General features: G+C 32.9%; 9 protein-coding genes and 2 long non-coding RNA genes across 16 annotated transcripts; 7 read left to right on the top strand and 4 right to left on the bottom strand.

The window, feature by feature from the left end:
- Nucleotides 1–9,034: 9,034 nt before the first annotated feature.
- On the bottom strand, nucleotides 9,035–13,195 carry LOC112695641 (cathepsin B-like protease 2). The gene is made up of 11 exons (XM_025748063.3): nucleotides 12,929–13,195; nucleotides 12,776–12,835; nucleotides 12,230–12,310; nucleotides 11,983–12,139; nucleotides 11,839–11,843; nucleotides 11,675–11,749; nucleotides 11,439–11,564; nucleotides 11,002–11,220; nucleotides 9,639–9,752; nucleotides 9,502–9,537; nucleotides 9,035–9,413 (listed from the first exon to the last, which is right to left on the bottom strand). The coding sequence occupies exons 1-11, from the start codon at nucleotides 12,980–12,982 to the stop codon at nucleotides 9,273–9,275; spliced, it is 1,068 nt and encodes a 355-aa protein (XP_025603848.1). The 5' UTR covers nucleotides 12,983–13,195; the 3' UTR covers nucleotides 9,035–9,272.
- Nucleotides 13,196–26,150: 12,955 nt separating this feature from the next.
- LOC112695639 (uncharacterized) lies at nucleotides 26,151–36,741 on the top strand. 2 transcript variants are annotated; one of them, XM_025748061.3, is made up of 21 exons: nucleotides 26,151–26,787; nucleotides 26,871–26,955; nucleotides 27,642–27,681; nucleotides 27,767–28,015; nucleotides 29,116–29,215; nucleotides 29,283–29,357; nucleotides 29,528–29,626; nucleotides 30,024–30,140; nucleotides 30,236–30,351; nucleotides 30,468–30,567; nucleotides 30,984–31,342; nucleotides 31,600–31,924; nucleotides 32,321–32,535; nucleotides 32,648–32,866; nucleotides 33,125–33,311; nucleotides 33,924–34,174; nucleotides 34,729–34,821; nucleotides 34,911–35,012; nucleotides 35,091–35,448; nucleotides 35,570–35,707; nucleotides 35,778–36,741. In XM_025748061.3, the coding sequence occupies exons 1-21, from the start codon at nucleotides 26,656–26,658 to the stop codon at nucleotides 36,477–36,479; spliced, it is 4,062 nt and encodes a 1,353-aa protein (XP_025603846.1). In that variant the 5' UTR covers nucleotides 26,151–26,655; the 3' UTR covers nucleotides 36,480–36,741. The 2 variants fall into 2 exon arrangements, with proteins under 2 accessions (XP_025603846.1, XP_029154674.1); XM_029298841.2 differs by having other exon boundaries at nucleotides 26,186–26,787; nucleotides 27,777–28,015.
- An 828-nt stretch (nucleotides 36,742–37,569) lies between these two features.
- Nucleotides 37,570–39,627, bottom strand: LOC112695638 (anaphase-promoting complex subunit 13). Of its 2 annotated transcripts, none has more exons than XM_025748059.3 (4): nucleotides 38,967–39,627; nucleotides 38,590–38,688; nucleotides 38,463–38,516; nucleotides 37,570–37,912 (listed from the first exon to the last, which is right to left on the bottom strand). In XM_025748059.3, the coding sequence occupies exons 2-4, from the start codon at nucleotides 38,663–38,665 to the stop codon at nucleotides 37,851–37,853; spliced, it is 192 nt and encodes a 63-aa protein (XP_025603844.1). In that variant the 5' UTR covers nucleotides 38,666–38,688; nucleotides 38,967–39,627; the 3' UTR covers nucleotides 37,570–37,850. The 2 variants fall into 2 exon arrangements, with proteins under 2 accessions (XP_025603844.1, XP_025603845.1); XM_025748060.3 differs by having other exon boundaries at nucleotides 38,815–39,028.
- Nucleotides 39,628–41,015: 1,388 nt separating this feature from the next.
- On the bottom strand, nucleotides 41,016–46,062 carry LOC112695637 (DEAD-box ATP-dependent RNA helicase 3, chloroplastic). The gene is made up of 10 exons (XM_025748058.3): nucleotides 45,362–46,062; nucleotides 45,040–45,173; nucleotides 44,520–44,934; nucleotides 44,204–44,302; nucleotides 43,653–43,877; nucleotides 42,962–43,339; nucleotides 42,288–42,428; nucleotides 42,071–42,166; nucleotides 41,626–41,927; nucleotides 41,016–41,496 (listed from the first exon to the last, which is right to left on the bottom strand). The coding sequence occupies exons 1-10, from the start codon at nucleotides 45,806–45,808 to the stop codon at nucleotides 41,412–41,414; spliced, it is 2,322 nt and encodes a 773-aa protein (XP_025603843.1). The 5' UTR covers nucleotides 45,809–46,062; the 3' UTR covers nucleotides 41,016–41,411.
- Nucleotides 46,063–49,429: 3,367 nt separating this feature from the next.
- Nucleotides 49,430–53,495, top strand: LOC112695636 (uncharacterized). The gene is made up of 6 exons (XM_025748057.3): nucleotides 49,430–50,032; nucleotides 50,338–50,411; nucleotides 51,143–51,292; nucleotides 51,572–51,857; nucleotides 52,385–52,618; nucleotides 52,756–53,495. Exons 1-6 carry the CDS (start codon nucleotides 49,877–49,879, stop codon nucleotides 53,125–53,127), a joined length of 1,272 nt encoding a protein of 423 aa, XP_025603842.1. The 5' UTR covers nucleotides 49,430–49,876; the 3' UTR covers nucleotides 53,128–53,495.
- A 3,712-nt stretch (nucleotides 53,496–57,207) lies between these two features.
- LOC140173326 (uncharacterized) lies at nucleotides 57,208–58,169 on the top strand. The gene is made up of 2 exons (XR_011861943.1): nucleotides 57,208–57,489; nucleotides 57,600–58,169. It is a non-coding gene; the product is annotated as an uncharacterized lncRNA (long non-coding RNA).
- Nucleotides 58,170–72,797: 14,628 nt separating this feature from the next.
- On the top strand, nucleotides 72,798–78,209 carry LOC112695635 (uncharacterized). 3 transcript variants are annotated; one of them, XM_025748054.3, is made up of 8 exons: nucleotides 72,798–73,084; nucleotides 73,913–73,958; nucleotides 74,121–74,241; nucleotides 74,339–74,405; nucleotides 75,144–75,468; nucleotides 76,111–77,151; nucleotides 77,291–77,440; nucleotides 77,520–78,209. In XM_025748054.3, the coding sequence occupies exons 2-8, from the start codon at nucleotides 73,932–73,934 to the stop codon at nucleotides 77,949–77,951; spliced, it is 2,163 nt and encodes a 720-aa protein (XP_025603839.1). In that variant the 5' UTR covers nucleotides 72,798–73,084; nucleotides 73,913–73,931; the 3' UTR covers nucleotides 77,952–78,209. The 3 variants fall into 3 exon arrangements, with proteins under 3 accessions (XP_025603839.1, XP_025603841.1, XP_025603840.1); XM_025748056.3 differs by having other exon boundaries at nucleotides 77,504–78,209; XM_025748055.3 differs by having other exon boundaries at nucleotides 72,846–73,084; nucleotides 74,168–74,241.
- A 16,883-nt stretch (nucleotides 78,210–95,092) lies between these two features.
- LOC112695634 (uncharacterized) lies at nucleotides 95,093–96,629 on the top strand. Its single transcript, XR_011862107.1, has 3 exons — nucleotides 95,093–95,753; nucleotides 95,899–96,038; nucleotides 96,448–96,629. It is a non-coding gene; the product is annotated as an uncharacterized lncRNA (long non-coding RNA).
- Nucleotides 96,630–100,842: 4,213 nt separating this feature from the next.
- On the top strand, nucleotides 100,843–105,265 carry LOC112695632 (phytochrome A). Of its 2 annotated transcripts, none has more exons than XM_025748050.3 (5): nucleotides 100,843–101,094; nucleotides 101,236–103,295; nucleotides 103,487–104,303; nucleotides 104,381–104,671; nucleotides 104,808–105,265. In XM_025748050.3, exons 2-5 carry the CDS (start codon nucleotides 101,237–101,239, stop codon nucleotides 105,016–105,018), a joined length of 3,378 nt encoding a protein of 1,125 aa, XP_025603835.1. In that variant the 5' UTR covers nucleotides 100,843–101,094; nucleotide 101,236; the 3' UTR covers nucleotides 105,019–105,265. The 2 variants fall into 2 exon arrangements, with proteins under 2 accessions (XP_025603835.1, XP_072054021.1); XM_072197920.1 differs by having other exon boundaries at nucleotides 100,941–101,094; nucleotides 101,183–103,295.
- Nucleotides 105,266–106,181: 916 nt separating this feature from the next.
- Nucleotides 106,182–107,915, bottom strand: LOC112695633 (rhicadhesin receptor). Its single transcript, XM_025748051.3, has 2 exons — nucleotides 107,235–107,915; nucleotides 106,182–106,937 (listed from the first exon to the last, which is right to left on the bottom strand). The coding sequence occupies exons 1-2, from the start codon at nucleotides 107,344–107,346 to the stop codon at nucleotides 106,390–106,392; spliced, it is 660 nt and encodes a 219-aa protein (XP_025603836.1). The 5' UTR covers nucleotides 107,347–107,915; the 3' UTR covers nucleotides 106,182–106,389.
- Nucleotides 107,916–115,501: 7,586 nt separating this feature from the next.
- On the top strand, nucleotides 115,502–118,277 carry LOC112695631 (protein NRT1/ PTR FAMILY 4.6). Its single transcript, XM_025748049.3, has 5 exons — nucleotides 115,502–115,712; nucleotides 115,839–115,926; nucleotides 116,027–116,244; nucleotides 116,330–116,871; nucleotides 117,135–118,277. Exons 1-5 carry the CDS (start codon nucleotides 115,710–115,712, stop codon nucleotides 118,015–118,017), a joined length of 1,734 nt encoding a protein of 577 aa, XP_025603834.1. The 5' UTR covers nucleotides 115,502–115,709; the 3' UTR covers nucleotides 118,018–118,277.
- The last annotated feature ends 21,191 nt before the right edge of the window (nucleotides 118,278–139,468 follow it).

Genomic DNA, 139,468 nt, shown 5'->3' with positions numbered 1-139,468 from the left:
GACCAGATTGCCTTTGAGACAAATAATGAAATGGTAAATAAAAAAACCATTTCCCTTGAAATTCCGGTTCAGGTGCTTCTAAATTATTGTGCTAACAAAATAAGCTTCTGTTTTAGGGAATTGTGAAAAGAGCAGAATTGAGGGAGGGAGAAAAAGAAGAAAAGAAACTTGTCATCATGCATTCGTCTTCGAAGAAGAAACTGTTTCTGAATATGAGTATACTTCTCACCACCACTTATCAGAAACTATCCATTTATTTAAAATTTTATATTGTTATTTTAATAAAAAATTTTGTATGTATTGCAGAGAAGAAGAAGAAATGGAAAAAATACCACCAAAGAAAAGAAAATAACCACAAAAAATGGCGAAGAAACAAAGCCAAAAAAGGAAGATTGTTCAGATAAATTTGGAAAATGAAACTGAATTCGAATATGAGTAAGATTCAGAAATGATTGTTTTATTATTATAAATATATATTCTATTTTTATTGATCGAGTCTTTTTGACTGCTTGGTCAAATCTGAAATAATTTCTATTTATTTGTGAATTAATTGAGGTTCACTTGATGATGCTGATAAGTATTTATAATTTTGGGTCATTTCTTAGTTTAATTGAGGTTCATTTGATTTAGTTTCACTTGAATTTGCTGACCTTGTTAACTTGTTCATTTAAAAATTTCGGTTCATTTCTTTTTGAATTAAGATTCATCTTGATTTTAAATCAAAACTGTTTGTATGAATTGTCAGAAGCAAAGAAATAGAGACAAGTAAAAAAAGAAAACAAAAAGAAAAAATAATGAAGAGGAAAAATGACAGTGCTATGAAAACAAATGTTGCTTCGAATAAAACACAGAGAAATGACCATGACTCGACGGACGCGCGATATGATTTATCACAGATGTAAGATTAAGTTTCTTATATAAAGTTCTTTTCTTTCTTTGCTAAGTTTTCCTAAAACCTCATGTAATTTCTGTAGTTTTACTGAATAATATTTATTTTTTTGCTTAAACCGCTGACTGTAAATTTGGGTAGCGAAAGTGAACCTGTGTTTCAAACATAGACGAGCTTGGGACGATCTGTAAACACACTGGGCAATACCAAATAATTCGTCTTAGCATTTTTTTACTTCTTATGCTTTTAATTAGAATATCTTGGTTGATGATTTTAATTTTGTATCTTTTTTATTAGAAAAAATACTTCTAAATCCCCAGTTACATTTTTTACAAGAAAAAAATGGCTTGAAAAGGAAAAACAGAATTTACAACCTCTAGCTATGTAAGTTGAAATACTTACGTTGGTCTTTTAAATTTAGGTAATAATTTTTTTAATTATTGACACAGAATTTTATTTACTATCAGTAGCCCAACAACTGATTGTCAAGAACAAATCCTTGTAGTTCAAGAAGAAAGTCAGTCTCAACCTCTGGATATGTGAGCTTTCGAATTTACTTTCCTATTCTAATCAATGTGCAGTTTTACTTAGTGCAGATTTTCAATTTACTTTTCTATTCTAATAATTCAACATTAACTCCTTTCTTATTTACCTTCATTAAACTTCCTATGGCAATTGCTCTTCTAAGTTCTCTGGTGGAAGATCTAAAACAACAAAAAACCTTTATCTCTGTCCCTTCGAAAACTCAAACAGAAGAAGCTTCTGTTAATAAGTTCTACTTAAAATACTTTTTTTATTAGTTTTCAAGCTATATAATAATAATTTTGGTTCATTTTAAAATACGTTACTATGTAATCCAGCTACCAGCCCCAAACTCAACAACAAGCCCTTGTAGAAATTTTGGAAAGAAAATCAGTCCCAGATGCTCTAGTAAATGAGTAAGTTTTACTTAAAATCTAATTTATTAGTTTTGATTCTATATAATAAAAATTTCGGTTCATTATTAAACACATTTCTATGTAATTCAGCTGCCCTCTGGAACCTTAACAGCAAGCCTTCAAAGAAATTTCGGCAAGAAAATCAGAGCAAGAAGCTCTTGTAAATGAGTAAGTTTTACTTAAAATCCAATTTATTAGTTTTAATGCTATATAATAATAATTTCAGTTCATTATTAAACACTTTCATATGTAATACAGCTGCCCTCCAGAACCCCAAACAGCAAACCCATGAAAAAACTTCGACAAGGCAATCAGAGCAAGAAGTTCCTCTTAATGTATAAGTTTTACTTAAAATCTTTTTATTAGTTTTGACATTATATCATAATGAATTTTTATTATTTTGAAAACTTTCTTCTATCATTTTGTAGTTCTCCCCGTTCTCGACATTGAAAAGATGACGTATCTTCGTTCAGCCTTAGCATAAGTCCACCGACCTCTCAACCAACAGTAACACAACTTAAAAATTTGGTAGAGGCGGTGATGGATGCTAGAGTGACAACAGCATTGCAATATGTAGAGGAAACAAATGCGGAACCGAGTTTGAGCACCCATGAAGGGTACAAGACTCCGGAAAAGAAAACGAAATAATAGAGGAGCTGAGGAGAAATGTTATCATTGGATGACGCAAATAAAGATTGAAAAAGAAGGGGCAACCAATGAGTTTGAAACTATATTCATGTTAGACCACAGTTCATTTAGAGGGGGATAGATGCCACTTTTGTCTCTAAAACCCAAACAAGATGTAGAAAATACATTAAATTCTTCAGCTATTACATTAACATTAATGATTTTTTTAAAAAAGTTATATTCCCATATATCTAATAAATTTTGGTCCTATAGGTGGTCTCCGAACTGTGTATGGTTCTCAACAACCGAAAATGTCGCAAATTTGATGAAGAAATATACTGCATGCCGACAGATATTGTGGTAAGCCAAATTTTTTATTCCTTAATTAATTTTGGTTCATTTCTTAGTTTAATTGAGGTTCATTTGAATCCAGAGATAAATTCGATGTGTTTTTGTTGATGATTGAGTATTGTTCACTTCTTGTTCATATCTGAACTAATTTTGGTTCATTTGCGTGTTAATTGAGGTTCAATTGATGTTGCTGATAAGTATTGACCAAATTTATTATTCCTTAAGTAATTTGGTTCATTTATTAGTTTATTTTGGTTCATTTTACAGAATTTAATGTTAGGAAAGCATAACCACGAATACATTAATCCAAACACTAAGAACTCCTACAAGATCATTGAATATAAGAACTACTTGCCTTTTCTTGACAACAAAATTAGCATCTCATCCATTTGTAAGTTGTGATTTCTAAAACTTCTTTGATAATTCTATCGTTTGCTATCATTTAGACTGAAATATTCTATCCTTTTCACAAACTTCAACTATTTGCACCAATTTATCATAGAGGCCATTGGCGGTTGTGGATTGGTGATGTTCAGAAAAAAGCCTTTCATGTGCTTGACCCCATAAAAAAAAGATATACATGAGGAAAGAATAGCATTAAATAATTTTTTTGTAAGTTATCTCTTATTTCTAGCCATTCTTCTCCAATTAAATCATATCAATTACTTTTTGTGCCTGATTGAGTATTGTTTGTGGGCTTGGTTTTGTTCAATTATTACTGAACTGAAGTGCACTCTTTGTATCATTTTCAGGGCTTAATAGTATCTCAAATGAGGGTTTATGCTGGATCAGAACCTTTGGTGGACAATAAAGAGGGTGTTGAAGCACCATATATTACGATCAATGGTCGACAAACATCGTATATCAATCTTCCTATATACTATTCTTTCTTTGTTATAGTACTGTTATTAATATGTTTTACTGTGTTTTTCTGTGTCTGTCCTATTAATTATATTTTACTTTTTTTTATTTCTTTCTTAGTTATGATTGCAAAATATTTATCATGAAATAGCTGAAAACAATTGATCCCAGAAAAATAAAAAATAGAACATACAAATGTAAAAACTGAAAATAGGTAAGTATCATTAAACATAGTTGATCCTCTATTTCTAAATTAATAAATTTCAGTTCATTTCTTAGTTCATTTGGATTCATATTAACTCATTTCTTTCAATTGAATTGTAGGAAGAAGTAGATGCTTTTAGACAGAAATATATTCCTACCATTCTCTTGGACAAGGTAAATAAATTTAGAGACAAAGTCATCGAGGCATCTGAATGCATAAGAATCCAAAAGCCATTCGCTACCCTCTCAAGTCGTTTTTGTAAATTCTCATATGGGGATATAGAAAGTAAATAGGTTCAATCTATAAAATTGTAATGAACACTATTTTGCAAGGAATTGTAAAGAGGCAAACACTTCTTTGACTCATTGTAAATGTTAATGTATATATTTGAAACTCTTTTCTTAAATTCTTTTTGATTTATTTGTTGAAAATGTCTGGGTTGTATTGAGATCATATTAATTTGAATAAATCTAGGTTCACTGAATAGATTGAATGTATTTATCAAACCTCAAGAGTGGCAAAAAACACAAATAAACTAAAATTTAGACACAAAATAAACCAAAATGTATTCTAAGAAATACCTAAACTATTTACCATAACACAATTGCAAAAGCTAATTTGAAAAACCAAAATGAGACTGTTCAATAAAATATAACACAAATCATAAATTAACCCTTATCAACATTATATGACTAGAACGCAAATGAACTGAAATTTAGCCATACAGAAATTGAAATGTATTCTAATAAACACCTAAAACTGTTTACCACAACACAATTATATTAACTAATTTGAAAAATCAAAATGTGACTATTCAATAAAACATAACATAAATAAGAAATTAACCCTCATTTTCGTCAAAGGCGAAAATATTATATGACTAAAACACAAATGAACCGAAATTTATTTTAATAACCATCAAAACTTCTATCATCCTCTCCAGGATAATTCATATCCTGTGCATGATAAAGGTTGGAGCTTGACTGAATCATTAATCCACCATCTAATAGGTTCAACTATAAAAGAAATAAATCATATATTAGCACACTTACTAACATGCACAAACACATTTTTCCTAATCAAAAGCAAATCAATGTTGTCTCACTTAGAGTTGGCTTTTTCTTTTTCTTTAATGTATTTGCGATCCTTTTTCCAAATTCAATCTAGTCTATTCTTAGGATGTCCTCTTATTCTAATACATGGGGAACTTTGAAGGTCGTTAACATCATTCAATGTAGCATCTTCGTGAGATAACGAACATTTACCTTTACTTTTTGCTTGATATTCTTACATCTCAGCCATGACATTATCAAAAGCCCGATGCAGAATTCCAATCAATTCCTCAGATTCTGACGCAAATTCACAAATATTGTGTGACTGAAACACCAAATCATCAAATCTCTTACTTCTTGGCTCCAATGGAAGCTCGTCTTGGCTACTTTTAATATGTGTGTGCCTCCTCTTTACGTTCTTACTCCAGCGTTCCAATATATATTTCGGTGCCACTTTATTAAATTCACAAATATTGTGTGACTGAAATACCAAATCATCAAATCTCTTGCTTCTTGGCTCCAATGGAAGCTCGTCTTGGCTACTTTTGATATGTGTGTGCCTCCTCTTTACGTTCTTACTCCAGCGTTCCAATATATATTTCGGTGCCACTTTATCTACTTGCTCAAAACTTAAGACACTCAGAGAATGACGGCACAGTATATCCTTTGACTCAAACAATAAGCACTGGCACTTTACTTCACGTCATAAACAACAAACTTGTTGAATGTTGAGTTAGAAATCGGCTCTACAATTTTATATGTCGTAAAATCTAGAGCAGACTGTGTTGATCATGTGATGCAATTCACCTTTTCTCTAAATTGTGCTTGAACTTTTATAAACTTCTCGTGAGTATACACGTGTTGAAATTGAGCCTCTGTTGGTGATTTTGTTGCACACGGTATCATAGTATAAAAATTTGCAGCATCAAATTTTTTCTTTCTTTGCTCTCTGCTTCTTAGGCAATTATCATATTGCTTCATAAATTGAATCAAAGAGCTATTGGGTGTGATAAAATTGTTAAAAAAAAGCATGAATGCTCTCGCTCCTTTGTGTGCTTCTCATCTCGGCCCAAAAGTGGTGATCGAGATAAACTGAAATCCATAAATGACGATATTCAAAAAGCGCTGCAAAATAGGGCACAATTAAAAAATCAGACGAGAAAATGATCGAAAGTTATACCTACCTGAACTGAAAAAATAACATCATTTAATTCGAATGAAATCATGGTTACCTGAAAGCCACTTATTGTCTTTAACACCATATTTCATGAGAAAATCATTTCAAATTCTGTCAAATGCATCTTTTGTAAATAAGTTCCAAACAACATGACTCATCTCTTATTTGATTTCTTCATGTCGCTTGTAGCCGTTTAATTTACTTGAGATCTTCTTCATGATATGCCAAATACACCACCGATAAATTGTTGTTGGCATACAGGTCTCAATAGTCCTTTACATCGATGCACATTGATTAATAAGAATCTCTTTTGACGCCTTTCTTTCCATGCAACGAAGCCAACATTCAAATAACCATTTGAATGACTGAATATTCTCATTTTTCATCAAAGAACATTCGAGAAGTGTCGACTGACTGTGGTGATTCACACCGACAAAAGAACCAAAAACCAAGTTGTACTTGCAATAGAAACCAGAAGGAAAATTCGTTATGAATCGAAACTAGTTATGTGTGTGAACCGAATAGTATATCACAATGAACAGAATACCTGTTTGTGTTGTAAGTCGTATCAAATGAAACAACTCCCAAATACTCATACGCAGTTCTGCTTCTTGCATCAACCAAAAATGCATTTTTTGATAGAGTGATCAACTTCAAGGTTAAGCTCAAAAAGGAAATTTTGATTCTTCTCTTTCAATTTTAATAAGTACTTTCTAAATTCTTTGGCATCATCTTGTTTAGAAACATTCTGTACTTCCCTTGTAATATAATTCCTTACATCTTTTTCAATAAAACTTAGTTCACGATGACCACCCACTGCTGCTACAAATGACTTATATGTTTTACTCGGTCTAATTCCGGCTTCCTCGTTATTTTTAATGGTACAACGCACAAACATGCTTAGCACTCTGTGTTGTATAAGCATCTCTGCTCGATCTGGACAGCAAAGATGTGAATGATTCAGAACAACTTTAGAAATGATCCAAAGACCAACATTCTTCAACATATGTACATAAATTCTGGTTGGACAATTTATTCCAGCTGAGGAATTTATCTTCAGAGTTGGAGATATTTTGGATTTTTATTTCCTCTCTATCTCTACTACATGTAATTAGTTGATTCTTAATTCCATCTCCCTTTTGAGTGGTGTTCCTTATTTTTGTAGAAAAACGAGCAAGTTTAGAATAATCTTTGTAGAACTTTCCAACTTCTTAAAGTCTCTTGAAAGTCATCCCAACATTTGGGATAAATTGTTTATCGACAACACAACTGGATTGTAAAATGAACCGAAATATTATTAGACACTGACCAGTGTATAATAATAAATGAAACGAAAAATATGCATTATATGACTTTAGAAATTCCTGCATTCTATGTAAAATAGAAATTCATAAACAACACTGGTTATAACAAAGAATGATGAAATTATTCATGATTACTTTATTCAATTGCATTCTATTCTATTTAATTCAAAATTATTGAAGAGTGAACCAAAATATTATAATAACAAAATGGGAACAAGATCATTATGTCATAACAAATAAATCGAAAAATGTGCATTATTCAAATTCAAAAACTCTTGCATTAAATCAAATTTATTGAAGCTTTGGACTATTAACTTCTTTTATTTTGGGTTTTTTTGGCATTGTTGATATTTTGGTTTTGGCAATTTTTGTCTTCTGCTGAATTTGTGCAACAACAATGGAAGAAGAGAAGAGAAAGGTGGGGTTAGAGATGTTATGGAGAGTGTGGCAAGAGTGAGAGTAAAAGAGATGGGTGGGGAAGTGTGTTTCAAAGAGATACAAGCAATGTGGGTCAACAAGGTGGGGCTGGGCACCCTGCATGGAAGACGCGTAGCATCTAGTACGCAAATTAGACGGTCTAATTTGTGTATTTATTAATTTGTGTAATTGAATCTTTTAATTACTGTCCTTCCAATCAGATCGTTCGATTTCTTCAACACAGCCATTACAGCTCGATCAATCTCCTTGCACTTCAATAACCCTGCTATACACAACTCCTACCCCATATCAAAATTAAAAAAGTGCCATCTGGATTTTTAATCACGTTTGGAATTAATTATTTGTGATGACAACACACATATTATTGCTCTGAGATAAAATTATAGGTGACACATGAATGTGGATTCTTTCTTCCACGTTTCCATAATCAAGAAGGAGCACGGTTCAATCACTTTCAATCTTCGCGTTGAGAGAGCAACGTTTTGGCAAGAGATAAAAAGGAAACAACAGACAAACACTGGTGTCATGTCACTCTCATTTCATTTCTTGCAAAGGATTGTTATATTATTGGATTTTTTTTATGCTACCACAATTCATGGCAATCTACCTACGTAGGTAGCTTGTGGTTATTAGGAGAGAAAATGACTCTTCACGTTGAAATAATCGATTTGTATGCTTACCAATAAAATTTGGTAATAACAACAATATAGCTTACTCAAACACCACAAAATCCAGAAAGACAAGATGCATGATTCCTCAGCTGGAGTTTTAGTTTTCTGAGATTCATTAGTGGCCAATCGTATTATTCTCTTGAAGAATTAACGAGATACTGACACATTTGCACATGTTATCCTGTTACCGGCATTGTTCTATCGCCGTCACTCTCCAATAATTTTTGTCAATATATTGTAAACAGCATCGCCTTATTCAACAAAGAGTAACACTATCTTTCATTAATCGCTGTGCTATGCCACCCAACTCTACAGCGTGGTGCGCCAGTGATAACAATCTATGAAGAAATTGCTTCAGGAGTAAGAAAGTCTATAGTCAAGGCGAACATGAGGATTTGTCCGTCTAATGATGTTATGAACATGCATTTAGTTTTACGCTCAAGACTCGAGAGACACTAAAGAGAGATACATAATACTTCAATGCACAGTATGAAAAATTGAAAATGAACCCTTTGCTGCAATTCGGAATAATCGGCAACATTGCAATAAAACCAACAAGTGGATGTAGCTTACAACAGGAGCTAATTGGTAACTACAACAGTTTTTCTTATTTCGTGCATCACTACCCACAACAGCTTATAGTCTTTCAGCATCACAATCTAGATCCGTCTCCATAAGATTGTGGTACATTGGTATAACATTTGATGCAGATTTTTGCAATACCATCATCATCTAATCGGTAATATTATACACTTATATTCAGAATGAAGCACCATCAACAGCATCGGCACCCGCGTCAGTGATTTCGAGTACGAGATTTTTGGTGGAAGGCATACCAGCTGTAACGTCTTCTTCAATTCCACATTCATTTGTCCCCCTTCTGATCTTAAAGTAACCATCCTGCAAATGAGATGGAATTCACCGTTAGTCTAAAGCAGATCTTTAGTAACAACAGAAACTCAGAGAAGAACAATGCAGAGTGGCATACATCTCCCCAACTTCTATTCCACTGATTTGCGAGAAGCTGAAACAGTAAAAAGAACAGTCAGTATAAAATTCTAATGGCATGCAAGTCTGTGTGTTAGGGAGAGGTGATATTCAATCATCAGGAACAAGTCAACATACCCAATAGTCCTCTCCATCATCAGATGTTCCCCATCCTATCAGCTTCACAGCATGACCACCGAGTTCCACACCTGTGATGTGTTTGTAAACTCCTGATTTGTAGAGAGCAAAATCCTGTAAAGAGGTCAAATGGGTTAATATCCTTGTTTTTAAACATGCAAACTAAACACATAATATGCTTGCTGACTATTCAATACACAAGAAAGCAAGGTACTATAAGAGAGTAAACATGATAACCGAGGTCTAGAACTACTGCAGAAAGACGAGATAATTGTTCCAATATAAAAGGATTTGTTAATTTGAAAGTTTACTAGCAAACGGGGGATCTTCTCAGACATTAAACAGGAGGGAAGTATATATCTATGCATTCATGTGCTGCCAGTATGACGGAGATATGTCCCGTCCTTTATGCCAACATGGCAATTATGGGCAGAACTCAATCGTTTTTTCATGAAAATGAAAACAATAGGTTATCGGAACACAACAATAACAAAACACTATAAATTCCTTACAGCAACAGGTTATCTATCCCATTATCCACTGTTCCATTAATCTCGATCCACATACCTATCTCCCTTCATTAATCCTGTTTGAAGGTTCATTCAGAACAATCCACAATAATCCCATCTTCAATTTGCAGTTTGCTAGTATTTGAATTTACATTTCAGGCATATAAATTTGAAGACTGGCTTTGTGGAGTAACATTGGTAACATAATGCCCTATCTTACACATTACATTCAGTTATGATTTTATTGTTGATTCAGCTTTTTAATGTAGTCAAAATATTGAATTTTAGCACAAATTTGATCCTTCCCTTTCAATTTTGACAATTCAACATGTTGATATAGGATTCCTACTTTAAGTGGTCTTAATTGTTGGGGTTTAAAAGATCTCATAACTTGGTGAATTTTGTAAATCCAAAGCATGACTCTGAGATTACTCGGACTAATAACACTGATTGCATGACATGAATATCTCAAGTTTATATTTTAAAAGTAATAGTTCCTTGTATTACAACAACAAACATAGCAGGTTTGTAGCAAGGCAGAATGAATAGACAAAAGGTCAAGTAAACTCCTTGATCTTCCAGTTCTCTAATTCTTCTGCTAAACGATGAAAATCTAGTAGACATTTCTCATTCCTCTCAAATACCTATCTGCTCGTACTTATGTTATAAATTACAGTGTGTAAGGTTATAAAATGATTTGAAACTCAACCTTTGTCAATTAATTAGTCTCCTTATAAGTATTCTCTCCTTCCCCCCTCTTTCTCTCTTCTTCCTCCCTTTCAAAATTTGACCACAGGAAGTTGCAAAAATTCAATTACATAAGCAATTAAGAATGGATAAGAGCTTTGATTTACCTCGTAAACAGTGAATGCAACTTCAACTGGCCCATTCTTATAAATTTCTGCCATGATATCATGGGGATTAGACTTGATCTTATATGCATTGACACTATAGTGCTTTGATTTCTTCCAAAGCAGATTCCCGCTCACACACTTTTTTACACACTTGGGGGTACTGTATGCGGGCTCACAACCAGGATGGGAACAGCCAATTTGATCAAAGTATGGGTCACACTGCGAATGTAAAATGCTGAGAATAAGAAAGAGGGGAGGCAAAAAAGGAAAAAAGTAGGGAAAAGATAGATATTTGACTACACGTTAATGTCAATTGATAGGAAGATTACGTAGGTAGAAAGCCTACAACTACAAATCTATGATCTCCAAGAAATAGCCATGTTTAATAATTTTGCACCCAGTGGGATTCTGCCTAGGCAAAACTAATGATTCATTACCTCTTCAGTGACAACACCATGGCTGACTAGGTATCGCCATGCATTTATGGGATACCCTCCATCACAACCAGATCCACACAAAAAGCCACAGCATGCGAGAAGATCGTTCACAGAGAGAGAGATATTCTGCAATTAAACATATAGAGCATAAATTCCTCTTTAAATATCCTCGATAAGATATGTATTTATTGATATTCACACACAGCAATATGTTGCTCAGTAAGAAGATTACTTACCACATCAAAATGAATGCAAAACCGATCTGATAATGACTCTACAGCACCAAATGCCCAACAAGAACCACAATGACCCTGAACAATCAGCACAAGGATTATCTAAGTACCTCTTGAACCTTGATATTGTTTAGGGTTAAAATGTAGAAAAGAAAAGGAAAAATTACCTGATCTTCAATGCAGAAATTGATTCACCAATCCATGTTATTATGAATATGAGAGGGAAAAAAAAAAGATTCAGCACCCCCTTTCAAACAAACTATTTGATTAACAAATTAAACTTAACATTGGAGAAGGAGCAAGCAAATGACCTAGAATTCTTCCAATGGTACTACATTGAGACCATTGAGTCCTTGCATCAAACTCCTTTGGCAATTTCAATGATTTTGGATGAGTCACAATGGGTGCACCTATCAGTTCCTTCTTAGGAGTTGGTTTAACACCAAGCAGGCGCTTAAATTCTCCAACCTGTACATCAAGCACAATATAGCATAATCATATTAACTAAAAGGTAAACAACAACAACAACAACAAGGTAGGACAAGTTGAATTTCTAACTGTATAATTGGAGAAACGAGGATTTATAGCAGCCTCCCATCCTGCCTCTGGGTTTTCGTTGATCTGTTTAGCAATAGACTCCTGCACGATTGAATAAGTAAAGCTATGAGAGAAAGAAGAGAAATTCCAACTATTCATCAATGAATCAAATATCAAATAATTCAAGTCTAAGCAGCAGTGACTAGCACGAGTAAAGTAATAAAATAAAATCTATAGCATCTTAAAAATCTTCCTGAATATCTTCATAAATTAGTAGTAATAAATGAAGTAAAAAGAATACATTCTTAAAAAGCACTACATCAATGAATCAATAGTTAGGATAACCTTCAACTAATAAAGCAAATAATTTCTCAGACCAAACACTACATCCCGCAGTTTTGCCTAGTGAAAGTAACGGTAATCGTGCCAATTACAATTAACGAACTAATAATTAATTAATTAATTAATTAATTAATTAATTAAAGAAAAGTATTGTTGACGTGACTAATACTAAAATGGGAATATTCATGTTGAGAAGCAAGGAGATATATACGGAAAATGAATGACCTGGAGAATGCGGGAATTAAGCTTGAGAGTAGAAAGGCGTTGTGGTTCGGCCCCAGCGATCTGTGGAACAGACAAAGCACCAATTCACAAGTCAAACCCTAATATTAATAGTAATAGAGAATAAATGGAGGTGAAAAAGATTAAGATACATGCCTGTAGATAGCAAGTGCAGAAAGTTAAGAATAAAATCGCAAGGGTAGAACCCATTATTTTGATCAATTGATGTGTTTCCCTTCCCCACCCTAACCTTGTTTGTTGTTGTTGTGGTATGAAACAATAGCGCCGTTGGAGATTTTTATAGAGCGTGGTCCACTTGCGAATAAATAAATGGATAAACTAATATAATTTAATAATAGATAGAAAAAAAAAAAAGGTGGGATTGCGTAAGAGAAAAGAAGGGATTGTGACAGGTTGAAAGGACGAAAGCAGCACACACTACAAAATTAGTAATTAGACTTATTTGATTACTTCCGTCTTCAATCCTAATTCCAAGGGAGTCGATATTTTTCTCCCAGTGCTAAAATATCTCTCTGCTGTTCTGCTAGTGCTGTGGATTGTGGAATCAATTGGAAATTGGATTGGCTCTCGTCATCATCATCCCAACAAGTATGGGGCTATGGGCTCATAGATCAACACACTTATCGATGGCCTTCTAGCAACCACGTGCTCTCCACCACTCAATCATTCTATAAGAAAATTTACCTCAGAGGATAATAATATTTTTTTTCAAAATTTTATTATTTTAATTAATGTATTAAAATATGTAAAAAATTACTTTTAATATTTTTTAGTTAAATAATATTTCTAATTTAACGTTTTAAATTAAATATATCTTATGCTGATTTTTAATAAATTTGAGTTGGTTCGATATTTATGGTTTGAAAGTGAAATATATTTATCTTCTGCGAATACTAATTTTAAAAATTGTACCAACAACTCCATTTAAACAAATAAACGAAAAAAATTTTTGAAAAATAAATTAGAATTAAATTACTTGAATTTAAAAATACAGAAGAGATAAGTAAATGACTTCAAATTTAAAGAAAGTAATAAAATATCTCTAAGCCAATCAAAAGATTTTGAATTCAAAAAATAATACAAAAATTTAAAGAGAAAAGAATAAAAAAACTTGCAAAGAAAAAGTAAATTATAGAAAAAAAATACAATGAATTTAAATGAAAAGTAAGACATGAAAAAAATCCGATAAAAAAAATTTGTTGGAATGTGACTGTGCGAAAGTGTTTTCTGAAAATGAATTCCAACTCTTTAATGCTCCTGGATCTCCTTGTTTTATAAAACAAGTTGATCAATCCCATTTGGACAAATGTCACTTCTCGAAGAGTTTAAAAATAATTGTTCCCGCAAACACAGATTTAAGTAACTACCCTTTGCACATTTCACTATCAATCTCGATATTCAAGTTGTTGATCTCATCTTTCAACAAGTCTAGGCGAATTGAAACCTTTTGTATCGATTTGCATTTCTCGATTCGACGTCTCTGTTGATCCAGTCAGTCGAAAGTTTTCGATCAAAAAATTGTCCCTAGAATTATTATTATTATTGAAAATTTTAAGAAGATAAAAATAATTAATCCTAAATAAATTTTATTCAAACACCAAAATAAAAAGAAAAAGAAAGTCCGTCCACATGCTTAGTTGTCTTAGTTAGCACAATCCCATTAGTTACGAATATCACGCACATCGTTAATTAATTATATTTTCATTTTTAAACATTTTAAACTTAATGAGAAACACCTCCTTTTTAAAAATTCAAAATTTTCTCTAAGACTGTTTATCTTTAGAAAATCTTCCTTTCCAACTTTTAAGTTCATTTTTATCACTGTGAAGGATTTCAAACTTTAAACCTCACTTCACCTCTTCATTTTCCTCATATGTTCCTCTTCCTCTTCTCACTTTACTATTAGGAACATCTTCTTTCGTTAAATTTTTTAACTCATAGAGATCAAATAATAAAAGACCCTGATCTCTAGGGTTTATACACTGGCATATAATTTTTTATTTTATTAAATTCAAAATTGAATTTACTTTCTTTCAGATTATTCAAAAAATAGGCACTTCACCTTCTATGGTGTCACCCTCAACATAAACCAAAGGAAAACAAACTGAAAGACACAAGAGCAAACAAGAAATCACAAAATATTCTAAAAACTTGATGCGAATTTTACACCACAAACTACTGGCAAGTACACTGAGTTGTATAAAGTAATAATTTTCGGTGAGTAAGTGTCAATTCCACGAGAATTAATAGATTAAGCAAGCAATGGTTGACTAATTATTATAGTTAGACAAGTGAAATTGTGAGTTTTGAGTATTAAACAGCATAAAAGACAATGAATTAAAAAATGCAACCAGTAAACGTGTGAAAAAACAGTATGAGAAGGGAGTTAAGGCTTTAGAGATATTTAGATTTTCAGATTAACAATCATTATCATCTACCTTGATCATGCAAAGATTCAATTCATAGCAAACCCTAGGTGATTGAATTTCAATTCCTTGGTAATCCAATCTCTTTTAACCTAATCAACCATCAATTCCTTGATTAATTAATTATGTCAAAAAAATTAAGTTCAAATTATGATTTATAAGCCACACAACTCTTAAGAACCCAGAAATAAATCCGATTATATATCACGTATCACATCAGATCCAAATAATTGAAGAATTATGAGAAAGGGATTTCAAGATTTAATTCCAATGATGTAACTTTTTCAAGATTCAAAGAGATTCAATTTAGAATAGGGTTATTTTTTAATATACACTAATTCTTAGGATGAAGAACAAAACCAATTCTTGAATATAAATCAATGCATTAATGATGAGCGGATAATTTATACGCTTTTTGGCATTGTTTTTAGGTAGTTTTTAGTAAGTTCAAGCTACTTTTAGGGATGTTTTCATTAGTTTTTATGTTAAATTCACATTTCTGGACTTTACTATGAGTTTGTGTGTTTTTCTGTGATTTTAGGTAATTTCTGGCTGAAATTGAGGGACTTGAGCAAAACTCTGAAAAAGGCTGACAAAAGGACTGCTGATGCTGTTGGAATCTAACCTCCCTGCACTCGAAATGGATTTTCTGGAGCTACAGAACTCCAAATGGTGCGCTCTCAACGGCGTTGGAAAGTAGACATCCAGAGCTTTCCAGAAATATATAATAGTCCATACTTTATTTGGAAATTGACGACGTAACTTGGCGTTAAACGCCAAGTACATGCTGCTGTCTGGAGTTAAACGCCAGAAACACGTCATGATCCGGAGTTGAACGCCCAAAACACGTTATAACTTGGAGTTCAACTCCAAGAAAAGCCTCAGCTCGTGGATAGATCAAACTTAGCCCAAACATACACCAAATGGGCCCCGGAAGTGGATTTATGCATCAATTACTTACTCATGTAAACCCTAGTAGCTAGTTTAGTATAAATAAGACTTTTTACTAGTGTATTAGTCGTCTTTTGACCACGTTACATCTTTGGTCTCAGCTTTGTTTTATTCTTCATCTTAGGAGGCTATTGATCACGTTTTAGGGGGGCTGGCCATTCGACCATGCCAAAACCTTTCACTTATGTATTTTCAACGGTGGAATTTCTGCACACCATAGATTAAGGGTGTGGAGCTCTGCTGTACCTCAAGTTTCAATACAATCACTATTACTTTCTATTCAATTCTCTTTTATTCTTATTCCAAGATATACGTTGCACAACACTTTGATGAATGTGATGATCCGTGACACTCATCATCATTCTCATCTATGAACGCGCGTGATTGACAACCACTTCCGTTCTACTCTAGGCCGAGTGCATATCTCTTAGATTCCCCAACAGAATCTTCGTGGTATAAGCTAGATAGATGGCGGCATTCATGGGGATCCGGAAAGTCTAACCTTGTTTGTGGTATTCCGAGTAGGATCCCGAGAATCCGGAAAGTCTAACCTTGTCTGTGGTATTCCGAGTAGGATTCCGGTATTGAATGACTGTGACGAGCTTCAAACTCCTCTAGGCTGGGCGTGATGACAAACGCAAAAGAATCAATGGATTCTACTCCAACCTGATTGAGAACCGACAGATGATTAGCCGTGCTGTGACAGAGCATTTGGACCATTTTCACTGAGAGGATGGGATGTAGCTATCAACAAGGGTGATGCCTCCAGACGATTAGCCGTGCAGTGACAGCGCATAGGACCATTTTCCCGAGAGGATTAAAAGTAGCCATTGATGATGGTGATGCCCTACATACAGCTTGCCATGGAAAGGAGTAAGAAGGATTGGATGAGAGCAATAAGAAAGTAGAGATTCGACAGGATTCTAGCATCTCCACACGCTTATCTGAAATTCCCACTATTGATTTACATAAGTATTTCTATCCCTTTTTATTTTATTTATCTTTTAAATTATCTAATCCAATTACATTTGACCCTATGAATCCACTTAACTGAGATTTACAAGTTGACCATAGCTTGCTTCATACCAACAATCTCTGTGGGATCGACCCTTACTCACGTAAGGTATTACTTGGACGACCCAGTGCACTTGCTGGTTAGTTGAACGGAGTTGTGACTTCAAATAGAGCCAATTATTAAATTTCATACAAGTACAAGAAGTATGGATCACAATTTCGTCCACCAATTAATCAAAAGTAGAAGAACAAATAGTTATTAACGCATCAAAATAAACAAATTTTCTAACCTTAACAATGGAGGTTTAATGGCTCATGGTGCAGAAAAAATCCTAAAATCTGAAAAGTGCCTGAAAACTAAAAAGTGCGAAAGTGAAGAAGAGAAAGAGAAGACAAGCATGAGCCCGTGGGGCTTCTAATCTTCCCTTCTATACCATATGTTAAATTATTCAAAATCAAATTAAACAAAACATAATCATATATTTTCTATTTATTTATTTATTTAAATTTAAAACAAACAAAATCTTCTGTGTGATTCCATTGGGAACGTGGTCCCCATTCCTTGAAACGCTGTCGGCGCTAAACGCCCCTATCCAGAGAGGTTATGCGTGAATTTCTTGTTCCGATGCTAAACGCTGGTGATATGGTGTTTAGCACCACAATGCCCAAGAGAAAAGTCTTGAAATTATTGCTCCAACACTAAACGCCAGTGAACTCACGCATAACCTCTCTGGATATGTGGCGCTAAACACAATATCACTGGCGTTTAGCAACAGCAGCATTGCAAGGAGTGGGGACCACGTCCCCATTGGAACCACACGAAAGATTTTATTTACTTTAAATTTAAATAAATAAATAGAAAAGATATGATTAAGTTTTGTTTAATTTGAGTTTGAATAATTTAGGATTTGGTATAAAAAGGAGGGATTAGAAACCTTTCTTCTCTTTCTTCTTTAGGATTTGGTATAAAAAGGAGGGATTAGAAACCTTTCTTCTCTTTCTTCCACTTCTGCACTTTTCAATTTTACACACTTTTATATTTTAAGATTTTCTCTGCACCATGAGTCACTAAACCTCCATTATTAAGGTTAGGAGCTCTGTTTTCTTTAATAAATTAATACTATTTGTTTTTCTACTCTTGATTAATGCATTGATTTTTATTTAAGAATTGGTTCCGTTCTTCATCCTATAGATTAGAGTATATTGAGAAATAACACTAATCTAAATTGAACAAAGAAGTCGGATTTCATAAAACGGTAGCAGAATGTTATTAGACCTTTGGTTACAAAGGTGCAGATAGGCATGCCTCGTTAAAACCTCTCCAAGCAAAACCCTTGTTTTTGGAACAAATCTTGTGAGTAGAAAAAAGAGTACAAGCATGTCCCTGTCTTTTAATTGTAATATTGTTTTAAAGAGAAAATATTTCAAGTATTAGGTAAAATTATACCATCTAAAAATTGAATTTTGTATGCTCTGTTGCCTAAGACTTCAACAACTTAGAATGGGCCTTCCCATTTGGTTGCAAATTTCCTATGAGATGGTGGTTGTCTAGCGTGTTCAGTTTTCCTGAATACCAGGTCGCCAACTTGAAATGAGCAAGAATGGACCTTTTGATTGTATCGCCAAGCTATATTGTGCTGCATTGCTTGATGATGAAGAGTGACTATATCTCTGATTTCGTCTATGGAATCCAGATCTAGCCGCCGAGCTTTATGTTGGTCGGTTACTTGTGTTCACAATGATGATTGAGAGATCTCCAAAGAAATCATAGCGTCGGACCCATAAACTAAGCGGAATGGGGGGTTTTCTTGGTGGTAGAATGTATAATGGTGTTGTATTCCCAAAGAATTTCTAGGATTAACTCGGTCCAAAGCCCTTTAGCATCATCCAGTTTCTTTCTCAAAGCGTATAACACGACTTTATGTGCTGCTTCAGCTAATCTATTAGTATGTGAATGTTCGAGTGAAGAAAAATGTTGGTGGATCTTTAACTTTTGTAAAAAAGATGTAAACTTATAATTGAAAAATTGACGATCATTGTCAGTGATAACATGTTGTGGTATTCCAAATTTGCATATAATATGTTTTCAAATGAATGAAATCATTTGTTGAGATATGATTTTGGCTAGTAGTTGTGCCTCAATCCATTTAAAGAAATAGTCAATAGCTACTACTAAAAATTTAATCTGACCTAGTGCAATAGGAAATGGACCAAGAATATCAATTCCCTATTGATAAAAAGGCCAACTTACTTCAGAGTTATGTAAGAGACCAGCCGGCACATGTATAATTGGAGCATATTTTTGGCAGTTTGTGCAAGTTTTCATCTTTTGATAACAATCTTTCTGTAAGCTTGGCCAAAAGAAACCAGCATGAAGAATTTTGGAGGATAAACTCCGAGATCCCACGTGTGTACCGCAAATACCTTCATGATCTTCGACTAGAGTGAGATCTGCCTCCAACCTATTCAAACATTTCAATAGTAGACGAGTAAAACCTCGTCTATATAGGTTACCATTTAATAGGGTAAAGAAGGAAGCTTGTCTTCTGAATTTTTTCAAATCATCAATTCCAGATGGAATATTCCTAGTTTTGAGATACTGGACATAAGGCCATCGCTAGTCATGATGCTGGATGATACTTAAAATATTAATTAGATTTCTGTTTGGTTTAGCTAAAGTAGATTATAAAAAGGTTAAAGTGTGTGATTGTGTACTTGCTAATTTAGATAAAATGTCAGCTCTATAATTTTGCTCCCTCAAAATATGATGTATTTCGAACTTGGAAAAACAAGAAATGAGGGATTTGACGATTTCTAAATATTTTGCTAAAAGAGAATCATTGACTTGAAATAACTGGTTTATCTATTGCACTACTAAGAGAGAATCACATTATACCTTTAATTCGAAAAAGTTCAGTTCTGTTGCCAACCTTAAGCTGGCAATGAGTGCCTCGTACTCGGCTTGATTGTTACTAGCTGTAAAGGAAAAGTGTAGCGAATGCTCTAAAACAATCCCATTACCATCTTTAAGGAGGATTCCAGCTCCATATCCTTATGGATTAGAAGCACCATCTATACAAAGAATCCACTAAAGGGAATGATCCTCAGAATTAGGAGAAGTGAATTCGGCAACAAAATTTTTTAGGTATTGTGATTTGATGGATCCTTGGCTTTAGTACTAGATATCAAACTCAAATAACTCGATAGACCATTTTATTAATTGTCCAGATAATTTTGCTTTGGTCAACACTTGTTGTAGTGGCTGCTCAGTCCAAACTTTAATAATATAACTTTGGAAATAATGTCAGAGACACCTAGCTGAAAATACCAGTGTCAGAACGAGCTTTTCTATCTTCGGATAACGAAGCTTGACATGTTGTAGTGATTTGCTAACAAAGTAAATAAACTTTGGCACTTTATTCCTTTATGTAACAAGAACAAAACTAATAGCCCAGTCAGTGATAGATAAATAAAGATAAAATTCCTCCCCACATTCAAGCCTTTGTAAAATCAGAGATTTTGAAAGAATAATTTTGAAGTTTGAAAATGCAATTTCACATTCATTATCCCAAGTAAAATTGTTTTTTCTTTTTAAGTGATTGAAAAAAGCAAAATGATTTAGAAGCTAAACAAGGTAAAAATCTTGATAAGACAGCAAGTTTCCCTGTCAATCGTTGGACCTCTTTTATTGTTTGAGGACTCTGTATTTCCAGTACAACTCGACATTTGTCAAGATTTTCTCTATACCTCGGCTTGTAAGCAAAAAGCTGACAAATTTACCTCCTTGGACACTAAAGGCACATTTTTCGGGGTTTAGTCACATATTTATTTTTTTATTTGGGCAAAAATCTCCATAAGGTCGTCCACATGAGACTTGTCGATCTTGGTTTTTGCTATCATATCGTCGATATAGACTTCCATGTTCTGACCAATTTGCTTGGCAAACATCTTATCCATAAGTCGCTGATAAATAGTCCCTACATTCTTAAAGCCAAAAAGCATAACTTTATATAAAAAATTACCATATTCATATATAAAGGTAGTTTTTTCTTGATCTGAAAGATGCATCAAGATCTAGTTATAACCAGAATATGCATCCATAAAACTTAAAGTGCCAAAATCATAGGAATTATCAATTAAAGCATCAATGAAGGGTAATGAATATGCATCTTTAGGACATGTTTTGTTGAAATCAGTGAAATCAACACACATACGCCATTTACCATTATTTTTTTTACCATGACAACATTAGCTAACCATGTTGTAAACCTGATTTCTCGGATGAAGTCGGCATTAATAAGCTTTTTAGTTTCATCCAAGGATGCTTGTCTTTTATCCGTGCCGAGGTTGCATTTTTTCTGTGCTATAGGTCTGACTGATTAGTTTAACGCCATTTTGTGAGATATTATAGAGAGGTCAATGCTGGGCATGTTGGCGGGGGTCCAAGCGAATAGGTCGGCATTTTCTTGAAGAAATTGGCTGAGCTTATCTTTCTTGTCTTCTTGTAAAGCCAATCCTACAAAAGTGAACTTGTTTGGATCGTTAGTTAAAGAATTTTTTTGTAATCCCTCCATTGGGATGGGTCGGTCTTAAAGCTCAGCTCGTGGGTCTAACTTGGCTAATGATGGAAGTTCGAGCGAGTTGTAGGCGACGTTTATTTATGCACCTATAGCTCGGTTGGAAGTAGGCATTTTTAGACTGATATTATAACAATGCCAAGCTTCACGGTGATCATTGTGAACGATTGCAATGAGGTTGTCCTGCACATGAAATTTAACATAGGGATGAATTGTGGATATTATAGCACCGAACTTATTCGAAAAAGGTCGGCAAAAAATTAAGTTATAAGGACTAAAATAATCAACTACAAAGTATTAAGTATCTAGAGTTTCGGTTAGAGGATTCTCACCAAGTGTGGTCTGTAACCACACAGATCCTAAGATAGGGACTCGTTCACCTGAAAACTCATAAATCTCCAATGGATAGTTGTGGTATGTTATCGCTCAATTTTATTTTCTAGAATGTTGAGTAGAAAATCACATCGGCGCTACTCTCGGGATCCAATAACACTTTATGGACTATTAGATCCCCCAGTTGAATAGAGATAATGACTAGGTCATCTAAGTTTATCTCATATGAATGAAAGTTGGACAGTTGGAACATAATTTCTGGGAAGTTGGGAAGAGACTGAGGATTGTTAATGGCGCCTTCAACGGCGAGCATAGCTCGATAGGTACGTTTACGAGCCGAGCTTATAGTTCTGCCACCAGCAAAGCCCCCAGATATACAATTAATGACACCTTGGGGTTGATTGGGTTGAGCATGAGTTGCTTTGTCCTCACGAGAAGATTGTCTCATAGAAGGTTGATCGGCTGCATGTATTGTACGCTTTTAAATGTGGCCACCGATGTATTTGTCCAAATGTCCTTACCGAGCTAACCACTCTAGCAAGTCTTTGGCTACGACACACTCATTGGTAGTATGTCCGTGTTTTTTATGAAAAGCACAATATTTTCACTTGTCTACATTCTATAGATCTTGATAATTTTCAGCCTTCCGAGAAGGTTTTATTAGTTTTGCATTTAGTATTTCTTTGATAATTTTCTCCCTTTTGGTGTTAAATTGGGTATAAGAATCATAATGGGGTGTAACTGAAAAGGTTTCTTGTTATCTCGAGCTTTTTCGTCATCTTTATTGGTTTGGCTTTTTTCTGACCTCCGAGCTTGGCGTAGCTCCTCAATCTCCATTTGGCTTTTGACTTTCTCATGAAACTCGGTCAAGGTTCTTGGTTTGACCACTATGATGGCCTCTTGGAACTTTTTTGGGCAAAGTCCACTCTTAATAGCATGTAGGTGTACCTCTGGATGATGGTTTGGGATGCACATTGTGACCTTAGTGAAGCGAGTAACATACTCCGTTAGGCTTTCATGTTGTTCTTACTTGATAGTGTTCAAATAACCGGAGTTGTGTAAAAATTTAGAAGATGCGGTGAACTGATCTTCAAGTAACTTGGCGAGCCCTTCAAAAAGTGAAATAGAATTTGCAGGCAAAGAGAAAAATCAATCAAATGTAGAGTCGTCTAAAAAAGTAGGACAACAACAACATAAGATAGGATCAGAAGCACCGTTTATTATCATCATGGACCAGAATTTTTCGACGTATTTTTTCGGATCACCTATGTCATCATAGAGAGTCAAAGTCATTGGTAATGCAAAGTTCCTAGGCAATGAAAATTCATGACATCTGCTGTGAATGGTCTAACGGTGTTGTCCAATTCATCGTCTTCATTGGTTGGTTGATCTCTTTCTAGTTGTTGAGTTTCAGAAACATGCGTTGGATCAGAATTTTCTTCCTCGTCATTTGTTTGTTCATTATGATCACCATTAATAGCAATTCGAGTATTGGTTAACTCGGCTATTTGGTTCATCATTCTTTGGTTTTCGTCCGTCATGTGCTGATTAGCCTGTTGCAACTTTGTTACCATCCGAAGAAACTCGGATGGTGTGAGAGGAGGTTGATTAACCATGTGCAGATCTAAAAGTTTTAGGACCTAAAGAAAAAAGGGTTTTGTTTTTCTAGGCCCTACAGTGGGTGCCAATTGTTTTGGTGTGGATGGACTTTTGAGGTATAGCTTATCTTTCGGCAAATAATAGTAAGTTCTCTGTCAGATTGAATAATACTTCGTCAGTAAGAGAACATAGGAGTGGATACTTGCAAAAGGGATTTTAACGCTCAAGTTAATAAGTATATAATAAGTTCTGTATTGCTATATCTAAAACAACTTCTTACCTCCCTTTTATATTTCAAATGAGGTATCGACTATTATATTTTATGAGCTTGTTACTTAATGGGCAGTTATGGCATATTAGAGCATTATGATGTATTCTTGATTATTAATAACGGTCGTATGTCATTTGTGGCTAAATTATAATGTATAATGTGTAATCAAGTTATAATGGTCGTATCATCTCTAATTTTTTTTAAATACAATTGGATACTAAAAATATGTTTGTCTAACGAATATCGAACGAGTATGTGTAGGAGTGGCAACAATATCTAAACCCGCGGGTATCCATCCCACCTCTATCCATTCAGAACAGGTAATTATTCGCCCCCGTACCGAGGCGGATTTTAACGGAGCAGTTTATTGGGCGGAGCGGGGCGGAATCGGGTTTAGGTTAAACCGGCCTCGATATATATAATATATGGAATATATATAAAATAATTAGTAAAATGATTAATAATATTGTATTATATTTAAATTTTTACTTTAATTTATGTTAGGTTTAATTATTCTGTTTGTCCCTATAGTTTTGCGAAATTTTCAATTAGGTCCCTATACTTTTTTTCCCTTTTAATTGAGTCTCTATACCAAATTTTTTTTTCAATTAGGTCTCTCTTAGTAGTAATTGGCTTAATTGTATAGGGACTCAACTAAAAAAAAATGGTGTAAGAACTCAAATAAAAAGAAAAAAAAGTATAAGGACTCAATTGAAAAAAAAAATTGGTGTAGGGATCCAATTAAAAGAAAAAAAATATAGGGACCTAATTGAAAATTTCGTGAAACTATAAGAACCAATAAAGTAATTAAACCTTTATGTTATGTATATAAATAATGGTTATCTAATTTTTAAAATTTAATTTTATTTGTTGAATTTAATAATTATAAGAGCGAATAAAGGCGGAACGAATACCTAGAGAAACGAGTTAGAATTTAACATTTTACTATCTATAATTAAAAACAAAACAAGTTCGATACAAATTTTTTGTAGGACAAAATGAGATTGGGTAGACCAAAAATCTATTCTTACCTGCTCTCTTGCCACCCTCTAAATATATGTGCAAAAATGTCAGACATGTAGATACGGCACTCGACGTGAGATTTTTATAAGAAAAAGAAAAAAGAACTGTCATCATCGGTCATCACATCACACTTTGACTTTTAAGATAGCGTGATCAATCTTCACGTTGCCTTCTTTTCCTTAAACTAAACACCATCCAAAAGTCATCAGAGAATATGATCAACGGTTGGTTTTTGGACACCTAATACAGATAGGATAGGGTCTTAAGAGCTTTTTCTTTTTGGTAGCATAAGGGGATTAAGGCCTGGGCCTTAAGAGTTTTATTTTCTCCAACTAAACTAAAAATGCATTTTAAGCCCGGATAATTTGGACAGTGTATTTTATTCTTTTCTCGTATGCGAGTTGTGGACTTAATCCTCGGATCCACTGATCGCCCCTTATTTGGGCCTATTCTGCCTAATTTTTCTCTAACGGGAAAGTGAAACTCCAATAGATTTAGAAAAAAAAAAAAAACCAATTTAGTCAGTCTATTTAAGTATGTATTAGAGATTTGAATCTTACTTTATACATACAATAACTCATTGGTCAATAACAAATTTTTCTATAAAGTTTAAATTTACGGCAAATGAGTCTTTGACCTTACCAGACTAAAAGAAACTGTGGGACAAAATAATAACAATAAAAAATTAATTTAGATTAGTCGAGTGATTAATTTTTAAACGAGTATATAAATTTAGATTCTATCTTATACATATAGCAAGTTAGCAATTCATTAACTCTGAGACAAAATAATAATAATTTGATTCGAATTTTGTCTTATACATACAGTATAAAATATATTTTTTATTCTTAAAATTTTAAATATATTTTTAAATTTTATTTTGTTTAAATTTTGTTTTAGAAGTTTTTGATTGAAATCAAATATACCTTAGGACTAATTTTTCAAAAAATTTAAAATTAATTTAACAATAATTTTATAAAAATAATTTTTAATATAAATAAATCAAATATAATTATTATATATTATTATTAGATTAATTTTAATTTTTTTAAAATTTTACTTTTAAAAATATATTTAATATAAAAACAAATTTAAAAATAAAATTAAAATAAAATAAAATTTAGTTATATTTTTAAAATTGTTAAATTTTAAGGTAAAAAAATATAGTTTAGCAAAAAAAATGAAGGACATAGAAACTGAGAAAGAAAAAAACTTAAAAAAGAACGGGAAGGAAATGTTCGATAGCACATCAGAGCAAAGTCGTCAGAGATCTCCGTTTTGCACAATTGCAGAAGCACAAGACAATTCCATTTATTGGAGCCTCCAACGCTAGACCGCTCATAAATCCGCGCTTAGCATCAACCATCTTTCAAATCTGAACCCGCCTCGCTACAAACGTGCTGCTTATTCCTGTTTGGTTACTCAGAAAACAAGAAAGGAAAAGGAAGAGGAAAGGTGCATGGTTGTTAGCGAGGAAGAAGTTTTTGTAGCTCGATGTCGTTGACGTGCGTTCAGTGAACGCACATTCGTCAAAAAGAAAATTCACATGGAATCTGAGCTCTCCAGAGATTTAAGCTAAATCTGAAGCGCTTCTCCAATCTTCGCTACTTTCTGTGAATCTGTTTCTCTTTGTTATTTCCACTGTTCTAGCTACCAGAAGAGGAGAAGATGCTGCGGCTGAAAGCCTTCCGGCCTTCCACTGACAAAATCGTTAAGATCCAGTTGCATCCGACGCATCCATGGATGGTAACCGCCGATGATTCAGATCGAGTCTCCGTTTGGAATTGGGAACACCGTCAGGTACAGTTTTTCTCTCTTTCCTTTTGCTCCGTTCGTTGCCAGTGAAATCTGTTATCATATTTTGATGTGGAAGCGTTGTTCAGGTGATATATGAGCTGAAAGCTGGTGGAGTGGACGAGCGACGTTTGGTCGGCGCGAAATTGGAGAAGCTTGCAGAGGGAGAGACAGGTTCCACACTTGCTGCCAAAATTTTAGCTGTGAAAATGCTTATGAAATAGTAGATAGCATTAATCATTGTTGTTCTGTTATTGAACTGCTGCATTTTGCTTTAATTGGATGGATATGAGAGCATGAATCTCCTCATTGGTAAAGTTTAGTACGTTGCTGGTTTTATGAAGCGTTTCTGGGCGGAATTTTGTTGAGTTTGGGAATCTTGTATGGAATTGTGTTATGAATATTGAGCAATTAACTAACAATTGGTGGTTGCCAAATTGCTTTGTATTTAGAAGAGAAAAGTCTTCAGTCAGGTTCATGTCCTTTGGGAGCCTAAATGTAATAATAGTTTATTGTCATCTGTCACAATATTGCTCCTGTTCAGGAAAGTTCTCTTAGAATGCAAGCTCTGCTACACCATTCTATGCTCTGGCAGCAAGAATTGCTTGAATTTCCATGAATGTCATTTAGTTCAAACAAGTTATGATGTACTTAAATTGCATCGTTGAATTACTCCATGTTATTAGTTTAATGAATCTTGGATACTGTAACTGCTAACGAGTGATTCTTCTTTATAGGATTACTAAAACAGCATGATAAATTCCTTCTTAAGCATTATTGTAGGCAATGAATATTTTTGTACTGATTTATTAACAGAATTTCATTTTCCTCCTTTTTTTTTTTTCCTGGGGATTTGGTAGAGTCTAAAGGGAAACCTACAGAAGCCATTCGAGGAGGAAGGTAATATGCCTATTCTTTAACATTATATGTCATTTTCCTTTCTTTTATGTTCATTTTTTTTCATGACTCTTTATCTACCTTAAAGTGTAAAGCAGGTGAATTTTTATGATGACGATGTACGCTTTTGGCAACTTTGGCATAATCGATCGGCAGCTGCAGAGGCGCCTACAGCTGTCCATCATCTCAGTTCAGCTTTAAGTTCTCCTGCCCCAACTACAAAAGGAAGGCATTTTCTTGTCATATGTTGTTTAAACAAAGCTATTTTTTTGGACTTGGTGACAATGCGTGGTCGTGATGTACCAAAGCAAGAGCTTGATAACAAGTCACTTCTCTGGTAAATTTTTATTGCATTATTTGTTGTTCAGCAGATCCTCAGCCATTGATGTCAAAATTGCTTTTAATAATCTATTAAGGCAAGGACATTTTGATTATCTGATAGTTGCTATTACCTTTTACCAGCTTTTTTCTCCTTCCTTTAATGAAGTATTCATTTACATAATCTGACATACTCCAACTCAAGCAATACTTTGTTCTCTATTAGTTGTAAAAAATATTTATTTTGTTTGTTTGGAATCAAGTAAAAGCTGTATGACTCTGTATAAAACAATGAGAATAGTTGCATTCTAGTGAAGTCATCTGACAAACATTGTATAACTGCTTATTTCAAAGATTATGGTAATTTTATTTAGTAAAATAATTGTTGGAGATATACCATTCATGTCTCTCATCCTATCAACTTAAGCTTTTAGAAAAAGTGGTTTCATGACATAGTATCAATACTTTTATGACTAAATGCTTTCGATCATTGTTATCCCCCCCAGAAGGAAAGAAAGTTCAAAATAAGGCAAATAAAAAGAGAAAGAAGGCCTATGCAAAAATTCACGCAAACCCATAAAGAGATTCTTGCTTGAGGGTGAATGTTAGAGATATAACCATTTATGTACCTCCTACTATCAGCTTAAGCTTTTGGGAGGAGTGGTTTCTTAAGTTTTTGGGAGGAGTGGTTTCATGACAATAATTAACTTGTAAATCAAATTTTTGTGATCCGTACTGTTGTGGGCTTCTTGCCTTCATTTCTGCAAAATATATGTTTCACAGAACATGCAGGCACAAGTATCAAGAGTCATACATTTCATATTTGATAGGTGGACAAGTGGTCATTTCCATGTATAAATTGCCAAATTCATTTATTTTCTCTCTTAATATTTCTTAAAAACTACTATCCTAGTGTGAACATTCATCTTCCTTTTTTTTTTTTTCCATTTAAGCGTACCAAGATTCAGCTTTTTATTTGTATTAATTCTTGATGGAAATCTGACATAACACGTTATATGTAAACCTTTTAATTTATCATTTGTCATATTTTACATCTCTTTTGCTATCTTCATGTACACCGTATGAGTTCCTTTAGTTCCCCAATTCTATCTGTTGCAGCATGGAGTTCCTTTATAGATCTGGTGTTGGTGATGGTCCTCTTGTTGCTTTTGGTGCATCTGATGGTGTCATTAGAGTTCTCTCAATGATCACATGGAAGGTGGGTACCTAAAGTATTCTATTAGTTATAGCTATTAGCTTGTTATTGATACTTCTATTCCTTGTAGCTTGTGCGAAGGTACACTGGTGGTCATAAAGGATCAATCTCTTGCTTAATGTCCTTCATGGCTGCTTCTGGTGAGGTAAATCTTGATGTCCCATGAAGAACTTATTATTGAGAAATTTCATTTGCTAGTTAATCTTATTGAATGCAACTAGGATGGTTTATTGTCTCTTCGTATTGCTTTTGTGTTTGGAAGTGTTGTTTTTGTACTCTGGTGTGAAGGTTTTTTTTTTTCCTGTTTTCTCCCAGGCTCTTTTGGTCTCAGGAGCCAGTGATGGATTGCTCATAATTTGGAGTGCTGACCAAGGGCCAGATTCACGGGAACTTGTGCCCAAGCTGAGCTTAAAAGTATCATTTTCCCCTCTAGTTACCTCTACTATGTCAGTTTGTCTCATAACCGGTGAAGATAAATACTTGTTGCAATCATGGCTACAAAGAAATAAGCCATCATTATTTATAGCTCAATTAAAGTTGCTGTTTCCTCTATGATTAAGATAGTGCACTGATGTTTGGTTGAGTTTAATATGAAATGCATGACATATTTTTTATAAAACAAAAGAAAATTATGAAGCTTTGGCATATGGAAAATTGTATAATTAAATTGAAGTAAATGAAGATATATTTGGATTCTTTTCTTCTTAAGTTCCTACCCTTATTTTTCAGTTCTACCCTATTCTTCTTTTATGTAAGACTTGAACAAATTTTATTCACATTCAGTTTGTTTGATACCATGTGTTGCATGTAGGCACATGATGGTGGGGTTGTTGCTGTTGAGCTGTCTAGGGTGATGGGAGGTGCTCCTCAGCTAATTACAATTGGTGCGGATAAGACATTAGCTATATGGGACACAGTCTCCTTTAAGGTATGATAGTGATATTTAACTCTGAAAATTCTCCCAGTCATAAAGATTTGTCATTTATTTAAATTTTGCTATTGTTGCCTGCTTTTAATTTGTAGGAGCTGCGGCGCATAAAGCCAGTCCCAAAGTTGGCTTGCCACAGCGTGGCTTCATGGTGTCATCCCCGAGCTCCAAACCTTGATATTCTAACCTGTGCTAAAGATTCTCACATATGGTATGCCATTTCCTTTCTTTGGTGCCTTTGTGTTTCTTGTTCGTTACTTGATAGTCTAGTGACGAGATTTATTAATTATAAAATTGAACATTTCTTTATATAAATGCTTTTGTTAGGGCAATTGAACATCCCACTTATTCTGCTCTCACAAGGCCATTGTGCGAATTGTCAACAGTTATTCCTCCACAAGTTCTTGCTCCTAATAAGAAACTGAGGGTATGTGGTTAACTGGCACATATACTGTACATCGTAATTATCTGATTTAGTTAAGTATGTATGCTACAGTAAAAAAGAGCATGTTTGTTGTTCTCATAACTTATTATTGAAGCTAGAAAAAAATAAGAGTGATAATATAATTCAAAGCAACTAAATACTCTGTCAAATGTATAATTTGAATAGGGGTGAGGATAGATCAAGATTGAGCATAGAGAATATGTGGAAAGCATCAATTTAGTCCTATCATAGTTTCTGTATATTGTAGAAAATGTATGTCAAATGCCCTGGGCAATTAATTCTTTACTGTAGGAGAAGCTGAACTTCAAGTTCATATTACTCCTTGCCCTCTTTTTGTTGACTGTACACCTGTTACTGGGTTTGTTCAAACTGAATTTAGCTGCTGATTTTTGGTGCAGGTGTATTGTATGGTTGCACACACCTTGCAGCCACATCTTGTTGCTACTGGAACCAATATTGGTGTTATTATCTGCGAGTTTGACCCTAGATCTCTTCCACCTGTAGCTCCGCTACCAACCCCATCAGACAGCAGAGAACATTCTGCTGTATTTGTAGTTGAAAGGGAACTAAAGCTATTAAATTTCCAGTTAAACAACTCAGCAAATCCATCTCTTGGAAATAATAGCTCCTTGTCAGAAACTGGAAGATCAAAGGGAGATTTTTTTGAACCATTGCCTGTCAAGCAGGGGAAGAAGCACATTAGTACACCTGTTCCACATGATTCATACTCTGTGCTTTCTGTGAGCAGTTCAGGGAAGTAAGTTCTTTCTTACTTTTAATTTATTTCCATAATTCAATCAAATTAACTAATGTTTTTAATTCTTAAATGTAACAGATGGTTTCGTTTTTCTTTATAGAATATACAACACATAAAACTGTTACTATTGTGATTCAAAATTTATTTATAATGTTTTGTGGTTTATATGCTTTTTATCTTAATATGGTTAAGCAAAAGCATTTTGTTTGTTAAATATCATTACTGTGGTTTTTTTCTGAATGCACAAATATTTGCAGGTATGTTGCAATTGTTTGGCCAGATATTCCTTACTTCTCTGTATACATGGCTAGTGATTGGTCAATTGTTGACTCTGGAACTGCAAGGCTTCTTGCTTGGGATACATGCCGTGACAGATTTGCTATATTGGAATCAGCAATTCCCCCAAGACTTCCTGTTCTTCCCAAGGGTACTTCATCAAAAAGAGCAAGAGAGGCAGCTGCAGCACAAGCAGCAGCTGCTGCTGCCGCAGCAGCTTCCTCAGCTTCTGTTCAAGTCCGCATCTTATTAGATGATGGAACATCAAATATACTAATGAGATCTGTTGGTACACGCAGTGAACCGGTAGGTCCTTGTTTTGTCCTAAAACTACCCTTGTAAAGACTTTTCTTGTAATAATCTAGCCTTGGCTGATTATCGTGTTCCCGGTGGCTGTGCTGCTGCCTTCATGAATATTAACTTATAAATGTTTTTAAAGTTAAGTTCAATGATATAGCATTCATCTCAACTTGCATTTATTTTCATTTTGCATTAATTGCAAAATTCCTTTACTTACATACAAAGCAACTGGAAAAGGGAGAAAGGGGGGGGGGGGTCTGATACTTTCTAGATATGACATATGACCATGCTTACTCTGGCAGATTGTGTATATTAATAAACTATAAAGATGGTATGCCCTTATCGTCTTATTAACAATCATTTGGGCAGTAACGTGTTTTTCTATCCCACGAATTTCTTCAGGTGATTGGTTTGCATGGAGGGGCACTGCTTGGAGTTGCCTATCGGTCATCTAGGAGAGTCAGTCCTATTGCTGCCACAGCTATTTCAACAATCCAGTCTATGCCTTTATCTGGTTATGGAAGTAGTGGTGTTTCTTCATTTTCTACTTATGATGATGGATTTTCTTCATACAGATCTCCAGCTGAGGCAGCACCTCAAAACTTCCAGCTATACAGGTTTAACCTAGTTGTACACTAGTGTAGCATTAATCTACAATTTGTTTATGTGGCCAAAATCTTCAGATATTCCTTGGATTTAGTTTTGCATGCAATTTTGTTTTTGATTCAGTTGGGAGACATTCCAGCCTGTGGGCGGTTTACTTCCCCAGCCAGAATGGACTGCTTGGGACCAAACTGTTGAATACTGTGCATTTGCATATCAGCAATACATAGTCATCTCTTGTTTGCGCCCTCAATATAGATACCTGGGAGATGTTGCAATCCCATATGCTACTGGTGGCGTTTGGCACCGCAGGCAATTGTTTGTGGCTACACCAACTACTATAGAGTAAGTTTTGCGCATTCTCTACAATTTTATTCAAAAGCCTCCAAAAGAAAATCCTATCTTTTCTTTGTGCCAATCATCTATGTATTTGTCTCTGTATTGCACAAAGTTAGTGCATTTGCAATACTTTAATGTGTTATTCATATTTTTCGTAATAACTAATGAGATGAAGATATTATAGAAACCAATGTCATCCAATTTGAACTGATTAGGCACTCCTCCAGCCAAAATTATTTACCACTTGTATGTTTTGATTTTCAGAGTTGTCTTTGTAGATGCTGGGGTTGCACAAATTGACATTGAAACAAAGAAGATGAAGGAAGAGCAGAAAATGAAAGAAGCACAGGCAAGAGCAGTAGCTGAGCATGGAGAGTTAGCACTAATTACAGTAGATGGTCCCCAAGCTACTACAGAAGAAAGAATATCATTGAGGCCACCAATGTTGCAGGTTAAAATTGCTGTCAAGTTTTTTGTCATCTATGAAATTTATTGCAACACTCTGTCTATATTGTCTTCCCTCAGATTTGAGCTTTAGTTGTGTCCTGAATAATATGAATTGTAGATGCTCGTATAACAGAGTATGGCTCTGAACACACTTCCATCCACAATAGAAGTTTGTGTTGACATTTTATGGGCTTTAGGTTTTCTTCGATTTCAAGAGTTGTAATGAATGTCTTATATTTGACTTTTGCATGGATCAAGACAATTAAATGCAACTCAGATGTAAGTTCTGTTTTTATTTATATTGAATTATTCTCTGAATAATTCATCAAAATCTTGTCAGAAATTTCAACAGAGGATAGTTAGAAGCTTCTTGGTTATATTTCGGGTGTATGCTTTTGCATCCTTATTGAAATATCTTTTAATCCTTTGTACATTCTGCACCTTTTTTGCCCATGTACTGGTTACCTTGTCATATCATCTCATAAAAAGTAAACACATTTCTTATGTCTTCTGAGTGAATGCCTTTTCCTCTGTTCTTGCACTTTTTTCTTCTTCAATGAAATTCCTTTTTCCTTTTCTTTAAGAGTATAGACATCTCTGTTTTGTCCTGCTCTAGGTAGTACGATTGGCTTCATTTCAGCATGCTCCTTCAGTGCCACCTTTCTTATCATTGCCAAAACAATCTAGAGTTGACACCGATGACTCTTGGATGGGAAGGGAAGCAGAAGAGAGAAAGGCTAGTGAGGTGGCTGTTGGTGGTGGGGGTGTCTCTGTGGCAGTAACTCGTTTTCCGATGGAGCAGAAACGCCCGATTGGACCTCTTGTTGTGGTAGGCGTCAGAGATGGAGTTCTTTGGCTAATTGACAGGTGAGTCAGACATCTGAGGTTCAATTGAATTTTTAATCCATCCAAGCTTTTTCATATATGTTCAGTTACATGTGAACTTGTGTTTCCTGGAGTTCAATTTTCTGCCTTTCCTTTATTGCATAAAAAGACATACATGGGATTCACACAAGGGTAATTATTTCTAGGAGACTTAACCCATGTCAATGGAATAAGAAATAACATAAAAAGTTACAATTTTATCTTTCAATTATTTTATTACTTGTCAAAGAGCTCCTCCTCCTATTGATAATGGGGGTATTTGGGCAATTGAGATTCCATTGCCAGGAATATGTATAATGAAACAAGCATATTTGTAACTTGTTCTTGGGAATACTAAAAATAATTCCGAACAATTTATAATGCTAACAAACAAGTTTTTTTTTTTAAAATAATATTCGAGTATGATATTTCCAAGTATAATATTCCTGTGAATATAATTCCTTGAGTATTTTTTAATCTTGACAAACAACCAATAAAGGATATTCATTTTGGATTCTGGTTTCATGAATAATGGCAGTGATATCTTGTTGTGATAGGTACATGTTCGCTCATGCCTTATCCTTGAGTCATCCTGGTATTCGATGCCGATGTCTTGCTGCTTATGGCGATGCTGTTAGTGCAGTAAAATGGTATTGTTTTCCTTCTATCTGTTCTGACCTAATCCTAATGCATTAAATCAGAGAGAGAGATATATCTTAACATTGTAAATTTCATACAGGGCAAGTAGGCTTGGGAGAGAACATCATGATGATTTAGCACAATTTTTGCTAGGAATGGGCTATGCCAATGAAGCACTTCATTTACCTGGAATATCCAAGAGGTAGCGCAAGCAATCAATGATTGTAATTATGTTGAGGTTTGCTCAGACTTAAAACATACTGCTCTTTATGATATGCAGGTTGGAGTTCGATTTGGCAATGAAGAGCAATGATTTGAAGAGAGCTCTCCAGTGTCTTCTTACCATGAGTAACAGCAGGAATATAGGAAATGATACTACTGGTCTTGGTTTGAATGACATTCTTAATTTGTCTGACAAGAAACAAGATGTCGTTGAAGGTGTTCAGGGTATAGTGAAATTTGCAAGAGAGTTCTTGGATCTTATTGATGCTGCAGATGCTACTGCACAGGGTGAAATTGCTCGTGAAGCTCTCAAGAGGCTAGCTGCAGCTGCTTCAGTGAAAGGTGCTTTACAAGGTCATGAGTTGAGAGGAATGGCATTACGCCTTGCAAATCATGGGGAATTGACTCGGCTAAGTGTATTCCTCTTTCGCAATCTTGCTTTTCCTCTTATTTTTTGGCTATTTGATGCATGCTGGTGTAACATACAACACTTCGAAATTTTCATAATGAACACGGGATTACCTTAATGCACTGCAGGGTTTGGTAAACAACTTAATCACACTTGGCTTGGGACGGGAAGCTGCATTTGCTGCTGCTGTTTTGGGAGACAATGCTCTAATGGAGAAAGCATGGCAGGATACTGGCATGCTGGCTGAGGCCGTGCTACATGCTCATGTATGATTCGTTATCTACAAGAACTTGATCCCTCCGTTTTTTGCTTGTAGTCTGACCCTGTTGTATGCAGGCACACGGACGTCCAACGTTGAAGAACTTGGTTCAGGCCTGGAACCAAATGCTACAAAGAGAGGTTGAGCCTACCCCGTCACAGAAGACAGATGCTACAGCTGCATTTTTAGCTTCTCTTGAGGAGCCTAAGCTTACAAGTTTGAAGGAAGCAGGGAAGAAACCACCCATCGAAATCCTACCTCCAGGGATGATGTCTCTTGATGCTCCTATATCAATCCAGAAAAAACCAGCTGCTGCTGCTGCCCAGAATTCATTAACACCACCGGGAAAGCCATTGGCACTCGAAGCACCTCCCACAACCACAGCAACGCCAGAGGGTGCTACGCAGCAGCCTGATTCCACACAGCAGCCTGATTCCACTAAGCAATCTGAATCCACACAGCAATCTGAGGCGACACCTCCTGCCCCAGTTAGTGATCAACCTCCATCAGAATCTACATCAGAATCCACGCCAGCTCCAGAGGCCACTCCACCTGAGCCAGAGTCAGGTGAAACCAAGGTCGATAATGTAGCTCCTACCGCTGCGCCAGTCTCTGCCACAAATGCAACTGCTAGTGGGGAAACTGCTCAAGCCACACCTCCGAGCAATCCAGCACCACCAGAGGCACCATCACCGGTAGCAGAGGTACCATCACCACTAGCAGAGGCTCCTGAGACAAATGTTTCTACTACAGGACCTGTGAATGATCCATTCTTGTGATTGGTATTCAACATCACTACAGCGTGAGCACTTGGAATTGAATTTATTTACAATTCAAGTTTTATCATCTTTTGTAAAGAAACCATTTTAGGTGTGAATGAAATCTAGTATAATTACTTAATTAGTTTGCAACAAATTTACCCAACAAACGTGCTATTATACCGAGAAATTTTTTTTCCATTTTCCCTGTACTATTCTCGATTTTTGTAGATGAGTTTACCAAGATTAAGTGTTCTATACTTGTTTCACATTCTTTTATATCGTGTTTTCTCATACTCTGTGTGATTTTATATCGTGTTTTCTCTCGCACAAGTTTTTTCCCGTTCCTATCTGGAATATCTGTTGGCAATTAAAATTATCTTCTGTCCTAAAAGCTTACGAGTTAAATGCTAATTCGGAACTGTATAACGAAACGAACTTACAAGGATGCGTGGTTTTATCAATCCATTGCGGTGATTTATACCTGATTTCGACTCAGCTTTACCCCAGATAAGGGTAACTTCTGCCGTTGGTAACTAGATGATTTCATACATGGAATTGATAGAGTAATGTTGTTTTATATTAAAATTTGGTTATATTACTTTTTCACAAGTTTTTTACCATACTGCACACTCATGACTTCCTTGACTGCTCGTCCCTGCATATCTGATGCTTGTTTTGTTTAGCTTTAAAATGAGTAAATAAACTACTAAAAGTATCTTTGAATAATTTAATTTAGACGTTAAAGAAAAATACTTTTAATAAATTAAAATGATAAAATTTTCTTTATATACATTTTTAAAGACCGACTTTAAAGATTGAATTTTGATATGATATTCTACACTTAAAATTTCTTAATAAAAAAAATCTAAAGCTAAAATTTTATTACATTTCTTTCAAATACATCTAGAAATTTATTCAAATATTATCACAAATTCAAATCAAATGCACAAATGATTAGTCAAATACAAAAATAATTTTTCATTTATTAAAAATATTTTATTATTTTTTTAATTTTTTAAAAACACTTTATGGTTTTTGATCTTTTAAAAGTATTTTCTATCAGTACGTAAATCATTTATATTAAAGTTGATTATCGTCCAAACAAAAAGATACAATATTTTCTGCTTACTTTATTAAAGGTATTACTTGAACAAAAAATCTAATAAACATGCCAAAATGCATTATCAAGTGCTGGTTTCTATTAACCGGCAATACAACTATACAAGGTACTTCTAGTGACAGCAATCCATGGGCAATGACATCACATGAACTGGTTCGTAAAATTGAAGCATAAAATTTATCCAAGAAATAGGAAGGATGGCACGTAGTTCAGTAACAAGAAGCATCATTGTCTCAAACCTACTCCAAAGCATGAAACTAATCAACTTTCTATTCTTGACCTAAGGCAAGATCGTGCCAAGCATCCGCATTAACTTCTTGTGTCTCCTGATCTGATTAAAAGCAAAGCACAACAGTGTTAAGAAGAAAATTAGAAATAAACCCACCAATAAAATTACTCATCTTGTTAAACAACACCACATGTCACAGAATTAATACTTGCTTTCTTTTTCTTGTAACTATTTTGGTACAGCTCGCTACTCTGTTTTGTAACTTCACAAGATAACATTATAAAACAAGGGAAAATATTGGGAATTTGCGTAATTTGCATCATTGCATGGAGTCCTTTAGTTTGATGTATTTGGCCAAACAAAAATACAATTTATACACAAAAAATTAACCAACAAATCAGACATCATATATTTGGCCGAACAAAAATACAATGTCTACACAAAAATAAGATGATAGCTGATTTTTTGTATGCACATAATTATAGACTGAATTACTTTACATACTATGTGTCAACATAGAGCAGCCACCATAAAAAAAAATTACTTAAGCAGACAAAAATCAATTCGGGTGCTCAATTGAATCATTATTTGAAAACTACGGTGAAGAAGAAAGTGATTATACAAAGAAGACTATTGAAATGAAGAGACATACTTGGGTCCTCGGTATCATCTGTCCGAACAACTAGGGTTGGGGAGAGTGGGAGATCTGCAATTACAGCACGGAAAAGGAACAATCAGAGATGAATATGAAAACGCTGAAAATAAGAAAAAGAAAATACCATCATCCGGGAGAGTGTCTCTCATCCATTCTTCGTCAACAATATCAATCAGAATTCCCAAACTCACTTCTGCCATATTTCACTTTTTTCCACCACACCCTACAAAACCATTGCAATTATTAAAATAGAACAACAATAAGAATAAAATATGAAAAAACGCATATTTAACCACGTCGCCGCCGCTCTAGCTAGAGATACGGAGGAAACCGCCGTGAAAAAGCTTACCGTCACGAAGCTTATGTAGAAACCAACGATTTTCAAGCCATTAATAATTCGAAAAAAGCGTGTAAAATGCGTAAGAGAAGAAGAATTAATGAACGGATGAAAATGGATTGTGAAAGGTAAAAGAAAAAAGTTAAAGAGAGAAGCGATGGAACCTTAGAGAGAAAATGGGAACTCAGAGTCAGAAGGCTTCAATTTGAGACCACTGCCAATGTCCACACTGTATGAGCAGCGCAACTAAAAGTTAAGTCATATTTCAAAAGTTTGAGCGTTTTTACTTTCCAATGATGTTAATAGAATTTTCGTAAGAAAATAATTCTTTTCTTTAATTTAGAATACAATAAAAATATAATTTTCAATTCTCAAAAAAATTCTAATTCTCATATTAGTGTTTAAGTTAAATGTGTGACAAAAAAAAATCTAATTTACAATTCCATCATTACTAAAGATTAAAATATTAAAATTATTGCTAATAAATAAATAAATAAAAACAAATAAAAAATCACAAAAACAAAATAATAAAAAACACACAATTTATTTTATTTATGCAATTAATTATTTCAAATCATATATTTAAATCTGAAATAGAATGAGAATTCATTTCTTAAAAGAAATAGAATTTTTTTCTTACTTTAAAAAAAAAAAAAAAACAAGAATTGCACCTTCTCAATGTGAACTCAGTGCTACTACAATAATTGCAAATGTCATCCAAATTTTTATTATTCAGTAAGCTTAAAGCCATCTTATTTTACATTCTTTACTGTAAAATCATTAATTTAACAACTTTAAATTTAAATAATTATAATCCTTAATTCCTCCAAATAATTACAATATTTTATTTAAATCTTAGGCTGCTTTTGTTAATACAAATGCGAACATATAAAATTATATTTGGCAGATGAGATATAAATATAAATATTCTATCAAGAAAAATTAAGATATTAAATTAATATATTTTTTGTTATTTTTAATAGAAATAACACAAATATATTAATAAAAAATATAACTTATTTTTTATTATTTTTATCAATTTTTTTATAAATATATTTTTATTATTATATAATTTTTTTTAAAAATGTATATAAAAAATTAGAGTAAATTAAATTTTTATAATATGTTCTTTCTTATATTTAATTCATTATTAAACAAAACAAGAATATTAATTTTTATATTTCTATTCTATATTTTATTCTTAATATCTTATCTTATTCTATTTTTAGAACCAAATGCAGTCTTAATGTCTATATCTTAAATGCTAATCTTAATACTTGGCTGCAAACAAAAACCTCCAACTTCAATTATTTCTAAATTCAACCTATCAACATTACTAATACATTTTACTTTTCTAATATATATATATATATATATATATATATATATATATATATATATATATATATATATATAACAATTTATCTTTTAAAAATCTTTCTTTCAATATACACAAGTGGACTAATGACTATGTCATCGTTTATCACGGTTCACTCTTAAATTATTCAATTCATAAAATCTTGAGCATAAAATTAAGAATAAGATGAGTTAGAACTCTATTAATAACAAATTAAATCATTTAAATATGAAAAAAGTTAGTAAAATATATATATATACACTTTAAGAGTTGCAAAACAGTGAATTATCTTTTCTTACGTTGTAAATTAGTAAATTGTTAATGCTAATTTATAAAATATTAGTCGAAAATAAAATTTTGGGTTAAAAAAATATAGTTTGGTACAAAATATTTACTTTTACATAGAGTATTAAAAAAAAGGCCTACACCTCAATAATGTAATATCTCATTTCCATAATATATAATATTCTTCTTTGGTTTTGGACTGTGTCTTGATGATTTCAATTTCTGTTTGTTGCTTTCTGTAAGTGAGATACTTTATCATATTTGTAGAAGTAGTAGGATGTTATGTTACGAGTTGGATGTGGAATTTGAGGACTGAGTAAATGCGAGTGCGTGTTTATATCTGCATCATTGTTTTTAGTTGTTCATAATCACTAGCCACCCAGCAGGGGTTGATGAAATCTTGGCAAATCCCTTTCAATTGAATAACACCGTTGGAGTTTAGAATCACATTGGCAAAAGAAATTAATGTTCTAACTTATTAAGAGCCATTCTGGAGTAGACAAGAAGCAAGTGACGAAAATAGATTCACCTAGTTTAAGGCCTTAGACCTCAATCAATGCTTCAAAGCATCTTCCGAGTAAAAACCTTTCTCAGATATTTTTATCTCTGTGTATACTATTAAGGTTCAAACACATACTAAAGTCTAAAAGTGGCTAACAATACAGGACCATACATCACCCAGATTTAAAAAAAAAAAGGGAAAAAAACAGAAACAAAACCATATAGTTAACTGTTCTAGTTAATATACCACTGCCCAAAACCCCAAAACAAATGAGTGATAAATTTTTCATCATGATGAAAAGAAGGGCCAGAAACACAGAGCACCCACCCAGGAGAGTAGACCAACAACAGGGATACGTATAAACGTTGATTCTGTTTCAACTTTTCAGAATCCATTAGGCCAACATCCAAGGTGGCGCTTGCGTTTTGGACAAGGCAGTGCCCAAAAATAAATGACGTGAAGAACCTAAAAGAAGCTGCGCTTGTTTGGACAATCTGATGCTCGATGCCCAGACTCCCCACAATTAAAACAGGACCCTCCAAAACCACCTCTGCAGAGCACATTGGGATGTCAGATCAGTTATGCACAGAAGTATCACACAGATGAAGCATGTCCTGACTTGTCGTCTAGGAAGAAAACTTACCAAACGAGTGTTAAAAGTAGTCATTTGTACACTAACCTGTCTGATGATGAAGATCTGCCTGATGGTCGTCTACCGCCAATTGGCCAATCATCACCACTGAATCTTCCAGCTCGAGACCAGCTACTGCCAGTTTTATTATTACTTCTACTGCCTCTCCTATATGAATCACCAAAATCATCATCAGAGTCTCGGCCTCCATATCCCCGTGAGCTTCTAAAACCGCCTCTCCGATCCCTAGAACCAGAACCAGAACCTGAACCTCTTCGGCTACTACCATCTCTGTCAGAGAACTTCCCATAGAAATCACCTGGTGGTCCATCATCTTGCAAGGCAGGCAACTGCCAACAAAGCAGTATAAACATTTATGTTTACACAATCAGTGATGCGATAAATCATACAAAAGAAAATATGATGTTCTGGTTGGGCAAAAGCAGAAGATAATCATAATCCTTGTATGACTACGGAATAAAGATGTAGTTACCTTGGTAACCTTGGTTATAGTGTTTCCAGGTGGTATCTCCCTGTTAAGTAACTCTTTAGCAATTTCCTCTGGAAGATCGAAAACAGCCCCTTGAACCTGATATTAGGAATTGGTAACATGATCAAACAACTTGGATAATGTGGGTGCATTCTGACTAGCACTGTAATTCCAATCAAAATGAGCACAAAAAATAACTCAATATAATTCAGATACAAACCCTTTCATCTGCAATTAAATGTATTTTTCCAACTTCATCAGCAGCTGGAGAATAAACCTCAGCCAGAAACCCAGTGACTGATCTTGCAGAGAAGTATCTTCTACTATCTGAATCTCGGATCAACTGCAATGTAACCCATCCCTAGAATACCAAAGTTTTTTAACGAACCAATCAGATAACATAAGGCTCCGAAAAACAAAATACGTATTTTAAATTTTAATTTCCACTTAAATATTATACACCACACTGGTCCAGATCACCCACAAAAATTTTTGTGGAGATCTAGTTGGGAGAAGACAACATTAACATCAAATTCCTAGAGACCATGCATGAAAACCTCAATAGACTATTGAATGAGTGACAAACCTACACTAGCTTTCCATGCACTAAGATAAACTCACAAGTCACAGCAGCAGTTGGGAATGAACCACGAACTAAGATCATTATCACTGGAAAGTCATTACAGGATGTCTAAAAGCTGATTTTTAAAACACAACGAGCAGTTTGTTGAAACAATAAAGCTAATCCCATATATTTTAAACAACCCCCACCCCCCTGCCCCCACCATAAAAAGGAACCTAATTACATAGCATGTATTAATTACATAAAACAAAGGCAGGGTAGAAATCATTTAATAGATGACATCATTCTTAGAAATATATGATTCCCGATACCTGTTCATGGTTGATTAAAGATCGGGACGATGGAGGACGAGAGAATCCACTCATTTGTGCTAGTGCAGCTGCAAGGGCACTTGTTCCCTGTTCTTCAATCAATTTTTGTGCAGTCGGTGTAAAAAACTCAACAGACTCGGGATGAACCCTATTGAGCGTGGCAACAACTTGCTCAGCAGATGCCTCCAAAATCTCTTGGATACCGGGTGGACTGATGAATTCAAATTTGCAGCCTACATCACGCTCTAGAGATCTAACTGTTCTCCTCTGGCTACTGGTGTACATAAGAATGGCAGTACCTTGTTTCCCTGCACGCCCAGTACGACCAGAGCGATGCACAAAAGTCTCTGGATCATTGGGAAGCTCATAATGAATAATCTGAAGGAAACAGGTGATCAACAAGGTTTAGTACTGATCGCGGTATTGATAAGAAGCTTCTAAGTCAAATATGGATCATAAATTTCAGTTGGTAAATAAATTTGAGACGATGAAGGCTTAGTTAAATCTAGGTAATATCCCAAAACTCGAACTATTAAACCTAATCCCCAAATTATAGGTTTTTCAAGTTCTTTGGTTTATTCAGCATCAGTTGCATTAGATCTAAATGAAGGAAAAATAACAAATATTGCTGGAATTTTAACAGATTTGCACATAACACTGGAGATCGGATAGTTATATGTGGACAACATACCAAATCAACATTAGGAATATCAAGTCCACGGGCTGCAACATCAGTGGCAACAAGAACTGTAAATTTTCCTTGTCGAAAACCATTTAATGTTCTCTCTCTTTGATGCTGAGATATATCACCATGTAATGCTTCAGACATTATACTATTTGTTAATGCCAATGATACTTCATCAGCATCTCTTTTTGTCTGCGTAAAAACTATAGTCTTCCCACCCTTAGCATAAACCTAAAAAACATAATAACATTCAGTAAAATTATTGAACCACCACCATAAAGATAGGAATTTACACTGACACAGAAAATCTTGCTTGTAAAATATATCATAAATAAATAAATAAATAATAACGGACTCAACAATTAACAACTTGCAACAGCTAACACAACCAGTTCAAAACTAGGTAATTAGGACCAGGATTACTAGTAGGAGACCAGATAAACTTAATCAAATTTCCTAGTTCTGAACGATACCATAAGTTCGCATACAGATATGTGCATGTGTATATAGAGATTACCAAACTAAAATAGAAAAAGGTCAACAAATCGGTTACTTACACTTATAAGATCGGAAAGAATTGTTCGCTTTGAAGTGGCAGTTGCTGATATAGCAAAAAGTTTTATCCCTTCTGCAAGCTTTTCTTCTTCATCGCCAACCTTGATTAAAGAAAAAGAAAAGCACATTTATCGTTTTTCCTTATTTAGCTTTAAATGCATCAAAATCATGTAACAAAATATTGCCTGAATTATTCGCTGATATGGAAATGAAATTCACAAGAAATTAAGGTTATGCTGCAACAAAAAAATCTGAAGAAAAAAGAAGCAACAACAAATACATTTGGATTAGGACTCATCCCAGGTAAGAAAAAAATACCAGATCTATTGTCAATGGATTGTCCAAATACTTTCGAGCCAATTTCTTTACCCAACTTGGCATAGTTGCAGAAAAAAGCATGCTCTGCCTCTCTGATGGGAGCTTTTCCAATATTACTTCCACATCCTCCTCAAACCCAACAGCAAGCATCTGATCCGCTTCATCGAGGACCAGGTACTGAACTTCATTCAGTCTAAGGCTGTTCCCATTGATTAGGTCAATTATTCTACCAGGCGTCCCAACAACTACATCAACTCCACGTGAAAGCGCACTTTGTTGAGTAACATAGGAAACACCCCCATAAACACAAACTGTGCTCAGATAAGGTGCAGATTCCTTTATCTCCTTCTCTACTTGCTTTGCTAGCTCCCTGGTAGGAGCAAGAACCAACACTCTGGGGAGACGACCAGACCGCCTGAAAGAAAGAAGAAACAAAAGCATATGATGGTTAGTTATACAAACATCAAGCAAAAGCTGAAATAAAAAGAAGTGTATTGCATAGAGTAGAAAGAATGATTACCTGAGAGAACTTGAATGTTCATCTTCAGTAAGGCCTTTAATAATGGGAATCCCAAATGCTAGTGTCTTGCCAGTCCCAGTCTTTGCCCGAGCAATGATATCTCTACCTTCCAATGCCGGTACCAACACCGCTCTCTAATCGTAAAATACAAACCAGAAAAAGTAAGTCATCACATTGCTAACTATCATTCCTTAATTAGTGTTTTCTGTGTCAGACATGATTATGGCTCTACAAAATTGCGGTAAGCTAATCAATCTTGCCCAGGAAAATTTCTCAAATAATAAACCGAACGCAAACAATCATTGGTCGCTAAAATTCAAACCTGAATGGGGAAAAGATGCGAAATCCCACGCTTGTGAAGGGTATCAACGAGGCGCGAAGGAAGGCCAAGCTTGGAAACGTCGAGTTCTTCAGAGCTAACAGCAGAAGATCCCTCTTCGGTTTCAGAGCCAAAGCCGGCAAAGTCGTCGTCGTCGGCAAAGTCATCACCGCTGCCTATCCCCTTGAATGCTTCTTCGCTGAGGACCGAAGAATTTGGAGTGGCAATGGCAGAAGTAACAAAACTAACAGTGGGCTTAAAACCTCCCTTGCCATTGTTAGTAGAAAGGTGTGCTCTGAGAACGTTGTTGAAGTGGGACTTGCTGTCCAAGCATTGCAAGGAAAGAGAGGAAGAAGAAGAAGAAGTAGTAGTAAGCGGTGGTCGTTTGTGTAGTTCGAGAGTTGTAGAGGGAGTTTGGTATATGGAAGAAACTCCAATCAAAGAAGCCATATTGGGAATATGAGCTCCAGGGTCTCCAGGTGTTTGTTAAAAGTTCTGAGAGAGAAGGGAGGGTTTATGAGAGAAAAGGAGGAAGGAGAAACGAAGAATGAGAAAATGATAAGGCCACGAAGCTATTTGGGAATGTATGGCCTTTCCAATATCCACGACCGCTCCCTCTCTCTGTTTTTCTCTCAACTCAATGTCTGGATAATTTGGCTTCAGATATTTCCACACACTGACAAATTATGGGATATTACCTCCTTATCATCTCAATATTTTTACCCCCTTTTGTATCATCTCAATATAAAAGAATGGTTTTTTGTGCACTAGTTTTTTTATTATTTAGTGATTAATTTTTTATTTTAATTGTATTTTAAAATAATGTATTTGATTGGTTCATTGTCCAAATGTTTTTTACAAAGTTAATTATATTTTTAATTTTAAAATTAAATAATAGAGTTAATACTGAAATTGATTTTCAACAAATTTTAGATAGGATATTTTGTTCTTGAATTGGTATTTTTGTCTTTTGAAAAAGATTAATTTATTTTATAATCATATTTTTTATAAAATTATTTATTTTATAATAAATTTTATTAAAAAATTATTTATATAATATGTATATTAAAAATTGATTGAAAATAATAAATAAATTAATCTATTTTATATTAATAGTTCTTGAAAATTTATAAAATAATAAAATTTTATTGAAACTGATTTGAGCATTTACTTTAAATAATAGAGTATTTATCTATTTCGGTCCTCAACTAAAATTAATTACTCAATTTATCTTTAACAATTAATTTTGTCAACTCTAACGGAAGACAAAATGGTCTCTAATAACTCTAACATGGGACAAAATGATCCATGACCCCTTTGTTCGAAAACGACACTGTTCTTCTCTGATTTTCATCATATTTCGCATAACCCTAACATTCATACTCTCCTTCTTCACTTTCATAGTCTTCTTTTTCATCTTTTGCGTCCTCCTTTTTAGCTCTAAGATCAAGCAATGGTGTAACTGTCGTCGCACCTATCTCAACATGTCATGGACCACATACTTCCTAAATCTCTGTGACTGGTACAACCACCTCCTCCACACTTCACCCACCAGAAGCATCCACTTCCACGTCCTCGATAACAGTATCACCTCAAACCCCGACAACATCCACCACATCCTCAAGATCAAGTTCCACAATTACCCTAAGGACACGCCTTTCTCCACTCTCCAGCAAGCAATATAGATTACTGGACATTAGGACGTCATGAGAAGATTCTCCTTCAACATCATATGCAAATTCTCATTTGAAATGGACCCTAAGTGCTTAATTCCTTCTTTTCCGGAGTTCAAGTCAGCAGACAGTTTTGACCCTGTATTCAAGCTATCAGTACAACGAGTAATGTTCTCGTTGCCGCTCATATGGAAACTGAAGTGATTACTGAACATAGGTTCGGATAAGAAGTTGAATGAAGCGATCGGAGTAGTGGATAATGTGATCATGGAGATGATAGGGCAGAAGAGGAGGGAGATGACGACGACGACAGGTCTTAACAAATCATACTTGCTGTCTAGATTCATGGGATTCATCGAAGACGACAAGTACTTGAGAGAGTTATTAGTTTCTTGAGTATGAATTGATTGAGAATCTTGAGTATGAATTGATTGAGAATAAATTGAGGATTTTTCTTCTTGTGAACATTAAAGTTGTAGAGTGTGCATCGTGCAACTTGAAGTTACAGTGTTAGACTGTTAGTGTTATGCGAGATATGATGAAAATTATGAGAAAATAATGTCGTTTTCGAACAGAGGAGGTTAAAGACTATTTTGTTCCCTGTTAGAGTTGTCAGGGACTATTTGTCCTCCATTAGAATTGACAGAGTAAATGACCTAGTGTTTGGTGGAGAGACAGGGACGGAAAGACTGAGACTGAGAGACAGAGACTAAGAGATAGAAATTGAAATAAATCTCAATATTTTGTTTGGTGCAAACTGAGAGACAGAAATTGAAATAAGAATAAAATTCTAATTTAAATTGTGCAAAGGATAAAATTGGAATTAATTAGTTGAAATGAGGGTAGTTTAAGTATAAAATGTTATTAAAGTTTCAGTCTCCATCTCCAAAAATTTTAATCCCATATGTCCCCACTTGTTGGAAGTACTGAGATACTGAAATTTTGGGGACAGAGACAGAAATTTTAGTAACAGTCTCTGAATTAACAAACATGATACTGAATCTCAGTCTCTCAGTCTCTGTCTCAATACCTCAAAACAAATGCTACCTAAGTGACTGACGAAATTAATTGTTAGGAATAATTGAGTAATTAATTTTAGTTAGGAACTAAAATGTCTAGTTTAAAATTTTTTTATGACTAAAATGGATAAATACTCTAAATAATATTAAAAAAAATAAGTTGAATATAGTATATACGCTCTTGCAACAAGGTGGGGTGATACGGGATTGTGGATTTTGGGATGGATTAGAGTGGATTTGGAATTTTCATTGGAGAAGAGAGCTGTTCCAATGGGAACTGGAACTAGTCCATCAACTTCATGATAGGTTAAAGCCAATTAAGCTGTCAACGAATCGGGAGAATAATGTTGTGTGGGAGTTTGATAAGAAGGGTGTCTTTTCTACTAGTTCTTTCTCACAGGTAATCCAATCGAAAACTCTGACGGATGAGATCATAAGTTATAGTTTCACTAGTGCGATTTGGAGAAGCGTGGTGCCTCCGATAGTGGAGCTATTTGGATGGTTTGTGCTAGTTGGTAGGGTTAATACCAAGGAGCGGTTGAGCAGGTTGGGTGTTCTTCCTAATAGTGATAATGTTTGTGTTTTGTGTAAAAAGAAAATAGAATCTGTGCAGCATTTGTTTCTTCTATGTGAGGTTACATGGCAAATATGGTGCACTTGGTTGAGGTATTTTCATACAGATTGAGCTGTTCCTGGTACCATGAAAGGGCTATTTGAAAGTTGGATTGGAATGCACACCAGAAACAAAAAACAGAGGAAGTGGCTGATTGATTTTTTTGCAGTAATTTGGAACGTCTGGTGGAAGCAGAACGATAGATATTTAACAATAAAGAAACAGGTGTTAAAGAAATATAAAGCAGGACGATTTTAAGCTACCAATATTGAACCTCCAATGATCTTTATGGGTGTTGATAGTAATACTGAAGATACCAATGATACGGATAATACATGTGTAGACAAATTTCTTTTATTTTTGTGTTATTTATGTTCCACTTTATTGTATTGAGTTTCTTTTATTTAAAAAAAAAAAAAGTATATAGACTCTTGTATTGTTCAAGGAGAGGTCCATGAAAGGATTGATGGCTCAATTTTTTGAGCTTTCAATCAATAATTTACAAATATAGTTAGTTTAGAGGTAATAAGTAACAAATCACCATCATTTTGGTTTCGGGGCAAATCATTTTGTTTGAGAGTTGTTACAATATCTACCATTCAGTTAAATGTTACACTAACAAGTTGTTTGCAGGAGAAAATCTGTAGTGCTCTCTATAATCTCATCTCTAACAAATTAAAAAAATTACAGGTACTTATCCAACAGATTAACACCACCATGGTCGTGGGAGTTATTATAGATAATGCTTATCAAATTATCAAAATTCATGCATTTTCCTAATAATAGTAGTGAAGTAACCCTCTCTTGGTTTTGTTTCTCCTATTTCTCGTGAAACATACGCGCTTGGGCGTGTTGGAAATTTGGAATAATAAGCATGCTAGCGCGTTTCGGTATAATAGGTCCGAACCTAAAGCAAAAGCAGTGATAACTGATAACTTAATTACATTAATTATACTAATATTAATTCATTAATTACTTCCATTCTGGATACAGGTGGTTGTGCTTTTCGGCACTGTATTTCCTTTTTCTCTGTTCCTTCTTGGCAAAGCCAACAGCCGCCATTATTGTTCGAGTTTCGACTTGCCACCGCACCATTCACCTTCTTCTCCTCTCTGCAATTCTTCCCTCTTCCTCTCAGATCTGCTCCCTTTTCTCCCCTTTCCCTTACACACTAGGGTTTTAGAGTTAAACTTCCATCCCCAATTCTTCATCAATGGGGGTGCTGGTTCCTGCTTTCCTCTACATCACCGCTTTCATATGCACCCTTGGAGCTATCGCTTTGGCTATTATTCATATCTACAGGCATCTCCTCAATTACACTGAGCCTACCTACCAGCGATTCATCGTTCGCATCGTCTTCATGGTCCCTGTGAGTTCTTTCGCTCTTTCTATTCTCGATCCCTATTATCCTGCTTTGTTAATTGCATGAACTAGTTTTTAGTGGATAGAGCTAGAATAATTAGAGTTCGCTTATCTACCAGAGTTGACATTATCAAATCAGATGCACATCACGGTACCTTTCAACTTCAGATAACTGGATTTGATTTTTTAACTTCCAGTGTTAAATTGGAAGCAAAAAGGCCATTGACTTAATCTTGAAGTTCCATTGCCAATATTGAACATTTGATTTTTATGATTTGTTTTAAACTTTTTAATGTAATTATTCTCTCGCAGGTTTATGCGCTGATGTCATTCTTGTCCCTTGTTCTACCTGACAGTTCGATCTATTTTAATTCCATACGGGAAGTGTAAGTTCGTATGCGTTTTTTTCCCCTACTTCTTCTTTTATTCGGTTGTTGCTGATATTAAATCTGATTACATTTTTGTTCATTCCTATTTCATGTTTCACATGCTTTCTCTTCTTTGTCTGCATGTTTTGGGCGATGAGTTTGCAATTACCAGCTTATTTGAATATGAAAACGATATATTTCCGAATTATTTATATTTCTACTCTACTCCATTCCTGACTTAATGAAGACTCAGAAGTAGTTATGTATGGCTTTCTTAGTAGGAGTGTTTGGAAACCCCCTCGAATTTGCTACCCAGAACTCTCTGATACCATAATGAATTAATAACCCTACTTACTATACATGGAGTCTAAATTCAGCGGATATCAAATAGTCTGGGTCCTTCAAATAGATTGTTTATCTATTATCTATCTAGCTTAAGTGATTTTACCCTGTTAGCCATTAACTTCTGAAAATTGCTCAACATAAGTAATATTCTTCTGTATAAGATGAGACTGAGGCGGTGTACTGTAGAGGTTTGCTGCAAAAGCAGACGTTCTAACATTTGCAGTCAAAAGAGAGGAAAGGCAATATACCATTTGTTTTTTTCATATGTAGAGCTAACTTTCAGCTATGTGATTTATGTTCACCCAGCATTCTGTTGTCTCTGTTCTTAAATTATAATGAGATCACAGATATATTTGTATTATCCTGGAGCCATTTGTTAATTTGTATCTTTTCTACTGTTTTAGTTACGAGGCATGGGTCATTTATAATTTCCTATCACTATGTCTGGCTTGGGTTGGTGGTCCTGGAGCAGTTGTAATAAGTTTGAGTGGCCGAGTTCTGAAGCCGTCAGTGTGTCTGATGACTTGCTGCTTTCCTCCTATACCGTTGGATGGGTGAGTTTGTGCCTGATTTATAAATTTTTGTTTAAAAGTTTACGTGCCAGAATATATCTAAATGCTCCCTGGAAACCGATCCCATCTATGGATTTCCATTTTTTTCCCTGGAATCAGGATCTTTGTCAGTTGGTGGTGTGTGTGGTACATATATTGTATGGAAATTTGTTTTTTGAGGGTTTTTGGAAAATAAAAAATTGTGCCAATGAAAAAGACTTGTAACATGATCTTTATTGCAAAATTATGGTTCTTCTCTCACTCTTGGAACTTCTAGTGCAGGCGTTTCATACGTAAGTGCAAGCAAGGGTGTTTGCAGTTTGTGATTTTGAAGCCCATTTTAGTGGTAGTTACTCTCATACTTTATGCGAAGGGGAAATATAAGGATGGAAATTTCAATCCAAAGCAGTCATACTTGTACCTGACTATTATATATACACTCTCGTATACGATGGCTTTGTATGCTCTTGCCTTATTTTATATGGCCTGTAAGGATCTGCTCCAGCCATTCAATCCAGTTCCAAAGTTCATCATAATAAAATCTGTTGTATTCTTGACTTATTGGCAGGTACTTACTTTTCATGCTGCTTTTCTTTTTATGAAATATGATACATTCTTTCCTATTTTCAAATTTCAACTCTTTCAGTAATGCAGTTTTTTTTTTTTGGTTTGGGGGGTGGGGGGGGGTTGGCAATTTTATTAGTTTTCAAGACCATGGTAAAGGATGTAAATGTTATGCAAAATAGAAATAATCTTCAATCCTACATAATGCTGTTGAGCAACAATAACTGCACTTTGGTCACAATTTGAATAGACTGAAATACCCAAAATAACTACTTGATATTACAGTTATTTGGTTATGATTTCTTCTCATTTCCATCCATTAGGCATGAAGTGCCTTGAAGCCCACTAGTAATACTCTATAAGGATGCTTTATTTGATTTTCATATGATCAGTACTTTGTTTTGGGCATTTTTTCCTGACCTCCCAATACAATTTTTTCAGTGTTAATTTTGGGTTGAATGCACAGTTTTCTATGTCATGGCTTGTCGTACGTGTGTTTATCATTACAACTATAGATTTTTGAATTCCTAGGGTGTCTTATTCTTCCTTGCTGCCAAGTCGGGAATCATCAAGAATGCAGATGAAGCTGCTCTACTTCAAAATTTTATCATTTGTGTTGAGATGCTTGTTGCTGCTGTGGGCCACTTTTATGCATTTCCATACAAAGAATATGCTGGTGCTAACATCGGTGGATCCCGTGGTTTCACAGCTAGTCTTGGGCATGCTGTGAAGTTGAATGACTTTTACCATGATACTGTCCACCAGGTGAGTCTCGCTTTGTATTCATCCATTTCAACATTGTCACCATATGGCATGCATGGGTTCTTGTTGAAATATCCATCCTCCCTTTGCTTTTCATTTATTAGCTGATTTTTTGATACAACACCTTAAACTTGTGGCAGTTTGCACCAACGTATCATGATTATGTGCTGTATAACCACAGTGAAGGTGAAGAGGGAGCACGGAAGTACAGATCACGAACTTTTGTTCCAATGGGCCCAGAAATGGATTCTGTGAGAAAAAATAAGCATATTTACGAAAACAAGTTAGATGACATACAGCTATCTAGTTTTTCTTCTTCTACCAGTAGCACTCCCTCGAATTCTGGTCCCGTTTCTGATGCTCGTAGTTCTGAGGCAACAAATTCTTCCTTGCTTGTGGATATATCCAGTTCTGCATCTGTACCGTATGATTTGACGGTTATTGACTTGGATGTATCCACTTTCCCTGAAAATGTACCTGCTGCTGATAAAGTTGGTACTCAGGAAAAATGAGGAACATTAGAATCTAGGTTGGTGGGAAAAACATTTTGCTAGAGAGATGAAACTGGGAGGGGCATCTAACGTTCTTTCTGTTCTTGAGAGAACTATGATTCAAGTATGGTTGCTTAAATTCTGGGGAGGGATTTTAAGCAGATCCTGTGCGAGCAATTGTGTCTATATACCTTATAAGTCCTTAATCAGCCCCACTTCCAAACCCAAGAAAATTGTCCTTGGTGATGAACCTTGGTCTTACTGTAATTGTATTTAATGGTTGTGTGCCGTGTCTTGGTGCACATTGTAGATACAGAAGAGAGCTTATTGACATACATCAAACATGATACACATTCAATTTGAATTAGAATTGATTGATTCTTTTCTCACACGCATACTAATTCCTGTTGGGTTTGTAAAGTTCCATTGCTGTAGTTTTCTATGTACTTATGTTTGATAATTTATAGATATTAGGCTGCATTTGTTTATAAGAAAAGGACATTGAGATATGGACATAGAAATACAAAATTGTGTTTGTAGGTGAAACATGAATAAAGACATTGTGTTTTGAAATATTAAATTAGTGTATTTTGTGTCATTCTTGTCAAGGAGATATTAGGAATAGATATAACAACTTTATTTTTGTTCAATTTTTTTTATTATCACTATCAAGTTTTTATCATTATATTTTCTATCATTCTATTTTTTATTCTAAATCTTGTATTAAAAAAAGAATAAATTGGATTTTTTATTGTTTGTATTATTTTATATTCAGTTTATTATCAAATAAAATACAAAAATATTAATTTTTATATCTTTATTTTTTGTATTTTATATTTAGTATTTTATTTTATTCTATTTTCAAAGTCAAATATATTTTTATTGATGACGAAGTTGAGACAATAACTTAAAATAGTGCAGCATTCCTGTTATCGTTATCTAGGTTCTAATCCTAAAATGTTAGTGTTGCAATTTGTTCATGTATGATTTGTTAAGGGCTTTTTACAGTGTTAATGTGGAAAAAGGAGCTATTAAGACGAGAAAATTTAATTTCACAAATTAGAATAGTGTCACACTTCAGTACTTCACATTATCTGAGGAAGGGTTGGGGGGGGGGGGGATTTACTAAACATAAGGCCAAGAGTAGCGATCAATGTGGTAGTTATAGTACCTACACATTGACCTAGCAATATAAAAGTGACACATGCCACATGGCTTAGGGTGTGTTTGGCAAACACGTTGGTGAAGAAAGAAGTGCGTTTGAGCTTCTTGAAAGTTTCACTTTTATGTTTGGCAATTTTTTTCTTTCTAAACGCAGAAACGATTCTGCCTCTAAACCCACGTTGAGAAGAAGCTAAAATTTGTAGCTTCTGCGTTTCACGTTCATGGTTGCTAATTACCTTTAGAAAATTAAGTGAGAAAATTTTGTTTTTTTTTACCAACCTTACCCTTTATTTTCTTCTATAAGAAAGATACCAATAACTATAAGCTTCACTGTGTAGTTCTTTCTACTTTTTCATAGTTCTTTCATCCATTTTTTTTTCCATCAAAATCATTCATATTTGTTTCAATCACTAGTAAATTAAATATTTTAATTTTTTTATTATTTTTAGTACTCATTTTCATATTTTAATTTTTAGTGTTATAATTTATGATGTTATGTTTTTATATGAGTTTTTTTTATCATTTTCTATATTATTTATTTTTTATATGTATATTTTTTTATGAATTTTTTATTTTTGTTTGACTTTATTTATATGATTTTTTATTTATTTTATTGTATTTTTTTATTCATATGATAAATATTGTTGATTTTTTTTTGTAGTGCTATAATTTTTAGATATTTTATTAATTTTTATGATTTTATTATTTTTTGTTCATATGAATTCTTTTTTTTTCTATCTTTTACTACATTGTATTTATATTATGTATGAAATTTTTTATTTATTTTATTCATATGTATTTTATTTAGTTTTTATTGTATTTTTTGTTCATATGATATATGTGGTTGATTTTATGAAATTTTTATTATTTTTTTATCTGTATGATTTTTTTTCTATTTTTTGATGTATTCTATCTTTGTTTTATATTAATTTTTTTTATTTTTTATTTTGACTTTGTAAAATTTGTAATTGTAATTAATATATACTATGTTTATTATCCAAATTTTGTATAATATAAACTATGATCCTATAAAAAAGAATAAAATAAATAAAAAATTAATTATAAGTAACAATAGAGTCATAAATAATGAAAATTTATAGTTCAAAATAATACTAAATTAAAGAGTACGGTTAATATTAGAAAAAATATAGAATATTTTTTTTGTTTAACATTATAAAATTTATAGTACTCTCTTTCATATTTTTTTATTATATTTATTTATTTATATAATAAATATTTTTTATATTATTTTTGTTAGATTATGTTTTTGCATGTATATAAAAAAATAAATTGATGTCTCTTTTAGTAATTTTTCATCTAAAAGTGATTTTGAGTAGTATAATCCAAACAACATTTATTTTGCTATAATCAATTTTGATACAAATATTGCCAAACATAAATCACGTTAACCCAAACTTACTTTTCATCAAAATTAATTTTGTAAAATCAATTTTATGCAAACTCACTTTTGCAAACTGAAATCCAAACACACACTTAGTAGTTAGTAGTTTATGTAATTGGTATTGTTGAATTTCACTTGATTATATTGAGGCTTAATTAATTGTGATTACTCCAGAGTTTTACCACAAGGATAAAATGGTCCTTTCAATTAAAAATAAAGGATACGACTGGTGATTAATGTGAGGGAAAAGACTTATACCAAAAAATAAAAAAAGATATATGAGGGAAAAGACTTATGCAGTATAATTATTGTTATACATGTGCTCTAATTTCTGAACTTTGCATTTGTGAATATTCTGGTTTTTTGGCTCTGTTGAGAATAGACATAGAAATAGGGAAGAAGAGAGAAGTTGAAGATGACTAATAAATTTTGATCTATTTTGTATTGTCAATCAAGTTTTTTTTTTTTCTTTTTACATGTGGGCTTTAGTCTGTGAGTTGTCAAATTTGTTCAAAATAAAAAAAACATGGATAATTAATAGAAGAATGTCAGAGGATTATCAAAATTTATTTTTTTAATGATCAGTTATTCAGTTAGTCATTAATATTTAAAAATATGAAATAAAATATATTATTAGATTACTATACTAAAGGAATTAAATTAAAAAAATTAAATTAATAAATAAATGATAATTAAAAATAATAAATTCTAATAATTTCTTAATATTTCTCTAATCAATATTAAAATAATTGGCTAAAGTATCGGCCTTTTTATCCATGTGTCATCTTTTTTTAAAATTTAATACCAAAATATTATTCTTTTGAAATTTAATAAAACTATAATAACCGCTTATTAAATATATGCTAATTGTCTTCTAGATGTTATACATGTATTGAAGCCTGAATTTAAAGCAAACCCATGAACTACATTTGAGTGACGGAAGAAAATAAAGTGTTCAAAATTTAGAAGAAATTGCAAAATACATGGCCACGTAAGAGTGTTTAAGCTTGCAATTAATGTGTAGGAATGTATGCATATTAGTTTGAGTTGGTTGCACCTATCCAAGTGATTGGCAAGAAACTAAGTGAGCTCAAATCGCTTATCTAACTCATATTGCGTGCTGGCAGTAGTAGTAGTACTGTATGTAGTAGCATTCAAAACACGCTTCCATTGCAAGCAAACACATCAGTTCAAAACTCTAATTCTTTGAACACGTACACAACGAAGCTACCTCCACCCCATTTGCTTATGTTGCTTGAATTGCTCGTATTTCCAATTCACAAAACCAATCATAACACGTCCATCTTCATCAATGTCAAACTCGTTTTGTTTTGTTTTATTTGTATAACAATATAAGTAATGTACATCCATCACTCGGATTTCGTTAAATACTAATTAAACCGCTGTTGTCACTTGTGTGCAAAGATTGGTGCTACAATTTAATTTATTGGAACACGCCAAGGGTTGTGCTTGTGCCTTAAGACTTACAAAACTACATAACAGTCATTTTCGTGCAAGCAGTAGAATTTTAACATTGAAAAATGCTAATCTACTCTAAATCCTAAATTATGAACTGTCAATTTCAAGTTCCAAATCATAACATCTAAATTCTGAACAAAATCTACTGGGATTTGGGAAGCACAAAAGACACGTGATGAAAGGGATTTATCCAACAATCCACGTGGTAAAGTGTTAACCAATATTTAAGACAGACACCCTATAAAAAAGTTTTTGTTTCTATGTTAGCCTGTGTGGCGGCGCACCAAAAGCAAGCAAGCAAAGCGAAGCAACAACAACAACAACAAACACAAATTAAGGTTCGTGGAATTTCCACATAGTACACACCCCCTTTCTCTCTTTTTCTTTGATATAAATGGCACTCACTTTGAGAACATGAATTAAGTCACATAACATTTTTATTTTTCAGAGCCATGAACATGAAGCATAGTGATGAGAGGCATATGAATAATGTGATGATGTTTAGGACGGAATCTTTTGGCCATTACAACACTTACCCTGATGAACAGAGAGAGAAGAGGCAACTTTACCTGAGAAGCTACCAATTCTGCCGCAAGAAGAGCCTGAGTGATAGAATCAAAGGGTCTTTGGTGCGTGTCAAGAAGGTGGTGTGCCTCAGGCTTAGGTCTGCTAAGAAGTTTAGGAAGTTGATTCTCTCAAGAATCAGAATCAAATGCGGTTTCTATTATCGTAGGAAGAGATCCTCTCGTCTTCTCAATAATTTTCACCACACCCGAAGCACCACCACTGTTCATGATTCTTCATCATCTTCCTGTTTGTGGTAGCTATTTATTCATCATCATCATCATCACAAACTTCATTCTACTATGCCACCTGTTTAACTATTATTTCATCACTTTTCTTGTTAGATTCTATCTATCACTCCTTAGCTATATTGTACAAATTTTTATTATTAATCTTACAATGAGGCTACGATATATCCCTTGATACTGTTTTGCTGGTTTTCGTTTTCTGTTCATTTAACTTGAGTCTTGTCTTCTTCAACTGTTCTTTTGCTATTTCTGTTTTTGATCCTTGTTTCTTGTAGTTCCATGAAGGAAAAAATTGTCTGTGTTAAACAGTTTTTAGTTAATTACTTATATAATTAATTTTAGAGAAAATTCCACTCCTCTCCCCTGTGAGATGCTAAAATGACACTCCCCACCCTTCTATTTTATAAATGTACATTTTCCTCCCTTCTAACTTTTAAAAAACTTCATTTTTAATCCATTTTAAACTTTTTGTGTTAACTAATGTTAACTTTATCCATTTTTTAAGAAAAAAATTATTTTTTAAAAAAATATTCATTAGAAAAAATTTTATTTTTTATTATTAAATTTTGCTTAATAAAATATTCTTTAATAAATTATTTTTTTATTGATTAAATTGTATTTTTAAAAAATTTAATAATTATGTTATTTTTTTAAATACCCTTTAATAATTTTTTAATTATTAAATTATAATTTTACCAAAATTTTTGTTAACAATTTGTTTATATTTTACTATTAATTTTTCGATATCTATATATTATTTTAACATTAAATAAAAAATTTTAGTAAGATTATTTTTCAATATCAATAAATATTAATTGTTATACATATTATCAGTGGTAAGATTTTTTTATTTAATATTAAAATAATATATATTAATATAAAAAAATTAATAGTAAATATAAAAATAATTGTTAACAAAAATTTTAGTAAAATCACAATTTAATAATTAAAAAATTATTGAAAAATAGGTATCTTAGAAAAAAATAATTTAATTATTAATTTTTTTGAAAATATTTCGTTAAAAATACAATTTAATTAATAAAAGAATAATTTATTAAAGGATATTTTGGTAAACAAAATTTAATGATAAAAAATAAAATTTTTGTTAATGGATATTTTTTCAAAAAATAATTTATTTTTTTTCATAAAAAATGGATAAAGTTAACATTATTAACAAAAAAAAATTAAAATGGATTAAAGATGAGGTTTTTTAAAAGTTAGAAGGGAGGAAAATGTACATTTATAAAATAGAGGGGAGGGAAGTAACATTTTAGCATCCCGCAGGGAAGGGGAGTGACATTTTCTCTTAATTTTATAAATAATAATACGAGGGAACTAATATTATTACAATCAATTTCAGCCAACACTATAATAAGTTGTTAAATAAGTTCAATAAAAAACATACTAAAGATGAGTTTTTTGTTGAGTTTAGATATCAGATACTTTTTCTAATTGAATTTTGAATAATGTTCTTATTTTTAAGTATTTTGGATATTTTTTTTATGTTAAACAATAGTTGTACAATGTTGTCTTTCAAAATTTTGTCTTGTACAATTTTAAAATGTATGAGGAAGGATAAAATTGATGAAAGAAATGAATAAATTTTGACAATTTTTAAAGTATTTTGCTATTTTTGAGAGATTTTTTTATAGGTACATGTATTTTCTAACCATATATATAACTTTTTGGTTGTTTTAATGTCACTTTTGTTTAAAATAATGTTATATTTTGGTATGACTATGTTATGATAATTATGATGACTATACAACTGTTGTTAAAATCATAATTATATTTATTTTAAATAATATTTGTATTTAATAATAAAAATAATACTTTAATTTTAACAATAGTTTTTAAAACACTATAACCACATGGTGTAATCAACCCAAATAACATAGGAATAGCAACAATTAGAAACTGAGAATGTTGATCAAAATCCCAGAAAGTATGCAAAATTTTAGGCCTTATTTACTGCAAGCTTTGTGATTTGTGGGGACCCTTTTTGCTTTTGCTTTTGCAACACTAAAAAGTTTGAATTCAACAAGTTCTTCATGTGCCTCAAAGTTTGATGATTTTCTTTTTGAGTAATAAATGGGAATGGGGACTCTTTTTTCTACTTGTCACCCTATAATATAATGCCTGCTTCTGCCATTAAAATTGTCAGAATCACCTACCATTTCTCTCTTTCCTTTTTCTAACTCAGTTTAATTTATTCATTGTCATTGAAAATTTACACCAGCAACAATAAAGTTCCACCAGAAACCATTGGCAATTAAATTTTCAACGGCCTAATTTATCAACCGTAGTAAGATTAATTAAATGCTACCAACAAATTATTAGATTTCTACTACATGTTTTTTTTTTCCACCATGGAGATAGAAGTCACGTGAAAGTTTTCTAGAACAAAAGATAAAATTTTGACTTTTGTTTAACCTTTGGGCTCTGGCTTAAATTTATTGCATTATAGAATTTGAAGGTATACTTCAAAAAATTAATTTGATTAATTGATTATTATTACTATGTCAAAAGAAAAAAGAGAATGGATACGGTCAACAACACTTGAACATATGCTTATATTTTTGGGTGATCTAAAATCATATACTCTGACTTATCCGTGGTGTAAGAACATCGATGAATTCATTCTTTTTTTAAAGAATTAACAATCATGATAATATTATATAAAAACTCTTGATTAGTGTTTAGGAAAGAGGAATACTGTTCTACTTCTACTATTATCTCAACGAAACAAAAATAATAGTGAGTTAAATGTCAACGGCTTTTGCAATTTGCATAGAGTCACCAACGGTCACATACATGCAATTAATTTCAGAGATTCTAGCTGATCTTCAAGCTCGTTTACTAATAATTAATAAATAACGGGTAAAATGCCAATGTCACATGTGCTAAGGCCCAGTTTTGATAAATAATTTAATTAATTTTTTTAAAAAAAATAGTTTAAATAATAAATATTTATATTAAAAATAATTTATAAATAAATTATTCTATATTTTATTTTTTAGTTCTAAAAATATTTATTTTAAAAAAATTGTGATAAAAAAATTTTTATTATGAAAAAATTATTTTTTAACTTCTCTATAAACACTTAAATAATTTTTTAAAAAGTTACAATTTAGTTTTTAAAATTGTACTAGACATTAATACTACTACTTTTCATAAGTTAAAAGCTCAAAAAAGTAACTTTTAAAACTTTCCAAATGGCCTTAATAGGTAGGGGTGGAAACAGGTCAGACCAGACTAGGCTTTGCTCTTAACAAACCTGGTCTGTCATGTAGTTAATTGGCTTGAGCCTGGCCTGCAGCTTGCTATAAACTCTTTATAAAATATTAGGTCTAGCCTGTTATTCAGCCTAGCATGGCCTGAAGCCTATTAAAAGACTTGATATTTTTTTACAAAAATAAAAATATTATTTAAAACGTTATTTTTTAATAAAAATATTTACATGTAATATGTCATATTTAATATTTATAATAAAATATAATAAATTTAAAATATCTCATAATTTTGTTAATAATAAAAAATTATTTATATATTAATTATGTTTTAGCAGGTCTAAATAGGCCTGACAGGCCAATAAGACTAATCAGTGAGTCTAGACTTAACTTATTAACATATTAAGGCTTTTCAAAGAGTATGGTGCCTCTTTTATAACAGGTGAGGTCAAGCCAAGCTCTTCAGCCCGGCCTTTTTCCACCTCTACTAATAGGAATGAACCAACTTGGGATGATTGAATAATCACTTCACTCGTCCGCTTAACCAAGTGTTATAAATTTAAATCCCATCTTGTGCATACAACAATTCATTGGCCAGCGACAAAACTTTTAAATAGAGATCAGATTTAGGGTTGTCAAATGGGCCAGTTCGGCCTATTTAGGTCCGGCCTGTTTAAGCCCGCGGGACGTGGGTTAAATGAGTTGACCCGTTTAAGTTTGCTTTATTCGCAAGCCATAATTTTCTAGCCCGGACCGTTTATGGTCAGCTCGATGGGTTAAACGGACTTGTCTGTTTACCCTTTTATTTTTTGAAAAATATTTGGCTTAAAATATCATTTTTAGGTTAAAAACCTTAAACAAACAGTATTTTTTTTAGTTGATGGGTCAGATTTTCGGGTCGAATCAGAAAAAATATCGGCTAACATTGTTATTTTTTTTTGAAAAAATGTTTAAAAAATGGGTTGCCCATTTAGCCCGCGGGCTAGTCCGTTTAATCCGTCATTTTTTCCGGGTTAATCGAGCTCAATCCGTTTAGTCTAAAATTTAAACAGGCTTAATTTTAGAGACAAAGTCCGCCCATTTAAATTGGTAAACGGGCTAGTCCAATGAATTTGGCCCATTTTAATTCGCGATGAACTAATCCTTGATCTGTTGGGTTAAAAAATACTGCAAGAACCAAAATATTAATAGGAATGAACATATCACGATATAATATTGCATAATTTAACTTAAAATATATAACTTTATAGTTTATTTATTAAAATACAACACAAAATTTAAGTTATATTATTTTAAAATTAAAATATTTTAAACATATAAGATTATTTATGTGTTGTTTATCACATATATACTTCTATGATAATATTCACTAGATCTTATATTAACAAAATTATTAATAATATGATATGCTAACATAAAGTTCTGAACACCCACCCAAGAGCGTGCAAGTTAAACAAAAACTCAAACCAATTGTCGTGTGACTTTTTTCTTGATAGCGTGAATAATGGAAGCAAATGCCAGAATATATGATGCAAATTTAGTTTGCAAGTAATATAGACACGCATTCATAGTGTGTCAAACAGATACACCTTTTGGAGAGAATGATTCCCTGAATGAGTACGTATGGATTGGAGAGAAAAACACTAAAATAATCGTAGCTTTTCGTTAGATCTAATTTTATTATTCAATCACCAGAGTGTTAATATTAATATTAATTTGGAAAAGAAAAGGCTGGTTAGTTGTTAAGAGTTAAGACTTAATAAGTCAGTCAAAGAATACGATATGAAAGATTAGTTAAAGAGTTAGACTAAACAAGCAATAATTAATAGATACTATCTTTAATTTCTTCTATAAAATGACAAATTACACAAACAGTTGATAGCTTGATTTAGTTGCAATTTAATTTCTACCAGAAACAATGTATACATCAAGCTAGGCATATACATTTTAGGCCCTAGTTAAGCTAATGATTGGTTTTAGAAAGGTTCATTAATCATTGCACATGCAATCAATATTCCTTTTAACCACCCTACTAATTTGGATTGCTAGCAAAAACAACAACTAGTATTGGCAACGTAAGTGATTTGTAGCCATGTGTTAGAATTTGAAAAGAAATAAATAAAAAGAGGTAATCTTGTCTTTATCTGCATCAAAATTGACTAAGTTCTTTGAAGCACGGTGGCATCCATGTATTATATAATGCACCAAAAGGAATGAACTTTAGATCAGAAGCAGAGTAGTGTGATTAATGGTGCAAATGGGGTTCCAATATTTGGGCACAAGAGGCATGAGAAGTGGGTATGAGAGGCTTGGAAAACAACGTTGTTGGGTGAAATTTGTGAATGGAAGATTACGAGGTATTAGGTTGTCACGGTCAAAGAGGCTTTCCCTGAAGGCTTTCACCATCAGCAAGATCATGAGAATGTACAATGATGTTGTCAACAGAATGAACCTGCAACAAGTGTTGGGTAATGCTGCTGTTGTTATTCCCACACAATGGGGTCTTCCTGTAATCTCTCATCATCATCATCCATCAGTTCTTTGAAAGAAAACTCATTTGCTATAAATTGCTAATATTGTTTGTATTTACATTGTTTGGGACTCATTCTTTTGTATTGTAATTCTTTTTGGCCCCATAATTTTTTTGGCCTAATGTTATTATGGTTGACTGTTATTTTGCTTCTAATGTCCTTATAGTATAATTGAATTCAGTGAATCCTATCAGAGCTTCATGCATATAATCAAACAGTGAAATTATGAATTATCAAATATTTTGTTTTAAGGAAAAAAGTTGCAAAAAAAATTTGAATTACACTCTGGTAGTTGTAGTCAACGATGATTTCGGAGGTCTCATTTTTTTGTAGTCAAAGGCTGCGTTTGTTTCCAAGAACAGAAGATACCGAGAATAGGATAGGACATGACACTCATGAACAGAGACACAAAATTTTGTATTCTTATATTCTATTTGGCGATAAATTAAAACAAATTATGAAAATCCAATTTATTTTCATTTTTTTGTCATTCAAAAAATTTGAGATGAAAAATATAATAATAAAAAATATAATTATAAAAAATTAACAAGAATAATGAAAGAAAAAATAAAAAATAAGTTGTGTCCTTGTTAGTATTTCTGTGTCCTTCCTGTCAGAATGAATACAAAATACATTAATTCAGTGTCTTTGGACACATTATCTCTCTGTTCATGTCTCCTCTGCCAAACACAATTTTGTGTCTCTGTGTCCCTGTATCTATAAACAAATGCAGCCTAGTGTCAAACATTGAAAGAATGTGTTATATTAATTATTGTGTTGGTTATTATAGTTTATTAGGTTTTTTTTAATTAAGTTTGTCTATTAGATTAGATTTTATAATTAAATTTTGACTGTAGAAAAATGTTAAAATTAATAAAATTAAAATAAATAAATATACTTAACACTTAATTAAATATTTTGTTTCATTTATTAAAATATTATGTTAATTTCAATATTTTTATCATTGTAAGATTTTAACAAAATTTAATATAAGATAAAAATCTAATTAAAAAATATAAATACTTAATTAAAAATTGGGTAAAAACTATAAAAATGGAGGAGTAATTAAATTTATTTTTTTAATAAAAAAAATTGAGCTACAGAAGATGCTAATGTCCTTAGTAAACCAATCTGTTGAGTGTTGTGAACAATGTGCATTTGATAGAATGTGGCTTCAAAGTTCAAACTACGTAAATTTGACCTTGAATACCCTTCCAAGATTATTAGTAGAGACATAATAAATGAACATATACCTGGAATTTATTCACAAATGAAATATTTGAAAAATAAATTAAAAAGAAAAGGAACAAAATCAATTTCGCTAGGTGTATTTTTTAACAACCAAGGCATATTCTCATTATTCTATTAATTAAAAATAAATATATAATTAATTAATAAAAACTATATTTTTATCAAAAGTATTTAGTATATAACTAGTATTATTAGCAAAAAAGCAAAACACACACAAACATATATAGAGAGAGAAAGAGAGATAGAAGAAGGTGGGAAAGACATAGATATATAATACGAATATGAGAATGAATGATAAATAACTTTCATAGTTTTATTTTTATTTTTAAGATTTAAATTCAAAATATCTTATTTAAAATTATAAACAACTTGTTATCTCAATTAATTTTATTTTTATTATTTTTATAATATGTTTTTTGGTAATCATTACTTTTATAATATTTAATAAACAAAAAAGTGAATCAATATTAACACACTAGTAAGAATAATGTTATTCAGAAGCTTTTTTGTTCCCTTTTGCTACCAACCCTCAACAAGCTATAGCAAGCCTTCTTCTACTGTTGGGTCCATTGGGCCTATTAATTTGGGTTTAGAGTTCAAGAATTACTCATTGGTTATTTGTTTAAATTTAAATAAAAATGACAAATGCAAGTTTCATCGGGGTTCGAATCCCGCCTTGTACATGCAGTAATTCATTGGCCAGTAACAAATTCTTAAATGAACTCAGTACCGCGACGGATTAGTTTTTGACCTGTCGGGTTGAGAGATACCGTAGAAAAAAAATGACAAATGAAAAAAATTTATACTTTAGACGTATTAATTCCTTAAAAAAATATCAATAAAATTTTATAGGATAGCAGATATAAATGTACTACTTTTAAATTAGTCTCTATAATTAGAATAAAAGATCTTAATTTACAAAGTGAATATTTATCCCGACCTATTGATATTTAACTTTGTAAAAGAGGTTAGCCTTTTTATCAATGATTTCTTTTCCAAACATACGATATGTGATACGTTAATTATTAATATATTCTTTATTTAATTTTTATAAGTAAAAATAACTTAAAAATTATTAATATTTTTTAATTTTATATAATAAATTTAGTTAATATATTTAAAAAATAATAAAAATATAACAAATTAAATGGCCTTGAGATAAAGAAACTTCTAACAAATTTTTTTTGTCAATTTAATTAATTTTTAATGGATAAATTAATAGTTTAATATGTTATATAGGTTTATTCTATTAATAAAGAAAAAAATATTAATAAAAGAATTAATTAATCCTATAAAAAAACATAAATAAAAAATATTTTTTATTAAAATCTCATATTTTTCGAGATAATTATTAGAGACCATTTAAACATTTTTCTCTTATTTAAACTAACATATTCATTTATTATCTGACTGGTGGAGAAGATATGATTGAATTTGGTGACGAATGCTACAATAAAAGGCTTGACAGTGAATAAGAGGAGTCTATATGTGTAATTGTTAGAGATAAATAGATTAACGTGAAAAAGAAAAAAAAAAGATTTTTATAAATTTTAATTTTTTTATAAATTTTAATTAAGTTTACTTAATCAATTTTAAATTTTTTAAATTTTAAATTTAAAAAATTTAAAATTAATTATTAAAATTATAATTAATTGAATTGTTCACTTTTTAGTTAGTTATGTTGAGATAAGATTTGTTACGTGGATGCCCATTTATGAAGGGCGGTGTAGTATTCTCAAGGAAGAATGCTTTTAATAAGCATTTGAAAATCTATCTTATGTACATCTATAAATAGAGGTCCAAGCCTCTGAAAGTTACAGAATAACAGAACAAAATACTATTCTTCCTTCCTTTTCATACAAATAAATCAATCCTCTTTTATGTTGCAATCAAATACCCTTCTCCTTATATTACTATTACAATTCTTTCTCTTCTTTTATTTTATAAGTATTTTAAATTCTATTTTCTATTACTCTTTACATATAATATTAATAGCAATATTAACCATCTTTATTATATTGAGATAGTATCAAATGCAATTCTCTCTCTTTATTTTTAATACTTTTTCTTATCTTTGTATATATATACACAATACAACATATAATAGTATTATATATATATATATATAAAAATTATTGAGCTAATTATATTAATAATAGAGTCTTCTATTTATACATCTTTATTTTGTATATCCTTTATTTTACAACACGTTATCAGCACGAGACTCTGATCAAATTTTTAGGAAGACCCAGGTAATATTTTCATTATGTCGAAGCTCTCTCATCTTGAATTCAATGCTCTTGATATATCTGGAAACAATTATTTATCATGGATACTAGATGCTGAAATCCATCTTGATTCAATGGATCTTGGAGATACCATTAAGGCTTAAAATAATGCATCCCAGAAGGATAAAGCTAAAGCCATGATTTTTCTTCGTCGTCATCTTGACGAAGGATTGAAAAATGAATATCTTACATTAAAAGATCCTGCAGATCTTTGGAAAGACCTTGAAGAAAGGTATAATCATCAGAAAACGGTAATACTTCCTCAAGCCCGATATGAATGGACGCATTTGCGTTTACAAGATTTTAAATCTATAAATGAATATAATTCTGCAATGTTTCGGATCACCTCACGAATGAAATTGTGTGGGGAAAAAATAACTGATCATGATATGTTGGAGAAAACTTTCTCAACCTTCCATGCCTCGAATGTGCTCCTGCAGCAGCAGTATCGAGAAAAAGGGTTTAAAAAATATTCTGAGTTAATTTCTTGCCTTCTTGTTGCTGAACGCAACAATGAGTTGTTATTGAAAAATCATGAAGCGCGCCCAGCTGGCGCCGCCCCATTTCCTGAAGTAAATGCGGCAAATCATTACCCCAGAAGAGGTAAATGGCAAGCTTTTAATAACAAGAAAAATTATGGAAGGAAAAAGAATTATGTTCAAAAGAGAGAATCTCACCAGAATTGGGATAAAGAAAGGAATATCGGGTAGAATAAATCAACCGAGGAGAAGTGTTTCCTCTGTGGTGGAAAGGGCCATTGGTCACGTACCTGTCGTACCCCAAGGCACCTAGTCGATCTTTACCAGGCATCTTTGAAAAAGAACGACAAAGGAAATGAAACAAATTTTGTTTCAAATGATGCTGAGAACTCCACCACTCATTATGATGTATCTGATTTCTTTGAGGACCCTGAAGGAAATATTGGTCATCTGATCAATGATGGAATAGTTTAATATGTGGGATTGTGAAGTATATATGTAAATAAATAATGTAAAGAACTTATTGTTAAGTTTTATTTTCTATGTATTTAAGTTTCAAATGTGATGTACATAAATAATGAAATATTAATATGAATTTTAAAATTATTAAATGTGTCAAATTTTAAAATAAAATTTTAGTATATGGCATTATTTTATGTACAGTGTTTCTTAGAAAAATAATTCTGATCAAGTATTCAATTTAACTGTGCATACTACTCATTTTATTATTATTTGTTTTTGAAGAATGGCAAGGATATGTAATGAAGATGTATGCCTTGCGGATAGTGCAAGTTCGCACACAATTCTCAAAAGTGATATATATTTTACCCATCGGGTGCCAAAAGAAGAATGTGTTAATACTATTATTGGCTCAGGCAATGTGATTGAAGGCTCCGGAAGAGCTATAATTTTGTTTCCTGGAGGAACAAAATTCATAATAAATAATGCACTATTGTCTACCAAGTCTCATAGAAACTTGTTGAGCTTTAAAGATATTCGCCGAAATGGATATCATATTGAGACTATGAATGAGGGAAATCATGAGTATTTATATATCACAACTCATGATTCAAATAAGAAAGTTATATTCGAAAAATTACCCTCACTTTCATCTGGGTTGTATTATACCAAGATTAGTGCAATTGAATCACATGCCACTGTAAACCAGAAGTTTACTAGCCCAAATGAATTCATAACTTGGCACGACCGATTGGGTCATCCGGGAACAACCATGATGAGGAGAATTATTGAAAACTCTCATGGACATTCACTAAAGAACCAGAAGATTCTTAAAACTAGTGAATTTTGTTGTGATGCATGTTCTCAGGGAAAGCTAATTTTAAAGCCATCACCAGTAAATATTGGATTTGAGTCCCCTGAATTCCTAGAAAGGATTCAAGGTGATATATGTGGACCTATTCATCCACCATGTAGATCTTTTAGATATTTTATGATCCTCATAGACGCATCTTCGAGATGGTCACATGTGTGCTTATTATCTTCTCGCAACCTGGCGTTTGCGAGATTACTGGCTCAAATTATTCGATTAAAAGCACAATTTCTAGAAAACCCAATTAAAGCAATTCGTCTTGATAATGCTGGTGAATTTACTTCCCAAGCTTTTGATGCTTATTGTATGGCTAATGGAATAAGTGTTGAACATCCAGTAGCTTATGTTCACACACAAAATGGGTTAGCAGAATCACTTATTAAACGCCTCCAATTAATTGCTAGACCCTTACTTATGAGAACTAATCTCCCAACCTCGATTTGGGGGCATGCAGTTTTACATGCCGCAGCACTTATTCGTTTGAGGCCAACGAGTTACCATCAGTTCTCTCCTATGCAATTAGCTTTTGGCCAGCAGGCAAATGTTTCCCATTTAAGAATATTTGGGTGTGCAATATATGTTCCCATTGCACCACCTAATCGCACCAAAATGGGACCCCAAAGAAAATTGGGAATATATGTTGGATATGATTCTCCCTCTATAGTGAGGTATCTTGAGATACAAACTGGTGATGTGTTTAAAGCCCGGTTTGCGGATTGTCATTTTGATGAATCAAAATTTCCAACATTAGGGAGAGAGAATAAGTTTCCTGAAAAGGAACTTAACTGGAATGCATCATCATTGATGCATTTAGATCCTCGATTAGGGCAATGTGAACTGGAAGTTCAAAAGATTATACATTTGCAAAGAATAGCAAATGAATTGCCTGATGCATTTTCCGATACAAAGAGGATAACCAAATCTTATATACCAGCGGAAAATGCCCCAATTCGAATTGATGTCCCAGTAGGACAAGTAGCCACTGAAGCAAATTCACGCCAGAAGCGTGGCAGGGCGGAAAATGCCCCAATTCAAATTGATGTCCCAGCAGGACAAATAGCCACGAAAGCAAATACACGCCAGAAGCGTGGCAGGCCTGTCGGTTCCAAAGATAAAAATCCTCGAAAGAGAAAAGAGGTAAATAATATTCCTGTTGAAAAAGACATAGTAGAGACACCTGCAGTTGTCCAAAATTCTGATATAACGCCAGAAGACGTTCAGATACATGAAAATTGTGAAAATGACGAGATCTCGATAAATTATGTCTTTACAGGAGAGAAATGGGACCGAAATAAGACAATTGTCAATGAAATATTTGCATATAATGTGGCATTAGATATCATGCATGAAAGTAAGGATCTTGAGCCAAGATCAGTTGAAGAATGTCGACAAAGAAATGATTGGCCAAAATGGGAAGCAGCCATGAAGGCTGAATTAGACTCACTTGCAAAACGTGAAGTCTTTGGACCTGTAGTCCGTACACCTGAAGATGTAAAACCTGTTGGATATAAGTGGGTATTTGTGAGAAAACGAAATGAGAAAAATGAAGTTGTGCGCTATAAAGCCCGACTTGTGGCACAAGGTTTTTCACAAAGGCCCGGTATAGATTATGAAGAAACGTATTCCCCTGTAGTGGATGCGATAACTTTGCGTTATTTGGTCAGTTTATCTGCATATCATAAACTGCATATGCATTTAATGGATGTGGTAACAGCCTATTTATACGGCTCATTAGATCGGGATATCTATATGAAAGTCCCTGAAGGACTAAAGATATCTAAACCATCCAATGAATATTCGCAAGGGTTATACTCAGTCAAATTGTAAAGATCTTTATATGGTCTAAAGCAATCTGGACGAATGTGGTATAATCGTCTTACTGAGTATCTGGCCAAAAACGGATTCAAGAATGATGATATCTGCCCATGTGTTTTCATAAAGAAATCTGCATCTGGATTCGTTATAATTGCTGTGTACGTTGATGATTTAAATATCATTGGGACTCCTGAAGAGATTCCAACAATTATAAAAACTCTAAAATAAGAGTTTGAGATGAAAGATCTTGGAATGACTAAATTTTGTCTCGGCCTGCAGATCGAGCATATAAAAGACGGGATCTTTATTCATCAAACAACATACACAGAAAAGATCTTGAAAAGATTTTATATGGATAAGTCACATCCATTAAGTACACCAATGATCGTAAGATCTTTGGATGTGAAAAAGGATCAATTCCGTCCTAAAGAAGAAAATGAAGATATCCTTGGTCCTGAAGTACCATATCTTAGTGCCATTGGAGCGCTAATGTATCTTGCTAATAATACGCGACCTGACATATCATTTGCTGTGAATTTACTAGCAAGATATAGTTCCTCTCCAACCAGAAGACATTGGAGTGGAATCAAACAAATTTTTCGATATCTTCATGGAACGGTCGATATGGGATTGTTTTATCCCTATGGATCCAAGTCACAACTAGTTGGCTATGCAGATGCCGGATACTTGTCTGATCCACATAAAGGGAGATCTCAAACAGGATACCTGTTCACATATGGTGGTACAGCTATATCTTGGAGGTCCACGAAACAGACGATTGCTGCAACATCCTCTAATCATGCTGAAATACTGGCGATTCATGAAGCTAGTCGCGAGTGTTTTTGGCTGAGGAGTCTGATTCAATATATTCTATCATCATGTGGACTGATTGATCATAAGATAGCTCCAACTGTCCTGTTTGAAGATAATACAGCATGCATTGCTCAACTTAAGGGTGGATACATTAAAGGTGATAGAACAAAGCATATTTCTCCCAAATTCTTCTTCACTCATGACCTTCAAAATCAAGGGACAATTGATGTCCAACAGATCCGTTCAAGTGACAATCTGACAGATTTATTTACAAAGTCACTCCCAAAATCCTCCTTTGAAAGATTGGTACATGAGATTGGAATGCGCCGATTTCGAGACATTAAATGATGTCGGCAAGATGGGGAGACTATACTCTTTTTCCCTTGGTCAGGTTTTTTTTCCATTGGGTTTTTCTTGACAAGGTTTTTAATGAGGCAGTCCCCATCACTAAAGGATATTGTACTCTTTTTCCTTCACTAAGGTTTTTTTCCCACTGGGTTTTTCTTTAGTAAGGTTTTAACGAGGCAATAATCCTAAATGGACATCCAAGGAAGAGTGTTGAGATAAGATTTGTTACGTGGATGCCCATTTATGAAGGGCGGTGTAGTATTCTCAAGGAAGAATGCTTTTAATAAGCATTTGAAAATCTATCCTGTGTACATCTATAAATAAAGGTCCAAGCCTCTGAAAGTTACAGAATAACAGAACAAAATACTATTCTTCTTTCCTTTTCATACAAATAAATCAATCCTCTTTTATGTTGCAATCAAATACCCTTCTCCTTATATTACTATTACAATTCTTTCTCTTCTTTTATTTTATAAGTATTTTAAATTCTATTTTCTATTACTCTTTGCATATAATATTAATAGCAATATTAACCATCTTTATTATATTGAGATAGTATCAAATGCAATTCTCTCTTTATTTTTAATACTTTTTCTTATCTTTGTATATATATACACAATACAACATATAATATTATTATATATATATAAAAATTATTGAGCTAATTATATTAATAATAGAGTCTTCTATTTATACCTCTTTATTTTGTATATCCTTTATTTTACAACAAGTTAGAGACTTAATTTCCTATACTTTTCCATATTTTAAATGTAAGTCGCTCTAATCTTCTTAACTTTAAAGTAAGAAACGGTCTCTTTACAAAAAAGAATATAAATAGAGAGTAGATCTTGGTCGTGGCTGATGTTCAAAAAATAGAAATCTTGGTCGTGGCTATGGCGGTGGTAGTAGCCTCTTCGCTCGCCGTACTCTTCCCTTAGCCGTTCCCCGCTCTGCCATACACCCACCGCCCACCACCACCATAATCATCAACAACCGCCTTAAAACGCAATCCTCTTTTCTTCACGCGCACACACAGGTCTTTTCTTCTCTCTGTTTAACCAACAAATTCCCGTTTTCTTTCTTCTTTTTACACTGCTCTGTTATCGTTCCAGACTCTATGCTTGAATTGCTAGTTTCCAATATGTTATGCTACGGAAGTGTTGGTGGTTTGGAATTTGGATTTGGTTTCCGTGAGTCCATTATACAGATACGGAATGTAGTAGTTAATGCTTCAATTTGTGTACGTTATTCCGTTATTTATGAACCAAGTATACAACTCTCGATGCATGCCACTTGTTTTAGATTTCTGGGTTCTCAAACCTGCTTTACCTTTATTTGGTATTTGGCCTTGTTACCCAGCTTGTCTCTTAAAAGCTACAAGAGATAAGAATAGGGGCTTCCCTTACAGTCCTCTATTCACATCACATTGCTTTTGCCATTGCAATTTGCAAAGGACGCTATAGTATGTCATATCACTTCCCTGTAATCGAAGGGATTCATTCTCAAGATTTTTTTTTTTGTGTGTGGGGGGGATTTAAGTTTGATCAAATTCGATATGATTGTTGCAGAACATTTTGGCAGTGATTTTCATTGTACAACTTCTATTGGTCTTCATCCATAGTACCATCTCAATTTATTGACTTCCAATTTATCCACATAAACTGAAATTTGAAAAACTTGTGTTGGATTTTGGCTTTTGACCCACTTTTGTGTTTACTTATTCCACTAACTATATGAAATGTGTGATTTTTTGTGGTTATTCCTGATGAATGAAGAAATCCACCATTAATGAGCTGCCGATTACTTCCATCATTTTCCCTGTCTATTGTTTTTTAAATATATTGCAATTTGTTTAATTTTGCAGATCTATTATATGCTTATGAATGGCGTGGCTGGGGCTTGGAAAGAAGGTAAGTTATCTTTTAATTTTATAGTATATTATTTTCATTAAAAAAAGAAAAGGTTACACAGCTTGCAGGAGATCAGGCTGTTCCCATAAATAATGATATGCCATATAATTCAAAGACATAATTTTATTTACTGACAACGTACTGTTTAATACCTGAGTGCAGAGAATTTATATGAATATTTCTAGAGCTTTGAATACATCTTCATTTAGGCGTGTGGCAGGGTCAAGCAGTGGATCTATTTATACTGCACAATCTGTTAATGCATCAGCAAGATGCATGCCAGGTAATTAAATTAATGCTTTATGCTTTCAATATTATATCTCCTGCACTTGTATGTTATAACTTATAAACTTACAAATTCTTATAACTACTCGATGCAGACCTCATCAGCCACACATCTGTGGGAGTGGCTAGTTTTTTCAGTGGGACTAAAGAAGGTGATATACGGTAAGATAGTGTTCAAATTTCAAGTTTCAGAAGAAACATTTGTAACATCATAGTTTAGCTAGTAGAATGACGATAGAATTTGCATGGAATATTGTTTGAGAGAATCATGATCTTACATTAAGTAAAGTTGTGCGCTTGCATGGCATATGGGCTATAGTCTCCCATTGTCTGATGTAGATGCTGATTTGAAGAGTTCTTTTTGGAAAACTTTGATAACAATTCAACATTCACTTGGAGATGCCTTCATCTCTCCTCCCTTCTGTGATTGTCAAGCCATTTTAGCCATCGTTTAGTTGTTTAACTGATTTGCTTAGGGGACAAGGTAGCAGCTTCTTTAAAACACTATTTTTTGCATTTTAGTTTCAGTCTGTTTCAACTTCTATTAAATAATTTCTTACATAATAAGTAGTCACATGAGTAGCTTGTAGCTTTTTAATGAGCTTTAATCTAGTATAGACCATAAGGTTATTTGGGCTTTCAAAGATTAGGCTTAGCCGCTTAGGCCGTCTTTAGTAATATGCAATCAAACCTAGTATAAATAGTCTAGGTATCAAGTGTTCAGCATCTTTGAGCTGTGGTTGAAAATGTCAAATGATATATATTTGATTAGACCTGAAAGAAAGAAAGCGACGTTATTTGTAAACTACAACCTTGTAAACTTATAATGATTGACTTATATGCAAAAAAAAAGCTTATATTTAGAAAGAGTAGAGGTAATGAGTTTTGTTTACGATATAGGTGCTTCCATGCTAGTCCGGAAGTTTGGGCAAGAAGAGGTGATGAGGCATTTGGGTTGAAGGCCCCAAAGAAGGAGAAGTATGTAAGAAAGGAAGGTAGGAACCAGCCACCTGTTGAAGCTCGATATGTCCCTCGTAATGTCAAAGCACCCAAATCTAATCCTGATAAAACAGTAGAAGTATTTGAAGGCATGACCCTTGTTGAACTGGCAAAGCGTACTGGAAAATCAGTATCTTCTTTGCAGGATATCCTCACAAATGTTGGTGAAAAGGTTGAATCAGAGTTTGAACCTCTCAGCATGGATACTGCAGAGCTTGCTGCAATGGTATTTCCCTTCTTGGATAATGTTAAATTAGTGAAGACTAGAAACTAGCCCCATATTGATCCCAAAATTGGGTTGTCAGTTCGTGTTATTTTTTAACGAAAAAAAAACCTAGAAAAGAAACAGGTAAAACTGGGCCGAAGGTATGAAGACGTTAGTTTTGATGTTGCTCCCTCCATGCTCACATAAGTGTACATCTCCAAGGCTTAACTTTTTTACGATTCCCTGCCCTTTTAGGAAAGCTACAAGTACCAATTATTTGTTTAATAATTCAGAAGAGTAATTAACTAAGAGAGGGAACAGCTGGAATGAAATATCCGTGTAATTTTGTAAAATAACTTACTCTAAAATTGAAGGCTTAAATAAGCTTTCGGTCATATAAAATACCCATTTTTTGGTTCTGGTCCCGATAATATTTAAGCTAAGATTGAAACATATTTGATATCTTGTTTATTTGAGAAATGAGGGAGTAATTTACTTTAATTTAAATTGTCAATGTAGCCTTACACATATTTTTACACGTTTTTAATTTTTTTGCCTTCATACTTGGTCAATCTTATTTTGTCTTAATTTGCCATATGATACACTTCCTTTTTTGTTTCTATTTCTTGATTTTTTGTTCGTATAATTTTCTTGCCGCTGCAGGAAGTTGGGGTCAACGTTAAGAGGTTACATTCAGCTGAGGGTACTGAAATTGTACCACGCCCTCCAGTTGTAACAGTGATGGGCCATGTTGATCATGGTAAAACTTCTCTTCTCGATGCCTTGCGACAAACATCAGTGGCAGCCAGAGAGGCTGGTGGCATAACTCAACATCTTGGTGCTTTTGTGGTGGTCATGCCATCTGGAGCATCAATCACATTCCTTGACACCCCTGGTCATGCTGCATTTAGTGCAATGCGAGCAAGAGGTGCAGCAGTCACAGATATAGTAGTGCTAGTTGTTGCTGCAGATGATGGAGTGATGCCCCAAACACTCGAAGCCATGTCCCATGCAAAAGCAGCTAATGTACCAATTGTTGTTGCAATTAATAAATGTGATAAACCAGGTGCAAATCCTGAGAAAGTAAAACTGCAGCTTGCTTCAGAGGGCTTGATGTTGGAGGAGATGGGTGGTGACATTCAGGTCATTGAAGTTTCAGCACTTCAAAAAACTGGACTGGATAACCTAGAGGAAGCTTTACTCCTTCAAGCCGAAATGATGGATCTGAAGGCACGAATTGATGGGCCTGCTCAAGCTTATGTGGTAGAAGCAAGGCTTGACAAAGGGCGCGGTCCATTGATAACTACCATAGTTAAAGCAGGGACCTTAACTTGTGGTCAGTATGTGGTTGTAGGCTCAGAGTGGGGAAGAATAAGAGCTATTAAAGACATGGTGGGAAGGTTAACTCAACGAGCAACACCTGCAATGCCTGTTGAAATTGAAGGGCTTCGAGGGTTGCCAATGGCTGGTGATGATGTTATTGTTGTTCATTCTGAGGAGCGAGCCAGAATGCTTAGTTCTGGTAGGACAAGGAAATCTGAGGAGGATAGACTTAGGAGGAAGTTGAATGAGGGCATCCCATCTACGTTGGAGTCATCAGAGGAGGTTCCGCAGAGGGTTGAGATGCCAATAATAGTAAAGGCAGATGTTCAGGGAACTGTTCAAGCTGTCACAGATGCATTGAGAACTTTAAATAGTTCTCAGGTATGTAAAGAAATCTTTTTTTCAAGGTAAATGAGCTTTAAACAAAATATGTCACTGACAGAAGTGATAAATAATCGGGCTTCCAAACTATAACTATCTTCTAGTATTCGCTGCTAAGCAAGTTGTATTTTGTTGTCAGGTTCTGGTGAATGTTGTTCATGTTGGTGTTGGGCCCATCTCTCAATCTGATGTGGACTTAGCACAAGCTTGTGGTGCGTGCATAGTCGGATTCAATATCAAGAGTCCACCCACTGCTCTTAGTCAGGCAGCAACTCGTGCCAGTATCAAGGTACTCTAACTACTGCAATGGAGATTAAGATTCCGTTTGAATTTGTTTTGATATGAATATCAGTTTGGCTTAATTGCAGTTGATTCTGCACCGTGTTATTTACCACCTTTTGGAGGACATAGGAAATTTGATAGTAGAGAAGGCCCCTGGTACTTTTGAGACCCAGGTAGCTGGGCAGGCAGAGGTGCTGAACATCTTTGAAGTGAAAGGGAGCAAGTCAAAGGGACCTGATGTTAAGATAGCCGGTTGTCGGGTTGTCGAAGGTTTTGTGGTGAGGACAGGAACCATGAGGCTCCTGAGAAGCGGGGAAGTGGTGTTCGAAGGAAATTGTGCATCTCTTAAGCGGGAGAAGCAGGATGTGGATACTGTGAAGAAGGGTAATGAGTGTGGATTAGTTATCAGTGATTGGTATGATTTCCAGATTGGAGATGTTATTCAGTGCTTGGAACAGGTCGTCAGGAAGCCCAAGTTCATTAAGTCAGAGAGTGGTGCTGTTCGAATTGAGTGCTGACACAATCTTGTGCTCAATTTTACACACTTAATTGTTGTTGCACATAAAGGGTGATTAACTGTAGAGGTATAGTGTAATAGGTTTTTGACACCAAAATTCCTATTAGGAACCAAATGTGTTATACGGTACCATTTCACAAACCCTAAAAAAAAAAACTTTAAGGGTTTATCTATGTCTTGTGTTCTAAGTGCACATGATAAGATTACAAATTGAGAAAATTTTTATTTATTGGAAATACAAAATTTTAAGTTTTTAATACATTTGTTTTGCATTTATTAAATAAAAAAAATTAAAATTTTCCAATAATGATAAGTTTATTATGTGCTCCTAGAACACATATTAGCTAAATTCAAAACTTAAATAGTATTTTCAGTGCAGATTACAAAAGATATCAATCTGATGGTGGTGAGTCCAGATATAATGAATTATAATTTTGTAATCTTTTTTTCTTTTTGGCAAACTACGTACTTGTAATTTGACTAAATTAAATGCCTAAGTACTTCAACTTAGGTTGTACTTTCAGATTTTTAGGAAGCCACTGTGCATAGGAAAATTGGCAAGAGTGATGCCATTCTGGGATAACAAATTTGAATATCATTTGCAATGAAGTGAAATTTCAAATATTATGGAGATCATAGGTGATTTTTATTTATTTATTTATTTTTTTGGTTTAATCGCTCGGGTGTTCACTCATCGCTGGAGTGAATTTCTAACTTATTTTAGTTTTTTAAAAGCAATTTTTCATAGCAAATTATATTTTTAATTTGTTTCAAATTTTTTAAAACGCTTTCTTCCAGTCAACGTATTTGTTTGGCTGGAATTTGTCCTCTTCATTTTTTCAGTTACACCATATCTGAAAAAAATTATAACAAATTGTACTATTATTCCATATTTCACTTGAAACAAAATCATATGTAAAATTAGGTTGGTAAAGTAATTAGTTCACTTGTCTGTTTAAACGTTGGGGGTTTAAATTCTATCTTGTGCGTGTAGCAATCCATTGACCCTTGAATGAAATTCAGATTTATGACAAATTAGTTTTTGATCTTTCAAATTGGAAGATATCGTTGGAAGATATCGTAAATAAAAAAACAGAAAAGTTCTACATACAAGTCATTATGGCTTGTATGCTTTACAAGTTCATTAAGCAATAAACCCACAAAACGCGCTGCATGCCCTACGTCCAATACACGCGCTATATAAAGATCCCGCGTATATGTAACTACCAAATTTAAAAGATTTGTTTCCTTTTTCGTTCTCTTTATCGTTCTTCTTCTTCTCGTTCTTCTCTCCTTATTTCTAGATTTGTTTTCTTCTTCGTTCTTCTTCTCGTTCTTCTTCTTCTCGTTCTTCTTCTTCTTGTTCTTCTCTCTTTCTAACTCTAGCTTCGTTTTCTATCGATTTTTGTTTACTGAAATCAAAGTTTGGATTCGTTTTGAAGATAATAGATGATTCAACCTCAGATTCTCAGCTGAATCAGGAGGAAGTGGATTATGAATTTGAATCTAACGAAGTTCCTGAGGTTTGATTTACATACGTTTACTCTGAATTTTGTTACAGTAATTTGTATAGCATTGTGTAGCTGAATAATTCGTGAACATTGACTGTGAGACTAACGCGTCAACATAAATCTGTGGATTGAATGTAATGTATTTGATTGATTATCTGGAATTTATAGCAGACGCTCGGGTGTAGATCAGAGCTTTCTTTGGGTGTATTTGTTTCGGTAGTGTGGGTGTATTTACATTTATGGCTTTTTCTATTATTTTAGCTGAGTTGTTGTCGTTCGGGTGTATTATATGAGACATGATTGTGTGTATTTTTAATTTTCGTCATGGTGTATTCTGCAGCCTGTGTATTTATAGCTTATGGCTTTTATTGTCATTTTGGTTGAGTTGGTGCCGTTCGGGTGTATTATATTACCAATGATTGGGTGTATTTATAGTTTTTGACATGGTGTATTCTGCAGCCTCTCTCTGTTGTTGATGACCAGTTTATTCAGAAGGTTGGAATGATCTTTACCACCCTTGAAGATGCTTTTAAATTTTACAGAAACTAGTATTTCGGAAATGTTATTTCATTTGACACCACATACAATACAAACAGGTAATAAACTGTTCCTTTTTATGATTCTAAATTAATGTGTTTTATGAATCTGCCATAGAGGTGTATATTGGGTGTTTTTTGGGTGTATACAAAGCATTTGTTGGGTGTACGTAATGATTTTTCATTCTGCACTATGGTAATTTGTTTCAGGTATAATTTGGTTTGTGGTTCTTTTGTCGGGGTGAATCACCACGGTCAGTCAACACTTCTCGGATGCTCTTTGATGAAAAACAAAGAAATTGAATCATTCAAATGGTTATTTCAATGTTGGCTTCGTTGCATGGGAGGAAATGCTCTGAAAGGGTTTTTTCCCGATCAATGCGCATCAATGAAAAGGACTTTAGAGGCCTGTATGCCAACAACAATTCACCGTTGGTGTATTTGGCACATCATGAAGAAGATTCCAAGCAAATTAAACGGGTACAAGGGACATGCAGAAATTGAACAAGAAATGAGCGAAGTTGTTTGGAACTCTCATAGTAAAGACTCATTTGATAGGAATTGGAATGAATTTCTGCTGAATTTTGGTCTTGTGGACAACAAGTGGCTTTCAGGTAATGTTTGTTTAAAATCTGCAGCAGAGGTGTAAATTTAATTTTCTTCGGGTGTATTTATAGTTTGTGTTTGGGTGTATTCTGCAGATCTCTATGAAGACCGTCATATATGGGTTCCAATCTATCTGGATCACCACTTCTAGATAGGGATGAGAAGCACGCAAGGGATCTCTATGTTATAAAATACTGTTTTTTTTTTTTTACAATGATTTAAGGGTTTTGGGTATTAGGGTTTAGGATTTTATGGTTTACGGGGTACGGGTTAGGGTTTAGGTTTTAAGTGTTTCGTGTTTAGGGTTTTAGGGATAAAGCATCAGGGGGATAGATTTTTTGGTGTATATTCAACGTTCTTTGGGTGTAAAAAATGGCAAGTTATGGATGTATATTTAGTTTGATTTTTTCCTTCATATTATAGTACTTGTAATTCATACATTTTGAATACAGCAGAGTGATTTTAATTATTGAAAGAAATTTTACAATAAACAGAACTATAATTGAAAAATTTTTACAGCATGTGTTCAATTTGTTATAGGACTATATAACATTTACATTAAACAGTGTCAATATCCTCAGAATCTATCTGACAATATGGACTCAATAAAAACGAGGATGGCTTGGACAGTCTTATTGCATTACTTTTCCTAATGGTTTCAGCTTTGTCTAGATTCATGTCATGGAATAGAATCCTGGAAGCATATTCCACTCTAAAGTGGTCCACCTCGTCCTACAGTTAAAAAGAATATTCTGTTTAATCAACCATGTTAATTGAGAAATGTAATACATAGTTATTTACTTTTTAAACACATTTACCTAGCTGACATTTATTTCATCTAAGCACACTTACATTTCTTCCAACTTGGTTTCTGGCTGCCATTTTTTCTGAAATAAAAAATACACTCATATATATCAGCAGGATATACCCAAGGATATAAACAAGATACACCCATAGATATGAGTCAGATACACCCATAGATATCAGTCAGATATCACTCAAACATGCATTAATATATAAGGGCAAGCAACATTACAAGTTCAGGCAATATACACCCATGGACAATCAAATATTAGAACAGTGAAACTGTTGAATATATATTACAGTATATCAGTTCAGAAAAATACACCCATAGATATCAGCAAGACACACCCAAGGATATAAATAAGATACACCCATAGATATGAGTCAGATACACACATAGATATCAGTCAGATATCACTCAAACATGCATTAATATACAAGGGCAAGCAACATTACAAGGTCAATTAATATACATCCATGGACAATCAAATATTAGAACAGTGCAACTGTTGAATATATATTACAGTATATTAGTTCAGAAAAATACACCCATAGATATCAGCAAGATACACCTAAGGATATAAATAAGATACACCCATAGATATCAGTCAGATATCACTCAAACAAGCATTAATATACAAGGACAAGCAACATTACAAGGTCAAGTAATATACACCCATGGACAATCAAATATTAGAACAGTGCAACTGTTGAATATATTACAATATATCAGTTCAGAAATATACACCCAACAAGTTACTCCATATACACCCAGCAAATTACGCATTATATTCCAAACAATCAATTACCAGAAGAACTAGAAAAATAACTACAGTAATACCTAGAACAACTAAGAAGAACACTATAACCTAGAACCAAGAATAACAGTAAAACGTAGAACAAGTAGAATATTAAAAACTGTAAAATGAGACTTAGAACAAGAACAGTAAAACCTAGAAGAATGTAGAAGAACAGTAAAACCTAGTTCTTCGTTTTCGAAATCTGAAAAATATAGAATATGAGTGAAATAGTAACATAACGTACCTTGAGTATTATAACTTCGTTTTTTCTTGAGATTCTTGATCGAGAGTTATACGTTGTGTTGATGGAGAGTTTTGATCTTCGCGACAAGTGCTATCTCTGCAGTTTGGAATGTTGCTCGAAAATGGACGGTTTGTGTTTTCTTTGAACGGGTTGGAGAAGTGGAAGAGTGCACCATTAAGGAGCGCTATTTGCGAAGAGAAACCGTTTGAGTGGGACGCGTGTAATTTACGCTCCATTCAAAGTGAGATGAGTGCGCGTGTGAATGATGTGTGGGTTGAGAACTTGTAAAACTTGTAGGGCCTTTTTGCTTGTATGTGTAGCAGGCCCGATAAAAAAATCATACGCAAACTAAAAACTAACTATTCTTATGTATGGTTTTACCTAATACTTCCAACGAAAGAAAGAATAGACAAAAGTACATTTGAAAATTTACATAGTGGTCACAATTATACCTAAATTATTTAATGAGTTATATGTACACATGATTTGTTTGTTCCAATGGACACTAAAAGAGTTTGCAATGAAACAAAGAGACGAAATGAATTGTTGATCTATCATTGAGTAATTGAATGTCTGTACATTAGATGAAGCAACTCTGCTATATATAGCAAGCTACCACAATTCTGTTGAAACAAAAAATAGAATAGTAGAATTGAAAATAAGATAGACTTGACTATCACTTAACAATTGTGACTTGACCTTGATCTATTATATTACATTCTTTATCTCTATTACCCTCCTTCAAACTCATAGTGATTTTGGAAATAACCTTGAGTTTGAAACGAAATTTCTTAAAAGAGTAGGAGCTGATAAGGCCTTAATGAAAATGTCAGCAACCTGTTCTGTAGAGAAAATGTGAACAACCTTCAAGTGATTCTGAATAACCCTCTCATGGATAAAATGCATATCCAAGTCAAAGTGTTTTGTCCTGTTATGAAGAACAGAATTTTCATCAAGCAACACAGCACTGATGTTGTCACAGAAAAGAGTGGGGGTACCAGAAAGTGGAACGCAAAGTTCCTTCAATAAATTTTGTAGCCAGATGATTTTAGAATCTGCTACAACTAACCCGCGATATTCAGCTTCTGTGCTAGACTGGCTAATTGAAGATTGTTTCTTACTTGACCATGAAACAAGATTTGATCCCAAATAGATTCCAATCCACAAGTAGATCTTTGATCATTAATATTAGACCCCCCAACAATTGGAATCTGTAAAACCAAATAGCTTTAAATGAGTAGAAGCATGAAACAATAGTCCTTGATCAATAGTGCCAGCCAAGTATCGCAAAATCCTCTTTACACATTTTCAGTGTTTGAGAAGCGGTCGTTGCATATATTAACTAACCTTATTTACCCGAAAGGAGATCTCAGGCCTAGTAAGAATTGTATATTGCAATGATCCTACTACAGACCTATATAGATATGGATTATCAAATTCATCATCTCCTTAATTTGTGAGTTTTAAATTTGTGACCATAGGAGTAGGAACTCCTTTGGAGTTTAACATGTTAGCCTTTTTTAACAGTGAGTGTATATATTTTGATGGAGACAAATGAAAAGAATATGAGAATAATTTAGTAGTATCCCTAAAAAGTAGCTAAAATTTTCAAGATCCTTTAATGAGAAGTCATTGTTCAATTGAGTAATGGTGATTTGAATGACTCTGTTATCATTACCTATAATAAGAAGATCATCAACATAAATTAAAATGTAAAGAATAATATTACTAGAGAATTTAACAAATAAGGAAGGATCTGATCTTGTTCTATAAAAACCAAAAGCAGCAAGAGTTAAGGCCAATTTCAGAAACCAAACTCGAGGAGCTTGTTTAAGGCCATAAATGGACTTATTTAACTTACATACATATGATGAATCACCTTGATGGAAGCTTGGTGGCTGAGACATGTAGACAAGTTCCTTAAGATCCTCATTCAGAAAAGCATTATTGAAATCTAGCTGCCTGATTGTCCAATGAAAGCTTAGGGCCAAAGAAAGCACCATCTGAATTGTAGAGGGTTTGATCACAAGAGCAAATGTTTGATCATAATCGATTCTTTTTATTTGGTGATTGCCTTTGGCCACCCAATGAGCCTTATACTTCATGATTTGGCCATTGGGATGTCTTTTAATGGCAAAAATCCAAGTATCCAACGGCAGCCAATAACCTTATCAATGAAAGAGTTTTCAATGAAATAAAGAAACGAAATAAATTGTTGATCTATCATTGAGTAATTGGATGTCTGTACATTAGATGAAACAACTCTGCTATATATAGCAAGCTACCATAATTCAGTTGAAACAGAAAATAGAATAACAGAACTGAAAACAAGATAGACTTGACTGTCACTTAACAACTGTGACTTGATCTTGATCTGTTATATTACATTCTTTATCTCTATTAGATACATTCACCCTTCTGGCAATGGGCGTGGGCCTCCGTTAACAAAATTGCACATGTGTAATGTTTTAGGTCCAACATGGCACTATTACTATGAGTCATGTTGCCGTGTAAGATAAAATCCTTTTAAAATTAAATTAATTAAACCTAAACCCTCTATCTCCAAAAATTGCAGAAATTCCCTTAACCCTAACAAAGAACAAATAACGTGGCTTCACTTAGGATTTCTCCACAACCGAACAAAAGCCTCTCCTCTTCAATCTCAAGCTCTCATAGTTCTCTCTATTTTTCTGTCATTTCTCCAACACTACCTACAAGTTCGTCAACCCCTAAAACTTGTAAACCCGAAAATTTTCCTCTTCTTTTGGCACACTCAATCTCACTTCACTCCCTCCTCTCACCTCTCAGAAGTGGCCCATCATCGCCGTCCATCATTTGTGCCGCCAGGCCGGAGCCGGACGGCTCGTCGCTAGCGCTCATCCTCTTGTCTTCCTCGTCGTTTGCTCTTCTCTTCCTTGGCGTTCCTCAATAGCCTCCTTCATCATGGTTAATCGCTGCTCGTTGCCTCATCGCCTTGTCCATCGCAGTCCAATCGCCTCACCGCCTAAGTTCTGCCGATTTCCTGCTTTTTATTCTTATTAGGTTCGCATTCGCATTCTGGCAGCTCATGGATCCTCGTTCTGACGTAGGCTTCTGCAGTTCTAGCATTATGTTTCTACAGTTCTACTTTTGCATATCTGCTTTTACTTCAACGATTAGAAAATTATTGTTAGATATTTTTTTGCTATTTTAAATTTTTGTTCTAGTTGATTGTATTTCCTGCTTCTATTTTAAATTTTAGCTCTAGTTTATGATGCATAGACACTAACACGAATACACGACACGACACAATATAGGATACGTGTAGCACCCTACCACACAGAATCTTATGCTTAAGTCATAAAACTAAGATGGCAAGGTATTATGATCTCTAAAAGTAAAAATATATATTAATAATAGTTGAAAGAAATTTATACCGAGGAGCCTTTGAAGGAAAGATAAAACAAAATGTTAAACCGAAAAGCACATCACTCATGTAAGCGATAAACGTGTATATATATATATACAAGGATACGGATAGCAAAGTTTCTTACTTGGTTAGCGAAGTTAAAACCGATGAGAGCATATATATATATATATATATATATATATATATATATATATATATATATATATATATATATATATATATATATATATATATATCTGTGTGTGTGTGTGTGTGTGTGTGTGTATAAATAAACCCAAAATGCCCAACATACAGCTTATAGGACCTGTTTCTCGAATCAACCTCTAAGAAGGATAAAACATAATAAACATATACAGTGGAGATATAAGAGTATCTATATATACATCATAAACCAAAATAGAGTCCCAAAACCCAAATGTCCTTCGCTTTCAAAAGCTTCCAGTATGCCTTACCGAGGTGTCTCACGTCCCGCATCTGAAAACCACAAAATATGTATGGAATGAGAACCAGAGGTTCTCAGCATGGTAACGGTGCCAACGTACATAATATATAAGGTCTTGGAAAAGGCAGAGGCAATCCTAGAATTTTGATACTCTGATTAAAAGCTTAAAGATTAAACTGGAAACCATAAACAGGGTAATCGTCTAAGGCTCTTAGTTCTAACTCAATCACTGACTTAATTCAAATTCATTCCCTCAATCTCTCGACTTCCCCCAATCCTCAACGGTGGAACTGCCCTCATCACTCCTCTGCCAGACGAAGGGCATCTCAGTTGTACAGACAAACAAAGCAGACAAAAAAAAAACACAAGTAGGATACAGTTATCACAAATAGCAACTATAGCAGGTAACATAATAATCAAAAAGGCAAACCCAAGTAAAGTATAGCAAACAAAACAAGCATATGCAAATGATGTATGCCTGCCTTATGGCTGATGAAACTCATCTGTCGGTTATAAAGCCAAACCCGACATGTTCAGTAGCTAACCCTGGACAGAACACTACAACACGGGACATGTATTACTCGTCCACCCATGCCAGCATTTCCCCGAAACTGGGATAGGCATTACTCGTCCACCCAAATAGGTGCCACATCCTTAACTCGGATAGGGATTACTCGCCTATGCATAGGCCAGAACTCGAATAGGAATTACTCGTCTATTCTCGGATAGGAATTGCTCGTCTACCCTTGACATTACACATCGGATAGGAATTACTCGTCTATACTCACAAACATAGCTCGGATAGAAATTTCTCATATACCCTTGTAGTCATAACTCGACATCTCAAAATAATCCATAATTGAACTCAGTTCTAATCATTAATCATATCTCAATATCTCAAACTCATAATCATAGCTTGGATAGGAATTACTCGTCCACCTAACAATCACAACTCATCACTATCACTTCAATCACCATCACACCTTAACGTTATTATCATCATCAACCCATCTCTTACTCAATTGAAATTTATTATTATTATAATTATATTAGTTCAGTTAACACTTCTCCATCTCGAAATCACCACCTCATAATCCTAATTCATTATTCCACAAAATTTATACCATTTTAAAGCTCTTAAAATCGTCTTTAATTCGATACAAATTTCATTCCAATCCAAAATTTGAAGCTCCAGTTATGGACTGCTAAAGTTCGTTGAAAATCGAGTTTTTCATCTAAAACACCAAACCTCTAAATTTATCACATTTCCAACTCAAATTAACATTCCAAGTTTTCAAATCAACCCCAAACAAACTAAATTTAATCTCAATCCTTCTCATAAACTCCATTACACAATAACATACATATGCCTCAATTTCAACTCCAAGAACTCAAAATCAACATAATCTCAAACTTACTTATTGACGTAGCATCAATATTCATGCAATACATCACCTTATCAATCATCTACCACATTCATATCACTAACCAACACACCCATTTATCCATACCCAAATCAATATATATGGCATTAACTAAAACCATTAAACATGCATTGAACATACAATTCAACTTATCTTAAGTCGTCTAGCTTAAGTTTTCACAAGACAATATATTTTCTATACGAGAAACCAGAACTATACCTTGGCCGATTCCTCGAAAAACCCAAAGACACTTCTAGGTCAACGTTCCTCAAGAGTCCACAGCCCCAAAGCCTCTTCGAACAAAAATTTATTCACCAAGGTCCCACAATCAAGCTCCCAACATCATCAACATACTCCAATTCAACATTATTCAATTTAATTCCACAACATATCACTATAATCAACATTCAAGCTTTCTAATTCACTAATCAACAAGAGGTTCAAGGTTCTTACTTTACCCACGAGTCAAACGGGCAAAACTCAGTGATTACCCGCTGCTAGAGTTCACCTAAACCATCAAAATCATTCAATTCCTCAATAATCAAAACTCTAAATTTTCAAAACTGGAATTAGAAGATCTGGGTGAGAAAACTCAAATTTCTTACCAGATTGTTTAGTGGGTTTTGTAGAAGATTCTGAGACGAACGCGTGGCCACTGACAGCTCGTCAATCGGAACTCCAGATTGAAAGTTATGATGAAATGCAATTGGACCAAGGGTTTGGCTATGGCTTCTCCTCCCCCTCACCCATTTCAGCATGTTTCCAACTTCAAGTGAGGGAAGACGGGCTGATGCTCTTCTTTTATATGTAAGTGGGCTGGGCCTTGGGCCCATTTTGGGCTTGATTCGCTTGGTTTGACCCGTTTAACCCAATTTTAGGTCAAAACTTTTAAAATTAGTGTCCAAATGTATATTTTAATTATTCGTTCATTCTCTCAACTATAAAATTTAATTTTTTCTTACTTATTTAAATAATAATTTATTTATTAGCTAATTTACTAATTTCTCGAGTTTTACATCATACCCCCCTAACAGAAATTTTTGTCTTCGAAAATTCGCTCTCAAATCTTTATATACGCTCCCTTAGATTCAACAGACCTCTTACCATTCATTTTGTCATTTTACAATGTCAATTCAAACACTAGGTCACAGTCTTCACTCTCATTTATAAGATCATAAACTTAACTAACTTCAAGCTTAAGCTATACTCATTTGTTTCCTTCTTATCCTCGTTTAACTCTTTCTCAATGACTACAAACTTCCTTACCCTTCAAGAGTCCCATGTAAAACAAATTAATCTCAAAGCCTTCTTAGCTATCTCAAACACTAAACAATTTCTCAAATTCTTAGTCTAAGTAAATCCATTATAACCTAAACCACACACACTTTTCATTCCTCGATCCTACACTGATTCCTCGAGACGACCTCATATCCCAGGACTCCATTTTCACGTCACTACAACTCTAGAGCCATCAAAATCACCGCACTTCCGCAGCATCAATCTGATTATAAACCCCCGAGAATCCAATCATGCATTTACGTCATATTCCTTTATTGGATCATAAAACCTAGGCTTGCTCCTAAGCTTTCTCAATCTTACCTAAATAATACTTACACGCATCCTAAGACTCAATCACAATCTCTTAAAAAAATTCTTAACCTCTATACTCACATTATCTAATCATTCAAACTTATAACATGAGTTTTCTAACAATGGTCATTATCCCATCCTCTACACAATGATACCAATTCACGAACCTTTACTTCAAGCTCAAACCTAAGGTATACCAATGCCGTCTACAAGTCTTCCCTCTTCTCAATCATCAAGATCCAATAAATTTAAGCCTAACTAAACCAATCAATTTCAAGTATTTGCCTCCAAGTATTTCACTCAACAATCCAAGCCAACACACCAATCTCACAGTTTTCACAGCCAAGATTCCCATTTCGAGTACCTTGCTCATGTCCATGAGACGTCATTCGGGTTTTGTCCACACTAAACAAGTGATACCAAAGTGATAAATCTCAATATCCCAAGTTAAGTGCTTCAATTTATCAAATGCATGCTCACGAATATTCATGCCACACATATTAGTTAGATATCCTAATTAGCATGTACAGACACCTAGAGTATGCCCAGAAGCATAGTCAGTCTGTTCCTCAGGCTCTACAAGAACGAATGGCTCTGATACCATAATATAACACCCTACCACACAGAGTCTTATGCTTAAGTCATAAAACTGAGGTGTCAAGGTATTACGACCTCTAAAAGTAAAAATATATATTAATAATAGTTGAAAAGAATTTATACCGAGGAGTCTTTGAAGGAAAGATAAAACAAAATGCTAAACCGAAAAGTACATCACTCATGTAAACGATACGGATAGCAAAGCTTCTTACTCGGTTGATTCTCGGATAGGAATTGCTCGTCTACTCTTGACATTACACATCGGATAGGAATCACTCGTCTATACTCACAAACATAGCTCGAATAGAAATTGCTCGTCTACCATCGCAGTCATAACTCGACATCTCAAAATAATCCATAATTAAACTCAGTTTTCACCATTAATCATATCTCAATATCTCAAACTCATAATCATAATTTGGATAGGAATTACTTGTCCATTCTAACAATCACAAATCATCACTATCACTTCAATCACCATCATACCTCAACGTCATTATCATCATCAACCCATCTCTTACTTAATTGAAATTCATTATTATTATAATTATATTAGTTCAGTTAACACTTCTCCATCTCGAAATCACCACCTCACAATCTTAATTCATTATTCCACAAAATTTATACCATTTTAAAGCTCTTAAAATCGTCTTCAATTCGATACAAATTTCATTCCAATCCAAAATTCAAAGCTCCAGTTATGAACCACCAAAGTTCATTAAAAATCGAATTTTTCATCTAAAACACCAAACTTCTAAATTTATCTCATTTCCAACTCAAATTAACATTCCAAGTTTTCAAACCAACCCCAAACAAACTAAATTCAATCTCAATCCTTCTCATAAACTCCATTGCACAATAACATACATATGCCTTAATTTCAACTCCAAGAACTCAAAATTAACATAATCTCAAACTTACTTATTAACATAGCATCAATATTCACACAATACATCACCTTATCAATCATCCACCACATTCATATCACTAACCAACACACCCATTTATCCATACTCAAATCAATATACATGGCATTAACTAAAATCACTAAACATGCATCGAACATACAATTCAACTTATCTTAAGTCGTCTAACCTAAGTTTTCAAGAGACATTATATTTTATATATGAGAAACCAGAATCATACCTTAGCTGATTCCTCAAAAAACCGAAAGACACTTCTAGGTAAACGTTCCTCAAAAGTCACAACCCCAAAGCCTCTCCGACCTGAAATTTAGCCACCAAAGTCCCACAATCAAGCTCCCAACATCATCAACATACTCCAATTCAACATTATTCAATCTAATTCCACAACATATCATTATAATCAACATTCAAGCTTTCTAATTCACTAATCGACAAGAGGTTTAAGGTTCTTACTTTACCCACGAGTCAAACGGGTAAAACTCAGTGATTACCTGCTGCTAGAGTTCACATAAACCATCAAAATCATTCAATTTCTCAGTACTCAAAACTCTAAATTTTTGAAACTAAAATGAGAAGATCTGGGAGAGAAAACTCAAATTTCTTACCAAATTGTTTAGTAAATTTTGTAGAAGATTCTGAGACGAACACGTGGCCACTGACGGCTCGTCAATCGAAAATCCAAATTGAAAGTTATGATGAAATGAAATTAGACCAAGGATTTGAATATAGCTTCTCCTCTCCCTCACCCATTTCAGCGTGTTTCCAACTTTAAGTGAGAGAAGAAGGGCTGATGCCCTTTATTTATATGTAAGTGGGCTGGGCCTTGGACCCATTTTAGATTTGGTTCGTTTGGTTCGGTCCGTTTGATCTAATTTTTTGCCAAAACCTTTAAAATTAGTGTCAAAATTTATATTTTAATTATTCTTTCATTCTAAACTATAAAATTTATTTTTTTTCAACTTATTTAAATAATAATTTATTTTTTAGCTAATTATTTACTAATTTTTTGGGTTTTTCAACACGCCGACACACAAATTTTAAAATCTTATAAGACATGTGAACACACACATATACAAAATATGATGTATTTTTTAAAAAAAATAGTAATGATACTTTGATATTTTATTAATATTAAAATATAAATTAATTTTTAATTATTTTTAATATCTTATTTTAATTATACAAAGTATTTAAAATATTTTTTTAGTTTTAATAAATAATAATATATACTATTTCTACATTTATTTCAAGAATACAAGCTAAAAATAAGGTTGAACATGCTAACACGTGATAGTATTTAGGTGTATCCAAACGTGTTCGGAAAAAATTGTTTACTTTTTTATTGAGACATGGTTGGACACGCGTGTCGGACGAGTGTCGTGTCCAACATGCGGACACAGCAATTTAGCAAAATATTTATGCTTCATAAGTTCTAGTTGATTAAATTTGATACTATTGCTAGATCTTAAATTTTTCTTTCAAATTATGGCTGGTTGATTAATTTTTCGAAATTTTTTAAGTTCGCTCCCTAAAGCGAAGTCATGTTTTTTGTTCTTTGTTAGGATTCTAAAAATTTCTATAATTTCTGAAATAAAAAGATAGAGGGTTAGATTAATTTCAATTAATAAATTAATTTGAAAAAATAATTATTTTACGTGGCAATAAGTTGCCACATCACTCATAATAATAATGTCCTTATGGACTCAAAATGTTATACGTGTACAGTAAAACAAACAGAAACACACATTCATTATTGGAAGAAGAAATGTATCCATCGAAACAAATAAATAGTGTGTACTCATGACTCATTAAATAACTTGGGTGTAAATGTGATTGTTGATACAAATTTTGACTTATGGATAAATTCAATTACAATTCATCAAAGTTTAAGAAATGATCGGTTATGATCGGTTGGTCAGATCTTCGACTATAGAAAAAAAAACACTTTCGACTACGATAAAAGATGATAGTCAAAGTCAAGGACTGTATGATGAAAAATGAGATGAAACAGTAGAGACCATGTGGTTAAATACAAGCACGATAAAAAAAATATGGGGATTGAAAACAAGACAAGACAGGACGTGGGAGTGTCCACTATAAAGATTCTTCAGGGTCAAAACAAGATCATGGTCTGAGAAAAAGGAGGAACTAAAGTCGTTGTCAAAATTCTTCAAGAACATGTCCTCTTTTAAAGCCTATAAATAGAAGTAGTTTAGACAAAAAAAGAAAGAAGGAGAGGGAAAAAGAGGGGAGACTTCAATAAAAAAACATTAGATTATCATGCAAATTCTACAAAATTTCTTAGTCTCAGTAACGTAACAAAAAATTATGAAGTAGTGTAAATACATTTGAGTATTAGGAGCTCCTTTTATTTTATTATCTTTTATTTTTTCTTCGTTTAATTTTTTCGTTTTAAATATTTTATTGTTATAATTTTCATTTCATTTTTACATTTTCATTTATTCACAGTTTTTTTTTATTTCACACATTTTCGTTTTATTTGTTATAATTTGTCATTAATAGCTCGATATAATTCGCTTTAACACGAACATTAAATATTTCCTAAGTCGAATTTACTATTTTTAGAATAGTCATATTGCTCTTCGAATTAAAATCTTAATACAAATTTAATTAAATATCTTGTCAAAATTATTAAAAATTAAGTGAATTAGTGACTATTGTATGAACTTTTAGATATACTTTCTCCCATTGTTTCTAAATAAAATAAAACATTTGAAATGTGTTGCGAGTAATGTTTATAAAATTTTTTCCTCGTGTGCAAACTCTTTTCTCTTTTTCTTCATTTGCAAGATATAGCCTGTTATTTATTATTAATAATAATAATAATAATAATAATATAAAGTAAACACGGGTCCATAAGACATGCATCTATCGCGACGGTGCTGAACATGGTAGGTATCTGCAACTTGGCTCATCTTTTTTCTCTGTCCACTCATCCATAGGAGTCGCTAAATGTCCACGTCCTCCAACTCAATCACCAATATATGGGCAATATTACTTAGTTTATTTCATTTCTTAGTTTATTTCAGTTCATTTATGTGTTAATTGAAGTTTACTTGATGCTATTGATAAGTATTGAGCAAATTTTTTATTCTTTAAGTAATTTCAGTTCATTTTTTGGTTTAATTGAGGTTCATTTGGATCTAAAAATGAATTTGATGTATTTTCTTAATGATTGAGTCTTTTTAACTACTTGTTTAAATATGAACTAATTTCGGTTCATTTGTGTGCTAATTGAGATTCACTTGATGCTGCTGATAAGTATTGACCAAATTTTTTAGTAAAGAAGAATGAAATTATTCATTATCACTTTATTCAATTGTATTAGATTCCACTTCATTCTATTCAATTAGTTCAGTTTTAAACAACCAGTAATAAAGACTCAATCATCAATAAAAACACATCGAATTTATTTGGGAATCTAAATGAATCTCAAATAAACTAAGAAATGAACCGAAATTATTTAAGAAATAAAAAACTTGGTTAATACTTAACAGTAGCATCAAGTGAACCTCAATTAACATACAAATGAATCGAAATTAGTTCAATTTTAAACAAACAATAAAAAAGACTCCATTATCAACAAAAATACATCCAATTTATTCTTGGATCCGAATGAACCTCAGTTAAACTAATAAATGAACCGAAATTACCTAAAGAATAAAAAATTTTGTCAATACTTATCAATATCATCAGGTGAACCTCAGTTCAATTTTAAACAAGCAATAAAAAAGACTTGATCATCAATAAAAAATACAATTGCTTCTATTATTTTTAGATCATTTAAATATCAAAACTAAAACAATGAATTTTAGAAATTTTATATGACTTTTAATTATTTATAGAGAAAGTATAAGAAGTCAACGAAATATTTGTACAATGTGTACACTAAAAATTTAGGAATGTCTAATTCAATATTAGAGATATAACTATTAGTGTTACCTTTTTCCGTCAACTTAAATTTTTAGGATGGTTATTCTGATGTTCATTTTTTAACTCATATAATTCAAAATTTAGATAAGTCAAATTTATAAAATTTAAAAATAAAATAAAAATAATTAAAATTTTAATATTAAATTAAAACTCACGTACAAATTTGAAAACGAAATTCACTACTAGTTGGGGATTAAATGAAAGTGAGGCAGCATAAGAAACTAGAAAAGGAAAATAAAATTTGATTTGGTTACGCTACAGTATTAAGTATTTAAGTTAATTTACGCAGTTCCCGTTTCAATGAATTATTATTATTTGGGCAATGCCGTTGCAGACCACTGTGGCGAGGTTCGCGAGCACACCCAACCTCACGCTATCATTACCACAATCCAAATTCCAAAACCCTAAATGCTCCTTTTCTCCTTAATCTCCATCCACTTTCTTCAATAACACGTTTCGATTTCATGTCTGCTCCCGCTGATGAGATATCCAATCTCGTTAATGGTAGTGTTGCCGATGACGATGAAGACGACGACGACGACGACGAAGGAGGACGCAGCGCTGCTGCACCAGCAAGAAGAAGAGGAGGTGGATTTGGCAAGGCAAAAGAGATGGCGATGCATCAATTCACGAAAGCCAAGACTCAATTGCGCAGAGTCAGAAGCAGGAGGGCTCTGCTTCGATCATCGTCATCGTCAACGTCTTCTGCGAATGCAAGTAGAAGAGGCTTTTCCGGTAAGGAAACTAGTGTTAGAGGCACCGATGATTATTATAACGGAAGTAAATGCAAGTTTTGTTTTTCGCGTCCGAGAGTGTTGGAATCCCCTGAAGAAGGTGGATCTTCTGTCACCAGTGATCCCAATGACCCGAAATTCATCAATGCAATGTTGAGGCTCTTGATAGAGAAGAATGATTTCCATTCCAAAGAATGCAATCCACACATGAATTGACACTTGAAAGGTTCAGTTCCTTTCTGAACATAAACATTGATCGTTGATGCTGCTGTTATTCTTGTTGTGATCTCTGAGTTTGTTGTATCAATTATTTGATATTTAATTTGCTGTGTTGTGGTGCCCTGCTATGCGAAAATGGTTGAAATCAAAAGAATTTGGTTGCTACACTTTTGGATGATGAATGGATTTGGATGGAAAGGTTTAGAGCAGTGTGGTCCAAGAAGTTGTGGGCATCACAAGGCACTTGCCGCCATCATTCAGTGGTTACAGATTGAGGATTAATTTAGAACAGGTGAGTGTACATTGGGAATGAAAATGTTTACTTATATAGATAAAAGAGGTTGCTTGATAAATTGCTGGTAACTAGATTCTTTGAGATTCTGGAAGCTTGTGCTTTTCCTCAAAAAGAGATATGGTGCTGTACATAGTCATAGTAATATTGAATTTTGAACCCCGTCATTTTTAATTATGTCTTTTTAGCTCTTAGGTCTCCTTCATTGGTTTCATGTACTGTGGAAAAATATTCAACATGTCAAATTAAACACAGGCTTTAGTTCGTCTCATTAGTTTGCTTTTGACCAGAAGTCATCCTGTTTTGCAAAACTGCATGTATTTGTTAATAATCAATTGCTTTTCTTGCATTTTTTTCTAATCACTTTTTAGTTCTGAGTGTATCAGTTTTGTGTTTCATCTTATGACAGTTTGTCTACCTTTAACGCAGCAGCTCTTATGTCACTTTTCATGGAGCAGGATAGAAAGTAGAAACCCTTTTATTTTCATTGTGTAGCGACTACATTATTGAATCATGATGTATCAACCATTATTGGATTGAATTGAATTTTTAATGGAGTGTACATTCCATCTACTAGTATATGATGGATAAGCTGCCAGTTTCCCATACTAAAATGATAAACATAAAATAGATTTAGGTCTTCTAAAGTGAACATATTGATAAAGTGAGAAAATGGTGTGTTAACTATCATTTGATCATTTAATAGGTCCCACATAAAGTTACTGATCGAAGAATGGTTAGTCCCTTGCTTAATCACTTAACATGCTCACTTTAAAAGGAGCCACGTCCCAATAAACATCTCTATTGTCACTTGCATGTTGAATAAAGACACAGTTATTGTTATAGTCTAGCAAGTAGCAGAGATTATCTTATTGATTTTAAACTTGATGGTGGCGACCATTTAATTGTACATCTTGGTCCTGTGTGAGACATATGTTTCTTGACTTATTGCATTCTTTCAAGTGAATTTTATGGCTTAACCCAGATGTGCCCATGCTTCTCTCTTTATGATGTATGTCTTGGTCAATGAAGACATTATATTTCTCTTCCAAGTTCTTCAAACTTAAGCTTGCTTCGTTTCCCATTCTTCCAGTGTTGGGCCAGGTTGCTTTTGCTGCATCTGCACTGTCCCCTTCTGTACTCTGTTCTGATAACTTTTATCCGTGCTTTTGTTTGGATGAGACAGAAAAGTATATGGGTTTCTATTAGAGAACTCTAAAACCATGGTTGCTAAATTTTCAATTAGAATACTAATCATGCTATTAATAAGTACTTTTAGGTGCTTTTGGAATAAGACGGTTTCTTATTTTGCAACAATGGGCGTGTTAAGGTGTGTGGTAAGTAGAGATAATTAAATTGGTTCCTCGGTTTTTACTTTTTACTCGATGAGCTTAATTTTTCAATTAATAAAATTAATCCCATGATTTTACATTGTCAATCAAGTTAGTTCTTCTTTAGTTTATCATTCAGGCGTTAATGTGGAACGTCAAATGAGGGATCAATTTGATTGTTATCCCAACATGACATTAAAAATTTAATAGTACAGAGTATTCTTCAAATTAGTTGCTAAATAGATATAGTGTGTTTTTGGATTACAGTTTACAAACTGGAATTTGCATAAAATTGATTTTGCAAACTTGATTTTGATAAAAATTAAGTTTGTATTAAAATGATTTATGTTTGGTAATTTTTGTATCAAAACAGATTATAGTAAAATAAATGTTGTTTGACTTATATCATTCAAAATCACTTTTAAATAAAAAATTACTAAAATGGACATCAACTTAAACAATTTTTTTATATTATCCTATCATTTTAATTTAGATATTTAAATAGATCTTATTAGTTAATTTTATAATAAAATTAATATTTACTTACTAAAATAAAAATAACATATAAAAATAGATAAAATATATTTTTAAATAAAAATAAAAAATATAAATTTTAGATATATACATATATATATATATATATGTAAAAGAATATTTAATCAAATATGTTACATTTTTTAAGTATTAACGTTACTTTAGTATTTTTTTACATCGTACTCTTATTTTAGTATTCTCGATAATCTTATTCTTAATGTTAATTTAGAATCTAACGTTTGTGATTTTATTATTATTTATGATTAATTTTTTATTTAATTTATTTTTTTAATGGAATTGTAATCTATATTATAAAAAATTGGACTAAAATATAGTACACCAGAATTACAATTATAAAAGAGAGTACTAAAAATAATAAAAAAAATTAAATATTTACTTTATAATGATTGAAACAAATATGAAAGTTCTTGATGATTTTTTATATAGTATATTTTTAGTATTTTTAGTATTTTTTTAGTATGCTATAATTTATTATTATTATTATTATTATTATTATTATTATTATTATTATTATTATTATTATTTATAGTTAATTTTTTGTTTAATTTACTTTACCTAATAGAATCAATAAATTATATTATAAAAAAATAATAACAAACATAATACACAAAAATTATAATTTTAAAAATGTATAATATCAAACAAACAGTTAAAAAAATAAAAATAAATAAATAATAAAAAAATAAAACTCATATAAATAGAAATAACAAGAATTCTATAAATAATACAATATATATATAAAGGATAAAGTTGGTAAAAGATAAATAAATGATTAGTATCTATAACTAAAAACCTATTAAAAAACGCAGAAACTAAAAATAGTTGTTTCTTGTAAACGCTTTCAAGAAATCTAAACGTGCTTCCTTCCAACGAGTTTCCAAACACAATAATCAAATTGGCATCCTAGTTTTTATCTATAATCAAATTGATCCATTGCTTGAGGAATCAATTTAATTGAAACCCTTTTGTGCCAGCTTAACTAATGACATAACACGTGACAGCCAACATTGGTTGCAAGCTTTTTGTTAAAGTCGTTTATTGGTTAACTTGACGACGAGAGTAATTTGGTTGACAATTTAAAACTAAATAATTAATTTGATCAATTTAAAAATTGAGTGAACACTGATCATCACATAAAAACTGAGAAGCTAATTTGATAGTTTGATTTCGGTATCTTAACTTTCTTCCACATGTAAATATAATTTACTCTTGATTGTTCAAATATGTTCTCTACACGAGTACATGCATGTATTGTCTCCTTCAAACGATAATTATGTTAATGAATATTAGGTATTTGTCTCTAAAAATGATATATACACACAAAAATTCAGTAACTAAATCAACCATTATACCTACAAGCCACAAGAAAACAGCCGATTCTTCATAAATTTTGTAATTGATTTGTGTGAGACATGCATATGAGTCTAAACGATGTGATGAGTTCATGTATCATATATGCTTTCTTTTGCGAAGAAAATCAGCCATGAGTTTGATTCTCAGGAAATATGTGACGGTGTTTTGACAAATAGATAAAGAAAAAATGGTATCCCTTGCCCAGCCTTTATTCCGAAAAAACTTTTAGCTTTGGTTGCAAACAGGAATCCCAAAAGTAAAAGCTTTATATTCCAATTTCCAATAGATGATTCAAACCCAAAAAAATATCTGGATGCTCTAAGTAGATAATTACGAACATCTCATCCGGTCAGGGTGCAAATTATACTGAATGAAATGTGACCGTTACTGTAGTTACAAGAGAAAACGACAAAGGTGGTGAAATGGTTACAGCAGGATTAAAAAAAAAAAAAAGAAGGAATTTGTTGATAGTGCTTTTACATTGGTTTATTACTGTATGCTCAAACCGTTGTTGATAGAATGAAGGAAAATCACATCACGTGGTTTCTACTTTGTTGTTTCCCTTCCCTGTTACAAACACTTATGGGGCCATCTTCAAACAAGCCTGCACATGAAGGATGACACTCTCTTGTTGCTGCTTATTTATGGATCAGTTTTAAATGTGTTTAGCGATAGATTAAATGTCAAGATATTTACAATCAGTGTTTCAATTTAGCAATCGAGCCACTCACATAAAGACGTTGAAAATATCTTTTTTAAAGATATTTTTTAATAATTAAATTTTAACATATATAATCGATTAAATCGTATTATTTTTGTCAAAGGCTAGACAAATTGATTTAAACAAAAAATGGTGAATCAAATCTTAAACTAGTCTAAATTAATATTATTTTTTTTATAAAAAATAACTATAATACTATATTATAAAAAATGACTAAAATATTTCTATTATATATATATATATTAATTTTGAGAATCCTAAATTTTAGTTTTTTATTTTTCTATCGTAAGTTAGAATTTAAAATTTTTAAAATTAATATATATATATATATATATATAAGAGTATTTTAATCATTCTCTATAATAAGGGTATTATAATTATTTTTTATAAAAAATAAATATTAATTTAGACCCGTTCAAGATTTGATTCACCATTTTTTCGGTTAAATTAATTTATCTAGCCTAATTTTGACAAAAATAATATGATTTAATCGATTATATATGTTAAATTTTAATTACTAAAAAAAATATCTTTAAAAAAAAAACAATTTAGACATCTTTATCCGAATATTTTTTAGCAATATGTGTTAGTTGAGTTATTTCTAAATTAAACTAGTATTTAGAAGGAATAGCAGCACACTACGAATTTAACGATTATCGTTACCTTTGACGTCTGAAATTGTAGCCGACATGAAAGGAAAATAGAAAGTCAAAGATGAGGTAATTAAAGGAAGGAGGCAGGGAGAGGAGTTACGGTGCGGCTAGGCCCAGGATAAGATAGTGTATACAAAACAAAACAAAAAAGGTAAAAGCCGCCCTTTCCATTTTAACGACAAAATTATTTTATATGCATCAAAATTAAATTATAAATATTTTTAAAACGTTTTATTTAACGAATATCATGAAATTAGATATGACATGGCAGTGGGTGATGTTTGAATCTGTAGTGAGGATTTGGAGTAGTTATCCTCACTTGCCACCAAAAACTCATTAACTCATAAATATCCATCTTCGCCTTTTCATGCCTTTTCTTTCACGCCATACATAGATGCTGCTTCTGCTTCATCTTCTTCATCTGCATAATTCATAGTTCCAAGGTCGGTGATTTCACCTTTCTCTTTCTCTGCTAATTGTTGTGTGAGAACATCCATATGCTACTTCTTTAATTTGATATGAATCGAACAGTGTTATGATGTGATTGGGCTGATAATCGATATATTTATTGGTTCCGGCATCAGAATGTCGTCGTCGAGGCGAAGCCAATCATCGAGCAATTCAAGCAGATCAAGACAGAGTGCAAGAGTAATTGCTCAGACAAGTGTGGATGCAAAGCTGCATGCAAACTTTGAGGAGTCCGGAAGTTCATTCGACTACTCCAATTCGGTGCGGTTGTCTTCCGGTACAGTCAGTGGAGAAAACCAGGCAAGATGTGACAGAGTTACAGCAGCTTATCTTCATCAAATGCAGAAGGGGAAGTTCATCCAGCCCTTTGGGTGCTTGCTAGCTTTGGATGACAAGACACTTAGGGTCATTGCATACAGTCACAATGCATCTGAAATGCTTACCATGGTCAGCCATGCTGTTCCAAGTGTTGGTGATCACACTGCTCTTGCCATTGGCACCGACATTCGGACTATTTTCACGCCCTCAAGTGCTGCTGCTTTGCAAAAGGCCCTTGCAGTTCCGGAGGTTTCGCTTCTTAACCCCATTCTAGTTCATTGCAAGACTTCTGGCAAGCCCTTCTATGCAATTGTTCATCGTATTACCGCTACTTTGATCATTGATTTTGAGCCTGTTAAGCCTCATGAAGTTCCTATGACTGCCGCCGGAGCCCTGCAATCTTACAAGCTTGCGGCCAAAGCAATAACTAGATTGCAGTCTTTGCCCAGTGGGAGCATGGAAACGCTTTGTGACACCATGGTTCAAGAAGTTTTTGAGCTCACGGGTTATGACAGGGTGATGGCTTATAAATTTCATGAGGATGATCATGGGGAAGTGATTGCTGAGGTTGCAAAGCCAGGTCTTGAGCCATATCTGGGTTTGCACTATCCAGCCACTGATATTCCCCAGGCTGCGCGCTTCTTGTTTATGAAGAACAAGGTCCGAATGATAGTTGATTGTCGTGCAAAGCATGTGAAGGTGCTTCAAGACCCCAAAGTTTCCATTGATTTAACTTTGTGCGGTTCAACTTTAAGGGCTGCTCATAGTTGTCACTTGCAATATATGGAAAATATGAATTCAATTGCTTCCCTGGTTATGGCAGTTGTGGTCAATGATAACGATGAAGATGGGGATGGCTCTGATGTTGTTCAGCCACAAAAGAGAAAGAGACTTTGGGGTTTAGTAGTTTGCCATAACACTACTCCAAGGTTTGTTCCCTTTCCTCTAAGGTATGCTTGTGAGTTTTTGGCTCAAGTATTTGCCATCCATGTGAATAAGGAATTAGAGTTAGAATATCAGATTGTTGAGAAGAATATCCTGCGCACGCAGACACTCTTGTGCGATATGCTGATGCGAGATGCACCCCTTGGTATTGTATCACAGAGCCCTAATATAATGGATCTTGTGAGATGTGATGGAGCAGCACTCTTGTATAGAGACAAGGTATGGAGATTAGGTGTGGCTCCAAGTGAATCTCACATAAGAGAGTTAGCTTTATGGCTCTCTAAGTGCCACAAGGACTCCACGGGTTTGAGTACAGATAGCTTGTCTGATGCAGGCTTCCCAGGAGCTGCTGCTCTTGGTGATGTTGTTTGTGGAATGGCAGCTGTGAGAATTTCTTCCATGGACATAGTTTTCTGGTTTAGATCACACACTGCTGCAGAAATCAGATGGGGTGGTGCCAAGCATGAACCTGGTGACAGGGATGATCCTACAAAGATGAGTCCAAGATCATCATTCAAGGCTTTCCTTGAAGTTGTGAAGGGAAGGAGCTTACCATGGAAGGACTACGAAATGGATGCTATCCATTCATTGCAGCTAATACTGAGAAATTCATTCAAAGATAATGAGATTATGGATATAAGCACGCAAGCTATTGATACAAGACTAAATGATTTGAAGATTGAAGGGATGCAAGAATTAGAAGCAGTGACGAGTGAGATGGTTCGATTAATTGAAACAGCATCAGTGCCAATTTTGGCAGTTAATGTTGATGGGATGGTCAATGGATGGAACACGAAGATTGCTGAGTTGACAGGCCTTTCAGTTGAGGAAGCTATTGGAAAGGATTTACTTACGCTGGTTGAGGATTTTTCAGCAGAGAGAGTCAAGAAGATGCTGGACATGGCACTGCAGGGTATGTCTTTTTTCTATTCACCATTTTATCCTTTTGTCATAAGAAACTTTAGAAATGTGATTATAAGTTGTTCCCTTTGGCCATCCATGAATGTTGCATTGATGAAGAATTAACAAAAAGATACTTACAATCTCAGATTTCCATATTCTCTATAGATCATTTATTTATTTGTTTTGTTACTTTGTAATTAGGTAAAGAAGAGAAGAATTTCCAATTTGAGATCAAAACACATGGTGTGAAGATTGATTCAGGTCCTATCAGCTTGGTAGTTAATGCTTGTGCAAGCAGGAATCTCCAAAACAGCGTGGTGGGAGTTTGTTTTGTGGCCCATGATATGACTGCTGAGAAGACAGTCATGGACAAATTCACTCGAATTGAAGGTGACTATAGGGCGATTGTACAGAATCCGAACCCTTTGATCCCCCCAATATTTGGCACAGATGAATTTGGCTGGTGTTGTGAATGGAATTCAGCCATGACAAAGCTAACTGGATGGAAGAGAGAGGATGTGATGGATAAAATGCTATTAGGGGAGGTTTTCGGAACCCATATGGCTTGTTGCCGTCTTAAGAATCAAGAAGCTGTTGTTAATTTTGGAATTGTACTTAACAATGCCATGACTGGTGTGGAAACAGAGAAGGCTGCTTTTGGTTTCTTCACTCGGAAGGGCAAGTATGTAGAATGCTTGCTTTCTGTGAGCAAGAAATTGGATGTAGAGGGTGAAGTTACTGGAGTCTTCTGCTTCTTACAGACAGCTAGCCCTGAGCTTCAACAAGCATTGCATATTCAGCGTTTATCCGAACAAACTGCCTTGAAGAGACTCAAAGCTTTAACTTATATGAAAAGGCAAATTCGGAATCCTTTGTGTGGGATTGTGTTCTCTCGAAAATTGTTGGAGAATACTGAGTTGGGAATTGAGCAAAAACAACTTCTGGACACTGGCACTCAGTGCCAACGCCAGCTTAGCAAAATTCTCGATGACTCGGATCTCGACCGTATCATTGATGGGTATGATTTATGAATATGATTATGATGATGTTGTTTATGACCATATTAAATTCCTTTCTTTCTTGTACTCTGAACAGCTACTTGGATTTGGAAATGGTTGAATTCACTCTGCATCAAGTTTTTGTTGCCTGTCTAAGTCAGGTCATGACAAAGAGCAAGGCAATGGGTATCCATATAATCAACGAAGTCACGGAGCACATCATGACAGAAACCTTATATGGTGATAGTCTTAGGCTGCAGCAAGTCTTGGCTGACTTCTTATTGGTTTGCATCAATTTTACGCCAACCGGAGGTCAAGTTGTTGTTGCAGCCTCTTTAACCAAAGATCAGTTAGGCAAATCAGTTCATTTGGCTAACTTGGAGATAAGGTAACTGTTCCATGCATACTATATATTCCTTTGTTGTACCTCAACTTTATGGAAACAAGAAACTTGTGACATTCCCACATGTGATCATCTAACTACTTCTTAAGTGATTCACTGATTGTTTTTGCTATCTTTGCAGCATAACACATGATGGTGTTGGTGTTCCGGAAACATTGCTGAACCAAATGTTCGGACGAGACGGACAAGAATCCGAGGAGGGTATTAGTCTGCTCATCAGCAGAAAGTTGCTGAAGCTGATGAATGGAGACGTGCGGTATCTGAGGGAAGCTGGCAAATCATCTTTCATCTTAACAGTTGAACTGGCTGCTTCCCAGAAATTGATTGCTTAAAGTTATAGGAAAATAAAGAAATACTTTCAGTTTTTGTACATCAGAAAAGCAAGTGTGCAAGAAATCACTTTTCTTGTACAACATACCTTAAGAGTAAGAGTAACATTAAGAGTAAGAGTAACATAGTCTCAAGTCTTAACGCTTCTGTAACTCCTTGTACGGTACGGTGTATATATGTATTAATCTTCACGTTATTCAGCTATTCACATAAACTATTATATATTTATATTACTTACTCTTCCTGCAATTTTAGATTATTTAAGAAGCATTTTTAGTAATCAAACATTAAACAAGTCTCTGAAATTACTGTTATCCCGTCTTCACATGCTTAGCTGTAATATGATGAGGTGTGGTTTCTTTTTCTGATGTGAAAGAAGCATATTGTTCAATTGGAATTACCTTAGACGAAAATCTACTCAAATTAAGATGTTTGCCCCCAGGAGAATATACACAGATGAATTTGGGTTAGTGGTCCAACATCACTAACCATTAGTTAGTTTATTTTGTGAATTCACCATTTCATATGTGTACGGCCAGTTTATGCCTCTATTGAGTAGCATATAATTAACATTGGCCCATAATTTAGTTACCAACTCCCTTGCTTTTAAATATAATTGGAGGAACAAAAGCTATTAGGAATCAATCTTTAGGACACTGACAAAGAAATTCCACCTTCCGCTTTGGCTGTATGGCTTTTTATTTGCAGCAACTTTATAAAACTATATTATATATTAGGACATGATAATTAATCAATCTGCATAGCTTGTTTTGATTAGTGTGAATAAATAAAAAATAGTTATTTGTATTGTAGTATCTATGACTTTAGCGGGTTACATGGTGCCACGATGATAATTTCTAATAATCAAGGCAGGTTTTTTCTACTATTTTGACCATACCTAGCTACATTTCTTTGTGCTGCTAAATATTGGGGTTAGGTTATTTGTTTCCATCCATCCACACCAATATGATAGGAAGTGTAATTATTAATATTATTATACATTATTTTAATACCACCATGGTTCAAATTCAATGAGATTAATTGGAAGGTTATAGAAGAAAGGGAGAGAGAGTAAGATGAGGCATAAGAGGCAACAAGGTGTAGCACTATTGAGAACTAGTAAGTCAACACTGAATAATACACCACACACACAAACACATTGTGATTAACAAAAAGAACAAAGCATGCCGATAGCACCTTTCAAATTCCAATTATAAAAGAAATGAATATGTCCCATTATTTGCTTTTATGAGTTTTCCAAACATACATGATGAATTGTGAGGCAACAAAGAGAGATTGAATGAGAAAAACAACAGAGACATTATTAAAGCATACATATACCAATCAAGTATATATCATTCCTACTATAACAATTACTTCTTGGGAGCAAGCCTAGACTTGATTTTCTCAATCTCCTTGGTACCAACCTGGAATGCCTTGGTCAACACGTTATCCGGGACCGGTGGGGTGGCAGCAAACAAAGTCAGAGGAATAGATTGTGTTCCAGGCAATTGGCTGTTGAAGGCTGAAATAACTGCAGCAGGTTCATTGGCATTGTTCTTCTGGAAGTGAACCAACCCTTTTGGGAAGACAAAGATCTCACCCTTGTAGATGGTCTTTGATATGAGAACATTGGATGTTGTTATGAACCCAACATCAAGTTGACCTTCAAGAACAAACACAATCTCAGTGGCACGTGGGTGTGTGTGGGGTGGGTTGAGTCCACCTGGGGCATAGTCAATGCGTGCCAGAGACACACCAAGTGTGTTCAATCCTGGGATCTTTTCAACGTTGGCTCCTGTTACAATGGAACCGAAGGTTGTGTTTGCTGCCACACCTGGTTTTGCTAATATGTTTGATGAGAAATCAGATGCATTCACTTTTGCAGCGTCTTTACACGTGAATCCATTCACCTTAACACCTGTTTTTTCATTCACACACTACCCATGTCAACCAGCCAATGATTTTTGAGATCTGGGCTATGCTTAATTTACTTAAAAAGATTAACTTTTTTATGTTGTGTTAACAAAGAAACCTTAATTAGTAGTCATATGCAAGTGGGTGCACCATATTATGAAAAAGGAAGCAATATTAAAGTGAGTTAGTTGGAGTTAATTGAAAGAAAACCAAAGGATCAAACATAATGATTATTATGTTGTTGTTGTTCCAGAATACAAACATCAAAGAAGAAGAGATAGATAGAGAATATAAGATATACCAGATTTAGTGTCTGCAACACAGAGGTCTTGAAGAGCATCAGGATCTGATGCTGAGGTTGAGGCTAAAACCAGAGCAAAAGTCACCACTAACACTGAGCCTATGAACTTCATGGTTAACTATGAACCCAAGAATGAGCAAACAAAATTGGGTGGGATGAAAGGAAACAAAAAAGAGAAGAGGAAAATGTGTATTGCTTTAAATGCTTTGGGCAAGTTGGAATGAGTTAATGAGGTTTTCAGTATTTATATAGATAGACACAAAGGTGGGAAGAAGACTTAGAACAGAGACAAAAGGATGATCATGAGTTGAATTTCAATACTGAATGAGTTTGGAATCAAAGCATGCAATATGCCAATTCTTAAAGAATAATAATCATTTGGGTCATTGCTTATTTTTATTTTATTTTTTTATTTTGGAGCTTATTCTATTTCGTTATTTTTAGATTATAATATGATGAGTCTTGTTAGTCTATGTTTTAACTTGTAAGGACATGTTTGAAGAATATTATAAAAAAAATTATTAAAAGTTATTAAAAATATATATATTACATTTTAAATATATTAAATACATAATTTTTGAAAATTTTCTATTAATATACATGTATTTAAAAGGAAAAATAAATAAGTATAATACTATTACTAATTTACTATCATGAACTCATTTATTACTATACCAACCTAGCATTTGCATCTTCGTCACCTTCTATGTTTGTATTCAAAATTTCAAACCAACCACAATTCGACTGGTGGGATTCTTTTCTTTTTCTTTTTTTTTTCCTTTATTTCTTTTAGTTATTAAAAATACTCATTATTTTATCATCATTGTAATATAGTTTCTTAATATATTCCATCTTATAACGTAAATACCTTTAAAATATTTGTTGAATAAAAATATACAAATTTTGTATCATAATTCATAAGTAACCTTAATAACTTTGCTTATCTATGAGGTAAGACTATTATTCCTCGACTTGATTGTCTATCGTGTCTTCTACGATGTAAGGCTCATTGTATTCATAGAGATGTTGATGTTCCATCAAACGAAACCTTGAGTTAAGATAGCTTTTTCTTTTTCTTTTTCTTTTTCCTTTCCTTTTTTTTAAACCAAATAATTGGATTTTTTTAATAATAAAATAAAAAAATTATTATTATTCTAAACATGATTTTTGGACTTTAATTTTTTAAATACGATTTTTTTTTGTATTTGAGTAAGTTTACTGAGTACCGGCGAACTCTATAAAAATTGGCAAGCCTTACTCGCGGTGTACTTATATTTGTAAAGACGATAACAATAATTGTCATTGTTAAATATGATTTTTTTATTTATAATTAAAACAATCTTTGAAAAAATTTGTTGTTTGTGTATTTTTGTATACTGTTTATAAATCTATATACTATTTTAGACAATAATATAAATTAAAAGTGCGTATTTTAAAAAATTTGAGTGAAGTTCGCTGGATAAGGCAATTTTACCAATTTTTATAGAGATTGCTGATCTGACAAACTTGTCTAATGCCAAAAATAAATTATATTTAGAGAATTAAAGTTTAAAAATTATGTTTAAAAAAATAATTATTTTTTTATTTTATTATTAAAAAAATCCCAAACAATTGGTACGACTATTGAGGTCGTTGACTCGTTGTATATTAAAAAGCTTATCCAAAACGCAAAGAATCTTGAACTCATCAGAAAGAGTTAATGAAGGAGCTAAAATGCTGTGCCTCCGCTTCGGCTATGACTTATAAAAACACGAGTAGGCGTGGAAAGAAAAAAAAAAAATAAGACTCCATTGGTTTGCTTAACGTCGTTTCTTCAACGCTATTTATGGTCAAGAATTATTCCGAAACGGTCACCCTTTAATTAATTGTCTCATGAAAATTTACATTTTAGGTCTGCCTAGCTCTTTGATGACAACAACGTGCTAACAATAGTAATTACACTACTTAATTAATTGGTTAGGCCTTATTTTTCGAGCCTAATTAAATTTAATTCAATTCAATAATCTTTCTATTTTTTAACCGGTTGCGTCATTGCTCTCCTCATACAGCGTTGGCAACCATGACCGCGTCAAATAATTGCAATTTGCAAAATCACATGAAAAATGGTGCATCTCCGTCCTCTTGTTGATCACATTATCACATTATTATGATCCTAAAGTCGCCTCATTATTAAATTAGGATATAAATTCGATCTTGTATAATTCCCTATTTTTTTTTACTTAGCAATGTGAATGATGCATCCTAAATTTCTCTAGAAATGAATAGCATCAATATCACAAAACAAATCTAATACTTGTCTGGCACATATCACCCCCCAAAAGTCATAAAAAAAACAATATTTATGTGAAATATACCAAATTATCTAACAATTTTGTAATTTTTTTCGCATAAAAATATCTTTATTAAAATAGTCACCTAAAAGAAAATTATAATAGGATAACTAATACCTATTTATAAAATATAAATCTCAAATCAACTCTGATATATAGGCAAAATTTAAACTATAATATTTACTTTAGCTGTCGTTTCATCAACCCAAGTTATTATGATATTTAGTATAATTTCTTTTTTTGTGGTACTGTAATATTTAGCAGGTGGAAACTCAGGTGCAGTCGACTTCACGTAAAGTTGATACTGGAGAGTCATTAAATAATTTCACTAATTTGACTAAATTTTTATTCAACGGTTTTCAGATATCAACTTTAGGTGAAGTCGATTTCACCTGAGTTTTTATCTATTTAGCATAGGTTTCTTTTTTTTTTGGCTACAAAAACTTGAGTTACTACTTGTTAGCACTTGAGACTCTGTGATCAAGCCCAGCCCATCTCATGAGAGTTAAAAGATTGAGGAATATTGAGAAGAAAACCATGACAAAAAGTGTTATAGTTGAACCAATGGTGTTGCAGAACCGCGTTACCCGAATGAGATTGGGCTCTTCGGGCTTGGACTCAGTTAATATTAGCCCAACCCTCTAAAATCCATCAAAATTAGTTTGGTAATTAATAAACAAATATTTATGCACACTAAATTGGATTATTCCTTTGGAATAGGGTAAAATTGAGCGCAAAAATACAGTAATTGTAATTTGAAAACATATCTAAAGACAAAATTAAAAAATAATTTGAATACTAAATTGATAGTTTCAGAGAATATACAAATAAATAAATAAATAATATTAAAAATAATTAAATAAAAATTAAAGAAATGGAATGCAATTAAATAATCAATAAGACTTTTTAAAATTAAATTTATTTATTTATAAATATGTTATATCACCAAGAAGAAGTAGGTTATTATTCTCAAGTATATGCTTGAGTATAAACATAATAGAGTTGGTTCATTAAATAGAAACACTGTAGTAAATAATTAGTACCAAATGTTAACTAGTTAGCACAAATTTAATTTATCTTTACTTAAATAATATATGAAAACAACGAGTAAAACTAATATTTATCTAAAAAAATAATTACAAAATAAATTATTAATAGTATACACTATTTAAATAATATCATAAATAAAAAAATTTAATTTATCATTTTATAATATAATTTAAAATATATAAATATATATGTAATGACTTTTTTTTATTTGTTATTAAAAGTGAGATCAAATTATAAATAAAAAAATACAGTACTCAAAGTATTAAATTATATAAATCAAGACTAACAATTTTTTTTAATTTTCTTTTCTTTTAAAATTTATAAATAATAAAATAATTTATTTTTAGCAAAAAAAATTCATTAATATATATATTTTCCTCTTTAAAAATTATTTTATTCTCTTTTATTTCATATCAATCATATAAAAGAGATCTGTGAAATTTGGAACATAAACTGTGAAATTTGGAACATAGACTTTATCCTTTGTTACTGACTTGTATTTGAGGTTCTAGCTAGATGAAAATTTTTTTATTTGCACAACAACTTTGTCATCTCATACCAAAAGCTAATGTAATTGGAGCATAAAAGATATAGCTAGTGTCTGTCTATTTTTTCGTACAATGGATTTTAAAATTTTAGCTCTCTAATTTACTGGATTAAAGTGGAATAGAATATTCAACTTCTTAGCTTCTTGATTCAGTCTGAGTTATTTGATACACTCAGAATTTAGAAGAGCACAATTCACTGAGCAAGTTCAACAGTATTAGGATCAATTATATAAAGCATTTTTTTTTAAACTTTTCATCGCCTCAATGATAGCTTAATTTGTCACAAAAAATACTACTTTTGAAAAGAAAAAATTTCATAAAAAAGTTTTCAAATGAGAATTTATTAAAAAACCATAACCATTCTAGTTGGATTGAGGGCTCTAAAAAATCTACGTCATATTAAGTATTCGATCAACAAGTGCTTTGGTAAAATAGACAAACATAAAACTTTGTCAAGTAAAACATTTGTATTCTCTACATTACCAACAGCTATATAATTTGCACAAGTAAAAAACAAAAGATTAAGCACAAACCTCTTTTCTCACATTTAGTTCCTTAAACATGGGATGTGGAGATCCCAAACTAGGTGAAGGTGACATCGTTGAAAAGAATTGTAAGGGGTGAAGAAGTTACAAAAATAGACGCTTCTTCTTGCATAATAAATAATATGTAATAAAGAATATACCAGCAACAATATAAAAAATTTGTAGGTACTCAAATGATGATGAATAAAAACTTCCATTAAATAATCAAACTTTAGGCTTGAATAACAAATGGGAGGAGTTTCAACGACCTAACAAATTTATTATGATTATTATACACAAAAACACATATCTTAAAATCACAACTAATACATTTTGCATGAAAAGAATGGAATGAAAAAATGATCTATTCTCAGTAGTTTTTTTATTATTTTTTAAAAAATATATTTTTTTGTAATTATAAAAGTTTTTTATTAAAATTATATTTTATTTTTAAAAAAATTAAAATAAAATTGAATTTAAATTTAAATTTTAAAATAAAAATTTTTATAAATTTATTAAATCTATGGTGATAGAGAGGTAAAGTCTGATGGGTATTAATAATTTTATTTTTTTAATTTATAAAATAATTCATAAGAATATAAAATTTTATCAATTAATATTTATTTAAAAAATTATCTTTAAATTTTAGCAATGTAACTCAAACGTCATTGCATCTATATTTTCTAAGATTTTAAAAAAATAAAACTATTTGTATTTATATTTGATTGATTGGATAAATAAGAGTGATAGCATTATAATTTTAATGAATAAAATAAAAAATATAAACATACATGTAATAATTTTTTATTTGTATTTATTATTAACATGAGACTAAATAACAAATCAAAGAGTGAGTACTCACAGAGTACTAAACTATATAAACTAAGACTAAATTTTTTTTTATTTTCTTTATCTTCATTCTTTCTAAAATTCATAAATGATAAAATAATTTATTTTTTAGTTAAAAATTCACGAAAACATACATTTTTTTTATCTATATAAATTATATGATTGTAAAAAATATATACTCCATCTCTTTCTCTCAATCTTTCTGTAACTTAGTTAAGCATAAATAAATCTTTTCATAATTTCCATAAAAATAACATTTTTGATGATAATTTATAATTTTTTTGGCATGTGTAGTTTCACTTCTTGTAATTTTTTAGAAACAAAAAGTAATTAGAAGTGTTTCAATATATAATTGATTTAATAAATAAAAGAAAGATAAAAAAATAAAAAAAATCTAATAAAGTAGATGAAGATTTAAAAAAAATGCTGGTGATCATGTGAATAAAAAAATAACTACAATATGAATAAAAAAAATTTAACTGATAATTATATTTTTGACATCTTTTTATGATAGTTATATATCAATTATTTTTTATTGATAAGATTAAAATGAAAAAGCAAAAAAATTGAATATTAAACTCTTCATATACCTTTTATACATTACTATAGATATTGTTATAGATATACCCTATATTTAATTAGCGCGTCAATTAGATGTCCCTGTGCCTTTGAAAAGAAAACCGAATTTTTAATCTTGGAAGATATTTTTAAATCATGACAATATTTAATCAATCAATCTGAGTCTCACTAAAAAATTATGTGCGTGTGGTGGGGAAAATAAAATTGTGTAGAGAAATTAAAACATAGTTATCCACCTACCCAAAAATAAAAAAGAAAGAAAAAGAAAAGATGAAGCTCACTTTTCCATCATTGAATTTGAAAGAGTTTAAAGTTTAAATAAATTATTTTCTTTCTCCCCCTAATAATATTTTGGTCACTTCCAGCGAAATTTGTCTTAATCATTGATTCACATGCACACCCACCAACTAATAAGAAAACATTCCTCCAATTAAAGTAGCAATAATAGAATTGTGGAGGTTGAAAACAACCGATACAGTGAACACAATGCATGTTGAGAAGGGAAGAAAGAGATATGAGATAACATTTATTACAAGCAGAAAATTTATTATCACTTTGGAAAAAGCACTAACAAATTTGTGGGGAAAGAAGTGATAATAACGGGTGTTAAAGCATATGCATGGCATGGAAGGTAGGGTTAATATATCAAACTTTTTTAAAAGAACATTTAATTTAATTTATTTTATGAACATTGGTGAGGACCATGATGTTATGTCTCTGATCCCAAGTAGAGAAGAAGCATCAACATTCAACAGCCACTATGAAAGACTAGTCACTGATTCGCACATGAAATAAATTTCCATCCACACGCAAAGAGCATTAGTAACTTCTCTTACCTATTTCAATAGCTACAAATAGTGCTCATTTTTTTACTATTCTATTATGATTACCCCATGTCCAAAAATAATGGTAGATTAGGGAAACTAGGTAGCATGGTTGAGAAATAATTATACATGAATGAATGTAGTGAAGGACAAGACATAATAATATACAGTGAGGGTAGGATTTAACTGAGCATGGCTTAACTTGAAAGATGAAAGAAAATAATGGTGTATGGAGATGAAGGGGGTGACACGTTTTTGCCTCACATAACAGTGTGGAAGATAGAAATAAAAGGTGTTACTCTGTTGTCAGTTGACAGTGATTCTTAAACGAAAAAAGATTCAGCATGATTGAGATACTACTACAAGTTAGACTGCTATTTTGAAAGAGACACTTCGGATGAATTGGATACTCTATATCACTAGAGTAAGATCACAAGGCAAAAGTAAAGTTAAAGAGAGGGAAAAACAAACAACTCTCAGTTCCTGTATGTAGAGTGTAGAGTGTAGAGTGTAGATAGATATCCATAATATGAGGGAGAAAGTGACATTCATGGGGCTTTTATCAAGCATTGGAGCTCTATAAAAACAACATGGTAGACACACTCTGAGCTGTACCATGTGACAAATGCTTTCAACTTTCAACTTTGAATATTTGTTATAATGTTTTATCTCTAGAGTTTAAGATACATTTTATAATTTTTAACATTAATTGAACTTGGATGATATGGAAGCAGGGAAAAGTCAACTTTGACAAAATGGATTGTGTGTTTCCTTCTTGAGGGTACATATTATGTTTTAAAAATTACCATGGCAAGGAAAAAAAATATGATGTGCATAGTATCCTTCTGACAAAGGTGCTTGACCATAGCAGGAACAAGTTTCAACCTCATTATTCCTCACTTTAAAGTAAAGTATGATGAGAGAGTTAATGGTCCAATCTTTCACACGAGGTTGCTGACAGCTTTAACTATGCAATTAGTAGTAGAATTCACACTGACACACTCAACTTCTTAGAGCTACCAAATTCTATTTAGAGGTCTTATTCTCATGACAATGAATAAAAATAATTAAGAGCTAAATGATAAGAGTCCACGTGATATAGATATGCATGATGATGCTACTTTAAAGTCTATATATAGTTGATGAATTTGATAATGTGTGATATGACCACCTAATCACATGATGCATGCTATGAATCAAATCAAGCAGGGGAAAAGGTTTAGCAAATTTCTTCTATATTTCATTTCAAATTCAATTTGACCCATCAACTTTTCTGAAAGCTTCTTGTTTAGGCATTTGATAACGTAGCTAGAAATGGATTGTTCAACAAAGACAAGCATATGTATTAGGAGGAGTGGGGCACTATGTTGGCTTGATTACAATAATTTGATTGATTTAGCATCCATAATTACCACCCCTTAAACCCACTTGTTTTCTCCTTATACGTGATTCTGTATCAATAATACAGCTCAATTTTTTTTTCTTTTTCTAAATTTCTGCCTTTTGAATTTGAAAAAAAGAGACACATAGCATGATAAATAGAATGGAGGACAATAAGTGAATGATAAGAGGCAATGAAAATAAGGCCATAGGAGTTACTTTTTTCTGAACTCAAAGTTACTCTCTTTACCATCATTTTCTGAAATAGAGCTTTTCTCAGAAGCTTCCCTTTTTGGGTTATAATTATATGTTCACAGAAAACCATTTCCTTTGAACATCTATCACATACATTCTTGTCTAAACTCTAAAACTCTCCATTCACATCTCAAGAATGGTAAGCCTAGTGTAGTAGTCTTTCACTTCATTCCATGCTGCTTCTCTAATCTCTATCTCTTCACCTTCTTTGATTCATTGTACATACATATGGTTGATGACTTCCAATCCTGATCTTGTCATGCAGGCAGACCAAGAGGAAAAAGAAGAACAGAAGCTCCTAGCAGAATGGAAGAGAAAAAAAGGTGGATTCAGGGCTTCCATGTTCATCTTTGGTAAGCAAGAAAAGAAAAGAAAAAAAAAACTTTTAATTCTGTTGTGTTCTTTTGCTTGAAGCCTTTTAATTGTGCTGTTCCTGTTCCTGTTTTTGTGTAGTGTTGTCAGCATTGGACAACATGGGATTTGTGGCAAACATGGTGAGCCTAGTGCTTTACTTCTATGGGGTGATGCACTTTGATCTGTCAAGTTCAGCCAACACTCTCACAAACTTCATGGGTTCAACTTTCTTGCTTTCCCTTGTTGGAGGCTTCATCTCAGACACATACTTAAACAGATTCAGCACATGCTTGCTTTTTGGATCCCTTGAAGTCATGGTAAGTACTAAGTAGCTAATAAAGTAAAGAATTAACACCTGATATGTCACATTCATATTCATATTCACATGTAACTATGAATTAGGCATTGGCAATGCTGAGTGTTCAAGCTGGTTCAAGGCATTTACACCCAGAAGCATGTGGGAAATCAAGCTGTGTGAAAGGTGGTATAGCAGTGATGTTGTACACATCACTGTGCTTATTGGCATTGGGAGTGGGAGGGGTTAGAGGCTCCATGACTGCATTTGGTGCTGACCAATTTGATGACAAGGATCCAAGTGAAGCAAAAGCTCTTGCAAGCTTCTTCAACTGGCTTCTAATGAGTTCAACTCTTGGAGCAATCACTGGTGTAACTGCTGTTGTTTGGGTCAGCACTCAGAAAGCATGGCACTGGGGATTCTTCATCATAACCATAGCTTCCTCCATTGGATTCATCACTCTTGCTATTGGAAAACCATTCTATAGAATCAAAACTCCTGGAGATAGCCCCATTTTGAGGATTCTTCAGGTTCTTGTTGTGGCTTTTAAGAACCGAAAGCTGTCACTGCCAGAATCACACCAAGAATTGTATGAGATCAGTGACAAAGATGCTGCTGTAGAGAAGATTGCACACACCAACCAGATTAGGTGACTCTGCTTTACACTTAACTTGTTAACAAACTTGCATGCACAAATTAAAAGCTTACTTAATAATTTTCTGGAAATGATAAAGCCAAACACAAACACACAACTTGGTCCAGCAATTGGGCCCACTAATCTTTGAACACTCATTCCATGCCTTTTAAATTCTGACAGCGACCGTGGTTATATTTCGTTTTGGAAATAATCTTTTAAACCATGATATTGATTAAAGTATTAGTTTATTATTTTCTTTTAACGATGATGATCAGGTTCCTAGATAAAGCAGCGATTGTTTCAGAAAAGTCAAAGGCAGATAGATGGAAAGTGTGCACAGTAACACAAGTAGAAGAAGTGAAGATCCTAATAAGAATGCTACCAATAGTTGGAAGCACCATCATAATGAACACATGCTTGGCACAGCTTCAAACATTCTCAGTTCAGCAAGGCAATGTAATGAACCTCAAACTGGGTTCTCTAACAGTTCCAGCACCTTCCATTCCCGTTATACCCCTTGTCTTCATAACCATCTTGGTCCCCATATACGAACTATTCTTCGTCCCATTCGCACGCAAGATCACAAACCACCCCTCAGGAATCACACAACTACAGAGAGTTGGAGTAGGCCTTGTTCTCTCTGCAATCTCAATGGCAGTGGCTGCAATTGTTGAGGTGAAAAGAAGGGAGAGAGGGAGAAAAGACCCTTCTAACCCCATAAGCCTGTTCTGGCTTTCATTCCAGTACGCTATATTTGGTGTTGCGGACATGTTCACGCTTGTGGGACTGTTGGAATTCTTCTACAGAGAAGCTCCTTCGGGGATGAAATCGTTGTCAACATCGTTGACGTGGCTATCCATGTCTCTTGGATACTTTCTGAGCACGGTGTTTGTGAATGTCATAAATGGTGTTACGAAAAGAGTGAGTCCAAGTAAAGAAGGGTGGTTGCATGGTTTTGACTTGAATCACAATAATCTCAACTTGTTTTATTGGTTCTTGGCCATTCTTAGCTGCATTAACTTCTTCAACTACCTCTTCTGGGCCTCAAGGTACAAGTACAAATCTGATCAACTACACCCTCCTCCTCCTCCTGCTGCAGCCACAAATCACAAGAAGCCTTTAGATCAAGTTCCTCTCAGAAAAATGGAGATTAATTAGGATGCATGCTTAATTAATTAATTATATATATTATGATGTGCATGATAGAGGTTGTTGCTATTAGTGGTTGAACATGTGTGCTTTGTATGATTGATTTGATGTTGTTGGATCCGGCACTATCTGTGTGTCTTGGAGTGTCCAGATTCTTAATATTGAAGCTTGTTCAGATGAGTTGTAATTGGGTTTGGAGCGATGTTAATTAGTTAACAACACTTGAGAGAGTTAGTCCGACAATAAAGGGAAGTTCGTGTTCGTAGCTATCTAGTATCTATCATGTACGTTTAAAGAGCTTGTTTAGTGAGCCACGTGCATATACAACTTTATTGAAATCAAAAGATAATAGAATCATTATGCAACAATTGCATAGAGAAAAAAAAGGAAATTCTATGGTGCTCAAGAATTGATGTCTAATTTGTTTAAAAGATGGAGGAAGAAGAAAATATGAACTTCACTCTCTATATTTGTATTATATAGTGTAAAAGTTAGACCTAAAAAGAATTAAGGATAAGTGTATAATATTTGTTGGTGTTTGTGGTGGATGTTTTATATCGGATGGTTGGAGACATAGTAAAAAATGGGCTTTTTTATTTTTTATTTTTTTTATTAGAAGAGATAATATAGAATTATCTGATTTTTCAGTTTGCAAATGACAATATTTTGTTTTGCCTGTCTGAAGAGGAGATTATCAAAAATTACGAAAGATTATTGCGGTATTTTGAAATGATATCAAAATTTTGACGAGTCTAATTTAATTCCAGTTAATTGTAAGTAAGATTGGACACAACGGATATGCAGGTTGTTGGATTGTAAGAAAGCATCATTATTAGTAAAATATCTTGGTATATCTTTTGGAACAAATCCAAGATTTGTTAAGACATGAAAACTGATAATAGACAAAGTGAAAGCAAAGTTCTGTATGTGAAAAATGAAAATCCTTAATAAAGTTGATAAGTTAGTTCTTATTAAGTATGTTCTTAATAGCCTTCATGTGTATTATCTTAGCTTGTATATGATGTCAAAATATGTGGCAAAGAAATTAATTTTGTTGTAGAGAAGATCCTTGTAGAGTAAAGAGGATGAATAAAAGGGATACCTTCAGTGAAATCGAAAGTAGTGTAGGTTCCGAAAAAACTAGGTGGACTGAGAGTTGAGGATGCCGTGATTCGGAATACATCTCTTTTGTTTAAGTGGTGGTAGAAATTTTTGAAAGAAGATTGTTCGTTATAGAAGAAGATTGTGTGTTCATGCAATAATTTGAATCCTTCAGAGTTGCTTGCTAGTCAGCCTACATCTACACGGGACTCTTGGAAGGATATTTGTCAGATACAAATCAAATAACCACATGTAAGAGATAGAGAAGTTAATTGGAGGTTTGTCTATGAAATTAGGAGATGGAAGAAGGATTCGGTTCTGAAAAGACAACTAGCTATAAAGTGGTACTCTGAAAGATATTTTTCCAAAAAATTTTTTATCTCAAACCAAAGAGGATCAGTTATAGGGGATTGTGGATTCTGAGATGAGTTAGAATGAATATGGAATTTTCAACAGAAAAGGAAGTTGTTCCAATGGAAGATGGGGCTACTGAACCAACTCTATAGAATCTCACAGTCAGTCAGGTTAACATACGAGAGAAAAGATCGAGTTATATAGAAATTTGATTAAAAAAAACGTTTATTCTACTAACTCTTTTGTGCAGGTTATGCAGTCAGAAATGCTTCCAAAAATATATAACAAGTTATAGTTTCGCTAACATTATCTAAAAAGATATTGTCCCACTAAGAGTTGAATTATTTGTTTGGTTTGTCTTGGTTAAACGGGTTAATACTAATAAAAGATTGTATAGACTAAGTATTGTTGTTCAGAATGACATTATTTGTATATTATGTAAAAAAGAGATTGAATTTATTTTTTAGTTGTGAGTATACTTGACAGATGTAGTGTATTTGGTTGTTTGTCTCAGATAGATTATAAATGATCTGAGTTACTCTTAAGTAGCACTTTAAGAGTTGAAGAAAAGCATCTGATAAAAAAAATAAAAGAAGCAAAATTAGGGGTTGATTAATTTTTTTGTTGTTATTTGAAATGTTTGGATTGAAAAAATGGTAGGTTCTTCAAGAACACACAATTAAAGTAGAACAATAAAGAGCTACTAAAAATGATATAGTGTTGACTCCTATAGTTATTGACAATAATATCAAAAATGATTACAGATTGAATTATTTATTTTATTTATTTTGTTATTTTGTTAATTTTTTGCTTTATCATATTGTATTGATCTTTTTTATTTTAAAAAAAGTGTATAATATTATTTGATTAACAAATTATATTTTTTAATTTTTTTATAATTTTATTAAATTTATAATTAATCTTTTATATTTTTTTATTGAGCTCTTAGATTAATTTTTAAATTTTTTAAATAGTGTAAATTTAATATATTCATTATCTGTTTTTTTTTACCATAATACTTTTTTTCTTATCGTGATAACAAAGACAGATGGTGTTTATAACTATATTCCAATCATTGTTTTGTCTAATTTTCTTTCTCTTAAAGGGTTATTGTATGACTCTTTTTCTCATGAATTCTAACGTGCGCTTTTTAATTTCTATATGGAAGGAAGACTGGTACTGAACCCCGTTATGGGAAGGAGGAGTGCTTTACGAATGGGTGGTGTCAGTTAAGAAAGAAATCGGACCGTGCGAGTAGCTATGTGCAACTCGGACCGTGCGATATGAAGGTGATCCCAACTCGGACCCTGCGATATGTTGGCCACATGCAGATGCTCCCAACTCGGACCCTGCGTAATGTTGCTCACAACACGGATGGTCCGTTTTGTGTGTATGGAGACACGCGTCGTGCAATCCTCACTCTCCAAACGGTGCCCTCATTACCAACATAGTGCATGTTGTAGGGACTCTCACCATCGGATATCTCACTCTCAACACTCACTCTCAACCTTTCAAACTCCATTCTTCTTCTTCTTCATTCCTCTGCCGGCAGTAGTGGGTGTTGTTGCATGAAAAAATAAAGAAAATGCCTAAAAAATATAAAATCAAAGATGTTGATCGCCTTGAGTTTCATATTAGACATTATCTCAATCATTCTGATTATGTAAATTTTATTTAATATTTTGTTAAATTTTTATAATTATAAATATTGTTCTTAAAATTTAGTTGTTCCTGTTGTTGTTAGGATCTGAACTTAGAAATATACATAGAATGGCTAGAACTATTTTTTAAATTGTTTTTAATTTTTTTCCCGGAATTTTTTTATTATTTATTTTTGAAAATTATTATTGTTATGATCTGAATATTTATTATTGTTGTAACATAGAATCTGAAAATGTAGTTAGCATGAGATGATGTTATATTCATTAAAACAAACACAGTTTTTTTTTTTAATTTGTTTAGTTTTTTTTATATATTTATTAGTGTTTGAAGTGAAGTGAATATTAGTATTTAGAAAATAAATTATAAAATGTAAACCGGAATATTAATAAAAAAATTTTGAAGAACGTTTCTTTTTTTTTATTTTTGAAATTTTTTTAATTTTTTCTAGTTATAATTGTTAGGAAATTAAATATTATTGTGGTGAATGTAAGAATAAAAAATGAATGGTTAGTACTAATTTTTTATAGATATTTAATTTAATTTCGTTAATTATAATCATAATTGTTAGGAAGTTAATTATTCATTATTGTTATTAGAAGTTGAATTTAGGAAGATAATGTGAATGATTATTAGTATTTTTTAAAATTTACATATATGTGTTTAACTTTACTTATTAATAGTTAATAGCTAATTAAAAATAATACAAATTTTAATGTTATATATTAAAAAAATTGGAATCTACCCGAAATAAATAAATAACCAGTATGTATAATCTAATCTAATGTTGTGATATTCCTGAATATTGATTAGTAATATATTTATTAGTTGATGTCGTTAATAGTTAGTTTTGAGAAATTTCAAGAAATAATAATTTAATTTAGAAGTTGTAAATATTTGTTTTACTTTGACTTAGTTAAATAATTTATAAATGTCGTGTGGTTTTAACTAATATGTGTTGTTGAGTTATTTGTGTAAATTTTGTTAATTATTTGTTCTACTTAAAAATTTCTTATCTCCTAATAGTAAGTTAGTAATTGTTAATTAGTTGACTAATATTTTCTTATGTTTTTTGTAGAAATTAAGAATGTTGACCTGTGACTAGGGGTGTTCAAAACCGATCCGGACCGAACTAAATCGATGGACCGAACCAAAAAAACAAAAAACCGAATTAACCGAAAACCGAAAAAAATGATGTTTTGCGGTTCTTTTGCGGTTCGGTTCGGTTTTCGGTTCTTACCACCAAAACCTTAACCGAACCGAACCGAACCGGTTCTTAACAAAACCCTAAAATTAAAACTACCCCAACCCCACCCCCCAGACCCCCACCCCCCCAAACGCGTTACAGGCTACAACTGCGCGAGCCCCTCCCCTCCCCCCATGGAAACCTAACCTCGCCGCCGAAACCCCAGATCGGAGCCAGCCACCACATCTCGGCCACTCACCCAAACGGCCGGCAGTCACCCACCCACTCACGCACCCAAACAGCCAGCAGTCACCCACCTTCTTCACTCCTTCTCCCTGAAACTCGAAGTCGAAGCCACTCAAGCCAGCAGTCACCCACCCACCGCGAAGACGAGGACGAAGACCCAGTCGCCCACCCACCCATAGGACCTCCGACCTCACCACCTCCGAGCCTCCGACGTCACCGCCTCCACCAAGAAAGCCTCCACCCAGCAGCGTTTCTGGGTTCTGTAGGGTCACCTCACCGCCTCCACCCAGAAAGCCTTCAAGTGCATATGGAGCCCGAGCCATCTATTCAGGTAAACTCTACTGATGCATTCTTGCCTTGTTGTTGGTATTGCTACTTGTTGGTCTATGTTGTTGGTTGTATTGTATGGATTATGGATTGTTCATAACAATGTAGAATTGTAGATTACCGAGCTAAGTTTAGTAGTTTAGTCAATTAGTCAATTACTAATTAGGTTCTCGAGCTGTAGTTTATGTTTGATCCTTGTTGAAGGTTGTTAATACCGGGTTGGATCAGGAGGTGTTGCATGATGAAATTGAAATTTAATTGTCTCTGTAGCGTCTGATTGAAGTTGAATTTTCCGTGTTTTAGGTCTGGTTCATTTCTGTTATACGCTCAGTTGTTTGTTTGACTGATTTCCTCTTTAATTACGGTTTAAAGGTTTTCTTAATCCCACCGTGGATGAGTTCTTTAAGCTATTTTGACCTTCAATTGCATGATTGTGCGGCCTTCAGATTAAATCTGAAAGCTGTTTAATTTATCGTTGATAAAATTAAATTCTTACCCGTTGGAATCATCACACTTGTATTAACTTGGATTTTGTATGGGGATTTGAAGTGATTTAACGGAAGGTCATGATGGACGATCTGATCCTCTGGAGGAATTGGCTAAAAGTTTGATGAATTCCTGGTTTCCTTTCATAAACCTTGCAATGTTTTGGTGTCACTAACCTCCTGGGCCTTACCACATACCTTTCGTCAGCAGCTCTTTTAGAATGTTAGAAGGAGTTGCTTAAATCTGGTGGAGAACCAGCTACACTGCATGTGATAATTACGATTCATTTTAAGAGTTGTAGCCTTAAGCCTGCCTTGTTCAATTTGTTCATTGCTTCTTCAATTTGCCAATTCTGTTTAGTGTTTATTGCTGGTTTAATTGTTCATTGCTTGTTCACATTTTCAAGTTTTGTTCTGTTTGGTTTATTGCTGGTTTAGGGCTGGTTCCTTGCTTGTTTATTGTTTGGTTTATTGTTGTTTATTGCCAAGTTCAATTTCTTGGTATAAAGGTTTATTGCTTCTTCAATTTGTTGGTATAAAGGTTTATTTGCTTCTTCAATTTGTTCATTGCTTCCTCAATTTGTTGGTTAATGGTTATTGCTTGTTTATTATAATTATTGTTGTTGTTGTTCTTGTTGTTCTTATTATGTAATTGTTTTTTTTTATTTATTTCAGGTTAGTTTGCATTATGAAGTTTTAGCTATTTTGTTGGAGAAGACACCATAACTTTGCTATCAGTTTAATGACAATTTATTTTTATTTTCAGTTGTGTTGACTGTTGAGCTATTAAACTTCTTTAATTGTCGTATTTGAATTCTATTGTCGTTATATTTCATTAGATCAAGACTTTGTTAGCTATTCTGCATTTTGGCTTGTTGATTTCAATCTTATGATATTGCATAATAGTATGGTAGAATTTTTTTTATTTGATTGAAAAAACCGAACAAACCGAACCAAACCAAACCGATTTTAATTGGTTTGGTTTGGTTCGGATGACCTTGAAAAAAAACCGAACCAAACCGAACCGCAACTTAATTAAACGATCGGATCGGATGGCTTTTCCTTCAAAAACCGAACCAAACCGCACCGCGAACACCCCTACCTGTGACCATTCAGTTCCTCCTGATCGGTACGACAATAGGGTCGAGGAGTATTTACGAGTAACTGGGTTTTATCATATATCTCAGATTGGTGTAGTACAGTGCCAGAAAGCACTTGTGAATGCTCTAATCGAACAGTGGCACCCAGATACACATACCTTTCACCTACCCATTGGTGAATGTGCTGTAACTCTAGAAGACGTGGCTTTAATTCTTGGTCTTCTGATGGATGGTCTTCCAGTCACGGGGATGACAATGAGTAGTTTCGAAGCGTTGCAGGCTGAGTGTTTGGATCAAATTGGAGTTGCACCGTGTAAGAAAGAGTGTAGAGGATGCTGCATAAAACTGACGTGGCTGCACGATCTAAAAGAAAATTTACAGTTGACAGATGAGATTAGTATATATAGGTATGTGAAGTGCCAAATTATGTTGCTGATCGGGACGATCTTGTTTGGGGATAAATCTAGGGCAGCTGTGCACTGAAAATTTCTACCATTACTTCGTGATTTCCACAGTATTGGACAGTACAGCTGGGGATCAGCATGCTTAGCACACCTCTACAAGGCATTATGCAGGGCATCTCGCTTTAACTGCAAGGAAATTGATGGTCCACTAACACTTTTGCTCGGATGGGCTTGGATCCAACTGCCTTATCTATCGCCGCTTCCTAGGGAACCCCGCAATTTTCCGCTAGCAAACAGGTAATATTATGTTACAATGTATCCGTTTGTTGCTATTTAGAATACAGATGCACTAAATAAACATATCATATTAGGTGGCGTAACTGGGAGCGTGGTGACCGGCGATATAGATATCTGACGCTAAGTCACTTTAGGAAGGCCTTTGATGAACTTCAAGAAGGCCAGGTTAGTTTTCATTAAAGATGTATTACTTTCGGTTTTAGTGTTTAGCTAAATATGATGAGGCATTGGTATTGTAACTGTGATGTCGGTTGTGATTATGAGTTTCATTTATGATTGGCAGTTTGTGTGGTCTGCTTATTCTGTGGATCGCGTGGATTCGAATATAATTCCTCCTGAAATCTACATGCAATCGGTTATCTGGAGCGCAACAGTGCCATTGGTGTCATTCGAATGCATCGAGTGGCATGCTACCGATAGGATTAGGCGTCAATTCAGTTTCATCCAGGGAGTACCTAGTCAGGAACAAAATCTGGACAAGGCGCATGGAGAAGTCCTGACTGGTCCTAAGAATTTTAACTGGGCCACGGCACCGACTCATTCATACTGGGTGATGCATTGGACAAACAGGTATAACCACGTTCTTTCTGAGGTTCCGAATCCCTCGCAATATCAATTGGAGTCTTACATGGACTGGTACCAATCAAAATTTGATGACCGCTTGTACTTGTCAAACCTTGTTGTAGAAGAGAATAATGAGGATAATCAGGATATGGATGAGGGTAATGAGGATACGGATGAGGGTAATGAGGATACGAATGATGGTAGTCAGGGTGCGGATGATGACAATGAGGAACAAGTGCCCCAATCGCCACCACAACCACCTCCAAATCCGATTCCACAAGAGCAACCACAGTCCTCAGGCCAATATGCACCTCAGACACATTTCACCCCGTCATTTCCAATGCATCAACAATATTGGGGTATATCACAGTTTGAAACAGGAGAAGAAGGTTCTTTTAGCCAATTGCTTGGGACGATATTGTTATTGCCATCTTGTGAAACGGCCACTAGTAGATAACCCTTGTACTTTTCGTACAAGTGTGTCCCATCCACCTGGACAACGGGCTTACAATGTTTGAATGCCCTAATGCAAGGGTAATAACTCCAAAAGACCCGATGCAATACCCGAATATCAGTCACCAAGTCATCACCTTAATATGCAGGCATAGTCTCAAAATAAACAACAGCTGATGGCTCCTTATGACACATGGCCTCAAACCACATAGGCAAGGCTTCGTACGATGCTTCCCAGCCTCCAAATATTTTTTTCACTGCCTTTTTCTTAGCCAACCATGCTTTTCGATAACTAACGGTGTATTTGAACTTCGATTGCACCTCTGCTATAACCAATTTCACCTTTAAGGCGGGGTCAGCCTCAACCAACGGCTTTATTGCCTCTGCAATTGTATTCGAATCCAACTTCGAATGATCCTGAGAAATTGTTGCTCTGGTACATGTGTGACTGCCATTATACCTCCTTATAACCCAACAGTACTTCCGGCTAATCATGCTAACCCGGATAAGCCAATCACACCCTGACCCATACTGTGTACACTTAGCATAAAATGTCAACGGATCAGACTCATACACCCGGTAGTTTACGCTTCTTCGTATGGTATACTCTTTTATCTTCTTAATAACACCTTCCTTTGAACTGAATTCCATCCCAACGGTAAATTCACCATCTGCGATAAAAGGAATTTCTGCCACAACGACAGCCATACAAAACATACTTAAAAAACAAATATTGTAACATCGAAAATGAACGTAAACAATTTTTTACTGCATCCATTATGACATAACTCCATTTTATTTATATTTAACTAATTGATTTATTTACACTGACCGCGAATTTATTTTCAACTAATTTACTGACTGATATTAATTTCTATTTAACTCAATCACTGGTTTACTATTTTACTAATAAATACTAATTTATATTAATGTAATTTACTAATTTACTCTATAAAAACAAATTTATATATTTACTGAAGTTTTCTAACTTAACTCATTAATCCTAACTGATATTTATTTGATTTACTAATTTACATTCAACTAATTAAGTCACTTGCTAAAAATTAACTTTTAAAATAAATTATTAAAAAATTATAAAATATTTTATAAATATAGAGAATTACGTACCTGCACTGGTATAATCCGGAACTCCGGAACATGCATGGCTTCCAGATCCAAAACTCGCATGAATGATGGCTCCTGAAATGGTATTTCGTTTGCAAGTGCATTTGTCACATCTGACACATCCGGAGCCACAACTCTGTCACCTTGATCTTCATCTCCATCTGGACCAACAACTTCGTAGTTGCTTTCGAACTCTTCTCCGCTATCGCTGTTGTAATCTTCCCGTAGAATATTCCGGTCGGCCTCAGATTGTTCAAACTCAACATACAACTCGATGAACGCGAGTTGACTCCGATTTTCAATATACATTAAAAACATCTCTTGCATGCTCGCTTCGTCTGTTACATATTTCGTTTGAAACTGGACGAATCCACCAAATACTTGTATAGGATATCTATATAGAATACAGGCCACTCTTCTTGCCCTCTCAGATTGAACATTTTCACAGATCACACATTTGAGCTCTTCAAATGAGATTATGAAAGGAATCACAATATCTAACGGATTTTCATAAACAAATCTTACTCCTTCAGATGTTTGTAATAAAATTTGACCAAAATAATACACTTTCAATAAAACTCTGTCACTCATTACTCTTAATCACATAAACAAAATCAAAAACTTGAGAACTAGATCTTTGAAACTATTATGCTAAGTAAAGAACAAACAGAGATAAAAAAACCAGAACCGTTGAAGAAGGAGAAGAAGACGCGAGAACGTCCTCACCCGCATTCAGACACTTTTGTTTAGAGTCACCAAAATATCGGACCCTCCGATAAGGTATGATCCATTCAAAAAAATTTGAAAAACTCCTAATCGTACCCTCCGATTTGATTACACGAATTAAAAAAAAAAATACACTTCATCAGCAACTCGGAGGGTCCAAACGCTTATCAGCCAATTTTGTTTTAGTCACAACAAGTCGGACTCTCCGATTAAGTATACTTCCTTAAAAAAATATTAATAAATCCTAATCGTACCCTCCGATTTCATTAAACGAATTAAAAAAATTTTCACTTCACTTGCAACTCGGACAGACCGATTACCAGTTCCAAAACATTAAAAATTCCATCTTCTTCAAATCGGACCAACCGATTTGTTGGTCCAAAGCTGAGAAACAAACATGTCGAAGGGTCCGAGTTTAATGACTTGACACCAGAAAAAATGCTGCCCCACATTTTGGTTTAGAACCCCATAATGCTATATCCGGGGATGACACGCACGCTGCATCCATATCAATAAAATTGAGCCTTCTAACGTGACCACAATAAATATTTTTGACATTATGCGGTGCACAAGTATGATATCATTGTCATCATAAAAAATAACTAAAAATATTTCAAATCTTTAGATTTAGTATGAACAGAGCGAAAGAAGACTCTATATCTTACTTTGATTAAGCGGCACAAGTTTTTAAACTATACTTAATCATTGGATAGGAAACATTTCAAATGTATCAAGAATATTAGTATTTCAATTGTTTTAATCATTGATTTTAATTAATATATATTATATATATTTTTTATAGTTCAAATCAACGGTTAAAATGACTAAAATACCGATATTTCTGATTCATTTAAAACTCTTTCTATTGGATAATAGATAGTGTCCAACCCGAGTGAAGTTGTAGTGGTCATTGTAGTCACTGTTCACTTAACTCAATCCAAGTAGTGTCTTTTAACTCCCATATTTTTTTTTTGGTCTAACAGTTATTTTTATGCCTTGCGATATGATAAATGTACCTGAGTTTAAAATTTAGTTGATGTCAAATAGTGAATAAAATCTTTAATGTTGTGTGTGTAAATATGTAATGGGTGAGTGAATAATATTTAATATTAAGAATTGTCTAATCTATTTGACAAAAGAAAAAGTTTATCTAATAAAAAAAAATCAATCATAATTATATATACATATTTGAATATGTCTAATAATCAAATATTGGTAATTTTAATTTGGGAATAGAATATTTATTAACTCAAATATTTTTGTAGTGATAGAGACCTAATTAAAAAAATGATTTAAAAACTCAACTAAAAAAATTATAAAAATTTAAGTATAAATTTAGTAAAATTATAAAAACTAATAAAATAATTTAATTTAATTTTTTCTAGTAATATTACAAGGCCAACACAGTTTATTTATTTTTTTAATACTATTACACATACAAGTCTCTAAGTCATATAAGTCACTTACATAATGAACGCATAAAATTGTGTTGTTTCTTTTTGTATCCCGCGTTCTTTCTCCTCCTCCTCTTCCTTCTTTGGGTTTCTTCTCATTTTTCTTCGCGTGTTTCATCTTTATCGTCGTTTTTTTATTATTGTTGTTGTTGCTGCATTTTGTTCTCCTCCTCTTTCAATTGATTTTGCAACATTATATATTCTTTTTTTCTTTGTTTAATTTTTTCCTCACAAAAAGAATTATGAGAATATGAAATAAGAAGATAAAGAAGAAGAAGAAGTAGCAGAAGATGAGGAGGAGGAAGAGGAAGAGTTTTAAATTATGCAGAACTTACCAACACACGTACACCGAAATTTCTTAAATAATACACTCGAATATCTTTGTGTTACACCCAAATATATTCGCGTTACACCTAAATTTGCTGCAAATATAGAAAAATATTTTCTCTAATGCTGCATTTTTCTTCTTTTTTTCCTTATTTCTTTCTTTCTTTTAATTGAATGAATGTAAGTTCATCATCTTCTAAGTAATTTTGCAGCATTAAGTGTTTCTTTTTTTTTCTTTGTTTGATTTTTTTTATTCTTGTTAAGAGAGTAAAACAAGAAAAAACTCGAGAAGGTAAAACAAAAAGAAAAAGATGAATAAGAAAAAAAAGAAGAAGAAGATAGTGATGATGATGATGATGAAAAAAAGAAGAAGAAGAAGCAGCAGAAGACGAAAAAGAGGAAGAATTTTGAATTATGTAGAACTTATCAGCATACATACACCGAAAATTCTTAAACAATACACTCGAATATCTTTGTGTTACACCTAAATTTGCTGCAAATACAGAAACATGTTTTCTCTAATGCTGTATTTTTTTCTTCTTCTTCTTTTCCTTATTTCTTTCTTTCTTTTAGTTGAATAAATGTAAATTCATCCTCTTTCAAGTAATTTTGTACCATTATGTGTTTCTTCTTCTTTCTTGTTTATTTTTTTGTTTTTATTCTTGTTAAAAGAGTAAAATAAGAAGAAACTTGAGAAGATAAAATAAAAAGAAAAGATGAATAAGAAAAAAAAAGAAGATGATGATGATGATGACGACGATGATGATGATGAAAAAGAAGAAGAAGAAATAGTAGAAGATGAGGAGGAGGGAGAAGAAGAATTTTGAATTATACAGAACTTATCAGCACACATACACCAAAAATTCTTAAACAATACACTCAAATATATTCGTGTTACACCTAAATTTGCTGCATACTGAAAAATGTTTCTTCTAATGCAGAACTTTTACATTACATTCAATTCAAACCATCAACGATGAAATATTATTCACCTAGAGAATCATAAACTACTAACAAAAAAATTAACTAGAATAGAACTACACCTCAAACATTTGATTGGATTCAAAACAATAATTAATTTCGTTCTAATTCAATTGACAATCTGAACTTGAATTATTCATTATCTTCAACAACGAGATAACTAATGATGGAGGAGAATGAGGAAAAGGAACAAGGAGAAAAAATTCTAATGAAAAAAGAATGAGAAAGAGGAGGAGGAGGAGGTGGTGTTGGTGACGACGATAACAAAAAAGAAGAAGAATTGAGAAGAACGTGCAGCAGTGACACGAAGAAGAAGATACACACGTAAATATAAATAACTTGTAAGGACTTGTATAAAAAATAACTTGTATGCAGATAATAACTCTTATTTTTTTGTCAGTAGTTAGCCAATAATATTTAAAGTGATGACTAAAAATATAGTGTTGACTTATTACACTAAAAATATTGGATTATTAACTAAAAATGTTCACCAATATAAATTAAAATTATTAGTTTCTTAAACTTTTTTTATATCAGTTAATATCTTAAAATTACCTAATCATCTGTTGAGTTAAGAAATTAACTAAATTAATTAGTGATGACAAACATTATTTTTTTACAAAATAAATAATTAGTGTTGATTAATTAATTAATGAGTATATGTTGCTAATTATTTATTATTATGTTGCAGGCCTTAATTAAGTTGAGCAGCCCAAATAAAATAGAAAATAAAACAAGAGGTGGTAGGCTAAAAGCAAAATTGAGAGTCCAAGGAAAAGTAAAGAAAGAAGCCAAAGAAATCATAACGGGCCAAACATATCTCAAACTGATCCAAGCCCGAGTTGATTTTATTTCCCTCCAAACTTGATCTCACACCACAAGCAACGTTCTTCTCCTCTCTGATCATGTCAAATCACAAGTTTCAAAAAAGTAAGAAAGAGAAAGAGAGAGAGCTTTTTCCATAAGCTTTTCACCAAAGAAGAGAGAAAGAGAAATATTAAGCTAGAAAGGCAGATATCAAATCACCCAGTTCAAACCAAATCAAGCTTAGGTTAAAGGTAACACATTTCCTCTTGCATGCATAAGATCTTCTTCTCCTCTTCCCAACTCTCTGCTCTATCCGAAATGGGATACAAAGAAAAGATGGTTTTTGTTCCTATCTGCTGTGAATCCACGGTCTCAAACATGTCTTGGGGATCAAGTCGTTTTTCAATGGCTAAGATCAAGTTGACCATGGGAAGATTTCTATGGTTGCTGATTTATGACTTTCGGTCAAGTTGGAGAAGTCAGAAGTAAAGTTTCTACTCTAAGGTTTATTGAGAAAAAGTGAATCTGTGGTTGGTGAAGCTCAAGGCTCAAGGTGTTGACCTTGGGAGAAGATCCCAACAACATGCAAGGAGAATAAAAGAAGTCTTCCTGCTCATTCAGAACCAAGGAGAGAAAACCAGTTAATAGAGGTTTTGTTCTGAGAGAACTCTTTGAAGAAGTTCAACTAACTGGACAGTGTAACCTAATCAAAGGTGCATTCCGCCAGTATGAAGAACTGAATCAAAGGATTACCAATCTAGTTTTTTCGCATAGCACAGAGGCTGTTGATGAAGTCAATCTCCTTCATGTTTTATTGATTGTAATGTACTTTTCTATATTTATCTTTCTGTAATTTCTGTGAGAAAACTCAAGTAAAAGCCATGAGTGGAAAAAGGCTGAGTGAAACACTTGAAGGAAAAGCCTAGAGTTATTTTCTGATTTCTTTAGGTTGATTAAGTGTCTTGTATCATGTACCTGTTTGGTATTCCTTTCTTAGTTGGGTCAGCACTAAGAGTGAATAGTTAGGTATTAGCATAGCCAATGTCAAGTTAGGTTAGAACTTGAGTGTGAAATTGGTGTATGTAATACTTTGAACTATAGTGAAAATTCCTTCATTATTGTGGAGGAGACTGGACGTAGGTTGCATAGCACAAGGCAACCGAACCAGGATATATGCTGCTGTTGGCTTTTCTCTTCTCTGTTGTATTCTGTTTTCGGATATTCATGAGACAAAAATAAATTGTCTCATAAATTTTTGCTGCTGAGTACAAATAGATTCAGAATAGGAAGTTTTGTTTTAAAAGGATTTCAAAAGCAAATTAAAAGAAAGGCATTGATTCAACCCCCTATTCTCTAAGCCTGTCACAACCTTCGTCATCTTTAGATGATTAGTTATATTTATTACTCTAAATTTTAAATGTTAAATTCTAAATACCAACTTTTAAAATTTAAATTTTTAAATTATAAATCTTAATTTTAATCTTTTTAGAAATCAACAATTAGAAAAATAAATTTACAATTAAAAATTAATGAATGTTGATAAACTATTTTCAAAGTTAGGTTCATGCATTGACAATGTATACAAGTTCTATACATTTATCCAATTATACATTATAATAACAAAAAAATTAATTAATTTTTAAATTCAATAATTAAAAAATTATTTTAATGTATTAACTTAGTTGAATAACCACCTAAAATCCTTATATCGAAGCTAAATTCTACTTTTTAAGGTAGGCATTGTTGTGAATATCAGTTAGATTCATAGGAAATATAACAACCCATAGCATATACAGTTAATTGCGTTCACTATGTTGGTTTTATACTTTTATGTATGATTTTTGTGACCCTAAAATTTTGATATATGTTTGGTGGTGGGGTGTGAAGGGGCAAAGTTTTGTTGATTAACTGTTCACATTGACAAGTTCTTCCACCCGAAAGGGATATGGTTATGAATGTGACTCTCAAGTCAACAATCTTCCTCGTCGTCTTCTTTTGGTCCCTCCCAATTCCCAATCCTACTGACGTTACGTACCACCCATCATCTCTCTTATCCACGATATACTCTAATTCAACAGGATAAGGATTAATTTGTCATAGATTTAAATTTTATTTCAAAATCTGTTATTAGCCAATGAGCTATTACATGCATAAAATAAAATTCAAATTTCTGATACTTACTTAAACGAATAAATAAATTGACTACTCGACCAACTTAACTTAAGTCAGTTATCTCTAATCTGGTGTCTATCACTATCACATCGTGATTAATCAGAAAACTCAATTGTTGTTGGGCTGAGGAATCATACAAAGAAACAGAGAGTGGCTAACTGAAAGAAAGAACGATCATGAAGCCCAAAAGTTGAGGGGGTGCAAAAAGAGGAATACGAAAATGGGGCTATGATGGACCTAATTTTGAGAGGACCCAATATTGAAGCATTACATCTGCACATGCTCCAAGGCTCCAAGGGGTATTGCACTATTGCTTCATTGCTGGATGCATGAGCTAGACCACGTGGCTCCTCTTTTATGGCAATGATATGTGATTAGTTAAAGAGGAATGTTGTGCACATTAGTGATACATAAAAAATAAAAAATATTTTTTTTTATTATTAAAAGAAATTGTAAAAATGTAGTGTATATTATTTCTCTTGATTAAATAAGATAGGCTGCGTTTGGTTTATGTGTAGTTTGAGACATAGACATAAATATATAAACATTAAAGATATAAACATAGTAATACACGTATTTTTTTAATTTGTTTAATAAGTAAGCACAAGACACAACAATAAATTAACTCTTTATAAAATGTCAATATTGTCCTTACCACAAAATATCACTACTACCATCACCATTTTTTCTCTACTACTGTTTAAACAATCACCTCCACTTTTCTACTACCATTAACAACTCTTAAACTAATAAAAGAAATTAATCAAATAAAATAACCTAAGATATTTAACAAATGGTACTAACCAGCCTCCAATAAAATACAATTTATTTTTAGAAAAGCAAATAACACTCCGTCAACAAACAATCTTAACCATTTGCCTCCAACAACACCAAGGTCTACCTTCCATCTTCAGTTTAAAGATCTACCAGCAAGGTCAGTAGCCATTGTTATAACCTTGATTTCAAAAATGATAAAAATGAGGAAACTCTTGAATAAGAGAGAGAAAGGCGGAAGCAAATTGAGAAAAGGAGAAGAAGATCTGGAAGTTAACGACATTAAAGACGACTATAGATGCGATATAGAATAGTAACAATGGCAAATTTGGGCATAAACAAAGGTAAATACAAGAAGAAGTAGAAGAGACAGAGGAATAAGTGAATAAGAAGAAGAATAAAAAAAAGAGATTAGGGGAATAGACAAAAATGAAGAGGATGAAGAGAAAAATATGTAGCTATTTTGGAAGAGAAATAGATTATGACGAAGAAAAAGAGAAAGATGGAGGTGAGGAGATGGAGGAGTTCAGGTTCACTGAAAAAAATGAAGTGGGAGGAGATGAAGTAGGAAGGAGGGTAGTGTTAAGAATTTTATAAAATTAGTAAGGGTGAAATTGTCCAAAAAAATGATATAATTTATGTCCATCCTTAAAAATTCGTGTCTCACCATTTAGAAGAGACACAAAATACATGTATTCCATGTACTTTTGTGTGTAACCATATCTCTCACTTTTTTGTGTCTCTTACAATAAACATTGGATGTGTGTCACCGTGTCCATGTCTCTGATGGACATAGACATCAACCAAACGGGCCAATACGGAACATGACAATTCTCTGTCTCATATCACCGACAAAAATATACATCTATTTATTTATCATCTATTAAAAAAAATATGACTCCAATTATTTTTTAATATTTCGTTTTAATTTATTTTGTCATGCAAAATTTTTTTAAATGATTTAGTCTTTTATCTTTATATTATGTCATAAAATTTTTATTATATTTTTATTTTTCGTAATCGTTTATTTTTATATAATATCATAAGATTTTTTAATATTATTTTTTTAATAATTATGATTGAGTTATAAAATTTATTTTATTTTCTCATATAAAGTTTATTGCTTTTTATATTTTATTATAAAATTAGTGTGCCGTTAGTCGAGTAGTTAACTCATCCGTCTACTTAAATAAATGTCGAAATTTAAATCCCATAAAATTTAAATTTGTGATGAATTAGTCTTTAATCTTGGATTAAATGATAGTGTAGACAATAAAAAAATAATCTTTAACTTTAACTTTTTATATTCTCTTACTCTTTATCTTAGTAAATTACTTTATACTTTAATGTTAATATTACTTTTTTAATAAGTATAAATTAAGTGAAAATATAATTCATTATCTCCTTTCATACTCACTCATTCTTATATTTATTATATAAATAAATATTACATCACACATTTTTTTTATTTTCTATCATATAATTTTATACCTCTTTCTTTTTTTTTTACTCTTATTATTTTTTGCACAAATATTTGAGGAATGTGGTTGATGATCATAGTTTTATTTTTATTTTTTTTCATTAGTCAATTATATATACTACTCTAATTGTATTCATTTATATAATGTTTTTGTCTTATATTACTTCTTTTTTCTTTCAATAATAAATATTTTTTAATATTATTTAACGATATTAATATTGTTAAAAATACATGTTATTATTATTTATGAAAATTAAAATTAAAAAATTAAATGTTATTTTTAATTATAAAAATATTAATTATATTTATACTTGCATTTCATTTAATAATTTTATAATGGTATTATAGTATTTAAATATAACCTAAAAATAATAAAAGATAAACAAAAATAACTACTTAAAACAATTAAAAAAATAATTATATGAAGTAAGTTGAATAAACTTTAAATGGGTAAATTATATTTTTTTCCTAAATTTTGGTAAAAGTTTTTAAAATATTCTTAAGTTTTATTTTGTTTTAATTTTGTCCAACAAATTTTTTATTTACATCAAATATACTCTTGGTAGCTAATTTTTAAAAAATTTAGAATCAATTAAACAACAATTACATAAGAACAACTTTTAACACAAACAAATCAAATATAATTATCATGTATTATTGCTAAATTTGTCTTAAATTGTTTGTAAATTTAAGTGTCACGAATATATTTAATACAAATAAAATTTTTTTAGGATAAACTTAAAACAAAATAAAAATTAAAAATATTTTTAAAATTTTTATCAAATTTTAAGAACAAAAATTATTTATTATCCCTTAAAATTTTATTTATAGTTCAATTTATGTATAATTCTATCCATTTTATTTTTATTAAATTTTGAATTAATTTTTATTATTTTAAAGTATTATTTATCATCAACCGTATAAAATTTCAATCAATTTTGACAAGCCACTAAACAACGTTTTAAACTTTTTAGTCAATTAAATTTAATATATATTATTACTCAACTGAATTAAAAAATAACAATTACACATAATTATTATCTATATTAAAATAATATATCTTTTATATTTTTGAATAATAATATTAAATTATGTGTATTACCAAATGAATATTTTATAATATTTTTTTTATATAAATTAACTTCCAAATACTTTTTGTGTTTACCTATGAAAAAAAAATTAAAAAAGAGAAAAAATAAATCAAATTAATTGGATTGGTTCTTATTTAAGCATACAATGTTATGATCCGAATCAAGCCATGACTGAAGTTTAAGGGACAAGTCTATGAGCAAGTCAATTGATAAAATTTTTGAAAAAATGAACAGAATCTCTTTTGTTTATAAAATTTTACCAACATGAATATTATTTTTCAGTATTAATAAGCGGTAAAAGGTATGGAATGTTATTTTACGTAAAATTTTTATAAAAAAAATGAGTTTTAGATTTGAATAATGAACTGACGATCACTGCGACGGAAAATAGTTTTATTGAAAATATTTTTTTATAACAATTCTTAAATCTTCTATTAAGAACTAGCAAGGACGATGTTCTCACCTCTATAGACTTTTATTTGTATACATATGTTATAGATATTTTTTGCCTTTATTATTATAATTTTGTAAGAGGAATAATAATTGTATGCTTTGTATGTATATTATATTTATAAGTTACTTATGTAAAAAATTTTGTTTATATATATAGGCTTGTTTGTTTTTGAGATAAAATATTTTTTCGATTTTTTAAAGAAAACAGTGATATAGTTTCGAGTCAAAAACTCATATTTTATTATTAAATATATGAAGTTATTGTAATATTTTTCGTTATCAGAGTGGTGCAGCTAGAAGTGTGACTTTTTGGTAATAAAAGTGTTACATGAGAAAATAATTTTTTTTAGTATAAGCGATATATATATTAAAGTGGAGGTAAAATAAAAGGATAAAATAAAATCTAGTATATTGTGATTTGGTATAGATCTTGAAATATTGAATGAAAGAGGAGATGAAAGGAAAGAAAGGGTTGTGTTCTTTTTTCCTTTAAGTGGGAATATATGCCCTCCACGTGTTCTTCTCTCTTTTTTTTAGCTCATTAGCTGTGTGATTTGTTGTCTTTTGAATTAAAATGATACAAGTTTTTTAATTTTAACTCAAAGTCTCTTAAATTTTCTTCACTTGATCCCTTTTGAAAATAATATCCTCAAACTTCTTCCTATACACTATAAAAAAAAAGTATTAAAACAATCTATTTCACAAAAAAATATAAAAATTACATTTCTAAACAAGAATTAAACACCTCTAAATAACATAAAATTCAGTCTAAAAAATATTAGATATATATTATCTAATTTATCTTTAAATAATATAATATTTTAAATTTATATTATATAGTATAATTAATTTAACTCTTCACGTATCGCGTGGTCTTGATCTAGTCATTACAATTCAAAATTTTGGCACCACAATAAGCATTTAATTTGCTGTGTGACGATGAGCAATTTGGGTAGTTGAGAGCAACTAACATGTGGTTTAATGGCTGGATGGAATTAATCAGTATAATTATGATTGGGAGAATGAAGCAGTTGAGTTGATGAGTGAAGAAGCTACGTGTAGGCACAGCACATACTAAATAAAGTGAAACTCAAATCAATAATCAAGGGAATTAGATCAGATATAGTTGTTGCGTATACTGAACGTAACGTACTTCATTGCTTGCTACATCACATTTGCAGCGGTGCCGCTGGTGGGGTCATATTGTTTCATATATTAATCAATAATATCATCATCATTATTATTATTAGGTGATTATTACTTTTAACTATCAATAATCACCTTACTATTAAGGTTAAACCTAGTGCTTGATGTCAAGTGAAATGAAAAGAAACGACCCATCTCGTTGAATTCAAGATTTGAATGCAGTAGTACGATCGAGGACTTGGTCATTCTATTCAATTCAAGCACCGATCAGCGCTACCGCTTTCCCCGTGTCTTACCAAAAGTAGCAACCGCCTAACCCTTAATATTTCATTTTCCAATTTCACAACATTTGAAAGCTCATGTGAAGTTGATACCTGAGATTCGTTGGTTGATTTGACTAAATTTTTATTCAACGACTCTCATGTATCAACTTGTGAAGTCGATTTCACATGAATTTTTATCTTTCTTCTCAAACACCCTACAAGTTTTTAACTGTATTATCTATATATGAATACATCTTCGAATATTTTATTTGATTATGGAACCAAAGGAAGTGTTAGACTCGAGTATGGGGAGGAGGGGTGCTTCACCTCGTTGTGGGATCAGAAGAAGCAGAACTCGGACTCTGCGAGTTGTGTCCCTCCAAATGTAAAAAAAAAATTACCCAGAACAAACAAAATGGAAGGCCCGAATTCCTTATTTCAAATTTCAAATTCCATCGGCTGCAGATCGGACCATGCGATTTGTG

This window comes from Arachis hypogaea, chromosome 6, assembly GCF_003086295.3.
Source record: "Arachis hypogaea cultivar Tifrunner chromosome 6, arahy.Tifrunner.gnm2.J5K5, whole genome shotgun sequence".
In the NCBI taxonomy this organism is placed as follows: Eukaryota; Viridiplantae; Streptophyta; class Magnoliopsida; order Fabales; family Fabaceae; genus Arachis; species Arachis hypogaea.
The sequence above is the reverse complement of the archived record's forward strand: the minus strand, read 5'-3'. Positions and strand labels throughout refer to the sequence as shown.

What these genes read in the sequence shown, in the direction of transcription:
- LOC112695638 (XM_025748059.3), bottom strand. Translation starts at nt 38,665, where the DNA reads ATGGCAGAAGTGAGTTTGGGAATTCTGATTGATATTGTTGACGAAGAA. An exon ending in AGACACTCTCCCGGATGATG is followed by an intron (nt 38,517 to 38,589) that starts GTATTTTCTTTT and finishes CTGTAATTGCAG; the next exon opens with ATCTCCCACTCTCCCCAACC. An exon ending in AGATGATACCGAGGACCCAA is followed by an intron (nt 37,913 to 38,462) that starts GTATGTCTCTTC and finishes GCTTTTAATCAG; the next exon opens with ATCAGGAGACACAAGAAGTT.
- LOC112695639 (XM_025748061.3), top strand. Translation starts at nt 26,656, where the DNA reads ATGCTGCGGCTGAAAGCCTTCCGGCCTTCCACTGACAAAATCGTTAAG. An exon ending in TCTCAATGATCACATGGAAG is followed by an intron (nt 29,216 to 29,282) that starts GTGGGTACCTAA and finishes TATTCCTTGTAG; the next exon opens with CTTGTGCGAAGGTACACTGG. An exon ending in GCTACACCAACTACTATAGA is followed by an intron (nt 32,867 to 33,124) that starts GTAAGTTTTGCG and finishes TTTGATTTTCAG; the next exon opens with AGTTGTCTTTGTAGATGCTG.
- LOC112695641 (XM_025748063.3), bottom strand. Translation starts at nt 12,982, where the DNA reads ATGGGTTCTACCCTTGCGATTTTATTCTTAACTTTCTGCACTTGCTAT. An exon ending in TCTGCACTTGCTATCTACAG is followed by an intron (nt 12,836 to 12,928) that starts GCATGTATCTTA and finishes TCTGTTCCACAG; the next exon opens with ATCGCTGGGGCCGAACCACA. An exon ending in TTAATTCCCGCATTCTCCAG is followed by an intron (nt 12,311 to 12,775) that starts GTCATTCATTTT and finishes TCAATCGTGCAG; the next exon opens with GAGTCTATTGCTAAACAGAT.
- LOC112695637 (XM_025748058.3), bottom strand. Translation starts at nt 45,808, where the DNA reads ATGGCTTCTTTGATTGGAGTTTCTTCCATATACCAAACTCCCTCTACA. An exon ending in TTCTTTCCGATCTTATAAGT is followed by an intron (nt 43,878 to 44,203) that starts GTAAGTAACCGA and finishes TATGTTTTTTAG; the next exon opens with GTTTATGCTAAGGGTGGGAA. An exon ending in CTATAACCAAGGTTACCAAG is followed by an intron (nt 41,928 to 42,070) that starts GTAACTACATCT and finishes CTTTGTTGGCAG; the next exon opens with TTGCCTGCCTTGCAAGATGA.
- LOC112695632 (XM_025748050.3), top strand. Translation starts at nt 101,237, where the DNA reads ATGTCGTCGTCGAGGCGAAGCCAATCATCGAGCAATTCAAGCAGATCA. An exon ending in CTCGACCGTATCATTGATGG is followed by an intron (nt 104,304 to 104,380) that starts GTATGATTTATG and finishes TACTCTGAACAG; the next exon opens with CTACTTGGATTTGGAAATGG. An exon ending in TTGGCTAACTTGGAGATAAG is followed by an intron (nt 104,672 to 104,807) that starts GTAACTGTTCCA and finishes CTATCTTTGCAG; the next exon opens with CATAACACATGATGGTGTTG.
- LOC112695633 (XM_025748051.3), bottom strand. Translation starts at nt 107,346, where the DNA reads ATGAAGTTCATAGGCTCAGTGTTAGTGGTGACTTTTGCTCTGGTTTTA. An exon ending in TGTTGCAGACACTAAATCTG is followed by an intron (nt 106,938 to 107,234) that starts GTATATCTTATA and finishes ATGAAAAAACAG; the next exon opens with GTGTTAAGGTGAATGGATTC.
- LOC112695631 (XM_025748049.3), top strand. An exon ending in GGCTTCCATGTTCATCTTTG is followed by an intron (nt 115,927 to 116,026) that starts GTAAGCAAGAAA and finishes GTTTTTGTGTAG; the next exon opens with TGTTGTCAGCATTGGACAAC. An exon ending in GCACACACCAACCAGATTAG is followed by an intron (nt 116,872 to 117,134) that starts GTGACTCTGCTT and finishes GATGATGATCAG; the next exon opens with GTTCCTAGATAAAGCAGCGA.
- LOC112695636 (XM_025748057.3), top strand. Translation starts at nt 49,877, where the DNA reads ATGGGGGTGCTGGTTCCTGCTTTCCTCTACATCACCGCTTTCATATGC. An exon ending in CCTCCTATACCGTTGGATGG is followed by an intron (nt 51,293 to 51,571) that starts GTGAGTTTGTGC and finishes CTTCTAGTGCAG; the next exon opens with GCGTTTCATACGTAAGTGCA. An exon ending in TATTCTTGACTTATTGGCAG is followed by an intron (nt 51,858 to 52,384) that starts GTACTTACTTTT and finishes TTGAATTCCTAG; the next exon opens with GGTGTCTTATTCTTCCTTGC.
- LOC112695635 (XM_025748054.3), top strand. Translation starts at nt 73,932, where the DNA reads ATGGCGTGGCTGGGGCTTGGAAAGAAG. An exon ending in CTGCAGAGCTTGCTGCAATG is followed by an intron (nt 75,469 to 76,110) that starts GTATTTCCCTTC and finishes TTGCCGCTGCAG; the next exon opens with GAAGTTGGGGTCAACGTTAA. An exon ending in GAACTTTAAATAGTTCTCAG is followed by an intron (nt 77,152 to 77,290) that starts GTATGTAAAGAA and finishes TTTTGTTGTCAG; the next exon opens with GTTCTGGTGAATGTTGTTCA.